Source organism: Platichthys flesus, chromosome 23 (assembly GCF_949316205.1).
Source record: "Platichthys flesus chromosome 23, fPlaFle2.1, whole genome shotgun sequence".
Lineage (NCBI taxonomy): Eukaryota > Metazoa > Chordata > Actinopteri > Pleuronectiformes > Pleuronectidae > Platichthys > Platichthys flesus.
In genome coordinates this window covers 8,734,448-8,872,629 of record NC_084967.1, presented here as the reverse complement: position 1 = coordinate 8,872,629, position 138,182 = coordinate 8,734,448, and the positions used below count along the sequence as shown (strand labels likewise).

The following is a 138,182-nucleotide window of genomic DNA, read 5'->3' as shown; positions in this document are numbered from 1 at the left end:
CCGAGTGCCGTACATGGTCGCTCACTGCTCTGTGTGTCCTGCACCAGATGGGTCAAAAGCAGAAGTTAAATTTACCTACCATTGCATGAGTGTGTAGTGCATGTCTGTGCATGTGTTTGGTATAAATAAACATATCTTAATCTTAATCTTGTAGTAGCTGCCACTTGTGATTGAATCATGGATTTGAAGTATAAACTGAGTCTATTTAAGTCCAAACATAAGTAAGGTCACTGTGTAGAATAACAAATTTAGCCTTTTTCTGTCTTTTGGTAAAAGCGGAGCATGATTTTTTTAATGAAAAGCTAATTTTACCTATTTAAAATTCACTTTTTCCTTATTTGAATTAATCATACTGCTTTTCGGTGATGGCCATAGTTTGTCATCTTCACCAAATTACAGTTTGTGGCTATGAGAAGATTTACTCCTTCTGTACATGTCCACAAACTGTCATCTGTGCATGAGGGCCTCTAACAATGTGAAAGTAAATCTAACTTGAACCGAACTCTTGAGTTAAACCCCAGTGTTTGTTCCCCGCAAGAACTGTGCTTCACCCCTCGTATCTGGAGTATTTCTTATCGGATACCTTTACAACCTCAGTTACAGTCCCAGGCCTCGAGGTAACTTTATCTCCATGAAGAATACGATCAATCAGCAGCAGGACCTCAGCTGCAAAGTCAGCCAGCATGAGTTAAAAGTTTTAAAAAACTATCAACTGCAAATACAACAGAGTTTCAATCTCAACAAACTCCTCGGTGCCAACACCATCTTTTACTTTCCTCCATTTCAATTCATATATAATTCACTTTAAATAAATGGCAATGCAGCCCCGTGCCGCGTCTCCTGTGTAGTCAGTGGGTATTGTTAGTGCAGTGTCTTGCTGATTGCCATCATAGACATTGAACCCTATTGGTAACAGTATAAGTGAGATTTAAGCCTCGGTAACATAAGAGTGTGGAGGTGATTGATGTGAAATATGCCCTCCCTCATTGACTGGCTGAACTCCATTTTCTGCTCCTAATGCAGAAATCACTCCGGGTCCCCGGCATAATGATTTACGATGAATCTGTGTCAATGTTGAACTCGGCAAACCCCGCGTAATCCATCTTTGCAGATATACCTACCTACCCCGCCCAACCTCGCCTGCCCCCCCGCTCCGCAACGGGAAGGGTAAGGAACGCGGCTCCCTCACTCCGTCTATAAGTGTTGAATCCATTACAGTGCTGATGTGTAATCACAGAGGACCTCTGTGCCCCCTCAGACTGTAATTACTTGGATACAGATACTCCCTCACTCCATCCCCTAGAGCTGCTCCGAGCCAAGAACTCCGTTAACCAGCATGCAGTGCTTCAGTTGGCCTGTCTGGGTGGGGATGTGGAGATATAATTGAGGGATGGGGGCCGGTAAGGAAAAGAAAATCAGGGATAAAATTGCATTAAGTAATGGGAGTTTGACCTTGCAGTGTGTAATGGCCACAGTTCACCTCGGAGATTGAGTCCAAAGTGTGCACCCTGAAAAGTCGACTGCTCCCCTCAGATGGAAATCGTGTACATGCAACACGCCTGCAGCCGTGAAATCAACCCGCGTTGTGTTCTTGTCTCTCTTACACGGTGACAGCGCTGTTGCTGCTGACAAACATTATATTGTGTGTGATCATGTGCACAGTGTCAACCCGCGACTCCCTCCCTCCCTCAAAATAAGTCAAAGTGGAGCCGGCTGTGTAGACACAGTAGGGCTGTCACACTGTGTCAAGCGTCGGTGTCAGTGTTGCGTCTGTTGCCGTCACAACTCAGAAGACACAAGGAAAATGTCTCTCTGTTGACTTCATCTGTTTGTTTGGCAGCCTGCCTGATTGCTGGAGTGTGTAGTGGCGAAGAGGAGTACCGGCTCAGTCGGGGTTACATGCCGCCGACAAGACTAATCCTCCGTTGCCTGCCCCAAACAAACAGCCGTCTCTGTGTCGAGCTTTTCCCTGACATACACACACAAATCTCAAAACACTGTGTAAGCTCCAGCATCTTCCTTAGGCCCTGTAAGTCTTTGCCGCTTGTCTGTAATACATATTCTAATAAAACTGGTTGAAGCAATGCTTTGACAGTTTAGGAAATAGGCTTATTCTCTTCTTTGACAGGAGCTGGATGAGAAGATTGATACCGCTCTCGCACATTTGGAGAATTTGTTCTGGAGCCAGCAATCAGTTCTTTTAAAGGCTGGAAGTGTGTGTGTGTGTGTGGGGGGGGGGGGGGGGGGGGGGGGGGGGGGGGGGACGGACGACCAGCCTTACTGTCCAAAGTAGTGATGTTCCAATACCTTTTCCCCTTCCTAATACCTATTCAGATACTAGGACTTGGTGTATCGTATCTGATTACCAATGAAAAACAAGAACTTATTTAAGATATTGTAACAGCTGTATGCCACTAACCCTGTATGGATACATACTATTGAAACCAGCCAATGCACACTTGCAAGCTATGAGGTTGTGAAATGATGTTATAAGTCTGTATGATATTAACTGCATTTTAAGAAAAACCATATTTCATTTGCGATGTCAAGGAGAAACACCACACTACCCACAATCTGGTGGTAAAGCGTCGTCTCTTATTGGTGGATCTCACTGTTACCATGGAAATGGAAATTTACTGCAAGCGCTAAAAACATTACGGCTACATATCGCATGGTTCAGCATAATATTATTAATACCACAGATCAACCATGCTGCAGTTTGTCAAGAGGGTGAAAATCACTGAAACAGGGTGAAAAAGAAGCGAGCTGGAAGTCATTGGAAATGGTTTTGTAATGGTTTATGAAATGCATAGTTTCTCAACTCTTAAAATAATTACCTTATTACCCACAGTTCCTTTGCATTTTTTTCCTGTTTTCCAAAATTAGGTTTTTCTCTGAGTGTAATTTTTTCATAGTCAAGATTCATATTGGTTCCAGGCTTAAACATCTTTTTGTAAGGATTTTCAGAAAAGTCAACAGGGAAATGAGGGGATTTTATGGCAGAACCAGAGCCTTTCTAAAAGTCAGTGAGTTTGCTTGTGTTGTAATTGGCAACATAAGTACCCCCGCCCCCCCCCCCCCCCCCCCTTGAATCTGAAGTCTCACATATTGTACATATTCCTGTTTTACTTGTCTGAGGCATTTCTGATGGACGCTTATTTTCACACAATGCTACTGCAGGTTAGGAGTATTTCACTTGTTGAAAACTAACTTTTGCAGGAATTGGCAGAACATGTCTGCAGGACAGAACATCTGTAATTATCCATAATGAGCCTATTTCTTTGCAGACTGCCATTCTCATAGAAATTCAAAAAATTTGGCCCACGCTGGCCCTGCATCGACTTTAATGGCCGGGCTAAAGAGTTGAGTTGCCGCTCTGAATGGCGAGAAGCGGCACCTGTACCTGATCAAACCTTCAAAGACTTTTACACACACACACGTCTCTTCGGAATGAGAAGAAATTAATAAGTAAGGCTTTTTTTGAAGATGACCGTGACACCAGCTGAACCCTGGCACCCTCATATGATTAATAGCATTATGGTAAGTTCTTTTTTTTCTTTTTCTCCAAGTAAAGGAGTGTTTGAGGCTGTCTGATCAAAACATTCAACCTTCGTTTGGCTCGGCTGTCAAAGGAGGCAGACTCAGTGTTTGGCAGTTTGAGTCGTTCTGTCTGGACGGGGAATAGACATGAATTCACGGACTCATTAAATAAAAATGGAGGGCCTGTCGCTGTGTTTGAATGCAAACAAACACCATATTCCTCAAGGAACGGGGACGCGGGGAGATGAATAATGACTGACCTTCATCTTGTGTAACTGCACATCTGGACTCCAAGTTCGGATTAAAAAAAGTGCACATAATCAGTCACAAATGTCCACACAAAAACACCAGACTTCATAAATATGTATGCCTCCGATTTTTTTAAAAAAGAGAGAAGGGAAGAGAATGTGATTGACGATTAATAGTGACGTTAAAAACAAGAGCCCACTCGGCGGCTTATCACAATAACTGGGGCCAGCCGACGCGAAATCCACATGTGAGGATGACGCCTGCGCCACAGCTTTTAGATGGGGGTTCAAAATGGCTTCCGCCGCGCTCCTGGAAGAATACGAGATCAAAGTTTAACACCCATCTGCGATCCATTTAACTTTATTGACAATCGTCCAACATCACTGAGACAGCGACTGTGTTTGACCCATCACTCGGGGCTCATTGCTTTGCCATATGCTGATGTTTGGATGATGTGTGGAAACCACAGGGAAGGTGAAACCCAGTTTTTTAAAAACCCGGTTTAACCACTTGGAACACAAACACACATTGACGCACTCACACGCATGCCAGCCACCTCCTCGTTTCTCCTGCGTCATAACACAGAGGAGCAAATGTCCCACGATGACATTCTACACCGTGGGCCCGAGTTACGACATGCAACTATACAGTACGTGCCACTCAAGCTTATACAGAGGCGTTGACTTATTATGTGGCAATTGATGCAATGTTACAAGTTCGTGACAGAGGTGACTTGTCGCTGCTTATGTGATCTGAACCTTCGGGAGCACACTCGCCGAGAAACGCTCCTGATTACTGCAACTGTGAATCAGGAGCAGCAGCTTAAGGCTCAAATGAAACTGTCTCTATTCCATTTTTTTCCGATTGTCATTGCATGCATTCCTCACCCTCTGTTCTAATAAGTGAATTTAATATATGTAAATGATTATTTTTTTACTCCGCGGAAAAGTTTGGTGTCTTCTTTTGTCCTTTGCCGCCTTTGTTGTCCGACGTGGAATGATAATCAAAAACGTCAGCCTGTTTAGGATTTCTATGATCCTCCACAGATCTGCGATTAGCATAAACCATAAGCCACGCTAAAGCGACGCTAGCTAAAAATCACAGTGGGACGCTTATTTGTAAATGCGTGACGGCTCGTAGCCCGTGTGTCCTGCTTTGAGCTTATGCTCGCATGGGGACGGCACATGCCCCCGAGTCCTGTTAGACAAACCCCCGGGTTGAGGTGGATCAGATATTACCCACAAGGCACGTGCACCCAAGAGCAAAAATGATACACAAAAAAGAAGCACAAATATGTTCATCCACTAAATCTCTCTGTCTCTCTCACACGCACACACACGTCCCTGAGTGGTCCACAAACATACCTTTTCCTTGATTAATTGGATGCCCCGCTTAAGCTCCCCAGATTAGGCTTTGACATGGGCTGTAATTAAATAAGACAAATTCGGGAAGTGTTTGAAAATCTCCCATTTCCTGAACAGTAATGCTAGTTTTAATTTACCTCTCGCAGAGACAGGGCTGCGGTCACCTGCGGAGAGCCAATTCACTGTGCGTCGCTCAGCGCATGATGTCTGGCTCGGACAGAATGCTTCGTTAAACTAACCCCCCCCCCCCCCCCCCCCCACCACCCCACCACCCCCACCCCCATCCCACCCAAATGCCAATTTATGGAACAGCGGTCAAATATTTATCCAGTTGATGAGCTGGGCTGTGTGTTCCTCCCTGACAATAATTAAAGACAAACCCGAGCTAAAGGTGAGCGGCGGCCATGACATCACTCCGCGATGGTCGCTCGCTCGGCCTGGATTGGACGGGCGGCTGCAGTGGACAGGACAAAAAGTGAGGTGACTCGTGAAGTAAACAGGAGGAAGGATGTGCGATTCGGTTGTTTTTTCCTGTTGGCGTGTGCCGATGCATGCTGGGTAAACATCCTAAATGTCAAAGGGGGCCGCCTATCCAAACCAAACCTCACCTCCTCAACAGCTGCGGTGAACATAAGCAACGTCAGGCTGAGGAAACTGAAACGAATGAGTTTGCCTTGTTGATGTGAACCTTTCACCTCCTCCGAAGCACAACACACACACACACAACTACACACACACAAGCACACACACACACACACTGCCTCGACATGACACGGTGGAATCTGAGTCTAATTCTCTCATCTGGAGAAAGGGAGTATATTTCCCCACCATCTTCCACGGCACACACACACACAATAGAACTTCAAAGATTGGGGAATGAGCCTCGATGCCCTTATTCCCCACATGGCTGCCTGCTTCCTCCTCAGCGGAGGCTATTGAGACGGAGGCATGAATGGGTATGAATGGGCCGCTGGCTTGTGTGCTGTGGGAAGGGCCTGTTGCGAGAGCTGGGGTTTCTCAGACAGGGATCACAGCCTGAGGTGCTGCATGTGTCCAATGAACAGTGCTCGGCACCCTGGGATAGCAGCGAGAGCGGAGCGGTTCTGAAAATCAATAGACTACAAGAGCTCTCCGCAGTCTCCTTCACAGGGAAATAAAAGCATACCAGTGTGTGTATCCGTGTGGGTCTGTCCTCTACTTCTCCTCTGCTTATGTTTTCATACCAACACTCCAAAATCAGGCATATTGAGTGTAGTAAGTTGTAAAAAGTGACACAGTGCATCACATTAAGTCCCCTGCGTTTACTTCTTATGCAACAAGGATGTTTTCTACATATCTTTTGGTTAAATATGCCCCTTATAAATGTCACATCTAATCCGCGGGCTCGCAGCATTAATGTGGAGATCAGGAGACGTGCGTGGAAACAAGTCGGGACGGGCGGGAAGAAAAAGACGGGATTTGGTAAATCTCCCATCAAAGTTGTCTAATTATGTTAATCAAGAATTCTCCAAATGTCAGCGTTGCTGGAGAGGATGAGATTTGGAGAGCAGTGTAAATGATGATCCAGCCAACCAGCTGGACCACAATGATAGGAATGACATTAATTAATTAAAGTTGGACATACAAAAGAGGCCGGCTTAAATCACGGGCACACTTCTTCAAGAGGGAACACATGAATTAATATCGAGGATCCGTTTTGTTGCAAGATAAATATTTTTCCGGCGCTGAATCAGCATAGATTTCCGCTCTCCGGCGTTTATGGGAATTAAGGGGTTTCTGCTACGGAGTGAGAAATCTGCCATCTGTGTGGAGTGACAGCCACAGCACTGATAGAACAGATTAGATACATGTGTGAGAGGCAGAGGGGTTTTATTTCCAGCCACTTACCACTTAAATTGTAACAAGTAAAATGCACAAACGGTCACAGATAGATCTTCTTTAATACTAATAGAGATCTAAGTGTAAAATCTGAATGTTTTTACATATTAGTTAGTTTTGTTATTTAACTTGTCAGGATAAAACATGAGATATACATTTTAAACAGAGATATTTAGAGCTGCTAGTGAACAGGGGCGGATCCAGAGGGGGCACCTGACCCCGGCTGAAATCTGATTGGTTCCTGCAGTGCCTCGGCCCTGTCAGTAGAGTGGGGAAAAACTTGATGTTAACTATGACTATCTTACTTAGGCTACTATCTTACTAACTTATTGACTAAGGATTCATACATGGATGTTGGACAATCTTTGTAAATTGGGGCCCCTTTTATGGCCCCGTGATTTAGAGGTGTGGTTATCGCTTTATATTCGAGGTGTCATACCATCCTGGTGTTGATCTTTTAATTTAACTCTTGGCCAGAAAAGAAATAAGCTTATTTTTCACAAAAAATGTCAAACAAGTTCTGCAACAGGTATTGTGTTCTGTAAATATTTCCACTTCTCCCAATTGACTGTAAATTTCCAACTCAAATGTCAAGTTAGGGTGAAGAAAAAAAAAAATCAAAATAAATTTCTGAAACAAGAAAAAAATTTAACTAAGAAGAAGAATAATAAATGAATCGTTTCCGCTAAACAACACGTAGCACATGCCGTCTCGAGCTGTAGGATTTGTGTGTGTGTGTGTGCCTGTCTGTTTGTGTGTGTGTGTGTGGGGGGGGGGAGGCAGGGTACAGTAGCAGACATTAAAAACAATCAAGCTGTTTATTGTGTTTACGATAATTAGATCTTCAACAGCGGGAGGCTCTCTCCCCTCTGATTCTCTAATTTGATACAGTATGGTCGCGCCGCCGTGCCGCTGGTTAGCCACATAGGGAGAAAACATTAACCTAATCTAACACTTTCATTCAATACTCCGGGGGGGGATCTCCGCTTATGTGTCGCAAAACTCAGAGACTATTAAATTAATGTTGTTGTTTGTTTCATGCTAGAACAAATAGGATATGCTTGATGAATTAGTGTATTTTTTTCCCCGAGTGGGTGATTGGTCCATATAGGCGTCTTCGGCGTTATTTAAATCACTGTGTGTATCACTGGAATGTAAATACAGTGTTATCACTTCATTTTGGTACTTATATCCATTTGACAAAGGGAATCATATTGAGCCTCGCAGCTCTTCTGTGATATATGATCACTGCACAGACACATGAATAATTTGTAAATATCTCGCCCTGACATCCTTGTATCTCTTGATTACTCACTGGTGATGAAAGCTCCTGTGACGTGCATTTTTAAGTGAGATAAAAAAGCATGAAATGCACCGAGAACACGAACGCTCCTTTCATCAAACCAACTTACTTGGCAGTTTTTAGTTTGAGCCACATGCACGGGCTGTGGTATAATTCCCATTACACCTCAGAACTCTCCGCAACGTGCTTGAGAGAGAGAACAAAAACATTACACTCCATTTGCATGTCATTAGGAAAATGGAAAAGCAACCCCCCCCCCCTTGTGGGTTTAACCCCTTATAAATATATTTAAATATATAAATATCATGAATACATTAATTGACATTGCCCTCACAACACGACCACTAAAAGCACGCCACGGCCCCGAGAGCGGAGCCAGCTTTTTGTGTCCCTCGGGAGAGGCGGCCCCGTACACACCTGGAAAACACACACACAAAGACGAATCATTTCAACTTGGGCTCCACATTTCACCCAACTTCTCCCTGACCCTGTCATAAACACACACACACACACACACACACACACACACAAACTGAGCTTCACACTCCTCCTTCTATAAAAACAGTTGAACACACACATTTCCTCGCCACCCGCACCTCCCCATCGCACAATCCCAAAACCCTCCTTCTGGCTTTACAATGCAGACCGTCTCTATACTACTATACTACCCCCCCCCCCCCCCCTCCGTTTTTGCCTTTCTCTCTGTTTTCATGGATCAGCAGAGAGAGCAATTACATCAGCGCCGGTCTGGCGGCGTGGAGATGAAGAGCTGCGTGGCTGTGGGCAAACACCTGGCCACGGTTAGAGGAGCATGAGTAGGAGGAGGAGGAAGAGGAGGAGGAGGAGGAGATGCAGTGTCGACTGATGTACTGCAGGTTCTTTGGGCTGTGGGGAGGCCCGGAGCTGTGTGTGTGTGTGTGTGTGTGTGTGTGTTGGGGGGTTGACTTCTGATGGGGAGCAGTGAAGCACAAACGTGAGAACCCACAAGATGCGTGTGCGCGAGTGTGTGTATTTGTAAATCATGTGTGAGTGCGGCGGAGTCGAGTCAGTGGAGCCCTAAAACAACCCCCCATCACAAGTCGTTAGCATTACAATCCTTCACAGCAGTCAAAACTCTGCACCACCAAAAAGTTTGGGGCTATCCGTTCAGCACGCGTCTGCCTTTCTACTTATTGACAAGAGTCGCGGCCGTTTGCATGCAAAAAGAGAGCCGTTTGAAAATATGCGCAAAACATGTCATCTCTGATAGCGCTTCAAAAATCGAAGGAATCCCTCCAAAAACACTGGAAACTGCACCGCGCCGCATGTTTGTGGGACAATAGAATGTAAAACACTTGGTGCGCTGCCATTGCCTCTAATCTGTTGCTGAGGGATATATAACTTTTACGTGAGGACAGGAGAATTGGGAGGGGGTGGGAGTGTGCCAGTGACATGAGAGACAAGAGGACTGGAAAAAGTGAGCGATAGACGGAGGGAGGGATGGAGAGGGAGCGGCGCCGGGGTTTTCGTGAGGACCACACGTCTGCTCCTTGACCTCAGTGTAACCTCCGAGAGGCCGGAGACGGACATGTGGCTGCCATCTGGCCTGTCTCTTGCCGCAGCGTTGTACCAGCTGATTCACTTTTAAATGTTACCAGCATTCTGCTGCTATGGCTGCTTTAGCTTTGTTCAAGGCTGGAGTCAGTTTAACTCTTTTTTATAATGTTTGTTAGCAGGATTAGGCAGAAACTACTTGACGGATTACCACGGAACCTGGTGGAAGGATCTTGTGGAGGACACATTTGAACAAGCTGTTTTCCTCAGATTAAGTTACGTCCTGACAGGCCTGCCTGCTTATCGCTTTAAATTTGAGGTTTCGTACACCAGTCTGGTGTTGATCTTTTCATTTAACTCTTGGCCAGAAGGTTATTCAATATATTTTCCTTCTGAAAATGTCAAACAAATTCTTCAACAGGTATTGTGTTCTGTAAATATTTCCAAGTCTCCCAAATTGCCTGTACATTTCTGCAATCAAGCGTCAAGTTAGGGTGAAGAAAATATTCTCGAATATGACAAATGAAACTCAAAAGAACTACAAATGTGTTATTCTGCAAAACATTACACATGCTGTCTCAAGCTCCAGAATGAGTGTGTGTGTGTGTGTGCGTGCGTGTGTGTGTGTTTGTGTGTGTGTGCGTGTGTGTGTGTGTGTGCATTTTAATTATAAAAATGTTTGTCTTGGTGAAAGACAGATGTGCAATTAACTTGAGTGTCATATTTGAGAAGTTTCAATTACAAACTACTATTAAAAGATCATTGTAAAAATATATTAATTGGCTAAGTGTTGATGTCATCATTGTTGTTCCGACTTGAGATGGCGTTCAGGTGAATTTTCCCAATAAAAAAAACAGTCTTTACAATTAGTGTAAGAGGTGCTGGTACTTCACACTGTGACCATATTTTCGAAGGAATCATTGACCTTTATATGACTGTTGTAACGTTTATGTGAACATTGTTACTTTGCAGACGTGAAATCAAAGAGCAGATTTGAAACCATCTCACTCAAGACTCTGATCTGTACTTATTTAGTTTGAAACAAACATGGCCTCCGTCTGCAGCCGTGCCCGTATATTAACGGTTTGGAAGAAAGAAAAGAAAGGAACATGAAGCATAACAGTTGAGAGCAGGTTTAAGTGGCACTTGAGGTGTAGCTCAGTCGAGAGCTAACACAGACCTGCTTTTATTTTAAAGAGACAAACAAAACCTGGCTTGTGTTGCAGAGCTGACGTGAGCCGCGGCCTCACGGCGAACCAGGCGCGGCCAGTGGGAGTCTGCCGCCGCCGCCCCCAGACTTCCATTTCGGCTGCGGGAACGTTATCAAGCGATATATGAAAACACCGAGATTGATGGCATGTTTTATAACCTGCTGTAAAAGTGTACTTGTACATGCCAGACTCCCACCGCAGACGCAGCAAAGCGAGACAGATGTGCGGGTTGGTTTTTTGGCAGAGCGGAGGCAGACACTAGGAAAGGGGGGGGGGGGGGGGGGGATGGAGCTGCGGGCCGCCACGGCACTGACATGTTGGAAGCAGCTGGTCAAGATAGTAATTTCACTGGAGGAAGATTCAATTTGTAGCCGTGCTGAGTGACGGTGAGCTTCACAGTCCAATGAAAGCTTGAACAGTCGACACCGAGTCGAGTCTGTGTCATCTAATGACAGAGAGCCACCATGACGACCGTCCCCCTTAATGAAACCCCCAGATTAGCAAGTTAACATTCAACACTCAGGTCGGAGAAACATGTTTCTTTAGTGCAGGTATCCCTCATCATCCACTGACTTGATGTATCAGCTACGTTACACTGTTTGTTTAAGAGCATGGAGGAAAATCCACCGTGTGAGCTGACGAATGAGGAGTCGTATGCAGACTCACAAGGCAGAGGCGGAGGAGCAGCAGCAGGCTTTACGTGGCCGGCGTTCAGACTAATACAGCAGTGACCGGAGAGTCATCAGACAGAGGGGCTGAAGGGAAGAGCAGGGGGCCTCGGAAATACACGTGAAGTCATGCAGGAAGCAAAACGGAGACGGAGGAACTGCAGGAGAGCCGAGACAACACATGTAGGAAAGGTGGAACTACTGACCGGGGGGGGGGGGAGGGGGAATATGTGCTGAGGCTGGTGTTTGATGGGCAGGTGTGGAAAAAGGTGCAGGTCGGGGGCTGATGGGGCAGGGGAGGGCACCACTGAGGACCACTACTGGACAGGTGGGGAATTGCAACATCTGAAATCAGTAGGCCTAATCCCCAGACTCCACCAATCAGCAACATGCATACCCTACAGGCACCCCTGTGATTGGGCGAGAGCATAATGGCCTCAATAGTGTACCTGACCAAACAGGTACAATATCATTTACAAAAATATGAATATCATCTAGAGCAGAACTCTTCCACAACCCTGTCTTCATAACATGTATACAAGTGATACCTCCACTACAGATAAGAAACATTAAAAGCACAATAAATCTGTTTTTGTTAAAGATAGATGCATGATTAGCATACAGCTAAATTGACCAGTTGAGTTCGGTGGAGTTGATCTGCAGCAGATTCATATTGAGCTGACGCAGCTGCATCAACTCGGAGGCACTTGTTGCCGACGAGTGCCGAGCCGCCGCACGCCCTCCTAGCCAATTAACAGCCAAAATCAACCCAAACAGATTTTCCAATTGATAAATCTTTAATGATACCAGGGATTTTACACAAATGCACACTTGACGCCGCTAATTTAAAGCAAATAAGAAGCTTGATTAAAAATTCCCCCAGGCACGGGGCTGGAGAGGGGGGGAGAGCAGATAAATGCTTGAATAATTTATCAGATTTAATTGACACGACTGCGATGTTGTAAACAGAAATGTTTTGATGTTCGTAATGCGGCTTGACACGATAAGATTTTTTATTTGGGACCGTTCCAAGGAAGAGATAGAGAGAGGGAGAGCGAGTGAGAAAGAGAGAGAGAGAGTCATGGGGGGAGAAACTCCAGGAAGTGAAAGCTGAAGAGGGGGAAGAAGGGGGGAGAGGAGCAAATCAAGCCTTTATACTTTCTATTTACATAATATTCCACATAACGCTGCCTGCACAAGCACTACATGGTGATTTATTATAAGGAAATAAATATAAATAAGACTGGGATAAGCAGTTGTAGTGATCGGCCAACACAATGCTTCACAGGCCAGAGAGAAAGATCCTGAGGTAGCGGCACTTTGGGTTTGATTTGGGGTTTGAGAATGTGTCACGCAAGAAGGATGTAAATACTGCGGGAAATTTGAGAAGAGGAGATAGAGGGGATGAGGAAATACAATCGCACATCAAGATACATGGAGAATGAGTAGAGTGAAATCAACAGGAACGATGAGGGGAAAACGAAGAGAACCTTTCCTTTCCCGCGGGGGCCGAGCAGGGGTTACACGGCCGGCAGGTGCAGGGCCACCGCTCGGCCGATAAGAAACCGATCTGCATGTGGCCCCGTCTTGCTCTCCCATGGCCCGGGCCTCCTGGTAAACATCACGGTTATCTGCAAACAAACAGAGTTTACTAGTGACTATGAATGAATACATCAAATTTTGATGGAATTGCAACGGGGCGCCCTCCGAATGCATCACCACCATGATACAATGTACACCTGAATACATGAATAGCCAACAAGGAGGCCCTCGCTGTTTGTAGGGGTAATGTTGACTGAATTTTTAAAGATGTTATTTTGATTTGACACGACTGCTGGCTCAGTGGAGTTCAGCGGAGGGGGGCGGGGGCGGGGGTGGGTGGGTGGGGGGGGGGCAGCCGGAGGTAGAGACAAGGAAATCATCCTGTGTCTGGGGAAGGGGCCGGGATGAACCGCGGCAGGAAGACAATAAAGCCGGCGATGGATTCACCATACTGACTGTCATGGGGAAAGACAGTATAGAAAGAGCAAGGGGTGTGTGGGGGGGTGCGTGGTACGGGGGTGCAGCGAAGACACCAGGAGCCAGCAGATAATCAGATCCGGTTATGACAGGCTCACGGTGACAGACCCACACGTGAAGACATGAAAGCGCTAACACGTGAAGACAGCCAGATGCAACGATATATCGTAGAATTAGATGTCAGCATTTACACACAGCAGAATAAAGTCACCTCCACCGCCTGCAGGTAATGTAAGTAATTGGCACCATTTGTTTTTTTGTGTAGCACGTTGAATTTATTCACCAACAACGACGAGAACCTCGACGCCCCTCCTGCACACACGGCGTGGCAAGAAGAAAGGGGGCTAGCAGCAAAGCTGACATTACAACACGTGCGTTTGTGTTGCCTGACAATGTATGACTTCCCCACATCAAAGGCACTCTCACCTTTAGCTTAAAAAAAAGGGAAGCGGGGGGGGGGGGGGGGGGGAATGAATGCAGGCCCTCGCTTTATTAACTCCCAATCAATAAACATGCGGTCTGCGGCGGAGGTAATCAGGAAACACGGGCAAACGGCCTGGCGTGGTATCAAAGCCGACGCTCCGAGGCGACATCACAAACCCTAACAAGCATTTTATTACCGGTAGCTGTTACTGACATTAGTCACAAAAAAAAAAAAAAAACACACCAAGAGAGATAAAATGGAATAAGGAATGCCGCACGCCTTCTCTTTGATGATTTGAACAAATATAAATTGTTTAAAAATCATCAGATGGGCAGCGAGCTGGAGGCAGACGAGTGACTGGTTTGTGTGTGTGTGTGTGTGTGGGGGGGTTTGGTGATGCTGCTCTGCCACAAGTATGGGACGATCCTTCATTACAAGTATACAAGGTATTATCAGCAGAATGTACTGGTCCTGCAGAAGAATGGCTCACACCGCCTCCTCAGGGTCACGAGAAAATGGTGACGAGGGTGTTGAGATCATCACTTGGTTTGATTCACAGCTTGACATGATGGAAAAAAATAGAGATTTACTAAGTTGTTGAGAATCAGAGGAAAAAATCATGATGCTTTTAAGAGGAGATGATGTTTTGCGCCAAGCTAAGTGACTGCTGGTGGTCGCTTCGTATTTACTGTACAGACATGAGATGGCTGGTTTCTCATATAACTTAATAACCTTCATATTACACTTTATACAGTGCACTATTTATAACAATAGGTACGATCAATTATCAAAAAGATGCACTGGATTCAAAAGTACATCTCCAATACCTGTGTTAGAGTCAAACTATAAAGAACCTCACAATGCAGTGCAGTACTTGTATCACTGCCAGAGGCCACCTCGTCCCATTTGTCTCCAGCCACGCTCGTGCTCACTCCAAGGATCAGGCACAGGTGAGGAGGAACCCGCTCCCTCTCCCGTCAGCTAATTTGTTTGTTTCGTTCCGGGGGCACAGCTGATATTAAAAGGAGATCCTGAGCGGCACAGCGGCGGCAGGCGGCGGTGGAGGGGGCACGGAGGGATGAAGGGAGCCGTGGAAGGAGGGAGGGATGAGTTTACGAGGCCCCAGGTATGGTGAACGGGTGAGTGAGAAGATGCAGGAAAGAAGGCAGCGAGGGGGAGAGAAGAGAGTGAGAGAGAGAAAAAAATAAATCTCATCCAAATAATTTTCAGCCCGTGGGTGCTAAAATGCAAATTGCAGATCAAAGAGGTGCGGAATGGAAACGAGCGAGATTGGGAGAGAACATCATCAAACTGGGGTTATGTATGTATGTTCAGGATGTGAGGGGGACATGCTGGACGCGGGTAATGGAGCTGACCTGCACTTGAACACTGCCACCCCCCGCTGCCACTATCATTTCTCCACCTGCTTCCTCGCAGGATTGTAGCATGTACAGTACACGGGGAAGCAATTCAGTGTCTCCTTACATTACCTTTCTTCTCTCCGCACTGTTCCCGTCAGCCTCTAGTTAGCGAGGCGGCGGTTTACACAGCCGTCCTCTCGAAGCAGGGTTCGATTCCCCACTTGCACGTTGACGCCCCGAGCTGATGTTTGTTTGCGTGTTGTAGAAAAACAACTATTTTTGTAGACGGCAAACTTTAGAGAACAGGTCAATGTGAGGAAGGAAATATAAGCAGTAGCAGAACAAAGCAACCAGCGTTGGAATGTGTACACTGCAGTAAGTACATTGCCAGCTTTAAACCAGTGACGCAAATGGGATCGGCCCCCCACAATGCACCCTACTGGCACACAATTAAAAAAACCTCAACCCGTGCAGGCCTCACATCGGCCCCTCCACACACAGATGACAGAGGACAGGCAGCGGGTGGAGGGCTGAGGCCACAGACGACCGAGCTATAGATAGAAACAGGGAGGAAGGACGTGACAGGGGGAGGAGTGAGGACAGACTCAGTGTGGGGAGACTCCACGTCAATGCTTAATTAATGTGTCTGTATCCCCATTAATGTCTAATTAATAATCCATGTCTGTCTCACCCACCTGAAGCCGACTTTCTCTTGCATTCTGACATTAAATGTGACAAAGGGCGGAGGGGTTTTTGTCGTCGGCTTCTGACTTACACTGGCAAATGAGAGTTTTGTACATTTTTTCCTGATTATCTGAGTACAGTTAGTACAATTTCGAGGTTGGTGCACTTGAGTATTTCTAGCTTTGTACTTTTTCCCAATAGATAGCTACCAGGTACATTTCAATTAAAGGATTTACCTGAATACCCATTGGACTGTATATAAAGATGGACGACGCGCCTCTGCTTCATCCTACGATCCAGAAATGAAGCCCAAATATCCCAGATATACAAAAGCTTCCATCTTGCACATTTGGACTTTCTATCATGATGACCCTGTTTTATTCAAAATTAGTATTGAGTATCAGATAGGAACTACCCAAAATGACAGAAAACCCCTTTGAGAAAAATGTACTTGATGTGTATCATGTCCCGTTTGCTAACACGGAGGAGGCAGGGTTCATCACCTTTACTGCAGCCAGCCAATAGGTGGCGATCAAGATGCTTTGGCTTCACTTTTGGGGAGGTGTCAAGTCATCCATCTTGGAATAAATATATGGGACGCTTGTTGTGGTTTCCAGTAGTTTTGGTTTGTGGCCCCTTTCAGTCCCTTGTCCTGTTTCCTCCCTGATCCTTGGGTTGGGAACCAGCAAACTCATTCTGGTACACAACAATAAAATGAGACCTAAGTGCAAATGTATCCGTGACTAAAAATCGGGCAAGGAAATCAGAGGGATAAAAAGAAACTTGAATCCTTTCTTTGAGCTGATGAACTGTGTTTCTTTAGATCAGCCTCTGGTGCTTGGCACAATCGCTTCATTCTGCAGTTCTGCAAAAACGATCTAAAGAAATCCACAAAGCTCCGGCGTCTCCCCTCAGAATCAGGGCAGGTATTCAGTTGCACTTTTCCTCGTGCCATCTGCATCAGCACCTAAACCCTCCATCCGGCGCGGTGGATTAACGGGTTCCTGGCACTTTGAGTCTCACTGCCACGGGATTCAAGAAGCACAGCTGCCTTTTTATGGCTGGTCAGCACAACCTGCTGGGGGCGGGGGGGGGGGGGGGGGGGCACTCAGTCCTCATCCTGGGCCCCTTTTCAAAGACACTGTTTCTTCTTGACTCTTTTCTCTCCTGGTATTTGCTTTTGAATGTAAATCCTTAATCCTCCCATCGCGTATCTCCTTCTCTGTCCACCCTTCCATCTCTTCTCTCCCGTGAACCTCTCCATCCCCTTGTTATTGCCAGACAGCCAATTTTTTTTTTCCTTTGAGCTCAGAGTGTCACCTGCTTTGTAATCTGATTACTTCAAGGCGGAATTAGTATGCATATTTAATGCAGTTCTCCTTCTTCTCTCCTCTCTGTCTTTTCTTCTTTTTAAATCTTGATGAGTGATGCAGGGGAGGAACGGAGATGGGGTGGGGTTGCTCTCCTTGCATGTCTGGCGGATATGCCAGGGCCATGCTAATAAATGACAGCTGATTTATGCGTCTGTATTCTTTTATTTATAAAAAAATAGCAAGCGGGCTGATTTCTGATATTAATAATACAAGTGGATCCACTTTGATTAGGCTTCTGTGGAGAGCTGTGCATATTCAGCATTACAATTAAAGCCTCTGATGTGAAATAGGAATGACACGCTAATGAAGCGAGCTAGCGAGCCTGAACCGCGACTGTCCAACAGCATTACGGCCCATCTCGGATGAAGAGTAATTATACAAGGAACACTGAAATGTCATTAAAAATCTTCAGTAAGTGATTTAACCCACCATTCCTCACTAATGCTAGATACTTCTTTTTTTCCTCCAGCACCCCCAACCCCCTCGTGATCAACTCCAAAGGTTTTTCTTTCCTTTTTTATATATTTTTTAATAATTCCCCACCCCCCCCCCCCCCACAACATCAAGACCAGATTTCTCTTTCATCAGCTCCACAAACAAACAAGACATTCTCAAATACAAAAATAAAAGTTGTCCAATTGCATTGTCTAAAATTAATTGCCGAACTCTGTGGTGCCGGTGGTGCTAGGTGCGTAATTGAAATCATTCCATTAAAAAATTCCATTATGAATCGGTGATTAGGGCCAGATGTGATTACCATGGATTAAAGATGAGAGTTGGCATTTTTCTTTCTTCTTTTCCTCGACTTCTTCAGCGTAACCTCTCCAGCCACCTGCGCACACATCAGACAGCTTGATTCATCACAACATGGAAGTGAAGAGAGTCACATGAGAGACAGAGAGAGAGAGAGAGAGAGAGAGAGGGAGAGATAGTGTGAGGGAAAGAGGGGGAATGTGGGAGATAAAGGACGAGTGTTGTTTCTAAGAGGATTTAGTTAATCTGATTCTACCCTTTCAAACCATCTTTGATTCTACCCTTTCACTCGTCTTTGATTCATTTTCAAAGGCGGATTTACCAGCGGGGTTGTGTTTGTTGTTGTTGTTATTGTTGCTAAGGCGTCCCGAAAACCAATAATGAGCTATATCATGTTACCATATAATCTTCATTAAGGCTATTGTCAAGTCTCTCTGTTCTTGTGTATGCGTGTGACAGAAGGAGAGAACCTGGTGTGTGTGTGTGTGTGTGGCAGATAATGCCACAGGCAAGAATTCATGAATATCAGCAGTTTCTCACCATTTTGTTGGTTAATCCCTTGTTTCAGTTGGAGAAAGAGACATTTCTCTTGCATACATTACACACCGGCTCCTGCACAACACATCCGCACAAAGTGAAAAAGCACCTTATACGTCAGGACCATATGTTGAAGTGATGAGTGAAATTTTATGCATCGAGGTCAGACAGTCTTCTCTTGTGGATCTCGGCAGCTCCTACGACCGAGTGGAAAGTCGAGACGTTGGGCAGGTGAATTTGGAGTCAGGTTGAGTTTAAATCCACAGTGACCAGTGGAAAACGCTAGACTGGGCCAAGAAGTAAAGGACTCTGATGTCAGGGGAGTCTTTTTTTACAGATTTGAGTAAAAATGTGCTGACTGTGAGGCTTTGAAAAGGAAGGTGGTTACATCACAGTGGCCACAAAATGTACCAAAAACCTCACCGCTGAGGACTCTGAAGGTATTTGATACGGAGTCCAACACCTTGTGGCAACCAACCAAGTGCTGGCTCGGGGAGGGCTTACTCTAGCCGGGTGGGGCTAGTCACAAGCGTCCCCTCTCCCACCACCGAAACGGAGTGTCATGCCTCCGAGCTATGCAATTATTTTTGCACTGCGTCCAATATCAACTTGAGAGCAATGCAAATTATTTAAGACGCGCTTTTCAGGGCCCGCAATTATAATAATGATGATCTCAATTAGCGTTGCCATTGCCTCGGACTATTTAGCAGGCAATTTCGCAGCCTGGGGGGGGAGAGAGGGTCTTCTCTGGAGTCGACACGCATGGTCAGGTCAGGAGGGGTGGAGGGAGGAAGAAAGAGATAGAGACAGAGAAACCGAGAGAGAGAGAGCCTGGACTCTTAATCAATAAACCGCAAGACTGGAGATATTTACCACCCGATCCCACAAGGAGTCGGTTCATAAATTGACCTAATTGGTCAGTGTTGGAGATGAAATGAAAGACGCCAGGAAACGCTGTCTAATTCGGAGGGGCAGGACGTTAGCCAAGTGGCCTCTCACACGACTCGTTATGTCAAAGAGGCTCAATGAGTAGCTAGAGCAAGAACTTCCCCCTGCACTTTCTTCCCAAGAGTTTGACAAGAAGATGATACCACAGCCGCCAGCCAATTAGCTTAGCTTAGCATAAAACCAGAAATAGAGGGAACGTCAAAATATAATCTATTGTAAAACCCCAACTTTCTTGTAAAAAAATAGCTTTAAGCAAGTAAATGGAGTGATAACACCTGGACAGAGCCAAGCTGGCTGTTCAACCTGCTGGCCTTAACGCAGTAACTGAGCTCACTATGGTCGAGGCATGTTCTAGGCTTTGGTGGTTGTTTTAAACATGAACTTTGACTTGACTAATTGAGATAACTAAGCTAATGGAGCTAACGGAGCTCATATTTTAAGCCTGTTCACAAACTATAGTCAGCAATGTTCATTTTAAACATACTGCATAACTAAACTTTGACCTTGCTAACTAAAAGAAACTAAGATAATGCATCTGAGCTAATTAATAACGGTTTTAATGCGGGCAAACTTGCTAAAAAAAGGTGATTGACTGCCTTGCTATTGCCGATCGAAGCCGGAGCCAATAACAAGGTCTGCAGAATCATTTGACTCGTGAGTGAAGGCCAATCGTATCCACTCACATTGAGTAAGTGGGGTTTCTGACCAGCGGAAAAGGGGCTTAAGCTAATCAAGCTTACCGAGCTAACTGAGCTAACTACAGCTCTGGGTTGTATTTACTGTAAAGACGCTGGAGAGGTATCAATCTTTTTTATCAAACTCTCCAAAAGAAGGCTAATAAGCACGCGTTTTTCAAAATATCAAATGTTGCTTCAAACCTCCAAAATCACCCTTTTCAAAAAGATGTATGAAATTAACTCCTCTTTCAGTGCATTCTCCATTTCCCGGCCTCTCGTGTAGCTGCCACTGTATATTAGAGGGACTTCTCTCCCCCCACCATTCATGTGGAAAAGACTTGCACCAGCAGCTACCCTTTCTTTTATTCATCGCACTGTAAATAACTCCACTTTATGAAAAGCAGCCAGTGTGACTCACGGATACCTCTCTAACCACAACCCATTATTATTTCATGGCCTTTGAAAGAAGGGTCTCTAGCAGGCGCTCTCACACTTTAATGTCGGAGCTCCCTCTGATGTTGTGTAGTACACAGCGGCCCTTGTTGCGCTCCGTATGCGATCCCTCACTTGAATTCACAAACACTTCCAAGTGCATAAATAGCACAGAAGACGAGTGCCTCGCGAGCTAGCTAATGCTCTGGAACGCCACTGCCGAGGAGATAACAGGAGCCTGCCATGGCTGATGCCTGGGACTGTCATCAGGGAGAGGGGGGGAGAACGAGAAGAGCCTTTATGAAAAATGCTGTTGTTGTCTGACCCCCTCATGGGACATCATATGGTAAGGAAAAAGAGCACGCATCAGCGTTACGATTAAATGACCAGCGGACATGATTCAAAGGGCTCCGCGACGTCCCTGAGCATCCGTCGGAACGTGTAGAAGGCTCCCGGCATACAGACGAGCTAATGGGCAACCTATTGGTCATGGTAGATTCAGCTTGAATCTCAATGAGGGTGTCAGGGTGTAGGGCGCTCCATGACCGACAAGGTGTGGTGGGCCTGCTGGAGTTGATTTAGCCACACGGCCTGTCATAGCTTTTTACCAGTCAGAGTCCATCAATCGAGAGGCTAAAATGCATGCCCCCCCCCCCTTTTGAAGTGTCAAGAGGAAACCGCCGTCTCGGAGACGCACGGAAAAATGGAAGACGTCTGATGAAATGTCACATCTTTGTTTTCTCTACATGATGCAGAACCCTGATGGTAATAAGGCCAGGATATATATTTTTTACATGAGCATGACACCAGACTTAATAATGCAGTCGGTGCCAGAACCACTTTTGCAGTGTGTAGCCCAGAAATGAAGCCTGGCTGGGCATAAGTCACTCCTCACAAAAGCCTTTCACCAAAAAAAAAAAAAAAGGCACAGAGCAGTACTTCCGTGGAGACTGGAACATGCGTGTGGGACATGAAAGCAGAGGGCTTGGAAATCATACAAAGGCTAAACCCATTACAGGTCCAGAGGGGTGGACAACACACTGCCGTGTCCCGCTCCTCTAAACAAGACACTAGGTGCTGGAAGCTGGAACAAAGCCTTGTAACATATACATTAAACTTTAATCGCTTTTTTCCTCTTCTTCCATCCCCGTCTCCTCAAATCTCTGAAGGAGCAGCTCCTGAAACGTTAAAAGTGTAATGCCAGCTAGATTTTCATGGCTGTGCCTTTGTAGAATAAAAGATATATGTGTAACGGCGGAGGGGATTTTTTTCTTTTTTGTTTTGTTACTCTCTGATGCTGGAGGTAGACAGTTGTTTTTCAAATTCCAAGTTTTGGTCCTTTATTTTATTCAGCAGTGAAATGCCATGAATACAGAAAATAATAACGTCTGTTACAATTCTCAACCATGACCTTCTAATGTCAGAGAACCTTGTTAACGTATGGACACAGTACACAGTAATGAAAAGTATAAACAAAAAAAAAAAAAATGTTGTTGAATCTCGTTCGTCAGGAAATTAAAACGAAAACAAACAAAACAAAAGTTTTCACCAATTACATAAACATATGTTTGCTACAGTCCCAATTTACTGTATACATACGGGGATCACATTCCCAATTATTAGAGAAGGATAGCAGTAGAAAGGATACATGACTCAACTGCCAGACATAATGCTTCATAAAGTATGCACAGAGGTACAAGCAATAAATACACACATTAGGTTAAGCCTTACAGCTACGCAAAGCAGATGCAGAAAAAGCAGGTTTTGCTATTCTTAGCGAGCAATGAGAGAGAAAACAGTAAAAATTCAGGTAAGTCAGAAAAGAAACACTGAGATTTTTTTTTTTCCTCTTAGAAAAAAGTCTGGTAAATGTATGGGTCCACCAACAATTTTTTTTCTTTTTTACATAAGTATGCACAGTTATCAAAATACAGACAAAATCAACCCAGAAAATCCAGACAATCCTAAAATCTAGTGGAGGAGCAGATCGCAGTTCTGGAGGTCTTTCTGGTATTATGTGCAAGCAACTATTTTAGACTGTTTTTTTTTACTTAATTTATACAAAACCCATGCAAATCTACAGGTAATATGCATTCTGTGGCTGACAGGTTTTCAATCCTTCCCAAAACAGTATATCTGAGGTAATGTACGTACATTTAGGCCATCGTCCCGATGATTTGTATTATACTCTTTTTCAGTTTAGTTCTTGTTTCCAGTCCACCAAATGATTTTTTTTTTAGACATGCATTTTTTAAAAACACAATATTCCCTTACAGGTTAATCTATACATTATCATTCTACAAATGTTTTGAGGACAACCTATTACGATGCAAATCTTCCGTTTCTCGACGTATAGGGAATGTAAACGTTGGTTGGAGCCACGTCCTATGAGACAAGCGCGGTAAAGTGTTAGCGGCTCGCGTGGCGCTCTAATAACTCGTGCAATCTGTCGTAATTGTTCTGAATTTGTGTTGTTGTTGTTGTTGTGCAGAGGTAGAAGCTTTCAGAAAGCCTTTTTGGGTAAGTGGGAGAACCCTTTTTCTTTCCTTTCCTTTTTTTATTTTGAAAGACGCGGCGTCCCTTTTATTTGGTGTGATGAGATTATTAAGAACGTCGTCTTCAAGTCGGTTTTTTTTTGCTGACTCCAGCTCAGTATTGAAGGGGTAAGCTTTGTTCCTGTGGCCCAGCACCCTCTTGACGTGGAACTGGTGTGTGTGACTGTGTGTGTACAGTACTGCACGTGTCTGCGTGTGTTTAAGCTCTCGCAGCCAATTCCTCGGCTTGAAGACAACGTATGCACAGTGTGTTTCCATTTTGGTCAAAGCAGGCGGACGCGTCGCTCGTTACAGTGCGATGCAAAGACACTCGTCGGTTCTTTGACAGCGTACATTTTCTCTGCAGCTGGAGATTAAACCGAAACAAGAAGATCTGCAAGACCAAAATCTCGGAGGGGGGGGGGGGGGGGGATCTGTGAATACGTGTGTGTGTGTGTGTGAGTGTCTGTGTGTCTTCAACAGGTCGTGATTTGTTTATCCCGTACAAGAGGAGGCAGAATTTTGTGTAACTTTGGTTTACTGAAAACAGAAATGACCATTAAAGCAACAACACTTTTCTAGATGACTTTTGGCTGCGACAGGAGACGACGGGGACTTCTCTTTAGTGTCAAGAATCACCGGTGTGCGGTTTTAGAAAAAGCTGAGCCACCGATCCGGAGTGCGCCCGTGCCAAAAACGGTTGCACCCGTACGGTTAAGAAGCCACGAGCCACACGATGAGTGTTCGATGCTGGATGGAGTTAAAGCGAATATCACCTAGAAAAGGTTACCTCTCTTTCACCTTAGGTATCCTCTCCTGCAATGGCTATTATTATTTGCTCGCACACGGTAACCAAGCCACGTCATCTCATATCCACTTGAAAATTATTTGGCTTCACTAGATTTTTTTGTGTTTCAAACGTTTGGTTCGTGGTGTTTTTCAGTTTCGGTTTTTTATCGACGCGGCTCGGAGCAAAAGAACCGCCCTGACGGAAATAAGACGTGACATTAGTTTGGACAGTCCCACTCAGAACGTTACATATTCACCAGGTTAGAAAACAAAGAAAGAAAAGAAAAGAAAAGAAAGAAACCCCCAAATAAACAAAACAAATAAAAAAAAAAGGAGTGAAGTTTGATGCGTAAAGCTTAACAAAACGTACAAAATAAACATCACAACAACACAATGTTTCTGCACTTCCATTGAATACACAAATGTTTTTTTTTTTCCTTTTGTTTTGGTCATGATCCACTTTTACAGTTAGCTGCTCTCCACCAGTCAAATACCACATCGCCTCTTTCTAACCGACAGTATTTCTGGCAGAAGATCCCCAAGGTGGACGAGTTGTCAATTTACAAAATCAGCATTTATGCCCCCCCCCCCGTCCCCTCCCGCCCCGCCCGCATCTCTCTCTCTCTCCCAGCGATCATCTTTGTATTGGGGGCGAAAAGGAAACGATCCCAGAGGTTACTTCGAAGGTAGTTTTGCGGAACGAAAGCTTCTCTTTGTACGAGTTTAAAGTGGCAGAAGGAGACCGAGAGGAGTTTTGGTCGGCTGTCTGTCTTATAAGCTATTGGCCATTGTTGGCTTTGGTTTCTAGCTGTTGCCTGTGACTGTTTGCAGGTAGACAAAGCTTTCAGAACGAGGAGGTATAAAGAGGAAACAGCGAGAAAGGAAATTAGGCAGAGATGCATTTGTTTTGTAAATGGTGCTTTTTCACAAACAATTATTATTATTCTTTCCCCCCCCCCAAACTTTTAATCACAAACAGATAATAGACTGTGGAAGCCGACTATTTTTTTTTTTTTTATCGTTTTTTTTTTTTTGTTTAGTTTTTTTGGACAGCTGCAACAACAGTCTGGGTACCGCAGTTCTGGTGTTATTCAGGGAAATGGCATTTACAGTTGGTGGTGTAAAAAAAAAAAAGAAAGAATCATATTTGGAAAATTAAACGATGATTTAAAAAGAAAAAAAAAAAAGCTGAAAACAATATACTGGTTATTTTTATTATTGTAGCAACATACAGGCAGTGAAAAGAATTTCTGAGACTACTCCTGTGCAAATGAGAACAGAGCAACAACTTTGAATTGAACCAGCAATTGTCTCTAGACGTCAACAACTACTGTGGGGTCGGGTAATTCACAAACATAAAACGTCTTCCTTTTTGGCAGTATATGAGGCCGCTAGCTTTCAACGGAACATGACTCGGCTCGATTTGTCCCCCCCCCCCCCCCCCCACATCCGTGAGTCCATCCTCCTTGTACTGTACGTGGCCACGCCATCTCTAAAGAAATCTCGGAGAGTTAGTTTTTTTGTTTTGTTTTTTTTAAACCGGGCAACTCATGCCTGTCGTGTTGGGGGATCCCAAAGGTCTGCAGCAAAGAGTTCCTTCGGGCCGCTCTCCATCCGGATGCATGCTCAATAAATAGTCCCAGTGGTGATAGAGACAAGAGAGAGAGAGTCGGCTGTGTCTGCTTGGGCTGTGGAGTGGTTTCTAGTCTGGGGGGAGGTCTGCGTGGGAGGAACAGTGCGGCCCGGGCGGAGGGACACGTCGGCCAAAAGCCGCGCCCTAGTCACTCCAGGTCCTCCGATAAGTTCCCCTCCTCCAGCTCCCGGTCCTCCTCCAGCTCCGGACTGTGATTGGCCGTCGTCACCAGCGACATCGGGCAGTCGTCGTCGTCCATGTTGAGCGGCTCCTCCTTCACGTGGATGGGCGGCCTGCGACACAATCACAACGGGCGATAAACTTTAGAGCTCCTATGCGCTCGGTGACAAATGACTGTTCCAAGTGCAAGATCAAAAAACTCACCACTTAAGCTTTTCATGTGAAAAATTTAAAGTAACTGGGAAACACCTAAAGTATAAAGAGACAAAGTAGAATGGGGTATGGCAAATTAATAATCACTCAAGGAAATCAGAAATGCATTTTGTTGGGCCTTGAGTGCCTGGAACACATGGAATACACACTGTGGGCGTCAGCTGGCTGATAAATATTTTGTTGTATGGTAAAAAAAAACAAGCACACATCAACTGGTCCATGCACCATGCAGCCGACATAACAACCGTGTTGTTTGCGAGACGCTAATTTGACATGATGCCTCACGTCTACTGTAAGTAAGCGCATGAAAATTGCATGAAAAACACGGCCCCTGTAAGGCCGATAAGCTGTGATGTTCCAGACATGTTTGGCATTTAAAAGTTTACTGATGACACCAGGTTGAAATACATGAAAAAGGAGAAAGGAAGGGGGGGGGGGGGGGGGGGAAACAGGCCACATGATAAATAATGGAGAATTTCTCATCCCTGAGCCCCTGGAGCAAAGGCAGGAGGAGAGGCTTTTTTATCTAGTTAATAGAAAGCGCAGCCACTCGTTAATATGCAGGGGCCGTGCGTGTCGCTCCTCAAGAGGAGAAACCGGCAGCTAGGTTCTGCCATTAATCAACTTCAGCCCCGGCAGTTGGCTTTCGGACACCATGATACATGTTTTTAACTCTAAATGGATGAATATCTTTAGCCGCTGTCAATAAGCAGCGGGCGGGGAAGCGGCGGAGCTGGCGGCGAGCGGAACACCTCTCCGCTCGGAAACAACAGGGCAGCCTGACACACAAAGTGTTGTGCGACTAACAAGAATAATAATGCTGTCACACACAAACAAGGCAGAACATGATCCGGGGCCCGAGTCGGGGAGAGGGTTTTGTGCCGCGATGATAAATCTGACAAAACCTAATTATTCCTGACACATCGGATGCATCAGAAAATCCCTGCGGACTTTAAAAGAGGAGAAAGAGAGAAAGAGGGGGGGGGGGGACTTATCAAGTGGTAGTGCGTCTCGTAGCCTCTCTCTCTTACTCTCTATCTCTCTCTCTCTCTCGCTTTCGCTCTCCTGGGCTGCCTTCATCAGTGGGAGATGGGGAGGGGGCTTTGAATTTGAAAAGAATTTGAAAAGGTACAGATGACTTTAATATTCCGAACCAAATACTGTAAATGAATATTCTGATGTGGTGGAATGAAAGAAAGGAGGCCGATCGGAGCAGATGAATATTTCTGTTTGTGCCGCTCAGATTTACGGAGGCGTGATGAAAAACACCTCAGCCAGAGGTTAGAGAAACACAAGAAACAACCGAACTCTGCTGCCACTGGAGCTGTCGACTGAACGAAAAGACTCATCACATAAAACTAAATGATGTTATGTTGTTGTTTGGATGCTGATGATTGTTTATTGTGTATTGTTTGTGTATCTTAAAGGTTCTGAGATCTGCTCTGATTGTTCTTTTACACAACCAGTGTTGAAACGATTGGTTGATTATTTCTATTTTATGGAATAAATAAAAAATAATTTACTGAACCCCCTTAAAAAGAAGGTAAATAATAATAATCAATAATGATAAATAATCATTAACATATGTATGATCTATGTTTATATTCTTGCTGCCAAAATGTTGAAGAATCCGGATTTTCAGTCCCAATATTCAATTAATTGTAACATATATGAACGCTGTTGAAGGCAGCCTTACGAATATTTTTAATTGATTATTATTTACATCCTCTTCTATAACAAAATACTTTCGATGATTTCATCAGAATATCGTCCTCAATTGACTATTCAACTAACAAATGGAGGTAAAGGAGATGTAGCTATATTTGTTTACTACTTCATTATCATTTAAACTATGTTGTGAATGCAGATAAATACTATATAAGCAGCGGTTACCAGCTTCAAATGATGTTTTAGTCACTGCCTAAGCACATGTATTGGATATTGGAAAATAGAATAAGAAATAGACACGAAGATAATAAGAACAACATGCCTCATTTAGGAAAAATGTTGTAACGTTGTCAAGTCGCAATCCTGATCATCTTTTAGTCGCCAATAATTAACTCTGACAATCAGTGGCTTCCTCACGTCCATCAGCTGTCAACTGACAAACTCACAAAGCAAAGGGTTTTTAAATACGCAGCTCATTACGTGTTGGTGTGGCTCTGCGGTGAAAACAGGCAGGAGCGTCTTCACAGGCCCCGAGCCTCCCGACACTCTGGATAAAAGTGCGTGGACGAGCCATTTAGCACTTAATGGCGAGCTGCCATTAGCGAGTCACTCAGGAGAAAACGCCGGACTTTGCGTAATAAATACTTGACGCTGGATGCGTGCGCTCCTGCATCGGATGGGAGATTAGCAGCGGCAATCATGCAGAGGTATGTCAGGGATGCAAATAAGGTCATTAGTCCGGGGGGGGGGGGGCCCTAATGGTGGGTTGGGGTTGGAGGCGAGGCCGGGGTGAGGAGTGGGTAACGGCACACTGTGATTCATTAATGAACACCAAAGAGGGGCGATCACCAAACAATTACAGGTGACAGCACGAGCCCCCGCTGGTAAAATATAGAGACATTAAAAACATTCTTTTTGGAATTTATCCTTTTTCTGAAGGGAGGTTCCTCATTTGCAAATCGGAGAGGCTAATTCCTCACTTGCCGATGTTCTCATATACACTGTACTACTTCCTTTGAGCATACCCCTAAGGGTGGACATGAGTGTGTTGCACATGCACACACACACACACACACGCCCGGGGCAATCTGGTTTGCGGTTAAGCAGATAGCATTAACCTTTCGCCATCGGGGGGGGGGGGGGGGGGGGGAGAGAGAGAGGTTTGTCTAATTGTTGGCTCCGCTCGTTGGCGCCGTCCTCTCCTGAGAAAGGTGATGCACACTTTGAGTCCACTCCATTATTTAAGCGCGTTCTGGAAAGAGCCAGTCGTGAAAAACACATTTCTTCCATTTTGAGGTTGTCGTGGCTGAGGGAGGGAGGGAGGGAGGGAGGGAGGGAGGGAGGGAGGGATGCATCTCATTCCTCTGCAGCCGCTCATGTCAGTGTCAAGGCCGGAGAGAGGAGGACGTGGGGGGGTGCGACGGGGGGGGGGTCGACGCCGTCCTGTTACTTAAAAGTGAAATGACCTGAGGGAGCGGTAACGCCGGGACTCGGTCCAGGGCCGGGCAGCTTTGCTCCACTTAACGCCTCGTTCCAGAGCGAGGAGGTAAACACGTCCAAAGAGATGAACGTATATGGACACCCGGTCGGGGGGGGGGGGGGGGGGGGGGGACCACACACTCGGAAGCTGGAGTGCATCGTTTATCCATTACAGGAGTGGTTGGCGAGCGTCGGCCGACCTTCGAGACACGCGCCTTCGATGGACGGTTGAAGTGTAACGTGTGTTTGTCTCGGGATGTGCGGCGAGTGCGTCTGAGTGACATCACGGGTTTGTTTTCCAGAAACTCGCCCGGGATACATTTTTTAGAACGCTCTCTTTCTATCTAAGCTCCATTAAAAAACAAGAGATGGGGAAAGGGGGGGGGGGGATTTTCTTAAAAGTAATTAATGCACAACTCCCTAAATATTAATGGGAACAGCCTTGCATAAAATATAGCAGCTAAACCCCTATAATGCAGACAGTGGTGTAATTAAAGACGAATGTGCAGAAGGGCCTATTTATAGACCCGGAATTAACTGTTATATCCAAAACGTCAGGTGTGCGCAGAGGGCCGGGGAAATTAACCACGGTGGAGACAGGAGGAGATTATGATACAATGCATGCTGGGAAAGTGAACCTTGCTCCAAGGTCACGGCGGAGTGAAGGGACTGCGGGTTAAATATCAGGCAATTAAAGTAACAAAGGGCACGAGGACAGCGAGTGGAGTCAGTGTGGGAGTGGAGGTGGTGATGGTGTCGGTGATGGGGGGGGGTTCAACATGTGCTCGCATTCTCAAATAAGTACTCATCACACATAACAATGTGTGATGTGTGATTCAGTATGTGCTCGTGGCACTTAACCTTTCCAGGCTCTAAAGAGGCACTCGATGCATCGTACACTGTGTCGCAGTGAGAGAGCAGGAACATCCAGGTGTGTGGTAATTAAGGCAGTGGCTTTAAGTTCTGTGATATCGACTCAATGTGCAGGTTGCTTGAAGGAGCAGGCTGTCCTATTCAAAACAACTGTGTTGTCCCCGGAGGACAATTCAATGCTTTTATACAATGCTGCATCCAAAAGAGGTGTCTTAGGGACAGAAGACACGGTTCAACACATTTTACAGTAAACATGCTACATTTTTTATAAATAATTATAATAAATACAAATAAATACTGAAAACCATGCAGGCACACACACTTGAGGTGCAGGTGGGGGACTTACATGTGAACTGGTGGGGAGTACCCGGGGCTGCCGTGTCCGTTGGTGTCCAGGTGGTCAAGCGAGCCGTTGAGCTCCTCGTGGGCCGACTGCAGCAGGGTCGGGGGGCTGCCGCCCAGCATGCCTGGGGGGCTGCCGCCCAGCATGCCTGGGGGGCTGCCACCTAACAGCCCGTGTGGACTCCCGCCTGTCAGCCCGGACGGGTCTCCGCCGAGGAGGCTGTGGCAGCTGCCACCCATCGGGCCCGTGGAGCCGCTGGTCATAAGGCCGGGGGTCCCGAGCAGAGGCAGGGAGGTCTCGGCCAGGGCAGCCTGCAGGAGGAGAGACACACAGGAGACAGAGAGTTGGAGATTAAAGAGGAGGGGTGCAGGTGAAAGAGAGGAAGGGAAAAGGAAAGACGGCGAAGGAATGAGACGGAAAAGGAAGCAGGTAAAGAGCATGGAGGAGCAGGGAGGGAATGATATACTAAGTCTTTACATAATAAAATCATTACTTTGAAAACTCCGTCCCAACTTTTCTATTCTGTTAGAGGCTATTTTTCACCCAGTGACACCTTCCTGACAACCCCCCCCCCCCAGCTGCCATTCACATGCCCTTGTGTTTGTGGCTATTAAAGGGAAAAAAGTCCCCCCCAAAAACTTTACCTCAAAATAATAAAAACTCCTGACACTTTCGCCTGCTGCGCATTAAAGTTATATACAGTGATTACATTTTTAAAGTTTTTGCCATGAGCACCTCGCCGGCGTACACTATGAAGCCAAATCATTTATGACAGCTTAGATAAATATTAATGCACATGCCCTTGCATTTGCACACGCCGCTATCAATCTCGGGTGGCTGCCACAGCTGAGAGGAGAGGGGGGGAAAAGAGAACCGGGAAGAACAGAAGGGAGGAGCTGCTTCCTGACTCGACCACAGGGTGGCCTTCTGAGTCCGACAGGAGGGAGATGCAAAACAAGCGAGCAGGGAGAAGAGGCAGGATATGGAGTTTAAAAAATTAAGTTTTTAAACATGCAGGGCAGTGAGTGAGAGCTGCTCTCAGGCGCCTGGCTCTCACCTGTAAGCTGGCGTTTAGTGCACTTCCATAGCCAAGACTGGAGGGCAAGTTCTTGACAAGTGATGGGCTCCTGGAAGAAGAAGATAAATAAAATATATCAAATATCAGCGAGGAAAGAGCTACAGGTACAGCAGGGAGAATAAAAAGTCTGTTTAAACGAAGAGGGGCACAAGAGAGTTCCGATCGTCTGTGATCTCCCACAGACGATCCCACAATTGTCTGTTGACTTTGACATCTAGATCTAAGCGGCGGTGACGGAGCCTCGTACCCTGTGATCTTCTGCGACCTGCGTTTCTGGTACTCCACCTCGTCCACCGTCCACACCGCCCCCTTCACGTTCTCCACGCGCACAAAGCACTTGTGCAGGCTGAGGTTGTGGCGCACGGCGTTCTGCGGGGGGGGGAGAGAGGAGGACACGGAGGTCAGAGGGATGAGGTGTTAAAAAAAAAAAAAAAAAAAAATAGCGAATCACGTTCATTCATTTTCATTCAAGGCCGGGAAATTGATTTTTCTCTCTCTCTTGCATTTTGAAGAAAATTCTCAACATTCACACACCATTGATTTAATTAGTAAAAATTGAGTGAGAGCGAATGCTCTTACAAGTCCTGCACACAGTACATATCAATCAGAGTAAGTAGGCTAAAAGGAGGTAATCAGCATAGCGAATGGCTTATGGTGGTGACAGAAGTGGTAATACCGGCCTTGATAATGGTGATGTCAGTAACCCTTTCTGCGCCGGAGCAGCGCTGCTCTTAATGGACACGTCGCTTTAAAAGATGACAGTGTTGCGAGAGAAAAGAGACAGTCATCATGAGGTCCTGGTGTCAGCGCGGGAGTGTGTGTGTGTCTGTCTCTGTGTGTGTGTGTCTGTGGATGTGTGTGCGCACGAGGAAGGAGGATTACACTGAACTGTATCTGACATCTATACGTCCAAATCTCCTCAGCGTGGTCTTCATGTGTTATCTTTTAAATATGAATTAAATCAGGTAGATTTCTTTCATACAATAAACCAGTAATTAATTACAAAATAAGAAAAAAACCTATAGAAGAAAGAAATCACCTCCTCATATTAATACGACCATATGATAATTAAAACATGCATCAGACTCTACAAATAATAACCTTGGCTTTAATATCGCTGCCTCTCGTATTTATCGCCTGCCTCCGCTCGGTGTGTACGGCTCCTTTCTTCCAAGGAAAAGGGATTCAAAAAAAAAAAAAAAACTCATAAGCAGATCTCGCATCTGACCTGAAAATCCGGGATTTGATTGATCTTAATGCCCATGGCTCTGAATATGATAATTTTAATATTAATGAGCAAATGAGCAGTTTTATTATGCATGCTATATAGTTAGAACTAATAAGCTTCTGGGTGAGAGGGAGAAGAAGAGAGTGAGTGAGGTGTGTTGAGGGGGGGGGAGGGGGGGGTGCAGATCCCTCTTTTGAGCTGATGAGACCGAGCTGAGATATTAAACTACCTTTCATTTCTTCCTTTCTTTCATTCTCCCTCTTTGTTTTTCTTTAAAACAAATTCCATGCATTAATCAAATGACGAGCCCCGCCGCTGATCATCCCGCTAACACTTTACTGTGGGAGCCAAGGGTGTAAATACATCACCGTGGTTATTGTGCCAACTGGGAGACAAGATATTTCTAATGTCATTGTGATAACATTCCTATTGTATCATAGGAACAGGAGCAACTTTTATCAGGAAACGAGGGAGGAGAAGAAAAAAAGGAAGGTATAAATAAGATAGAGATGCACGTGGTTGTGTTATTTGCTGCCACAAAACCTCGGAGAACGTGTCCGACATTATTACGCCACAGAACCCAGCATCTCACTGTACCCAACAAACTGCAAAAAGGCCACTGCATCTTTTTTTCCCCCTTGCATCCCCTCCTGAATCGGTTGATCACACGCCCATGTGCTCATTTGCATCCCAAATCCAAATTAATTCACTTTGCTAAATCTAGTGCTTGCGCCACGTCTTGCATGCTGATGAGCGGCTGCTTCATGTTTGTGTCTCTCTCCCTCTCCCTCCAGTCCTCCGCGCAGCCACAAAGGCTAACAGGCGGCTAGCGAATGACGCGCAGGGGCCACGGGATGAGACGCTGGCGGCCCCGGCGAGGCTTTTCTTTATCAGCAGGCGGACACACTCCGGGTTAAAGCGTGTGCGGCTGCAGAGACATTTTTTTACCATCTTTGTGGAAGCAGACAGGACAATAAAGTTGTCGGGACAGATATACAAATGGGGCCTTTTGTGTGGGTAAGTAAAGAGCGCTCCCTCCATGACAGGCCAATTCTCCCTTTCCTCCCTGCCTTAGTTCCACGTGAACACACCCTTAACCTCTCTCTTAGACCCGTTTATGGGTTTGTGTGCACTTGCGGGTGCCTCCGCTCGCACAGCTGAGAGCTGGTTAACAGGCAAACAGACATATTTCTTCCTAATTAACCAATGATATGCGAGGGAAGGTGGTTTCGGGAGTAGGAGGAGGGGTGTCTCCCTTAACAAAAGGTGCTGATGATGGAGTGGCTGCCGTATAATTAGTGCGTCAGAGCCCTCTCCTCTCCGGCGCCCAGCCTCGCTATTAATTGCACCGAATTAGAAAACGATATCTGAGGCAGAATAATTCTTTCAGCTGTCATTTCCAAACAGAGAAGGCAGCGCGGCGGAAAAAATAAATAAGAGGAGAACGGTGCTTTATTCGTTAGAGAGGTCGGGCAGAATGGGAGAGGAGTGCTAATCGCTAGGCGCTGAGCAAATATCTGCTTTCTTCAGGATTCTTGTTATTGACTCGGGCGAGAGGAAGGAGCTGTCGTCGCTGTGAAAGGAAGTGAAAGGTGGAGGTCGGGTTTGGGGGGGGGGGGGGTCATGAAAGTTACCTTCCAAGTTGCGGCGTTGCGTCTGAAGTAGGCGAACGTGCGCGTGAACCAGCTGTAGATTTCATTAAGCGTTAACTGCATGTCGGCAGAGTCCATGATAGCCTGGAATGAGATGACATCAAATAATGGTTTACTAACGAGACCACATAACACACACACACACACACACACACACACACACAGATGCATTGAGAGAGGGGGGGGGGCTGCCATGATTCATGCAGCAATTAATTTTAATCTAATCAGGCAAAGTTAATTTATTTCCCACTCACCTGTCTTATGAGGGTTGCATAAGTAAATGGCGGCCTGACATCTGCGTTCTTATAAAACTCGTAGTTTGGGGCGATCTCTGGAAAAATAAATACTGTGTCACCACCTGAAATAATTGGTAAATTTTTATTCCTTTAGGTATTGCATTTGCACAAGTTTCATCAAATTATTGGGGGGGGGGTTGGGGGTGAGGGTGGGGGGAGAGAGAAACAGGGGAGAAAGGGGAGGGTAAGAAAGAGGGTGGGGTTAAAAGGGGGGCACATCAAATCGGCATTTTCCATGTCTAACAAAATGCATTTTTAATTAATCTCTCTCGCGAGAGATCTTAAACACTAATACGTCCACAAAATGAGAACCGTGTTAGTTAGTTAGGCTGAGGTTGAATAATTTATGTGTCTTCACACTAAACACAGAGAGAGTAAATATAAACATCAAAGACGGACCATTTAAAATGCAAAGCTTAATACATGGGATGTCTTAATGTAATAAATATTGTATTTTTTCCCCTCCACCATTATTTGAACTTAATTAACATTCATGTAATATTTATCCACAAAGGAAGTTCTTGTCTATTTACATATAGAGTGATTAAACACAGGCTTTTACAAAACCCACCAGACATCCCATATTGGTGAGACCAACAGCAGTCGGTGGTGTGTGTGTGTTTTATGTCAGAGGACAAGTGTGAGTACGCTGTTTGTGCACCTTCACATGTGTGCTAAAAAAAAAAAACATACTACAACACTACTACAGATTGATTACAAGTAAGTTCTGAAGGCTGAGAAATCACATGCAATTTACAATTCATAACATCACATTCATATATACATACATATTATTCAACACTTCTATTTAGAAACTAAATATGATCATTGACAACAGCTTTTGTGTGTGTGTTTATATTTATCTATATATCTATATATACAGATATATAGATACTTGTATCTTTGTGAGGACCATTTTGAGCACAGATCCTACATAGTTAGGATATTTCAAATAGTGAGGACATTTTGGCAGGTCCTCACTTTTCAAAGGGGTGTAAGGTTACAGTCTAGGATTATATTGTGTTAGAATTAGGTTCAGTTTAAGCCTTTAGTTGTGATGACCTTTACCCTTTAAATTAGGGTAAAGGTTTAGTGAATGAATTATGCCAATTAGTGGCCTCACAATATTAAAGTACAACATGTTTGTGTACTTGTGTGTGTATCTTGCCTTCACTTGCTTCACATTTGCTTTGATTTAATTGTCTGCACTGGCTGTATGTTTTTGTGTGTCGGTGTTATGTGCAGTGATAAGTAGTTGGTCCCACCTGAAGACAGGGGCATGGAGTATTTGTCCGAGTGGCGTCTGCGCATGGCGCCCATGCTGGGGACGTTGGCTCCTCCCAGTATCGACGGCACCTGGGGCATGGCGGCCATGGGCGTGATGGGTGCCGTGGGCGTGGTGGGCGTCTGAGGTAAGTTCGGCGGCGATACCGAGGGCAAGTTCTTGGACATGGTGACGCTGGACACCAAGTTGAGCTGAGGCGGGAAGGAGGGATGGAGGAGGGAGGGGGGGGGGGGGAGAGGAAGGCGTTAATTTGTGGTTCCTCCGACAGTGTCTGCTCTCCTCTAACACAGCTGTGTTTCCACTAACAAGGCTCGTGGAGAGGAGCCAGCCTATCTCCACTAATTACAACCACCAAATTGTATCATAAGAATTCTAATTAGAGCACGCTGTTCAAGATTATCCAACGATCAGCCTCCGTGTTATCCCGGCCCCATCTCTCTTTATCTCTCTATTTATCACTCCCTCCCACCCCCCCTCTCGTCGCTCGCTGTATCCCTCCTTCTCTATCTCTGCCACTTTGACCAACCGTAATCCTTTCAAACTGAGGAAACAAGGCTCCGCGACCTTTGTTTGCTGTTGCGCGAATTGGTAAACACCCGGAACCAGCCGGGTCCAGAACCACAACATGTGACCTTATGTTCTGCTATGACAAGGTTACTATAGTGACAGCAGCATCCACTCAGAGTCATCTCAGGTAACACTCTTGTTCTTACACACTACGTTATAGACTTTGCTACAGATCATCTGCCATATTAGAGCTGCTAAAAGTTGGAAACAGTGATCACAACCGCTTCCTGATTGGGTCTTTTCAGTCACAGCGTAAAACTGTTTTCAAAACGCAGCAGTGTGGATGTAACTGAATATACTAACCCTTCATATAACCCTACCTCAACACTTTTAATTTCTCATCTGTGACATTTGTGTTCTTATATGTGTGCTCCAATGTTGTCTAATGCTTGTTTTCTATTGTTTGCCCTCAATTCTTCAGTTTTAATTTGTAAAGCGTCTTGTAACTGAATTTGATGTATAAATATATATAAAGTTGCAAGGACTGATGCAAGAAGAGGAGTAGAAAGAATTGATGGTATGAATATCTTTACAGTGTGAGGTTAAAATGACTATCTGCACTGACAACTCTAACACACACACACTCACTACCCGCTCCGCTCCTTCAACATTACGGCCCTGAGTGTTAGTTATGTCTGGCATGGAGGCCAACCGTGCCAACCGCCAATCGTCCGGCTCTTTGCACCACTTTTGCGTTCGCTTCCCCAAATCTCATGTGAGAGGCTCAAACCGACTGGAAAATTCTTAACTGACCTTTTAGTCCCTGCGCTAATTTGGCTGGAATGGTAATGACGTCGCTACATATTCAAACCAAATTGCCTTAATTGCGACTCTACAAGTGGAATGCGTCCGTTGCCCAGACTTTAATTAGAGGCGACTTGAAAGCTGCAAAGGGAACGAGGGACAGAGGTGGGGGCGGGTGAGGAGGAGGCACCAGTGGCCATTTGGGGCATGTGTTGATAAATAGGAGGAAATGTCAAGTTTGAGAGACTCCGGTGGATGCAGAGGTTTTCAGATGATAATTATCTGCCCAATTAGCTGTAACGAGCTGCTACAGTTAATGGCTGGGACGAGTTCAGGCTGCACAGACAGAGATTAAACATGAGCAGTGGTGGGATGGAACAACGTGCATTTACTTTGTTACTGTATATAAGTAAATATCTGAATGTAATTCATTTTCAAAATTAAATCCTTAACAATTGCAGCATGAATCCGCCTCAATCAACAACGTAAACAGATGTTGAACTACAGCTTTTTGTTGTCTTTCTCTAAAAAGATAGAGTTATGAGTGCAAATCATAAATGCATAAATCTATTTAACGGATCCTGCCACATGTGCACAAACCTGGAACATAACTGTACCTGATGCTGCCCAAAGGAACATTTAATAAATGCTCATTATATGCTGAATAAAATACAAATAAGTGCTGTCCCGAAAACAAGGGCGTCATGTTTGCAGCCGTGTAATCCAATTCTGGCAATAGACACTCAAGGTTTGGGAGAGAGACACTCCCACAGACAAACAGAGAGAGAGAGAGATGTGATTATTCAGGACTTGCAGCTTGACTAACTTTGACTCTCATCCATCCATGCAATGGCCAAAAGGAGCCATTTAATGAAGTGTGACTCAGAGAATAAATGGTGTAGGTGTGTTTGCCTGGCAGTGGTAACACGTGGGCAACTCTTGTTTCCTAATAGGCCAACATGAATCTATTTATGCTGCAGGGTTTCTATTCCTATACCTGTGATTCTATTGGGATATAAAGCCACGCTGCCGTTTGAAATCCACCAACCATCTCTCGTTTTGTTACGTCTACACAAGCGTTTTCCCCTTCGCCAAATCCTCATCCTACCTCCCCTTAGAAAAACAGGGGGAGCCTTAAAACTGAAGACTTAACTGTTCATTTAAGAATTCTGTCTGAATTGCCCCCACCATCAAATGCAATTAGCAGCTCTTTCATGTGTGCTTTATGTAATGCAATACTTCATTAGCATCATTCATTCATATTCAGACGTGGATTATAGGCTGCAAAGGCTTTATTGGACGAGATGGATCCAAGCTGCTGGAGTTTTGAAGATTAAAAAAAAAGAAAAAGACGCCCCAGACAGACAGAAGAGGAGAGAGAGAGATTGAAAAAAATAAAAAGGGAGTTTGATTCCTGATGGAATTATAGGATAATTATGCTATCTTGTGATTATCTACATTCTATGATGAGAGGTGATGAGGAAAATTATTCCGTTGAAAGTAGGCCCTTACTTTGCAGCAGAAACACCATAACAATGTTTTGCTCTCAAATATTTCAAAACGTGGGAAATTGGGACACAATAATATTTGCCCCCAAAAAAAATGTAGCGTCTTTAACATTAAATCCAAATACTGGGGTTGGAAAACGGGAAAATGCATTTGTAATCATTCAATCTCAAAAGTAAAAGGCAGGAGAGAAAGCGTCAGGAGTGACACCATTTTCCTTCTTCGATGACCCCTTTCACAATTTTGTTTTTTTCTCTCTCTGAGGAGGCAATTTCAACGGCAGGCTGGGTATTTTGCGCGAACATCGTCTTCGCCACTCGGCTGTAATTTTCAGGTGTTTGTTGTACAAATGATAGATATTCTCGTCTTCCATTCCGTGTGGGAGTGCCGCCGCGGCCACCGAGCCAAACAGTCATCAGCGGCCAACAGGTTGTTTTGGCCATTATATCCATCACAAAAGAAATGACCCTGCGTTTTAGACAAGGACTCCGCCGCTCTGCTATCTAATACACTTCCAAACTCTATTGTCCTCTCACCCCGATAAGAAGCGAAAATAACTTATGTATTACAACTCCCATTCCCCTCTTTTTCCTCGTCTGTCAGTCACTCAAAAAACTCCCTGGTGCTTAAACTGTCCATTTCTCGAGGTGGAGGCCTGTTTACAGCGGCCGGAGCAATATGCACTCACTGGTTTGGGAGATGACTTAGGTTCCGAGGGCCGCATGTGCAAGTGGGTCATCATCGCCTGAAGACGCTCACGTTCTTTAGAAAGCTGTTTGGAGAGAGAGAAAAGTGGGAGAGTGTGCATTAGAGTGGATTAAACGGGGGGGGGGGGGGGATGAAAGAGGAGAGGGAGAGGAAAAGGAGAGGAAAACAAGAGAAAGAGGAGAGGAAGAGGAAGAGGAAATGAAGCGAAGAGGGGGAGAGGAGAGGAAAGCTAGGAGAAGAGAGGAAGAGGAGAGATGAGGAAACGAGAAAAGGAGGAGGAGAGGAGACGAGAGGAGAGGAACAAGAGAGGAGAGTAAGAGGAATGGAAGAGAAGAAGTAGAGGTGAGGAAAGCTTGGAGAGGAGAAAAGAGATGAGTAGGCGAGAGGGAAAGAGGGGGAGACGAGAGGAAAGGAAGAGGAGAGGAAGAGGAGAGGAAGAGGAGAGGAAGAGGAGAAACATAGCAAATGAGACACACCATTTGAGTGGTACAGAGAAGACAGAGAGAAGAGCTTTGATATAAACCAAGTGAGAGAAACAGTTCTGCTGGTGCTGTGAGGAGAACACCAGAGGCTTCGGGGGGAGGGAAGAGGGGAGACGGGTGCAGACAGGTCAGGCAATACAAATAGCATTTCATCTTTTTGTCAATAGCAGAATTTAGGTCAGCGGGGCTCTGACAGTAACAAGCTACTTGGGCCATAAATTAGGTGGTCCTGGGTGTCTGCTCCAAGTCCTGTAGACACTGTCAGGGGGATGGAGCGCAGCCAGCAGCTGCTTGGAGGTGAGGAGGTCTCCCAAACAGGGTGCCGGGCGGCTCCGCCTCCCCCGTCCAGTTAGTGGCCCCGGCCATCGCCTATCATCAATCTAATTCACGGGGAGTGACAGGGACTGGACCCTGAGAAAGACTCAGCCCCCGCACACCCCTTAGTATACACACACACACACACACACACACACATACACAGGGAAAACAAGACAAGCAAGTAGGCGTGCACGCACACGCACAGAGCTGGGCCTCATTACGAGTGACGGCTCTCGCGCAGGAGGAGAAAAGAAAAGAAGAGAGGGAGGAAGAAATGAAAGAATGTGAGAGAGAGGAGAGGAAGCAGGACAGACAACACAGTAATTGGTCACAGTGAAGAGAGCAAGCTTCAGTGGCTCTGTGTGGAAATGAAAAACAAAACACACAATGAGAGAGAGTTGAATAAATAACTTGGATCTGATTTTATTTTCTGTTTTACTAAATCGGGGGACGGTGGGGGAAGGGGGCAGCTGTGGCTCCAGAGGTAGGGCGGGCTGTCCACTGAGCGGAGGGTCGGCAGTCCGATCCCGAAGTGGAGAAGACACTGTGTGAGTGCTGTAGGACTGGGACTGCCATGCACTCTAGTGACGAGCGCTATTATAAATACAGACCATTTACAATTTACATTTATTTAACCCCCCCCCCCCTCTGTAGAAGCCTAGTCTCAACCGTCCCGACCGAATATGTCCCTCTGTCACTTGGTTTGATCCCACTTTTAAAACATATACACATCTATTTGTTTCTGAAAAGGAAGGCAACCTCCAGTGCTGAGTAATAATGAGAGCGCTCAATCAGCGTTCTCATTATCTAGCCAGCATGACTTCTTAATAAGGTCGCGCTCCACCTACTGAAAATAGTTCCCTCCTTTCGAGCTTTCTTCAGGTGCAAAGTGCAGTTAATTAACACAGCAGACCGGGAGAGATGCGCTCGCTATTAATTGGAAAGAAAAAGAGAAAGAGGTCGAAAAAAAGAAAAAGAAAGCTGAGAAAATAAAGCACACGCTTAATTCAATTAAAACAGCCATAATGGCTTTGGTTGTAAGGCCTGAGGATTCCTTTGTGTAGTGGCTTTGTTGAATCCAGCAGGTCCAGCTTGTCCTCACACTCTGACGCTCACACAACTTTGAAAAATAAAGTTTGGACGGGATGATTGGCTACTGAAACAAGAGGGGAGTTCTCGACAGTAAAATGGAACTGTGAAAAGTTAACTATATGAAAAATGGCGAATAGTCTGTATTTATATCTTGCTTTTGAGACGTGAAGGCTGGAGAACAGACAATTGGGTCCAGACTTTCTCTGGAGTTTGTCAGCAACTGACTGGGACTTTTCTGACACTCATTCACCAACACTTGTTTCTCAATGCAACACTCCATCTATCATACACTGTCAGCAGAGCCTTCAGAGGCCCTTTGGGGTGCAGTCATTTTGTCCAACCTCAGAATGCAGACTGGAGGTGGCGGGGATCGAACCACAGACCCTTCTGGTTAGTGGACGACCCTTTCTACATCTTCCAATGCACACGGCCTTGATCCAACTTCTGTTCAGAGGTGTTCTTTATTGCAAAAAGGGAAACTTACTTGGATTTCTAGCTGCTGGACGACTTGCATCTGGACTCGACACTGAGCTGTGCTCCGATCGTCGAGGGCGTGTTCATTGTTTAGATGCCTGGAGGGAGAAAGAGAGGGAGAAAGAGAAAAAGAGAGAGAGGTTACACACCAATTCAAATGGTATGTCAACGCCACAAAGCAACTTATTTTGGGGTTTGATCCAAACTGTGGAGGACGATAATTACCGTATCACCTTCACCACTGTTTTGCTTTTTATGATAATATTTCTATACTGAGAGAGTCATCCATAGGATCCTGTTAGGAGCCATTGTTCCTCTGTGAAACGCGGTAATTAGAAGTAACACAACGGCGTGTGGTGCCATGTTTAACATGACAATGGGCCCTGTGCCAGTTTAGATGGCTAACTCCGGTGCCACCCCGGGCGCCGCTTTCTCCGCGCAGAATAAAAGATGCCAGCCCAGCAGAACGGCTTTTGTCTCCTTCGTTTACCGAAAACAATGCACGCGATTTAACACCGGCAACATTTGACACACAAAAGCGAGCTCTTCAAACGGAAGGTGCATTATCCAGCGGCAGCAGCAGACATAATAAATGTATCTGGTGTGTTCGCCTCATTAGAAGAAAAAGGCAGCCAGACAGCCATAACCGTCAATGAGGTTTTTTGTGTCTTGATTGGATTTCGTCTATAAGGACACAAAAGAGCTTCACCATTAAGGTAGACCTTTATTCCTGCTACACACACACACACACACACATACACACACACACACACACATACATAGAAGAAAAGAAAAAAAACACAGTACACAAATATGGGGAGAAAAAGGGGTTTCTAAAGTGTTGTGATGCTGGGTAATGAGCCTCTATCTAAATGATCATTGGTGACAAACTCACAAAGCGAGCTTTGAGGAGGCATGCTTATGAAATGCCAGAGCTGCCACTTTATCTCCAGTAATTATAGGTTAGCTTGCAGACCCTTCAATGATCATTTACAGCTCTGCCTCCAGTGCATTAGAGGGAGGACAAAACCTCTGTGCCTGTCTCTGGCTTTCACTTTATCTAAGAACACACACACAAACGGAGCGAAACATTGTCGCCAACACCTCGAAAGAGATACACACTCCCACCATTCTACTCCGAACCCCCTCACCTCTTGTTTATCGGCCCCGTGCAAAACAAGACAACTCATTGAGCCGCCTTATCTCGACCTGCCAATCAGGCGCTGAATGGGACATTTGCACCTTTCAATTACGCCGCTCAAACGGTTTTTAAAAACCATCCCATCTCATCCCTGCTCGTACTGTTGCGGCCATTTCTCGGTCCTTAATGCTCAGAAATGTTTCATTATAAATCAAGAATGAAGTAGCATTAAAAAAAAAGAAAGAAAGAAAGAGAGGAGGGGTGGAGATGGATGAGGGATGGCTGCGGAGGAGGGGAGGGACGAGCCAGTGGATTTCTCCAGCCCTGTGCCTAATTGCTGTTTCAGAAATGCGCATGCAAAAAAAGGGGGGGGGGGCATTTCATTAATCATTTAATCACGTCCCTCGCAGGATGAGGGAACTAATGTTGCAAATACCCTTTTCATTTCACTGCCCATAATGCTATCTTATGCACTTGATGTATGGCGTGTGTCATGAATTACAGCTGCTTCAAAAGCACAGGGCGCGCCGCTCGACGTCCCTGAAGATACCTCATTACAAAAAAAAAAAGAATAAGAGAGAAAGAGGAGGGAGAGATCTTTATTAAGTTTTCCTCCTCATCGACAAGCGCCTTGTTTTTCTCTTATTTGGTCAATATGTGTGTGAGAAGGACCTCTCCGGGGTCCAGCTCCACTCGTACACATGGCGTTCCATCGCTGGCCAGTTAGCGAGGTGATTACAGGCAGATTACTACATGCGTTTATGAAATATTCAAATGGCAGCATGTCCTGCTGTGCATTAATAATGCCACACAAAGACAGAGGGAAGGGAGGAGGAGGTGAGACGCAGACAGGCAGGGGATAATGGAAGATCGTCTTATTTATTTACCTTTATTTACCCTTGTCTTTGTGAAAATTACCATTTCACTGTATTCCGATCTCTGCCGCCTTTCGCTTGCCTCTTAACAAAAACCAAATCTCAATAATTTGCAGGTGAATAAAAAGAAGGAGATAGAGTGTCGCATCCAGGTGTAATGGTTTAAACCTGGAGGTTGGAGGATGCTTGTTTCGTGTCCGGCCCCCACCCGCCTGCCTCGCTGTTTATGTTTACCGTTCAAACGTGCGTTTTAGAGGCACATTGATTTCTGCCGGGAAGAGGGAATTAGCCATGTGACAGAGGCCGTGTGACAAAAAGATATGGGAAGATCGAGGGATGCGGCAGAGGAGGAGAGATGAGAGCAAATAAAGAGACAAAGAGACTGATAAATTGAGACAGAGAGGGATGGAGAGGTGAGACATAGATGTTGGTTTCTCAACAAACACAAATAAAGATTCATTCTTGCTGGACTCTGCAGAGCCTCTCTTGTCTTTAAAAGGAGAGAAGATGGTTTTTCTTTTTCCCCCATGGCTGCGGATATGAATATGTATAAGCCAACAACGTCCACTAAGGGCCCAATAATAAATCTACTCAAGCCAGCATGTATGGATGATGCGCCTGTGCTAATTGTCTGTGTGTATCTTCAGGGGCCGCGAAGCCCCAGCAGAGAACAGCTAGGCCGGCCCCCTGGCTGTCTACGCAAACACATACATCAACGGTCAGATAGGAAACAGAGGCAGCGTCAACACAACAATATGTAGCTACACAAGTCCTAAGCCTACTAGTGTGCATCAACAAGCGCGCGCACACAGATGCACAAACGCACACATGCACAGACACTCTCCCCATGGCGGCAGTGCATAAGTAATGCCCTCCGTTTTAAAGGTCTTGTCACAGAGCAGCAGACATGTGGTGGGGTGGAGGGAAACGCAGCTATCCAGGGGCCAAGGGCCTGGCTGCCTGTCTCCACAGTGTGTGTGTGTGTGTGTGTGTGTGAGTGTGAACATTATATAGAGACAAAGACACTTGGCTGCTGCCTTGTGGGTTTAATTAGCAGTGGGTTACAGACACCAGCGTTCAGGTTAGCGGCTGAGTTTGCCATTTTAACATGGAGCCTGCCTTCCTGCCAGTAATAAGGAAAGTGGAGTGGTGACAGAGAGTGGAGGAGTTAAGTGTGCGTCTGTGTGTGTGTGTGTGTGTGTGTGTGTGTGTGTGTAAGTGCGGGAGCAAATATCTGTTTATGTGTAGACTGACTGTGGAGGGAGGACATTCGTTTAAACGAGGGGAAGTGAGGTAAAAGGCTACAGTGTGTTTGTGTTTGGGGGGGGGGGTGTCGATGCTGGTTAAGAAAAATGAAACAGGATGGGATAATTCAGTGTTTTCAAATAGTTCTAAGGCGATGAAAGCAGGAAATTAGGAATTATTTTAATTGACAATTGTCACAGACTAGAGATCTTAGGACTCAAAGCCTGACGGGTTTGGATCCATGTTTTTATACCATAAGTCAGGTCAGGGTTGGGGTCCCGTTCTTTTAGCATCGGGTCCTGGGTCTGTTTAACATCATGTGTAATAACCGGGAATAATAATTATAGCAAGTTACGGATGAGAAATGAGTAAAAACGAGATAAAATAAAACGTTATGGGGTTATTAAAATAGTTGGTCAGATCACAACCTGGAGAAAGCTCACCTATAAAAACGTGTCTTTATGAGGGATTTAAAAGAGGATGAAGAGTTTGCCAGATGGATTTCCTCATGGAGGTTGTTCCAAAGAGTGGGACTGTTCACATTCGGTCCTCAGCTGGCACTAAATAATCGAAATTGTACTTAAAAGTCCAGAACGGGCCTTAAAAGTCAACAATAATATTTTAAAATCAATCCTAAAATGTACTTATCGGAGAAATAAGCTGCTGCGAGGAATCATGAACACCTGGCCCAGGCCGTGTCGTGAATAGTCTATTATCTTTATTACAAAGCTGATTTTAAACGTCACGGGGCCTTAATATCTGAAATCCTAACTGGATTAAGTTAGCAATGCCATTTCTGTTTTTTTTTCGGGGGTTTCGGCATTTGCTATGGACCCGCTGAGGACTAAAATATGTCTTCACAAAGATCTGCAAGTGATACATGTGAAGCAGTTAATCGTTCCAGCCTTTATTGTCTGTTTGTTGTGTTAACTGTAAAGGCTCCAGCACATGCACTGACAGCGCTAAGGTTTTTCTCTCTCGTCTCCTGTAACTAACACAAACACACACACACAAACACACACACACCCACACACAGTGATATTATTCCATTTTGAACTTCAGAGAGCTAATTCAGGTTGCCAGCCACCTCGCGGCTACCTTTTCCAGGTGAGAACACTTACAAGCACACTAAAGAGCTATTAAATGCTGATCTTGACAAGTTCCCCCGCACAACAAAACAATGGGCGTCTGAACGTGTCACCGCCGCTGAGCCGAGCTGAGCTCCTACAGCGCGCTACAAGACGCCAGCTTAGCTTGGGTCCCCCCCCCCCCCCCCCCCCCTCCCGCACACGTAACCCACACCCCACTGCCGACATCTAGACTGTCATCTAAATCTGACACCCGCTTTATGTAACCCCCCATTTAAACTGCGCCTGTGTGTGTGTGTGTGTGTGTGTGTGTGCAGTTGACTGGCATCTCCGGAAACATGAAAGAACTCCCTCTGACACCGACAATCACTGCTCGGAGGCACGCCACAGAGCAGCCATCTTTGTTCTGATGACGAGTCGGCAGTCTTTGCTGCCGTCTGTGTTTCATGTTACCGGCTGGGTTGCAGTATGGAGCCAGCCTCTGACTTCGGGGAGGGGTAGCGGAGACTGAAACTGCTCTGTTGTGTTGCACCCGATGTTCTGGCAAGGGTTCCTACAAAACCGTGTGTCAAACTGCGCTTGCAAGTTTGAGATCTAGCTGTTCTCTCCTCTGTCTGTCTCCCTCGCCCTCTCAGTTTATCTCCTCACCTGTGCAGCTTAGCGCATTCACAGACACGCCGCTGTATACTGCGGATCTCTGGGCCCCTCACCTAAATAACCGGCTAAGCTACCCAGACACAGTATCCTTAGAGCACACAGTGTCTGTGCGGGCGGAGCGTTCAGTGCGGAGGGAGAGACTGATGTCTTCTTTAAGTAAGTGTACCGAGGTGATGGGACAAGATATCATAAAACCCGCTAATCCGATTGCGGCGTGCGGCCTCACTCACACAAACACATGCGTTCCCCGAGCCGCAAGGCAAACTCTCCCACCTGGACCAGCGCTCGGGGGTGCAGGTCGGACGGTGCACTGTGCACAAGCCGGCTTTCCACAGGAATCACTCGTGAAATCGCACAAGCTGCTGCTTACGGATGCGTTATGCTCCGCTCCGGGAAAATTGATATTGACATGAGCATGTATGTGGCCCATTTTCCACAGGGGATAAGCAAACACACTTGTCAGGCGATCGTTGTAATATACATTCACCTCGGATTCATTTAAATCCATCGCTGTCAGTTGTGATTCCGCTGAGTGCATTGTGCGCCTTGACAGGGCGTGAAAACGCAGCCTGTCTGTGTCTTTGGGTAAACACCGTGTTTATTAGTGTCATTTCATTACATGGAAACACCTTTTCAGCTTTAATTCATAAGCTGCGGAGGAAGTGGCACATGCCTGACCTAAATCCTGCAGCACATCCCCATGGGTGGACTAGTTTCTGGTATTAATTTTTTTTTTCTTGCTTTCTGCAACTTATCACAGTCACTACTGTGGAAAAGGAATAAAATATGCCAGAACAATGTCCTGATTTCTAGAGTTTACGCGACTTCACATGGACGTTTACAGCCCGTGAAAAACACTCGGCAGATCGTTATTTCACAGTTAATTACAAATCTAATTAGAATATTCAAATTAAAAAGCTTTCCCTTTCTTTTCTTCTCTGTGTGAGAGCAGGGAGCCAGGGAGAGAGTGATAGTACGAGAGGGCGAGAGACCCAGGGAGAGACAGGGGGAGAGAGAGAGAGAGAGAGAGAGAGAGAGAGAGAGGGAGCCTCGTAGTGAGTGGCAATGTGATAACCTGTAATCGGCAGCACTGCAAACACCTTCTTCTTTTGATGTCCCCCCACTAACATCCTGGCAACAAAGACGGCCAATTACAAATGAGCTAATTAACTAAATTGTTGATGGAGCATGAAGAGTTCATTCGCTCGGGCGCCCCGCACCATGACAACGGTGAAAGGGGGCCTTTGTTGTGGAGGCAAAGTGTGCGGCCGTGCGAGTTGCCATTAGCTTCCTGACGTTTCTTTTTTTTTTTTTTTTTTACAATTTTTTCTTACAAACCTATCGGGCCGCTCCAGGAAGCAGATTTGTTATGGATTTAGAGTTGCCGCTGCTTGAGCTGAACCCTGTCAACTGGCTGTCAGAGAGGTCAAAGTGTGCTCCTTCAAAGGCCGAGGTGTTTTCTTTATTAGGCTCCTCTCTGCTCAACTCTTTGCAACTAAATTAGCGAGCACAGGCAGGTTTCTTGAAACGCTGGTGAGCAAGCTTTTAAAAACAGGCGATTGACTCCTTTCCCATAGTCAGCGGAGGAGTTTGACTTCCTGTTTTTTCCTCACGTTCGATGTCACGAAGGCACAGACAACACAGCGCTCTCTCACTTTGCGGTCTTGCCAAATTAGAGAGTTCACTCGGGTGTCATGTTTCTAAACTGCAGATCAGAGACAGATTTGACCCAGGAAGGAAAACCCATTGTGTTGATTCCCATTGCAGACAAAAGCCAGATGTTGGTGGTGTTTTTTTGACCAGGGAGAAGTGGCTACACACAGGAGGTGATGTAGTGGAGAGAGTGACTTTTTTAGGGTAAAACACACGTTTACAATCGTAGAGCTGTTCATGAGTCGATGGCTCAAATCCTCAGTCACAGACTCCTCGCTCGAGTCTCCAAGTCAAGGAGGTGGTTTTTCATTTGTCAGTGAACAGTGTTTTCCTCAGAAGAACATCTGAAAGTTCTCCAAACCGTGACTTGACAGCCCGTGAGAAAAAGACGGAGAGATATGTTGAATATTCGCATTTAAAGGTCAAATCTGATTCTGCTGATGGAAAGGTTTCAAACGGGGACGAGTGAGCAGGCATCATCTGCAGTGGAACATCTGGGTCATGGTGTGTGTTCTTACTTCAAAAACTGTCCAAATTCCTCGCAGATGTTCTCACAGCCGGGCCACTTGCACACGCCGTGACCGTACAGCGGATGGGTGCCTCCACTTTCTTCATGTAGTGAACTAGAGAGAGAGAGAGAGAGAGGGTCAAAAGAAGAGGAATAAGAAAAAGGGAAGAACAGCGAAACAAAAACAGGAAGGAAGATGAGGAAGGTCAGGGGAGTGGGAGGGAGGTCAGGTTAAGTTTATGGTTGAAAAGTTAATTCTCTAGGAAGTCAAAAAACACCTGAACTCCATCATGTGTTTTTTGCATGTTCCTGGAAACTAACAAACAAACAAACAAACCGAGTTGAACTCAGAGATGAACTCAGAGAGATTAGACTTGCCAGCACTTTACCTCAACTTCAATCGTTGCTTAAAACATGATTTTTTTTCTTTTTTCTTTTTCTTTTGTGTTATCTTTCAAATTTTAGTTTTTTGTTGAGTGGTTTTTTCAATTCCAATTTTTTGGGTTAAACACATGATTGCAGCTAACTGGTACATTACAGTAGCTTTATCTCCACCGTCCCATCTTGTAAAGCCATTACTGGGAGGAGGGGGTTTGAGGCTTCGGAGTAAGTATTAAAAATCCAGACAGCCGTATAATTTTCATCAGGAGATTAATACTGTGAGTAACTTATGTTTCTTCGAGGACAAGGGGAGCAGCGGGGGCGCTCTGGCGTTTTTCAAATGGCACCCAAATAAGTTACGACCCTGCCTAGACAGCACGTCCAATTAAAGATGACAGTTTAACCTTTAGTCGTGGCGCTGTCTCTGTCTGTGTGCGGAAACGTGCATAGGAAGAAGTGTGCAGCACTGTGTGTTTGTCTGCCCATAGGTTAGGTCTGTGCATGTTTGTGTGTGATGGATGGCTGTGTGTGTGAGCACTGGGACGTCTCACACTGCGTTTTACAGAGGGGCTTCCCCCACATCGATCGGTGGCATGTTAGTAAGCAGCGCTCCTGACAATACTCCATGTTCGATCATTATGACACACCACACCCCCCTCGGGACACGGGCAGATAAAGTATTCCCCCCCCCCCCCCCCCCTCTTTTCTTCTTCCTCTTCTCTTCCTCCTTCCTACCTCTCCCGTCTTCCCTCTAAAGATATCTTCTTCAAGCCTCCTTTTAGTGCTACTGGAGAGATAGCATCTACTTTAAACCAATTACACCTCCAGTGTGAGTCTCTACCCGGCATCCACACAGACACATACTCGCACACGCCGCTACCCTAAGTCCTTATTATAATATCGCCCAAGAAAAAGCCTTTGAATAATGCATGGGCCACATAGGCAGATATGTGAAACACTCAGTGTTTTGGTGCTGGGGTGCATTTATAAAAGACGCCATCACAAGGATAAACATCCTGGAAATGCCACTCAAGGCATCACGTATTCTGTTTACATGACAAGTAAGCAAGGAAGGTAATTTTCAAAAGCGGGAAAAAAAAGAAAAGAAAGCACTAAATACTTAATGTACAAGCAGGTTAGCTTGTCGTGTCTGCCAGAGAGGCTTGTTGTAGCTGCGTCTGCCTGCATGGCTCCCTTTGCCGGCTTTTGATATCTGTGTACAAGCTAAGTGCGTTCAATGCGCACAGTCCCCCGGGAGAACAAGGCTATCTTTTTTTTTTTTTTTGTATATTACTAAGACACTAATAAACTATTGAACAAATAAACAAAACACCATGTTTTCCCTGTAGTGGCAAAGCTGTTATTCTAAACGAGGACAAACACTCTGGATGGGAGCAGAGATGCGGCGTTCTCATGTGTTCCTGCACGGCACAAAAAACAACAAGCTTGTTTGTCGGGTAACAAACAAGGCCTCTGTAAACTTTTCATCTTCTCTGCCTCTTCATCCCCTCTGGCGCCGCTATCAAAAACGGTGGGTGGATGACATTTCAATTACCTCTCTCGCTCCCTTTCCCGTTCCCGTTCCCGCTCCCTCTCTCGTCTGTGGTTGATGGCGGGTGACTGTCCGTTGGCGATGGAGTGGTGTGAGATGGGAGGCGACGCTTTTGCGGGATTGGAGGACGAGGTAGTTGAAGAAGAGTTGTTGGTGGAGAGGTCCAGGCCGCCGCCACCTCCGCCACCACCACCACCACCTCCGCCGCCAGCACCGTTGCCACTGTTGCTGTGTTTAATGCCGTTGTCCTCCATGGCGTGGCCTCCGCCTCCTCCGCCGCCTCCGCCTCCTCCGGTTACGTCTTTCCACAATTGCTGGAGCTCTGCAGGACTCAAGCCTGCTAGAGAAGAAGAGATAGAGAGACAGAGAGGAAGACAAAGTTGGGTGAGTAAGGGGAGGATGAGCGGAAGAAAGAACGATTAGGTTCCCACAATGCCTCTGGTTGACGGAGAGAGGAGGCAAAAAGGAAACCAGTAACTTCCTGTGGGGCAGCACATCCACAGCGTCGAGTTCGACTTTGGTGATATTCGCTTTGCATGTGTGTGATCGTGCCCCTAAACTGAATATTTACAGAATCAGGTTACTCCTGGCGTCCAGTGTGAGACAACAGCTGATTCCAAACTTTTAATTCGACAGCTATGAAAGTTTTATAAAGTGACACATGACTCACGGCCTTGTCCCCACTAAGTGGCTTTTGTCTTTTGCCACGTGTAGACCTGACTTAGAACACTTTGATCACAGTTTTGTTTTTGTTTCTTCCTCTCTGCCCAGTTCTTCAGCAGTCCGACCCGTTAACAAACTCCTCGTGTAGATCTCAGTTTTGCATTTTGAGCTGTAAAACATGATGAGAGTGAACGTGTTCTGTTGCATCGGATAGTAAACACGGTTTGTCCGATGCTTGTTTCCCCGCCTGCCAACTAATTGGGCAACAGTCCCTGCTTTGATTTCCCTCCCAACATCTCCCTGAGTGTTGTTTTTTTGCATCTCCGCCATTTTGGTGGTAAACAACAAACATAGGTGTTTACTTGGCCCGGGGAGGAGAAAATGGAGCCTGCAACCCCCCCCATTTCTCTCTGTCTGTGTCCTTTTTTATTCTTCTCTCCCTGGCTCTCAGCGAAGGCAGTAAACAACAACAACAACAACAACAACAAGGAAGAAGGGGTTGGGGAGCAGGGGGAATAGAAACAGAGATGGAAAAAACAACAAATATAAGCAGAGCAGAGCTGAGAGAGAAACAGAGGTAGACAAAGAAAGCCTTAATCAGACAAGAAGAGAGAGAGAGAGAGATTGCGAGAGAGACAGAGGGGGACTAAACAAAATGATAATGTGGAGGAGTTAGGGAAAAAGTGGATGGCAGAAGAGCATACCAATGAGGGGGGAGGCAGACAGACAAACATACTTAGAGATAACCGTACTTTGAGGGGACACGGGCGCATACAAATGAGGACGACAAAGACAGGAAGGACAGGAAGACAGAGGAAGCGCGGGGTGGACAGACAGAGAAAACACAGGAAGCATGTGACCGCTGCCGCTGCGAGTCACATGCTCAGGAGCAACACGAGCGCATGCAACACTTCCCCTCTCCCTCCTCCTTCTTCTTCTCCCTCTTACCTGACGGGGGCAGGGTCTGGCCGGGCAGGGCGGCCTGGCCGGGAGCGGGCCCCGGCAGCGTGAGCAGGCCCTGCCGCTGCATGTTGAGCAGGTGCTGCTGCTGCTGGAGCTGCTGCATCTGCAGGAGCTGCTGCTGGAAGACGAGCTGCTGGGCGGCCAGCTGCTGCTGCTGCTGCTGCTGCTGCTGTTGCTATAGAGAGGAGGAGGAAGAGGAGGAGGAGGAGGAGGAGGAGAGGAGAGAGAAAATTACAGGCGAATTAACAACGGAGAGAGGAGCGACGGAAACCGGGCAGCGGTTGTGCCGCACGTGTGTGTGTGTCTGCACTCACTCGCCTCTGCCGTGACCCGAGCTACACCTCTCTGCCTCTTCCTCCCTCTCCCTGCATGCTCTCCCTCTCTCAGTCTGTGTGAGCTCGGTCTTCCCGCCGGATTTTTTTGGGCTGTACCACAGCACTGATGCCTTTTTCATCTCTTTGTGTGCGTGTGTGTGTGTGTGTGTGACCAAGAGAGCACATGCACACACAACAGACACACAAAGCTCGCGTTGATGGACTAAAAGAAACCTTGCAAGCCTCTCAGTGTATGTGGCTTGTGATTGTGTATGATACTAAGCCTCTGGTATAATCCTCAATCCCACACACACACACACACACACACACTCCGCTGTTGATGGTTAATTGTCTCGCCTTCACTGATGGTCTGTTACAGCTTATGTGGCCAGAGGGAGGGAGCGGAATGAGAGATTTACGGCGTCGCGTGCGTGTGAAAGAACAGACGCAAATATAAACACACACACACAGACACACACAGACGCATACACACATGCACATCGCGCCTCCCTCCCCTCTTTCACCCCTTTTCCTCTCTCTCTACCTCCCTCCCTCTCTCGCTGCCTCACGGAGTTGTTTATTGCTGGGGCCAGACGGGCAATTGCATAAGCCTGGCGCAGAACAACAACAACAAAAACAACAACAAGACGAGGGAACATCAGTGCTGCAGAATCCGTCGGAGAGGGAGTATATTTCAGGGCAGAAAACAAAAGCTTCGGCTCTCAACTATTAAACAGTTTCATGTCTGTTTTACACTATAAACCACAAACTAAAAAACGAGGTAATAATCAGTTTTATTCTTTTTCTGTGCCTCAAAACGAAGGATGCATATCGGCAACGCTTTAACTGCAACTTTGATGGTTTTCAATTTTTCCATTCCCGCCCGTATACACGTGTACTCCATGTGCATACAGCATGTCATGCTCGCATGTTTCTGTATGTTTATAACACGGTGGACCATGGGGAGGTGGGAGGCGGTGAGGGGGGGGGGGGGGGGGGGGGGGGACTTGTGATGCACTCACTGGAAAACAGGCTGCATAATGGAGTGATGGAGGGAGGCGGTTTGCCCTCCCTGCGCCTCCATCCCGCCTCGAGAGAAATAAGGGAGCAATTTCTATTCCATATTTGATGGCGGGGGCCCTGAAAAACTCGATTCGCAAATCCAAACAGAAACAAAGCCGCCGGGAGGTCAGCGGCGGGCTTCCTGCTCGAGGAGGTGCACCACGCGGAAAGAAAGAAGAGAGGAGAGGAGCGCGTGTGTTTATGTGATAGCCTCTGCTTTTTTTCTGATCAATTTAACCGCTTCCGCATGTAGGCCGTCGTCTGGATGCATCTCCAGACTTGCTCTCAGGGTTCAGCGCGGTTACGCAAACGTGGCTTGGGTTGTCATGCGCGGGGCTCCTCTCGTCTGAAAGCCGGAGAGAGGACGGGACAGAGCCGTGCCTGTCCACCGTCTGCCTGTCACCGTGATTTATGAGCGTCGTGTGCTCAGACTTCAGCGGCGTGCGCACGTGTTTGCGTGGCCACAGAAACAGTTCATTAATGAGTCGGGCCCAGGAAAACCTCTGTCTGTGGTCTGGTTTCAATAAATCAGTGAGTGCTTGGGAGTGTGTGGGAATGCAGAGTGTTTGTTATTGTCACTTAGAACAGCTGGTTTAATGGAGTCAATCCAAGGGAACAGTTGCAAGAGGATAGCTGGTGTTTTGAAGGGAGGCTACTTACATCTGACCTGATATTAAATAACCAGTTTAATTACTTTTAAATTCCTAAACACTAACAAGAACACTCCAGCTCGTTTTACGCTGACGCGTACAGCCCCACCAAAGAATGATAGGAGATTATCAGGAGTTCATTGCATGTCTGAAAGCAGCTATACCGTTTTCTCCACCCACATTTACAGTCTCTCCTGTGGCTCTACTTTTTCCATCTCCTTCGAGTCATTGGCATCATTTATTGTACCCACCTCTTTCACCTGTTTGCCAGGATGCTGCTGCTGCAGAAGCTGCAGATGAAGCTGCTCCTGTTGCTTCTTATAAAACTCCTGCAGGTGTTGCTGTGCAGACACAAAAATGCACAGAAAGAGTTAGAAAATAAGATTCAGAAAATGCACATGTATAGAAATTATTATTATTATTATTATTATTTCTAATATAACCATAAATATCCATACAAATAAAATGTATTTACTGGCTATGACATCCAATCTACTGAAAGCATTATTTGGTAAACATGTTCTCTTCCTATTGTCTCCACTAATTCAGCTCCAGCTGTTGCTCCACATGTTGGTTCTGCAGAAACTGTTGCACAGTATAAGATATAAGCTTCTCTACTGCTTTGGGCGTTTGCATCCTCGCCACCTTTCACACTCTTTTCCATATGGACGTTTAATAGTTCCACAGTTCTGCAGGGGGGGGGGGGCAACAATTCATCATATTAACTACACATTTGGCAGCCAGAGTGCTGTTTGCTTCCTTTGGAGGGGTTGAAACAAACAGCGTGAAACCCTCCCAGGAACAGGTTCTCTGTGTTGAACCGATTCCTTTAACACACGGGCTGCAACAGTTATTAAAAACAAAGATGTTTTTTATTTCATAAGGCTGCTTGGCCTGGAGGAGACACAGGATCCCGGCGACTGGAATACACAGTCCGGTACTTTGCAAAAGTGCCGTAAAAATATCCACAATATTTAACAGACCCTAAATTTTTAATTTAAATTAGAGCCTCAGAAAAATATTTAGTGACATCAGTTAATCAACATGAGGGAAGATTTTGATCCTGTGAATTCCCAAATTCCCGTTAATAGCATGTGAGCAAATTTCAAACAATAGTTTACATTTTCTTCTGCTGACACTGACCCGAGTAAAATCTGAAGTGCCTTGAAGTTTCTGTAAAAGTCGAGCAAAGGCACGCCGTTGTACTGAAACCAAATCCAGAGTGTGAGCACTCTTAATGAAGAGGAATAATCAGGATGAGTGACGTCCTTAATTAAACAATCCTCTCCCCCTTAATCAAATCTATGAATGAGAAATGTGTTTCAACTCTTGACACAAGTCTCTGCCGAGTGTGTGCTTTTCCTCAAAGCTGATTCCAAATATTACATCATCCGTCACCTATCACTCAGCTTCCAGTGTGCAAGCACAACTCTGCCATGCTCCCTCTCGAGCTCCCTGATGGATGCTTGTCAGGGAATTGAACCGGCGACACACCGGAGACAGTTAATTAGAGGTGACATGAAACAAGTGTGTCAATTTCAGATTCCTCTTGGTAAGCATGTCAAGGACACCGGGCTGTGGTGAGTTGGCATGAGCGACTGGTGGCTGCTGATACACGAGCACAGCAGTGACTCAGGGAAGTGTGTGTTGTAGGCAGAGCTCTGCATATTTGTAATTCCAAATGTATTTGGTTGTGTACATGTTTGTGCATCTCCATCCCTATGCAGTTGTCGTTTCCTGTGGATGGAGCATGGCTTGGATGTCGGTGCGAGTGTGTACGGGGCGTGCACGCGTACCTGCTGTAGCATAACTGCCTGCTGCTGCTGGAGCAGGGCCTGGAGCTGCTGTGGAGAAAGCACCTGCTGCTGGAGGATCTGCTGCATCTGTTGCGGCGTGATCACCTGGGGACTCATCATGGCCACCGACACGGGAACCTGGGCGAGGGCGGACGAGAGGGCGAAGGTCAGGAATCAGGGACGAATTATAGCATTTCAGAAAGCACAGGAGGGACGAGTAAACAATGAGGGCATATGAGTGAAATACATGGAGGGAGTAAAAATAAAAAAGCGGCAAGGAGCAGGAAAATAGAGCATCCGAGACGTGCGTCAGGCCAAGTGGCGTGGTTCTACTGGGAGCGTGGTAATTGGTGACTTGAGAAGTAGGGAGAGCAGGCCTCCCATGGCCGTGACGCCTGGCAGCCCAGAGGAGATGCTGAAGGACAGATGGGTGCTGTGCCTTTGTGTTGCACAATCCCTTATTTTCCTGCCCGCACCCCGCTGGGAGATGTGAGCGATTTAAATAGACATAGACCTTAATTAGCAGGACCCTTGAACTTCCCCACTTAAGCGCGCCTATCAGTGCTGCTATTGTAAAAAAAATAAAAACAGAATGAAAATGCACGAGCCTAAAGTTGATTAAAAAGCGCACGGATGAAGTGGACACACTGCAGGGGACAATCAGCGTGATGTGCCGGGTCACGGCTCGGCGTTTGGGGGGTCTGGCCCCCGAGATACATCTTTGTTGGACGGGGAGAAGAAAATAAAAAGGATTAATGCTTCTGCTTTTGAAGTATTTTGTATTCAAGTCTCACGTTCTGACAAAAAAGCATCCGAAAGCACACGTCCTCCGGGCTGGAAACCAAAATATGTCATTCTTCTGTGACAATCATTAAAAACACGAGCTGTCAAGCTGCGGCGGAAGAACTGCACCCAAACAAAACAGTACACACGTATCCTACGTTTCCGCCAAATTGTTCTAAGGCGGCAGAGAAAGCAGCTTCTGAGGCTTCAGATCAATGGAGAAAGATGCACTTCTCCTCCGCACATTTTTAACAGGGGAGTGTGGGCTTTAGCTGAATTACACACGCTCGGCTCCTTGCGGCTGCTTAAAAATTGAACAACGTTTTGCGAGGAGAAGACAATACTTTTGATTTGTGTTTACTTGTGAGTTACAGAAGACAAAAATCAACATTGAGTGAATGATTTAGCATCTGACACGCCGCAGAAACCCTGTGGTTTACTCAGACTTATATATATACACACATATTTTCCAGACTCACTGAAGTGCCTGTTTTTAATGGGCTGTTTGTTTGGCCTGTGTTGATGCTCCCGAGCAACTCCCGAAAAATGCTGAGCTTTTTATAAACAGTATAAGGTGCTGAATGAAGTTAGAAACCTTTGTGATCATCCCACCTGGTTGTTTTCTGGCTATCTCAGAAGTCTGTTATCTGTTATATAATTTACAGACCCAAGTTCACGACTTTTCAAAATAAAAGCTCTGTAATTGGAATCTAAAAAAAAAAAAATCAAATCATCAAAAAAAATGGAGGCCCCAGGTTTGAACCCAACTGCTGTAGCTTATCAGAGGATGTAGAATAAGACTCAGAATGCAGGCTGAAGACACATGGTGCCCCCCCTCCCCACCTCCTCTTTATTCAGATATTATGAATATTGTTCATTTTGTGTCCTAATCGCACTGAATTCACCTCTTTGAGCCCTTATGCCCTTACATATGAAACGTGAAGTTGATACGTTGAACACTTCACGGGATATGTGATACAGACAGATATAGATTTCTGCACTAAGGACGTAGATGACCTTTAAAATGTAAAATAAATCGGCTGAGATGCAAAATTCCCAGCACAACAATTCACTAATGCAGGACTTTCAGGGGTTTGGATTCTTCCATCTTGTCAACAAATTGTCTTGACGGACAAGCTTTATGCAACTGTAACACAATTAAAATGTCAACATGTAGCAACACCTCCGCTGACACTAATTGCTGCGGTGTTTGGCATGGAGCTGCCATGACAGTAACTAGCCTATATGGTGTGTCAAGGGGCCAATAAGACATCCCTGTCCTCATCGCCAGCTAATCAAGCTGCCTTGATTACTTTCCATGCTTGTCTCTCCGCCCTCCCTCCCTCTCTCCCCTCTCTCTGTCAGGCCTTGACACGTCCTTGTTTAGCTCTCCTCCACCTCAACGCCCACCCCCACCCCAGGTTTCCCCCCCCCCTCTTTGATTAGCTCAGACATTTGCATGGTCACTACACATTTTTCATTTTAGAAGTCATTATGCATTAGTGGCTCCTGATCGCCCGCCTTGACTAATCCTGATGAACTGAAAATCACAGCTGAAGGTCAACTTCCAGCCGGCCCCGCCGCACATTCATATTCATATTCAAACAAATCCTGCCTCCATTGTTCATTAGGGTCTTAGAGAGGGAGAGAGAGAGAGGGGACTCCATCTGAGGTGGAGGAGGTGGTGGAGGAGGATGTTGTGGTACATCTCTTTTCTTCTCCGGACTCGAGCGCAGGGAGAGAGGAATGCATTCACAATAAGCGCGGTGGCTGAACAAAAGCCGTCAAAAGTTGCAAATTAAACAGTCTGTGTGTAATTATGCAAATGCTGTGCTTACACCTTCAATGTTATTAACCCTTGAAGCTACATTCGCTAGGTAAGTAATTACCCCTGCAGTCACTCCTGGTTTTGTGTTGGATGCTGTGACAATGGGACGAGTGCAGCTGAGAAACAACATGAGAGATGCGCTCATTAAGACCATTAATTGGATGCCGGCTCTCAAAGACGTTTTGGTTTACAAAAGGAATGCAGGAGTAGACGTGTAGGGGTTTAATGCAAATGAATGCGCAACCACAAATACACTGGAATCTAATATAAATTCAATGGGCAGCCTCTTTTTTCTAGTTTTCATCAAGATCCATAAAAAAACGTCTTGTCTCCCAATGTTAAATGTTAAAGACTACCCCAAAATTAAATGGTTTGTTTCCGGTAAAAAAGATACAAGATAAGATGTACCTTTATTTCTTTATCTGCTTATAAATCATTACGATTTATGGACAGCAAACAGCTAGGTAATGACATTGGGAAGTTTCTCTTCCAGTCTGATTGGCTTTTTAGAGACATAATGGCTGATAATAATCTTCATTTCACGAATGCTCCAAACAAAAAAAGGGAAGGGGGAGAAAAAGGCACGCGGGAAGAAAGGGAGAGGGGAGAGAAGGCACTGGCCCACGTCCATTGTGAAGTGCAGCATAATGCTAATTCCAGCATTTAACTGCATGCTTTTCTGCTTGACGTATCAGAGGCTCCGAGATGAAAGCAGATAAGTAATTGCTCTCCTGGTTCTTATTCTTCACTGACAACCCATAAATTTAATTTTACACACACGTTCATTTACATTTTCGAGTATATGACATGATAATTGCAGGAATATAACACCTCCATTCTGCAGGAAGCTGCATGAGGGCTTGATTGACGGGAGCGGTGAATTGAAAGGAACAGGAGGCTGAATTGCCTCTCCTGGAAATGATTTTGCCACGAAGGGATAAAATTAATGAGCATTTACTCGACGATGGCAGTGGCATAAACATCCACACGCCGTGAATAGACGCTCTCCTTCAGAGGAAGAGGAGCCATGATATCCAATTGGGCTCTGCCTGTGTTTCTCTGTAATCCAAAAGGATACGTTTTCCAGTACTGGTGCCCAAAAAAGTAATTATTAATGGAATTTATTAAATAGTTTTAAATGAATTGTAGCAGAGGTGGACGCCAGGGAGCTAAATCACAAAAAAAGATGAATCCAATTTTTGTAATAGTGCTAATTTGTACAGAAAAGAGCTGCTATTAGAGGAGCTTTGGACATGTGTACCTCCTTTAATGCTCTTGTTAAACCGTGCTCACCATTTGAACTCCTATTTGTTTATGTCCCGTGTCTTAAACGTGAACGATGAGCTGTGTTGACATGAACTTTGCAGCCATGTGGTTTGCCCTCGGAGCTGGGAGGCAAAACAAAGGAGCTTTAAATTGGCTCCTGATGTGAAAACACTGGTGAGGCCCCCGACCCACAACAAGACCATCATTACACCACTCATGTCACACCCGCAGCCTGTGACCAGCCTCTCCACCGCCTCACAAAAGGTCAAGCTGCTCTGCGGAGATCTTCCAGGTGGAGCTGGTGCCTTATTTACTGCCAGAATACCTCAGGCGTTCTGGGATTAAATGCAAAACACAGAGGTGGGAACTAATAAGTACAAATACTGTATTTAAGCAGGTATCTGTGATTTCTACTCATTACAATTTAAATGCATTTGAGGGTAATTATTGTTTTTTCAGATTTCAAGCTAAATCGATTGGACGACAAGACGGAAAAAACAATTCCTTGTCGTATATCTATCAATTTTGATTTTATACTTTGAGTAAATGTGATTTGATTCTTTTACTTGAGTATCTTTACTTCTACTTCAGTGAAAAAAGTGTGTACTTTTGCCACCTCTGGCAAAACACCACATTTCTACGCCGTTGCTGCCAACGACTGTTTGCACGTAACCAATGGGTAAAAATGCACTTCCAGCAATTACACACACACTCACAGTGCTTTATCTTTGCAGCAATGAGTTTTCTTATGAGCGAACTCAAATTACCAAAAGCCTGAGATAAGTGGGGCATCAGAGTTCAAACTTAAACAATTAAAGTCCAGGGGAGAGGAATTCCCTTTTATTCGATTTCATTCCGCACAATTCACTTAGTAGTAATAAGCAGGGGAAGTGGGGGGGGAAGTGGCGATAAACCGTAAACGTTGTGTGAACACAGGGCGGTTATCGACGACAGAGGTTGTTGCTGTAGCGCTGGATGGGGGGGGGGGGGGGGGGACTGAGCTGCGCCAGACACAGCTGAGATAAACGCAATGAAAAATAGGAGGATCCTGGTCGGTAATTACTGTGGATCCTTGGCAGGGAGAGTCACCAGCTAATTAAGCGACCGGCTTCATTTGACTCTTGGTCAGAGATAAAGAAATCATGAAAAGTGCCACTGCCCACCACCCTCCTGTTTCCCCTTTCATCTCAACCTCCTGAGCATCTCAGGGGACGCAGGGCCCAAACTCAGATCCCCCCCCCCCTCCCCTTCCCTCTGCCTTGCAACACATGGACTTCTGACCTCCCGGCTCCCTTTCAGCTGACACTGCTCATTTATTGCCATACAGCCAATTACTGCCAAGCGTGGCCGAGCCATTATTGATGGCCGGGACTCTCGCCACCAAGGCGACAGGGCCGGGCAAACGAGGCCCCCGCTGTGGAGTTCAAGTGTGTGGCGAGCAGTGTTTACCGTGTGGAAGAATCACAGGCAAGCCGCACTCACTCAGATGCACGTCGTGTTTTTCGGCTTAGCCAGATCAATACTCCAGATTGTCAGGACTGACGCTAAGTAGATTACTAAATGTTTTCCCGAATCAATTCCCATCGCCGTGTGGAAGCAGTGCATGGGAAGTGCAATTTATCATAACATAAAGGCCCATCATGTAAAAAGCCTCTAATAAAAAACCCCAGAGGGGAATGAGAGGAGGCTTAGCATGATTTCCATATTGATTTATCTCGACATGCAGATAGTCATTGATTAAGCCCCTCGAACGTGGCGTACAGCGGCGTAGCGGTGCGACGCGGCTTGTACACATTGTTTGTGTCATTATCAGCAAAGGATTGTCGCAACTTTATCGTTTTGCCGCCACGATTCGCTCCAGCCCGATGCCTCCCCGCAGGTGTTAAGAATCGGGGGTTGGGGGGGGGGAGAGGAGGGAGAGAATTAAAAAAGAAAAAAGAAAGTCCAGAGAAGAAGTAGAGAGAGGAGAGTGCTGGATGGAAAGAGAGTGAGAGGGGCGGAGGGGGGGTGGCTTTCCCTCAGATGTTGCAGGTAATATGGCCTCCACTGGATCAGCCTCTTCATCAGTGACACACAGTAAATTACAAGTGCTTCAAGCAGCTCAGTGAATTATAGTTCATCACTAGGAAAAGACTCGCCCCACCCCCCCCTCGCACTCCCTCACCACCGGGGCCTGGGCGTATCAGATCTGCCAGGTAGGATCCAATTAACACCCTGGCCAGAATCATCAGATTGCATGTGTAAGGGCTGGTATAACTCGTTTATTGCTCCCATGTATCTTCTGTCACAAGGTAAATTTGTTGCTGCTACATCAAAGGTCTGAGCTACTTTTTTTTCCCCCCCTTCCTCTTCTTCTTCTTTCCTTATCCCTCCCTCCCTCCCGCTCACTTTCTCTTGATCCCCCCCCCCCCCCGAACTCAGCTACATCGCCTTGGGGTTGCATTTCAACTTCTTTTGCATCACAATGATGAACCTGCTCTGTCCTCGAAATTTAGCAATCTTGTCCTGTAGGTGTTGTAAATGCAGTGGGGGGAAAAAAAAAAATCTTGTTTTCTGGTTACAAAAGCAGTAACCAAGGGTGTTTGACTTAAAATGTGCTGACGGTTTTTTTTCTGCCTCGTCTTTTTTCGTTTTCTCTCTCAGAGTCAACACAAGTTTTCCTCATGAATAACATAATATCCCCCCCCCCCCCCCCCCCCCCGTGATAAATTATTTTTTTTTTACTCTATTTTCAGATCCAACCAGAGGGGATGCAGCGGAAAGATATATTCAAAAATGTAAATGTGAGCTACCTTCCTTTAGCCACGCACGCCGGAGTCGGCTAAGCTATACTCAAGCCGAGCGGGGCAGCCCTTTTCCCTGCATCTGTGTTCCGGATGAGAGCCAATAAGCAGATGAGAGCTGCCATCGAGATCATATTGGCTCAGTGGTGAGACGCGTTGGCCTGACCTTTAGGAAAGTGCAACACTTCCTAGGATGGCCCAGTGCCCACGGCCGATGATGTGACTGGCCTGGGCTTGAGGAAGCTGGAGAATTTGCACGAAACATGACTAAGTCTCTTCCCAGCCATAAAACCTTAAATATTTTCATTCATGCTTAAGAGTAGAGTGTTGCGCAGATGGGATTGAGGTTATTAATCTCGTAAAAAAAAAAAGCCTGATAGTGCGAAAGGGGCAGAGCGGCGGCTGGAAACGCTCACTGGAGCTAAGCTCTCGAGTTTTGTACGCGGAGAATCGGACATTAAATGTAGGGAGGGAGGTTCAGGGAGCAGCTTCAGACTGTCAGGCCCTCACGAGGCTGGGTCACAGGGTCAATCCAGACGTTTTATATGTGGAACCTGACATATAGAGGTGGTCGTTGGGTCACGTTCGGAGGAGGAGACGTCCTGAGGTAGTCGGGTGTGTTTGCCTCGTGTAAATCTTAACGTCTTCTGCGGTTTGTTTTCAGGGAAATGACCGGAAAATTGGGTTTGCATATGATTTGTTTGCAGGACATGGAAGACTGTATTGCTTTTTATCACCGGAAGCTCTCGGATCTTGTCGTCTTTGGGGTCTTCTCTATATGTGGCACCTCTTTTTCATCCTGAGATCTTTGGATTCTTCCAGTTTTGCCTCCATCGCAAAACTGTGGTCTCACGTGGGCTCACTCAGGTCCAGCTCTGCCCTCTTCCTCACCGATAATGATCAATAGTACAACTGAGAAAAACAACTTCCACAAAGTCACTTCTGGCAATGCAAGAACTTTAAGTGCTGGTGTTTGTGTGCAGACGAATTATGCATGTGTGTGTGTGTGTGTCTGTGCGAGCGAGCGAAACAACTGTCAAATTCATAGGCCTCTGTAATCCTCTCCGCCTCTCCTTGTCCGCGTTTCTTTATTTGTATTCCAAATGTCAGTGTATAAATGCCTTTCAGAGGGGGGATATTGCCACAGAGAGGAGGAGAGCTGGGGGAGAAGGGAAACGGAGACGAGAGGGTGTTGTGTGCCCTGGGAGAGCCGTGTAAGCAGCATGGCGGAGGCAGGGGGATTTACAGGGAGAAATAGGTGTTTATTGAGTGCTCCCGTGGGCTTACTGTGTAATAATAGACCTGTCACATTACGCAAATGTGGAGAAGCTGCTTGCGCGTGTGTTTGTATGTGTGTTTGTGGGACTGTTTTTTTTCCCTTTTACTTGTGTGTACGTGTGTGGATGCAACCGCCTGCCTGCGCATCATCAGCTCCCGAGAAGCGCCGATGAGCGAGCGGATAGAATTAGTCAAGCGAGAGCCTTTAGCCGCTAATACGTGTAATTAAAACTGCGAGCTGGGGCACTTAGATGCTTGTGTAGTAAATAATTTACATGCCATGATCTATGGATCATTTCCTGCTCTTAAATACCGAAGACCGGAGAACAAGAGGAGAAGTGGGGAAAAGAAGCGGAGTGGCAGGGGATTTATGAGCATCTCTGCCATAAGCAGGATGTCATGGTAATATTAATCCTTCCCCCCCCCCCCCACCACTCTCTACAGCGCTAATCATACAAGGGGATCAATGCGCGTGATTCCTCCAGTGGAAAAGTGGTAGCGTGATTGCCATTGACGCTTATCAGGCCACAAAGTTAATAAAATATCGCAGTACAGCATCCATTGTGGCCTCATAATCCAGGTAAATAATGCGGCTTTATTGGATAAACTCCCCACAGACGGGAATAATAGGCCTAAAAAAAAAATATAGTGCTGACACAAATGTGGAATAGCACAATAATAATAATAAGGGGTTTTAAATCAAGTGAGAGTTTCCACTGCTTTATATTGATATTTGCACAATGACATATTACAGCTAAAATGTCAGTGGAAATGAGTGGATTGAGTCCCAGGGCAGAAAGGATCCAGCAGGCCCTGCTTGTGCTCACTGGGAGCCTCGGTGGCGCCTCGGCCTGCGATGGCAAACTTTCTTGGAACTGCAAGGTGAGGACGTTATAATGGGTGTTAATAAAGGCTGGATCAACAGATGGATTAGTCGGGAGCCGATCGGCGAGGCCCTCCCGGTTTTATACCGATTCATATCGCGAGCCAAGGATGGAGTAAGCAAGTGTAAATATTCAATATTTACCATGTGCTAGTGTTATTAGAGGCAAGGGGGCCTGGACGCCGGCTCACGGTTATCGTGCGCCAAACGCAGCTCTCATTCAATATTGTTCCTCCTGCCATGTATGTATTGTATTTGGCAACTATGGAGGCATTTGTAGATCTGGAACCCGTTTGTTCGAGTGTTTTCAATTTTGGCACGACGGAGCCTCAGACAGAGGGAGCACAATAAGAAAACTTTTCCACCCCTCCAGCAGCTCAATAATTAATTTCCACTCAAATAAACAAACAACCCCTCGATAATCCCGACGCCGTCATGTGTGAATATAAGGACAATATTAACTTGATGAGGTTGAATTATTTAGACGCAAGAAAAGGGAAAAAGCACGGCCGAGGCTTTGCTAACCTTATCTCCTCCCCTGTACGTAATTAGGTACACAGGGGTGTGACTCCCATTGAAGGCGTCGACATTGTTAAGACTGTGAAAATACCAATGGGTGAGGTGAACGCCAATTTCCCTTTCATCATTGAAATGCACGGCGCTTCTAATGAGGTGAACCATTGCTCCCTGATATTACTTATTAGCCGAGTGGAGGGCACAAACTCCCACACTTCAATTTCAAATGGCTAAAAAAAAAAAATGAATTGAATAATAAAAGAATACTAATAATAGAAAAACACGGAGCAGATGTCAAGGGGGTGGGGGGGCCTTACGTAAAAAAAATATAAAAACTAACCGTCTTGTTGACAGAGCCAAGAGACTCGCTGGTGTGAAAAAAAAAAGTCTTGACACCGCGAAGAAACGTGTTGATGTGCGAGTGTGTAGCCAGCGTACAATCTATGTGTGTTTGTGTGTGCATATGTGTACAAGTGTGACCTTTTCCAAACCACTGTCAACAGAAATAGACAGCTGGTCGAATCAATAAGGCAAATTAGTGTTGAAGAGTGGAATTGACAGGCAGTTAAAATTAGCCGTCGTCTGGCTGACACGTCTTTTCAAACAATATCTAACCTCTGGATATTTCGTGTCAACGCCACAATGGATCCAGTTAGAGGAGCGCATGGATCAAACAGGTCCTCCATTTTGGCGTCCGACTCAATAACCCTTGGGTATTCTTGAAGTTGTAATTATTGCCCAGTCTGGTGGACAATACACACAGACTATGACACGTAGTCTTGACAATAGGAAGGCGGCTCGTGGAGGGAACTGTGCACTCAGAGATCTGTTGTGTCTTTTCCCGTGTCTCTGTGACTTTTAGCTTCCTGGGGACCGGCTCGTCCGGCTTTAGGATTCCAATGACAGGTCGGCGGATTGCGTTGGCAAATCAAACACACTTGTGGAGCAGAGGAAATCTTTTCGCGGGGAGCATGTATTATGGATGGACTTAAGAGATTAGGCGGGGAGCTGCTTTACCTGCAGTGGACGCTGCTTGTCCTGGCTCTTTGGAGATTTCAGGCCACTGCCTGGCTGCTGCAAGAGTAATTGCCTCGCTGCTTGTAGGGCCTGGGAAGGAGAGAACACAAAACAGAAAGGACGGTGTGAAAAAACGAGGAGAAGAGCCTCTGAAAAAAAAACAACATGTATCCGATTCCCTGAAACTGACAGAAGAGATAATGAAAATGTTAATTGGCATCTTTCTGGCAGATTCCCATGACACAAAGCAACAGTAGCCATGCTCCAAGAAAACTGTGTTGCGGCACTGTCTCAAAATCACTCCCTTTTACAAGTTCACACAGATCCACAGACACCAGAGCTTTTGCCAACGTGCACTTTGGAAGGCTTTTCGCTCAACTCGCTGTTTTTGCGTGTGGACGAGAGGCTAAAGCGCTAAGGAGGAAGTTCGCTTTGCAAAGACCCCACATCAGTGTGGACAGGCCATGGAAACCACATCTAGAACACTTCCAGATGTTGTTAACACCACCACGTTCTAGCTGCGATCGAGAACAGATAGTTTGTTTAAAGCATCGCAGAAGAAGAGGGTGGAGGAGGTGCTGAGCTGCAGAATAGAACAAAAGTAAGAGAGATCCACAGCATCAGTGGAATTGACCTGTCTAGTGTGTGCTCAACTGAAATACCCACTTCTCTCTGCAAATTACTGCCACATTTGCATATTCATAATATCAATTTGAAGTAGAGGCAGCGCCGTGTGAAGTGTCTCTGGGAGCTGTAATTAAAGTTGACAAAATCAACATCAGATTACATTTAGAGGGAATTAACTAGCAGCCCAGGTTTTTACACCGTGCATTAAGGGTGCTTGTGAGCAGGGGATGGGTGATAGATACAGAGAGATGGGTCGGTGGATAGATGGAGGAAGAGAGAGACCTTCCCCCTTTCTGATGCAATTAGCTCTTAGCTGTTTACACATAGAAGAATTAGTCAAATTTGTAAAAAAAGACGTGTTGGCATATGTCGGCTTGATCCGAATCGCAGCAGCTGAGGACGCGGAGTCATTCATATCTCTGGGGTTTGAAGGGATTACAGATCTCCTCCCGCCCCAGCTGCGTGTACCGACCGGGTGTGTGACGAGTGGAGCTGCAGCTTCACAGGTATGGCGGCAGCTGGGCGAGCAGCTTCACTCCCCGTTCTTCAAGAGCGCGCGGATAAAAGACGTCTGCTCGAAAAGGAACATTGTGCACAGCTGCTGCTACTGCTGCTGCACAGTCGTACATCGTGTATTCTTTAGTTCCACGAGCATCAAGTGGGAGAAGAGGGGGGACATGTATGCACACACACACACACACACACACACACACACACACACACACACAGGGACACAACACAACAACTTCCAAGGTGTTTTCCTTTTTTTTGGGAGGAAAAAAGAAGAGGACGAGTAGGAGGAGAAGCGATGAGCGACGGAGAGTGACACTTCCTCAGGAATCGGGGGTGCTCATTTTTTTTTTTTTTTTCCTGGTACTTGCTTGCCAGTATCCATGACAACAGCTGCCTTGACGGGGCGTGCATATGGCGCGGCTCTCGCCAGCTGGTGGGAACAATGTTTGAACTAGTACATTGAGATCCTGAGCAAACAGGGGGGGGGGGGTACATGGAGAGGTGGTGGATCCGTCTGGCTGGCTGCTCGGGAGGAGCCAGACTTTCTGAACTCGAGTAAACAAACATTACACTGGCACTGGGTCCTAACTGCATTGATCTGTCTCCTTGGTAAGAGCCTAGTCGCCACCGCTTTTTATATGTGTGTGTGTGTGTGTAGTGTGACATCTGTAATCAGAGTCTTTAATCAGCACACACACACACACACACACGCAAAAAAAGTAGCTTGTAGCACCTGCCGCAGTCAAGCACACACACACACACTCACACACAGGCGTGCACGTGTCGCGCTGGCCTTCTTCTTCTTCGAGACGGGAAATCAAACGCGGCGCCCGACTTTCGCTTCCTTGAACCGAACACAAAAGACAAAACAAATTCCTCGAACGCAGCCAATCACGTCAGTAATTAAAGCGCGGTCTAATTAATCTCGCCGTGATTGGTGAATCAAAGTAATTATAAGGCTTATTGAGTCCCGCACACTGTAGTTAGCGGGGAGGCTGCTTGACGAGAGCGAGCCCCGAGGTAGCCGTCTGGAGGAAATGTTTATTCGTGTGTGAATCAATAATGACTCTCCGCGTTGTACCCAAAGTCAAAAGAGATGCCGGGTGTGTTATGCACAGTCAGGAGTGTAAAGAAAGGGATGCTTGTAGCCGCGCTCGCTGCTGGGTAAACACGGCAGGAGGTGCAGGTATGAGAGGTGATGCACAACGGCAACTAGTCTGCCCAGACTGCAAAAGAACAAGTGCTTCTCCAAACATAACAGACCTTATTAACAGCGGCCAAACTTTTCCCCGAGCGGTTTGTCAAGCCTCACGCTGTCTGTCGCCTCTCCTGCGAAAGTGGGGTTAGCCATTTTTCTGAGAGGAAACAGACGCACAGTCCTCTCCCCCCCCCCCTCACTTTCGCCCCGCTCTGAGTATTCAGCCATTACAGTAAAAGGCGCCAATTTGTGCCGCCCACTTCCCACTCCACGTCGATGGCGAGCCGGAGCCCACCTCAAATGCGGAAAAGCGCAGAATGCCAAGAAAAGTCATCAAAAGTTTTGCTGGAGAGCTGCGGCGGCGGTGGACAAAAACACAGACCGAGAGCAGTAGGGCCGTCTGTTTAACCTGGGTTGCTATGCACGGAAAAATGACATCCCCTGGTCTATTAATGCACACATTGTATAAACAGCCCGTTGTGACACATTCTTCAGAATGAGAGAGTTGGCCAGACAGAGAGAAAGAGAGAGAGAGAGAGAAAAGAGAGAGCGAGAGAGAGGCGAAGAGGCAAAAAGGAGCCAGGCCCGCTATATAAATAACAAGGCACTCAGAGGCATATTTGATGTTGATATCCATCACCGAGGTTGGGAAGGAGGAAGAAAATAAGACGGGGGAAAATAACACACGGAGCGGCCGAGACCGCGACACGGGGATCCTTATGAAAATAAGATTCAGCCCAAATGGATCTGGTGTAATTGGTTTCAGATAGTGAGGTCAGGAGAAAGGCGATACGGGCGACTATTATGCGCAACGGACTAAGAAACAAGAATGTTTACACAGGCATTCCTCCGCTACATTAATAGGCATGCAGACATCACCGGAGAGAGAGAGGGGGGGGGGAGAAGAGACTGACGGAGGAGAACACCAGCCTTCCATTCATCCCTCTATTCTCCACTCTCCCATATCCCAGTGTTTGGAGTCTATACAAAACAGGGTAATAAGGAACACACATCACAATGCACCTTTGTAAGCAGCATGCAAAGATCTTAAACAAGCATGAAATACATTAGCGGGGGCCCTGCAATACCGGGCCAAACCATTACAAATCTCCAGATTGCTTATTTTGTGTGCGCGGCGGAGGCGGAGGGTGACGGCGAGGAAATAAGCCCTCCGCTAAGAATGTCGCTCTTTCAAATCCACCTGGAGACCGCGCGTTGTGCAGCCACGACATTGGAATTGGGACACATCTGAGGGGAGTGTGACATGGTGTTTGGACAGTGCTGATCACTTCGTGGCGCGGGTCACATTGGGAGTTTTGTCGTTTTTTAGGCTGATATGGCGGATGTTGGACGATGATGACACAGGTGTGAAATAAGCCGCCCGGGCGACAGGTACGTCTCGGTGCAAACACGATCACCGCAAACACGGCCAGTCGATTGTTGATCAATGATGAATGAGTTGGAACGCGATGACGCTGTGTTTCTGTTGCGTGTAAGATATTTGTGTTTGTGTGTATGCACATGTGTGTAAGTGTGTGCGTCTGTCACAGGGAGTAAAGGGCTGCTGTTCACCACTAGGCTGTCGGCCAGAACGACTCCAGTCACGCTGACAGCTTTGACAACTCCCACATACACACACACACACAGTCTCTCTGATGTGTACACATAAAACCACACACACACACACACACACACACACAAAAACAAAACAAAAGAGGCCAGAAAAAGGGAAAGTGTGACAGTTTCACAAGCTTGGGGATGGGGGGCCTGAACGCTAAGGAAAACAAGACACAAACAGTTTAAGCTGAACAAACAAACATGGCTGATTGGACTGAGGCTGCGGGGGGGAGATATACGCTGACACTCCACACACCAAAATATTTACACCTTATCTTCTTACATAAGTGGATTCGGGGCAGATGGATGGATGGCTACGGATTTGGAAGGGTTGACTGGAGAGGATAGACAAATGAGAAGATAGAGGGTGGGGATAACATGTCCCATACAATGTGTGAATGCGAAAGAGGGGTTTGTGAGTTTGTGAAAACAAGTGAATCTATATTCTGGAATACATTGTCACAGACCCTCAAAGAGTCTGCATGAAAGAATTGAAGGGATGAGAACCAGATCACAGAGAACGTGTGTCTCCCAAGTCATTGCTTGTGTTGTAAAAATGCTGCTTTAGGACGTGCCAGTCCCGCTAGTTAAATGTCGGGCTGTCGAGCTGTTGGTGATGAGGACAGGTTGGAGTCCTTCATGCTCTACGCAGGTGCCACCGACTGTTCAGGACATTCGCCTGTTACTATGAATGGAGTTCATGTCTAAAATCCAGCGAGGAAAGGGTCACAATGATTCCTGCATTACAGGTGAAAGGAACAAACAACTAGGACGTGGTGCATGGAAAATAAATATATGCGATGATTCCAGAAGATCCCTGATGGGTTCTTCAAACACCCGCTGGAAAATGAATGCCGGCACTATGACTGTTTTGAGATCAGGCCAATGCTTGATCCATTCAACTGAAGTGACGCAGCCACGGGAGTAGAAAGACTCCCATCCTTTCATAAAGGTCAGAACTGGTGCCTCAATAACGGCTGCAGATTCAGATCCCACATTGCCTCCACAAAGCCGCCACAGAGCAGAATGCACATGTGGATCCAGTCACCTTTGCATGGTTGAGTACTTGAAAAAGGGGGAATAAAAAATAATGACTCCTTGACTGCAGACGCAGAGGAGGAGATGGCGGAGATGCAGGAATGCAAAAAAAAAAAAACGGCTCAAACTGACCAGAAGGCCTTTTTGCAACGTGACAAAACTGGAAAAATGATTTTGAATGTGACAGATTCTCCAGAAAGTTGAAGCTGATTTGAACCATTCGTTGCACTACGAAAGAACATCCAAGGAAAACAAAAGGTTGCATTTCAGAGAATATCTGTTTCCATGCTTTCCCCATTCGGACCAGATGCAACTTTGACTTGTTTACACCTTTAAAGGCCGTTTGTGTGCGACCGTAATAATTTACAACAAAATCCAAATGTTTAAGTCGTCAATATTTTAAATTTTCAGGTCTCCATCTGCTTCAGAGGCTGAGAAGTTAAAGTTCATGTAAACGTTGGCGATGCCAACAGCCCCTCAGGTTTAAGGTGGTCGTTTTCAAACAATGCTGAGGTTTGAGAGTCTTTTTTATTCAGGACATTAGGTCTTAATGGGTTAACTGACAAGTGCCTAAGAAAATCTAGAATTATCCAGAGGTAGTTGCCGTTGGGCTCCCTCCCTATTTGACCGAGGATCATCTGGCTCCAATAATCAATGGGACGGTGGCGAGCAGGAAACCAAAATCTGACAAAGTCCCAACAGAAACCTTCTCACATGGGGCTTTCATGCAAAACTGGCGAGAAACCAAGGAGAAAGAAAAGAGGGAGGAAGAGAAGAATTTGGAAAGTATGTAGGAGTAATGAGCATTTGAATGTATGACTCAATAAATCAACAGTCTGCAGCGAACAAGGCGGGGAGGGAGAAAGAAAAGGGAGGAGGAGGAGGAGGAGGAGGAGGAGGGGGAAGGTCCGTGGAGAATCTGCTTGGACCTCAGGACTGGAGGTAAAACTATCCAGGAGAACAATGGGCTCCTGTGTCCCACTCCGCTATCTCCGCGTCGGAGTTTCCCGCTACTTCAGCTTCCTCCGTCTGAATCCGAGCACGAGAATACACTGTGTCGTGTCTCCATTTGTTGTCTCGGCCCCTTTCATTCTTCCCTAAACCAAACATATTGAGCGCTTACTCTCTTCAACTCCTTTGAATTCAACTCAACTCTTTCTCTCTCACCTTTCTTCCTTCTCCCTCCCTCCTCCCTCTCTCTCCACACGCTCAAATCACATTATTCATTTCTTACCCTGATCTTTCCTCACACACACACACACACACAAACACACACACTCTCATAGACGCACACAAACACGTCTCCCACTCCTTGTTTATTGATTCTCTAGATTAAAAATTCCTAGGGTGGAGGATTGTAACACACAAGCATCAAATTATTTTTGGGCTGTGCTTATTTGCCTTTCCCTTGCATCTATTTGGCCTGTGTCTGTAGACAATTATGCCGACCCAGCCCCAGACTCAGGTGCTAATAATGAAGGACAAATAGAATCATATGTGTAAACTTCCCCCACTGATGAAAATTTATATTAACTTTCTGCCACAGTAAACAGAGCTGCATAGCTACACCCTCCCGGGAGGATTGACAAGATGAATTTGCTCGCTGCTACCCCAGGAAGGAAAGGGAGAGATGAGCGGTGGGGAGTACAGGAGGGGCGCCTGGCTGTATTGTGTAACCTCTCACTTGTTGTTTTAAGGAAACACAGGTCTGTTTTGCCCATCGCACATAAAGCGAGTGTGTTTATGTCTGTGAGGGAGAGTTGAAGGGTGCATACATGTATATTTATATATAGAGAGATTCAAGCTAATATGTATGTGTCTGCAGAGACGCCGGGAGGCCGCATGCCAGCAATAACAGCGAGCGTGGCCTGCTGTCGCTAACATTCACTCCCATCCCGACCTCCTGCTGCTGCTCTGTGCAAACACAATGATATATCTGTTTGAGCACGGGAGAATAAACGTGAAATGAAATTTAAAACAAGAGCGCTTTGTCTTCCTGAAACAAAAATATATATATATACATTTTTAACAGGGTCTGAAAGTTGGAGCATACAATTGGCTAAACTCAAATCCAGATGTCTTCACTGCTTCTGTTCTTCAGACGGTCTTCTGTCCATTGTCTCGGAGCATCTCCTTCCATGCTTCATTACTTATGGAATCCAATTTACCCCGACAATGCACCTGCTTCCTCTGCTCTGTCTCCGCTGGTGGCTTTAGCAAGTCTACTATGACCTGTGCTGCATTGCTGCGTTAAGATAAGGTGACGGCAGGCCCATTCAGCGACGCTTCTTTTTTATCTACTGCTGCTCTTAGGGAAGTCCTTTAGAGCCTGGCGATGGAGAGAGCTCCACAATATACTATCACAAAGAGACAGAGAGGAGGGAAAATAGAGACGGAGCGAGAAGAGTTCGTCCAAGGCGTGTGTGGGGGTGGGAGAAGAGAGAGGTGCGTGTGTGTTCGAGGCAGACAGTCCGAGTGTGTGTGTGTGTGTGTGTGTGTGTGTGTGTGTGTCTTAGAGAGGTCAAGTGTTCTCCGAGCAAAAGCAAAGCTGGCTTGAGCCACGACTGTTGGACTGTGCAGCCCTGCAGCCATGTATGAGAAAAAAAACACAAACAGACACATTCTCTCAGCGTTACACACTTTCTCTCAGCTGAAGCGCTTGATTTCCTCTTCAGGTGATTATGATCCCTCTCCTTTTCACAGTTCCAGATGAGTGGAGGTCAAACAGCCGGATGAATACCCAATAGGAAATGTTGCGTTCAAGCCAGACGGGGTTCATTTGGAAAAGGAGGCTGAGTCCAGGGGAAAAACTGGAATTGGGGGATTGGGAAAATAAATCAATCGCTTTGACCTAGCTGCTTATAAGGAGAGCGATAATCACGTGAAGTGTACTAAAGATGGACGACGCTTCTCCGGTTCCTCCCACTGTCAAGGAGAGAAGATAAAATAAACCAGATGCAAACACTGACTTCTTACGCATTTGGAGTATCTACGTTACATGCACTTGACCAATCAGGAATCAGTCTCCAATCTCAATCCTCAAATAACAAACTGAAATCAAACCTACTGATAAGAGCGCTTTGACAGAATTCATCTTTGCAAACATTTTTAGTTTCAAATCCCATGTGTTAACATAGAGGAGGCTTGATTTGTGATCTATACTGACACTAGCCACCTTGGGGGCGATGAAGATGTTTTGGCCTCAATTTACAGAGCCTATAGCAGTAACAGCTGTCGGTATGCTATTATACGTATATAAATTATACATATATTCGGGGGAACAGCTGTATTTTAGGGCAAAGTGGGGGTTTTCCTCGTCCTTCTTGTCAGTGGATCAGACAGAATGAAGTTGTTTTTCACAGCGCTCGCGTCTGTCTTTGTTGACAAGGCCTATTAAGAGGCTCCCACTCCAAAAAACATGGCCAGAGGCGACTAGTAAACTGACTGTGGCACCAGAGAGCAAGCAGCTGCCGCGGAGCCGTCTTGTTTTGCGCAGAATGCCAATATCAATAGATGCTGCTGAGACGATCAATGTGCTGACACAAACGTGCGCATATGTGCTATGTACATAAAAAAGACACTTGCACAAACAAAGATGGACAAATAAAAAAGGTTGGGTAAGCCCTGGCTGGCCCCTCTAAGCTGCTGCATGCTGGGTAGGTAACACGCAGCATGCATACAGAACACAAAACAAAGATTAGGAAGAAAACTGGAGAGCGGTGGTGCTTTTATGCAATTATTATGTATTATGCAATCTTGAACTTAAAAAGACATTACTAAGAGGAGATGTGTTTGTGGACGCAAATGTCCGAATGAGTTGGACATGACAGTCAACAGACTTCCCGTCTAGCTCCCTAAGACAGAGGCTGTGCAATGCATGGAACAGGTCACTGTCAGGACAACTCACAGAGAGCGTGTGGAGGATGGATTCTATCCGGATGCCAGCACACATTACCCAGTCGCCACCTCTCCTCTAAACCAAACTATTTTCCAGTGGGTGAGAACAGGTCTCAAGCGGAAAATGTCCAGACCTGATTCTCTGCACACTGTCCAGAATGCAAATGAATTTTGAGTGAGTGGCACTGACACCCAAGTGAAACTTAACCCCTGTGTTTTTGGCTGAAGGGCCTCTCCTTGGAATTCAGAAAATGTCTTTTGAATGCTAAGCTAAGTCATCATGGATGTCTGGCTATTCATGACGACACCAGTAGCAGCAAACACACCATGGCTAGGACCGCTGGTGCGGCCTGCTGGTGCTGAGACAGCCGGGACTGAAGCAGCACTGCAGAGGAGATGAGGGGAACGATGTGGTGGTTCAGGGGTTCAGTTTCAGCATAGATTTGAGAATCCTGCCCACTTTTTAATATCACTTTTTTTTCCTATAAATGCCCTGGCGTAGTGACATCAAAACGCTCCAAGAGGTTTTGAAACACAAGCGGACATTATTACCAACATCAATTAAAAGCCCCACTGCTCTGCGCCTGTGTGTTGACTCCAGCAACCCAAGCCTGTGTGTCCGTTTAGTGCACGCGTATAAGACTCCGTCCTGGGAGCTCTGCTGTTGCAGGTCAATAGTAGGAGTGTCTGTCTGTCTCTTCCTGCAAAGCTGCAGAAGTTAAGTGCTGAGTGTTGCTCGAGTGACTTGAGGTGAAGAGAGAGAGAGCACCCTGAGGACCTCATCTCTTGGCCTTCAGGCTCATGTGAAAAACATTAACTGCTGTAAACAGCACCTTTTCCAACTTTTACTTACTTCATATATCAGGTAAGAGGAGGAAACTTGATTGATACTTGTTTCCTACTACTAGAGCAAGTCAGGACAGACATTTAGTGGTCATTACATCGTTTATAAAAGTTTATGTGACTCCTCGGTCTTGCAGTTAGCCCCCGGTCTCCTCAGTGAGCTGCGCTCCATTTAGAGTGATATATCTTCCAATGACTAGCACACTTCCCCCAAAGATCAACTCAATAAATAGCCACTACCATCTGCCTGTGTAGGACGCCATGGATCACGCTCACCTCCCTTCCCCTCTTTCTCTCCTTACTCTTATGCAGCACTTCTCCTTCTCTCCTCTTCCTCCTCCTTCTTTCTTCCTCCCTGAGTTGTACCTTGGTGGTTGTCTCGTGAATATTCCAATTACAGCGATGTGCATTTGACCTTTAAGTGAGCTGGAGAAGATATAGTTATCCGGCTTCCACTCTGACACCCTGCATCTATCAATCAGCGGCTCCACACCGACACCACCACCACCACTAAAACGTGTGTTTGCATGTTTGTGTGTTGGCAAATGTGTGTTCGTATGAAATGCGAGGAAGAGGTAGAGAGGAGAGCTATCGCAGGGGAGAGAGAGTGTGATAAGAATGCAAAAATTCATAAGGTTTGTGTGGGAATGCGTGAACGTACACAATCTTACACACACGTAGAAGCAGGGAGAGAGATGTTTTAACATTTTTCTTTAATCTGGAACCAGCCTGACTGAACCGTGCCTCCATAAACAAAGCCTCTCCCAGCAGCATCCTATATCACGCTTCTGAGATCAAGCGAGCCGAGTCATCCTTCTTTAGTTTCACTCTCATTCGCCGCCCTCTCCGAGGGGCTAATCTACATCTTTCATTGAATCAAGAATGGAAATTCACAAGCAATGCTTCTTTTTCAATTTCATGCTAAAGTAGCTCAAGTTAGTGGATGTAATTTCTCCTAACAAGAAAATGTATCACTCTGTTGCACACTTAGTTCAGCTTTTTTTTTTTTCTTTCTTGGGCTTTGATAAATGTGCCAAAAGCATGATCACTCCCTTCACAGCACTCCATACAAGGACAAAACAATTACAGATCGAAAAAAAATAAAACCCTCCAGTTGAAAATTTGGATGAAAGATAAATGACACATCATTTAGGGCTGCGGTGGAGGCATTACAAAATTAAGGAGTTTATTTTACACACATTGTCTGCAACTTGTGAGTTACGTCATTGTGCTCTTTCCATGCGCTTTATGTTGGCTATCGGTGTCTGAGCAGGGGAAAAACCAGCAGTTCCAGTGATTTATAGAGGGATTCTCTCCTCACACATTTAGAACTTCGCCAACAAAGACGTATTTCCTCACTGCAATGGAAAAAAAAAAAATCAAGAAAAACCAAATCCATTTGAAGTTTGGAGCAAATTATGATTATCAGGCTCACGCTGAAATGGATGATGAAGTCCAAACAGGTGACAGAGGAGAACAGCATGACTGAAATAATACCACGCATGGTCAGGCCACCTGCCTAATGTATATTTATCTTGTAAACTTCTGATAAATGCATATGCAGAAACAATCAAATCTCCGGGTTTCCATTGGAAGATTGTGCGCCGCGGGCTCAAGCGTGAAACCAATATCAGCTTAGTGTCTAGTCGAGCTTGAAGTGCTGCGGCCGGCCCGCAGAGCATGTTCTACATATGCTCGCGGGCGTCTTATTTTATCGGGGTGGAACAAGCAGATTTCCACTGCTGTCGCTGATCAATTCGAGCGAGTTAAGTCGCCGGGTGTGGGGTAAATAAGCAGCGGTTAGGTTCTGATGAGGAATGGCAGGCTTTCTAAGCGGTGGAGTGTGGGGGGGGGGGGGGGGGGGGGGGGCATATAGGCCGGAGAGAGGCAGGCCTTTCTCTATCTCTGACTCCCATCATTAACCTCACATGAGAGAACGTCTGCTTCCCTGTACCTGCCCAAAACTAATATCCAGCCCTGCCTCCCACAGGACTTGGCTTTTAAGCAGATTTTGATTAGGAAATCTACTCACAAGCCAAACTCTTTGTTCTCTTTGCATTAGACACTGATACCAGCATCAGAAATGCCAAAGATGCCGGGTTGGGTATCTGCGAGTATTTCAATCTATGTATAGATCCAATACCACTTCATTAAAGTAGTTTCACCCACAAACATTTTTCTTTCCAAAAAACAATGATCGCAATCCAGCTGTTAAAATACGTCATATAAGTTGTAATTTTATCGCATCGGTACTCGGTATTTGCAGATACACAAAGTCCAAGTGTCAGGAAGGGTAAAATGGTATCGGTACTTCACTAATTTGCACACATTTAAAAATATAGCAGCTAATATTATGAAAGTTGTAAGTGATAAAGATGTCAGTCCACCTTGACAGTGAGTGGAGGACCTGACCTTGACTGATACACTGTAAAATCCCGCAGCTTCACTTCTAAAGCCCGCAGTGAAGAGAGCCAAAGCCGGCGCTAAGTGACATGTCAGTCAGTATCGTCTGTTTGGAGCCTCCAATTCCCCACGGCCGCAGCTTATTTACTGCATTTGCTGTGAAGAGGAGACGGGCTGAGAGCCCGACTGGCTCTCTTACATATGTATACAGTGTTTGGAGGCTACGCCGCAATGAGCATCTCACCTTGCAGCCTGAGAGCGTTGCAAATACAAACAACTTGGGAGGAGGATAGAGCCATTAATGCATTCATAAGAAAAAAGAAGAGAAATGGGTCAGGGGATGAAGGTAATCGGAGCAAGCAGGGAGTGTTAACAAACGCGACACGGAAAATATGATACCTGGAATCTGTTTAGCAGAGATTCTGGGCCGTGCATTAGAGAACGAGAGCACCGGCGACATTAAAGAAGCTGCTAGTCGTCTTCTTAACCAGATTTGAAGTCATTTTAATATTAGTTACAGGAGGGGCGGTGGGGGCACACAACAAACCACCGGGCATGCGTTTCAGAGTCTGATTTGTTACTATTCATGGTTAAAGCTGAGAGGAACTGTAATACTAGACATGCTTGTTAAATTCACAACACTCCAAAGCTGCCTTCTAGCAAATCCTGTCTTTTGGTTGTCAGCTTAAGTCACCCTGGCATATGCATATGTAGGACTTTTAAGCTCTGTTAAATGGATAGCGGTGTCGTGGCCTATCAAATGACTATAAGCTACTTGGCTTTTTTTTTCGGGTGGCGGTGGGTGGGTGGGAGGGGGGGAGGGTACCATGTGCAGAAAAGGCAGGCAGCAAAGCGTTACCTTGTATGCATCGGGCCACGTTCCTCCATCCTCCTCAACTTCACATTTGGGCAAAACAGGAGCCATTTGTGTGTATGTATTCAGCCCTTGTGTGACAGTAACCCTCCACCCAGCTATATTGATGACTGGTACTCTGTTTAAGCCCAACAACGGGGGAGTGGCAACAAACAATGACAGAATGCCTGTTTTCGCTCGTGAGGCCGCGAAGATGATACGCCATTCACCACAGAGGCAGTTTGCCAATAAATTATCGCAGAGGGTATTGAGCCGGAGCGATCGCTCAGGTCCTTTAGAATCCGCGAGTCACTATGTGTTTGTATTTGTGTGTGTGTGTGTGTGTGTGGACTTATAGATCCAGTCCCATTTATATTCCCAGAGCTGGAGCGGGGCAGTCAGGGAGGCGTTAAAGGAAATGAGTTGTGAAGTGGCCATTGATCCCAGCCGGCACTAGGGTTGACTAGAGGACTGCCGGACTATTGGTGACTGTATGTGCTATACTGAATGACTGCCTCCTATTTACACTGAGGTGGTTAACCCTGGCTCACTTCCTTTGTCACTGGGCTAATGTGCAACACATAAGAGGAAATGAGGAAGGGTCAGAGAAAAGGCAGAACACCACCGGACTTGTATTTATCACATTTCCATTACGCTGACCCATTTACACCGGATGAAACATATGTGACGGAATGCGATGCATGCAGGTACAAACCGATAACACCTGATGGGACATGTGCGTGTATATACTTTTAACACCGGGAGGGACATTTGACACGTGACTAATGAAATGCATCATGATTCAGCTCTTCCTGAGAACCCTCAGGTGTCAGGTGGTATTCAGGTTTATGAACAACTTATAGGTTTTAAAGTGCGTTTCTGTTCGACCCTTACGTCTGGATCTGTTAACGTACACGTGCTTTCTATATTCAATCAATTTGATTTCTTTTGAGCAAAAAAAAGTCACAACAAGTGACCTCTTCGCATTTGATATCATGCATACACACATACAAGTACACACAGAAACACTGAGTGCGATCTGTTTTCTACCTGTGTCCCCCTCGGCCCGGCTCTGCCCTCGCCACAGCTCCCGACCACTTGAGCATAAAATACCCATAAGCAATTTTTTCCAGCAGATTTCACTCAGTATCTCTCTCATCCTCACTTCTCAATTCCTCCATCGCTCACCCCCTCCTCTCGTACTGTCCCCTTTCTCCTCGTCTCTCTTTCAAGCCTCTGCAGCTTGACATTTCGCGGGCTCTCGGGGGACTCCTGGCACGAAATGGAGTTACTGGGAGAGCGCCACTGTAAATTCCAGGAGGCCACATGTAATGTGTCTTAAACATAGATGGACAGCCCAGGTTTCAAGGAGCTGAAGAATGAGGCGGAGGGAGAAAAAGGAAAAACAACGAGCGGAGGCAGAGTGAGAGGAGGAGGAAGAAGAGGTTGGCGTCTAGATAGATAATAGAATAATGCTGTGTTTTGTCTGGGGAAGAGTGAGCAAACAGTAGCCGTGCTGTCATTCACACCCTATATCTTTAGTGTCATCGCGGAGGGGGAAACTACAGGCCTATATGTCACAGGCCTGTATGTTCCATTCTGCGGGGACTGTCTTCTGAAAGTCAGGTTTGAAATAAAAGGAGGGGACGGCTTTCATTGTAAATAAGTCAGACATGAGGATTGGGGGGTGGGAAGAGATCTTTCGAATGAAAGGGGCAATAATTTTACAAAGACATACAGCACGTGCTGCGTCTCCAGCCTTTAGCAGAAAGAAAACCTTATCTTGGCACATATGATGAGGAAGGTGAACAAAAGGCCCCTTTATGAAATCGTTCATATTTCAGCAGAGGTCTTTCTCCTGTCCTGAGAGGTGATTGATGCGTCAGGCCAGGGCTGGTGTCTTATTTACACAGTTGAGTGGGGCAATCTCAGGCCTGGAAGATAAACCTAATGAGCTTCTTTGTGTAAGGGTGCAAATGAGAGACACCGTCCTCCCTCCCTCCTCTCCCTCCCTCCTTCCATTTTCCATCCAAAGGGACAGTCTGGGTGATTAGGCCTTAAAATTATGCTCAAGGGCAAAGCCCAGATTTGCATCTTAGGTGTGTGTGTGTGTGTGTGTTTGACAAAGACGACACTGAGAGGAAGATGGAGAGGCAGGTGAAGGGCAGAGAGAAAAAGATGCTCGCGGCTCGTTTGTGGGAGGTGATGGTGTGTGTCAGTGTTTTAGAGGGTGTGAGTATTTACTGACGCCAAACAACAAACTTGAGTTGTAATAAGACGGAGGTGAGCTCGCATCCGTCAAATGAGCGTGCACACACATGCACAGACTCACACGCGCACAGACACACACAAAATCATTTTGTCCTTTGTCTGTGGGGTAACTTCCTCCCTAATGACTTTAATTTTGGGGGGGGAAATTTCATTTGCCCCTAAACCCTAAATATTACCCATCACTTGCTGTCAGATTCCTCATCCCTTCCATTTCCTCCAGCTAAACAGCCAGGGAGCCAGGTTAATTGCTGTCACTATCAAGTTGGACCACTGCCTAGCTCTCGTGTCGCGACAGGGGTAGCTGAGAAGAAAGATGGCACCCGAGCGCACTTATTGTAATTCCTGTCAAACTGCTGCAGTCATTTAAATGGGGTGTGGGATGGTTTGCATTTTTGCTGCATCATGTGCCTCAGGATAACACAAAAAACACACTTATGACCAGTTTACCAACACATGCATTTCTGGTAAAGTTGCTTACAATTGTCGTAAAAGTAAATTAATATTTTTCTTGCCAAACAAGTAAAAAGGAATGAAAACATAAAAAGATAAAAGGCAACCCCTAAACTTTTGTTGTGTTTAGAATGTCAGGCATGGACAAAATTAACCAAAAGGGTCTTGACTGGTGGCTGGCTGGTGGCTGGCTGTAGTATATATCATTAAACCTGCCTCCTCCATGTTAATATCCAGGACAGGAACCAAGTTAAAAAGTCAAAATATATATTTTTTCAAAGGTGGCTTCTTCTCTGAATAGTTGGAGGAAGTGGAGACGCCTCGTTTGTCTTTGTATACAGTCTATGAGTTGCAGTAACAGATGGTTGTCCCCACAGGCCACCCATGGGTCTTCGGTTAAATCTTCTGACCTGACCACAATGTGTAAGCCAAGGCCTCCATCTTGCTCTGAATATCAATACACTTCTTACATCAGCGAGCCCATTTAGAGGAGGCAGTAGTCCAGAGTATTGGCTCATCAATCCCACTGATAACCCTGGCAGGATTAAGTCTACAGACCACTGTAATCAACTAACAGGCTCATTATGGACATTATGGTATGGATCCAAAGATCAATGCATGGCCCCCATGTACAGCATATGGTATTAAAGCATAGAACTGACTGGGGTCAATGATAAACTGATTGAGACTTTAAGCTCAGCATATTTCTTTGCTTTTTTTTAACAGGGGGCTTTTATAGTGATCGTTTTAGCATAGTAATTAGGGTTGTGTAACATTCATCATTTGCTCTGATACATATCTGTCGCTGGCAAATTGCAATCAGATACAGTGGGTATCTAATCTGTGATCTCAAATCAAATTAGGTCTATTTAGACAACCTTGGGAGCGGGGGTGATGAAACCCTGACAGGAATTAGGGGCTGGAAATTCAATTGTGACATAATGGTTATGAGTAAGATGCAAGGATAAGGGAGTGAGTAACTTTCACAATGAAATCAGTGCAAAAAAAGTCTATCATTTCTATCAAAGAATTAAAAATATCAATATTTGAATGTGGGGAAAAAACGAGACCTGTGTACCTTGATGTGTCCTTTGGAGCCTTTGGCCGAATCTAAGGCGACGAGACCTTAAGACGCTGCTTTTTCTAATTATAGCTGCAGGTGGTATTTTGGAGCAGCTAGGTAATGGCACAACCCACAGGGACAGTGGAGAATTCATCAGTGCTTATTATTAATCATCCCCCCAGCAGCGTGATGAGAGACTCGAGCGTCTATACCCACCGGACCACTCAATGTCATTCCAAATGCGAACGGAAAATTAAACCCAACAGCCTTCCTTCAAAACGCACTCAAGAGCGGACGTGGACTGGATTTTTTTTTTTTTCTCCTGCACACAGGTGCAAAAAAAAAATAAGCATTGGATGAACGTGTGCATATATGTACACACGATATCAGGCGAGCTGTCATTCACAGACACGGACCTGCCGACACAACAATCACCTTCCTCGGAAAAAACACGCAAGCGACTGCAAAAACTCACACTCGCACTGTGCTGACAAATGTATTCAAAAGAGGACGAAAAAACCTTTCCTTTCCTGGACGACGCAGAGAGATGCAGTGTTGGAGCGCACGCCACAGGAAGTGTGTGTGAAGTTAACAGCACAGGGCCCCTGTTTTAAAAAGCCTCCGGAGACCTGTTAGCTGGACTGCTCATTTCAATGTGTCTGTCTCAGGGTTCAGGCCGTCTCTCTTTTTCTTTTTACGAGGTGCACGCTATCATACCAGCCCCACACCCCTCATCCTCCCACTCGACTCACCCCCCCACCACAACCACGGGTTCTTCTCTTAGCCATACGTCCATCTTAGAGAATTGACTAAGACATGTGCTTCGTTTCTCTCTCTGTGGTTTTTTTTTTTATCTTTCATTGTTTTGAGATGACAGTTTTAATAGTAATTTATCGGATATGAGATCAACACATCTACTAGTTAGATCTATTTTATTTGTCAGTGAAAGGTATTTACTTATATTTTTTTTATCTTTTCTTTTTTCTCAAGTTCTGCAGTGCTGCCTCGGAGGTTTCAATGGTACAACACTTAACAGTGTCTTTCTGTCTTGCTCTTAATCTCTTTCTATCTGCAGAGGACTGCAGCCCTTGAAACCTTACACCTTCAAACATAAAAGAGTGATGGCAGGGAGAGGGAGGGAATCGACCCCAATCGCCGTGTGTGTGTGTGTCTAAGTGTGTGCGTAGAGTGGTGATACATGGGGGGTTGAGGCCACAGTGCTGCGATGCCTCTGCAGCCACCAGCAGGACATACTGGTGTGGATTAAGGGTGGGTGCTGGGAGGCAATCAGGGTAAAGGGGGGTGGGTGGAGGAGGTGTTGGTGGTGGGGGCGATCCTGCAGGACATTCAAACACACACAGAGACCAACATATCGGCATCTATTGTGTTGCCCTGACCGAGCTGACCCCTCCGAGGCTTCAGCTGGGGCCACAAATACGCACAAGCATAAACACACACACAAACACTAACACAAATTTGCGCTCGCATGGAAATATACCATCTACTCGAAGAGGACGACACGCATCGTTATAAAACTTGCAGCGTTGTCCCCCCCCCCCCACCCGTCCACCCCGAAGCACGGCCCTCTGACCTCGTCTCCCACTGCTCTTTTGGCGAACTGTCAAAGCCATCATTCACAGTGAAAAGACACGAGAGACACTTGACTCCTTTACTCTGCATGGCGACTGACTTTCACAACTCCTATCCCCCGGTGACCACCCCCCACACGCACACACACACACACACACCAGATACCCACTGCAGAGTCAGTACAATAAAACATATAACAAAATTATATTTAAGAGATTAAAGAGATTTGGGGAAAAAGTCCCTGAAATAAATAAAAAATGGGAAACAGGCAGGGAGCAATATTATCAGGTCGCTCAGAGAAAAAATAATCTTAAATTGAAGTGAAATCAAAATCTGTGCATGAATTTCGAGAAGTGAAATGGAGAGCTTGCATGCAAATGGTCAGAGGTTTCTCTGTAGCTGCTGGGTCTGTGGTCGGAGCTTTACAAGCTGTGTGTGAGCCGAATTAGGAGGCCCTCTGGTGGATACAGCACTGCCATGACACAAACTCACACACGCACACACACTATCCAAATTCATCCGTACTATGCTCCAAAACACAGACACTTCTGCACACACCCACACTCTCTCTCAGAAACACGCTTTAACTCTCTCACACGGCCTTGCACGGCTTCAACAAAAGCTATTTAATACAAAATGATGAACCAAAGCAACAACAAAAAAAAACACACAACAAAATCTTCTAACTGTCACTGCAAAACATTTTCAACACACTGCAGGCAACAGCTCCAGGCGAGCCGTGCTGTCAGCTCCCGACACACTAATGAGAATAATAACCACCACAACACAAACAACCGACTACAGAAAAAACAACAATTTGTTTTTCCATCTCTGCTAAACAACACAAACAAATAACGGAAACATTTTAAAAAAGGATTTAAAGCACAATATATTATCCTGCCTATGTAGAATAAAAAAAAAACAGCACTGTCTGAGAAGAGAGCAGAGCAGAGTGGTAGAGCGAGCAATGGGGGGAAACAGTGAGAGGGAGAGAGAGAGAGCGAGCGAGAGACCGGCATGAACGAGACGGGGGAGAAACACAACTTACCTGCTGTTGTTGCAGATGCAGCAGCTCGACTGTGCTTACTTCGCTGCTCGTGTCACCAGCGCTTGATCTCCCATCTCTACTGCCAGCCTCTAATTGGCTGCTGCTTAGGGTGCTCATTCCATTTTGACTCATTGAACTGTTGCTTATTGTCTCTGTGGCCGACTCCTGCATCATCATGATTTAAAACCTAGAAGTGATTAAGAGGCACCGGTTAGGGCTCTCCTTCTTACAATTTCCCCCCCCTTCTTCCCTCCTTTTTTTTTTTGTTAACGCTTCCATTATCAAGCCCTCGGCCCCCCTCTGCAAATTAAAGCATTTAAAGACGAGGGAGGGGGGAAAGGGAGAAAGAGAGGGAGGGGGGGATGCAGGAGGAGCAATTATGCATTCATTGTGTAAATGAAGCAATACAAAGAGATGCACATCCTGGTGCTATTAGAAATGGGAGGGGTTCCTAAATATAGCAAATGTTTTTAATCCACAAAAACTGGAAACATCAAAGCACTTGGCTTTCATGTTTCTTGAAACTTTTCTTATTACTATTCTTCTAAATAGAAAAATACATTTGTACGAAGTGAAAACAATGAGAGCTTGAACAAATATGCCATTCATAAATGCTTTTTCAATATCTCCATTGCACTTTGAGACAGCCAGGCACCACCACACACACACACACACACACACACACACACAAGCACACACCGCAGAAAGAAGCACGGGCAGCACTCTTAAAATAACTGACGTGTTGAAGCCGCCAGATTTTTTGTGTCGCAACTGAATGAAGTTGCCTAATGACGCAAAGCTAATCATGCAAAATTAAAATTTGGGGATGGGGCTGGAGGAGGAGGAAAGAGGAAGAGGAGGAGGAGGTGCCACATCACATGGTGCAGGGCTGGTGATGAACGCTGTGATGGTTGTCGTCTTTTTCCCCGTTTAATCAAACCTCATATATTCAGTTTATATTTGTGATATTTCACAGATAAAAAAATATTGCTGCTCTCAACAGGACACAATTAAACCAGATGTTGAGCAGTAATCAAACTTGGTGGTGGGCAATGTAGAATCTGAGACTATTTCTTTAAAACCCCAGTAAATAAATATGAGATATTAAATTAATTCTGTCGTATTTATTAGATATGGAAATTGGTGAGAGATGGAGAGAAAAAGGAGGAGAGAAAGGGGGGGGGGGGAATCTATCACAAATATCACTAATGATTGTGCTAAAAACAGCATAAATTATGCATATTACCTCCTCTCTCTCTCTCCAGTAATAAATGTTTCATCATTTCCCTTGGATTTAATGCTCTGTACCTTTACTGGGGCAGAGACGACCCCAACCCAACATCAGTCGACACACACAATAAATAAATAAGTGACAAACAGCAGCTGAAGATGGAACTATTGATTTTTGCCATGTCTCTATGCGAAAAATAATTATTAGTATTTAAAATTAATATCAAAATGATAACAACTATATAGTAAATATTTATGGAGGAAGTTTGCTTTCGTGCTATTATTCCAATTCCTACTAGAACAGCAGTTTTTTCCACTTTCACATTAACATTTTACATAATAAATTACATGTGCAGGAGCAATAAAACAATCCACACAAGTGCAACAAAAGAGGGATGATGATTACGACTGTGTGTTTCTGTGGGCATGTGTGCACATGTGTGTTCTTTGGCCAGTTTTAATAGAAGTGTGTCCATGTCCTTCTGTGTGTGTGTGTGTGTGTGTTTGACAAGGGGCAGATACAGGACAGGCCTTAAAGGATGTCTACAGCCAGGATAAACAGGATCCAGCCGGGGGAGAACAAACAGGGCCGAGCAGTTACACAGAGCAGGGCGACAGCTGCCCGGGACACAAGTAAATAGGGAAGAGGCCGGGACAAGGCATGCTTGTGAACAAACAGGCCACTGTTTAACACCACGCCGCTCGCTACTGATGGAAAGAGACGCAGGAAAAAAGACAGAGAGGGGGACAGGAGCGCCGAGGAGAGGGCGGAGGGTGACGGAGGGAAAAGAATGAGAGAGAGAGAGAGAGAGTGTGTGGGAGGAGGGGAGGGAGGGCGGGAGGAAGGTGGTGGTTTTTGTGAGGGGTGAGGGTGGGAGAGCTGGCGCAATGTGACATCCAATCCGGTGATGAATCTCAGCATAAGAAACTCAAGGCTGCAGCCGAGATCAGCCAGCTAATAAGTATTCAAATTAGGCATAAATTTTACATGGCCAATGTTTAAAATATTCAGAGAAAGACTGTCTGATTGCCTTTACTATGATTTTATGAACATTCTAATGGAGACAGGATCTCTGTCGCTCTCTTTTTTTTTTTTGCTTTCTTTCTTTGGCGATGGATGTTCAGAAAACATAAAGATATGTATATCTATATATACATATATATGTATATATAGATGAGACGAGGAAATAAGAATTATTAATAATATCTGAACGCAATGAAAATGACGGTGGACATCCAGGGGATAAATTGCTGCTTTGATATTAACAAATTTAATTTGCTTTTAATGTTGTTAATATTAACAATAAATCATGGATATGATAAACAGAAAAATTTGAAGAAATAAAAAATGACAAAAAGCATAATTTGAATTTAAATAATAAATAATAGAAGCCCAATGTCCAGCTTTATCGTCCCTCCTCCGTCTCCTCCAAAATAAAATGTGTGCAATATGTGTTACTGCGACATAATGATAATGCAGATATATGCAAAGTATATTCGCAGAGATCAGATGGTGCTTTAACCTTAATGACAGCGGTGAGATAAATTAATTAGCCATCTAAAGGCGGCATTCAAATCTGCCAATTAGAATGTCAATTAGAAACACAGCCGGGCTGCAATGATGGGCGGGCGACCAAGCTGCAGATCTGACTGTTGGGGTGATGGAACTGTCACAGAGAGAAAGAGAGAGAGAGAGAGAGAGAGAGAGAGACACTGAAACCCCCCCCCCCACACACACACACACTCAATACTCAAGAGAGACAGATACTGACAATATTCGGCACCTGAGGGTGTGACTTGTGTGCAAGTGTGTATCTACACTTGTGCATGTGTGTGCCCACCGCAGGTTCTCCGTACCCTGCATCCCCCCCCCCCCCCCCGAGGGGTACCAGCCCTGACCCCTGCTCAGCCTGTCCCTAAACCAACTGGGTCGTAAGGAGCCACGCCACCCGGGGCTACGGTATCAACTGAGGCCGCGTCGGTGTTAGGCAGTCTTAATACCGCATGAGCGAGGCTGCTGGCCTGCCCACACGTGTGTTTGACATCCCATAAATTGCTGGTGTCCTGCATTTCAACACACCCACCATTTGATGCCATTTCCTCAAGCCATAATCTTCCAATGAGGGAGAACCTAGACTGCTTATTATCACGATCGGAAACAGAGAGGAGAGCTGTCATTGCCCTTGTAATACGCTGGTAATTCTGCAGATGCATGGCTTTGGGAAGGAAGATGATAGTGATACTGAGTGTTTAGGTTGCGGGGTGGTGGGAAGATAGTGAGAGACGGAGATAACACTCAGAATTCACTGCCGTCAACCGTCTCTGATGGCTCCCACCGTTTCCACTGAGGGCTGAGTGGAAAGAAAGGTATTTCCTGATAGAGCAAAGGCGAGACAAAGACGGACATTTTATTTGCAGAGCTTCGGTCCAACTCCGGCTTTTGTCTCATTCCTTGGTCTCGCTTGCTGTTCCTCTTCCGCTCGGGCAAATATTTACACTTGAATCTCACAACTACGCAAATCTGCCTCTTCTATCAGAATCCAGGGGAGGGCCCTGGCGACGCATTCGGCCCAGACATCGGGAGAAATTCACCCCTCCGTCTTTCCGAGAAGTGACACAACCAAAGACGTGAGTGAGGAGAACCGAGCCTTTTCATTGTCTCACACACAAACACTGCTGTTTCTCACACTCACACACAACCACACACCTATCATTAAAAGGGGAAAGAAGCAGCCCTCCATCTTTGTTTGCGAGCTCTAAAAGCCCTTAATGTAGCCTCATTACCTGGCCTGTCTCCCGCTCTATCATGTGCAGTAAACACACACTATGACACTGGCCATCCATCTAGTGGGAATACACAGCTGTCTGCCGTGCTCCAGCGCTGGAACACGGGGGAATTCGACCCACACACACACCTACAGACACCTACACACACGCACGATACGTTGTTAACACACAACAGGCGTGACACTGGAGTCTCTGGACGATCCATTTTCAGCATGAGGATGTTCTCCGCTGCGTCTCCATCTAGAACACTGATCCATTACGCCATCGAATATGCATGAGTTGCACAAAATATTTTCATTGTAGGATGACAAAGAAAAAAGAAGTGACCTGCAAAGCGGTGATCCCAGACGCCCGTTCATTACCAGCTCCGATTGCAGGTGGCCCGACTGGAATTTGCGTGGATGGCGAGATCAAAATAATAGAGAAATAATAATAATAGAAATTACATTTCACAGTCTGCTGACTCCTCACAGCTCCCTGATCAAGTGGAGACACGGCTACCATTTAAAATAATCACAGATTCTGTGCTTGAGTGAAATTAATTCATCATTGCCATAAGTTCCTGTGCATACAAAATAAAGAAGTAACTGGGCAAGGGCAAGGGCTCCCATATTCAAAACTTCAGATTGCTTAATAAATCAAAATGCCACATATGGGCTGTCTGCCTAAAACCACTGCAATTTAAAAGTGATGAATTTAATCCGTGACCAAATAATGAAAAGACAAAAATAAGAGTTTAAAATAACTTTGTGCATAGATTAACGCCTTCGACAAATATTTCATAACGATCATATGTTTGTTTGTACTTGGGTGGAGTGTCATTTTTTTTCCTGGGAGCGAGTTGTAACGGCACAGGAACACCACAGGCAGTTTATTACAGCCCTCAGCAGTGAGTTTGGTGTCGGAGATGGAAAAACGACCACTTGGAAAGCTGCGTTCGACAAAACCCAGTCCCCCGGATTAAATAAGGCAAAGCCGGGCTGTCGTGCCTTAGAATTAAAAGCTTCCTTTTTGGCACTAAGGAGCCACCATAAAGGGGCATTAATGACTACTTCTTATAAACCTGTGTATGATAATGGTTTCTGCTCTCAGATACAGGAATTTCAAAAGTGCTTCAGCGGTGAATAAAGATTGCTTTGGAGAGAAAAGGGGGCTGAAGAAATCATATTTACAAAATCAGGAGTGGGGCCAAATGAAAAGAGATGAATGTGAATAATGGACTTTGCCTTTTTTTCCTCCAGGATTAACATTATTCAAAGCAACAGAATCAAATGTGGTTATCTCCTGTCCAATGAGCCCCACGTTGACAAAAACCTCAGTCATATTTCAATTCCTCATTTGAGCCGACAATAAATTGTGGTTCTGTGATAGGAGGGCGTTCAAGTCGAGAAATGTTCAGAACTTAATTCTCCTCTATTTACCATAAGGAGATGAGACCGAATAAGATAAAAGACAGACTATTTGCCAGAGTGTGTGTGCGAGCGTCCCTGAATGGAGTGTGTGAGCGTGTGTGAGGAGTCAGTGTTTGTGGAGCGCGGAGAGAGAGAGGGGAGGGAAATGACAAAGAAAACCAGAGGGAAGAGTGTAAAGTGCATGTTCAATTGTGCCGTCCGCACAATGTCTCCTCAGAATCAAATGCACGAGGCACACATGAATAGTGCACATGATACTAGGTTAATACAAATTCACTTTCTATACGAGTACAACCAGCTCGGAAATACGACAATGGCTAAACAGTTACTGTACACGGACTATCCAATTACTCGTGAAAAATTGGAGAAATAGTTTAAGATTCAATTTAATATATAAGAAGTTATTTATTAATGATAAAAAAAAAAACAGTGCTGCAGGAGTAAATGTGCGAGTCTGTCAGACAGAAAGAGTAAAAAAGAGGAGGAGAGTTTTCTCCAGCATTTAGGCTCGTCCCATATCATTTACTTTTTTACCCATCAGGCTCCTCACTCTGCTGATGCAGGCGATGGCCCCGGCTCGTGCACGCGCGCCAGCGAGACAGTGACGAAGGCTGATCAGTCAGCTCTCATTTGCATATTTGCCAATTCCATTAATTAACTCGGCCCACCTAATCAGGGCTAATTGACCTATAAAGAGGGGAGGCCTCATTGTCTCATCCAATCATCTTTACCGAGTGCAGAGGAGGTGCGCCGGCGAACGCAGGGGTACTTCCGACCTGCCTGTATTTATAGACCTCTCGCGGGGAAGTTTTCCCACTCGCAAAAGAGGCGTTATATTCTGTGTCAGCAATCAGGACTTAGCCGCTTTGACACGGAGCACGAGCTGTAGAAAAAAATGGAGAAGAAAATGGACAAATTATTTTTTCTTATGCTGTCGCGGGGAGAAGAGAAAACTCCGAGGAGGTAATGACAGTCGCTGGCCTGACTCTCTGGGTCCTCGCCACAGCGCGGCACATCCAGCGGACAGGCGCGGGGAGCCAGCCGCGGCCGGCGCGGCAACAGAGACATAGCTCATTGTGACATTTCCAGTTATTTCTGGTTGATTAGGGCCATTATGTCTCCAACTCTGATTTATGTTGTCATTCCCCCTCAGCAGTCCTGCATCGATAGATCTTAATGAATTGGTAAATAAGGGTGAAGATTGCAGTTGACAACACCGCAACATTCCTCATTCATACCAGACAAGATTTATGTAACCAATTAGGAGCATAACAGTAGGGGGGAGAGGTGGGGGGGGAACTGGTCAGGAGAAAAGAAATAATCTTTCCACGGCAAAATTACAAAAGTCAAAGCAACGACAAAATAGATAATGGGGCAATCTTTACCACCGGCTTAGTCACACTTTCTCCATGCCCAGTTGGGGACTTTTAAAAACTGCTCTGAAGAAAGGACCCCCCCCCCCCTGCTCCTCGTAAGAAATTGATTGAACAAAATAAAATATACAGACTGGAGACAGAGTGCAGTGCCCGACTGCTTGTCTGCAAGTTCCCATTTAATAAAGACACATCTGTATATGATGTCCGAAGCAAAAAAAAAGATGACGATGGAATCAACAGATTAAAAATTAAGCCCTCGCCAACAAAGCACCACTTTGATGTGGAAATGTTGAATTCAAGAAGCCACTCTTTCCCCCACGACAATCAAAAACAGAGCCAGTAAAAACGAGAGGGGGGGCATGCATTTGAGTGCAGGTGCGTGTGTGGTGGTGGTGGGGGGGGGGCTCACGAATCGATTGTTCATTTAATGTTTGAAACGTCGACTTAAAAAAAAAAAAAAGATGAGAAATCATTTGCATTTTTTAATAGTCTCGTTTTTTTTTTCCATTATTTAATTTCCCGACACTGCACTTATACAAATTTGTCAGCAGACAAAATAAAGGCTTCTTTTGTCATTTGAATAAAAAAAAAAAAATTCAGATAAAAGTGCTGATCATCAATAGCCAGCGACAGGCCGGGAAGACCCATAGGGCAGGAGTGAACAGAGGTGGAAAATTAAAGCAGAGTGATACGGGTGAGCCGGCTCCCCTCAGCCTCTCTTCCCCCCTTCAAGCACATGCAAATGAGGCCGCGCTGCTTAACTGCATCATTTATGTGGATAATAGCGGCATCATCATTACGGCAACTCAAATTAAATTACATCACAATTAGCATAACAAAGTGATTGGTTAAACTTTCAAAACAAATAACGCGGCGCCACTAATGAACAGTGTTAATTGGCTGCCGCGCGTTCTAAATAAAACATGTGGGTAAACATGTGTTTTTAGTTAAACAAAAAAAAGAGAAAAAAAGAATCATTTTCTCTATCAGGCAGAATGCGACAGATGTGGAGAAAGGGGGGAGGAAAAGGAAGACGGGGATATCGCCAGGGGGATTTGTAAGCTGAAATATAAAATGTGTAGCATTTAATTTTATTGCGCTAAAGAACCTATTATACGCCAGACTCTGGAGAACAATGTAAATTATCTGCCTTCAAAATGGAGTTTGGCCAATTCTCCATGTGAACTAATCACATAGCTCATTATGCATTAGGGTATTAAATTATGAAGAGGAGTCCCTTTCGCATTCCAGCACAAAGCCCCATGAAATGTTAATAATATGCCCACAATAGCCCAATACCATGCCTCGCTCGCCCTCATCAATATTTAAGTAAACAAATCATCCCGCTCGTCTTTGATAAAGATAATTAGTGCTTCACCGATTATCAGTCTCGTGACCTCTCTCCTCTTCAAACTAAGCGTCTCCTCCAAAGACCTTTTTTTTTTCTCTCTTCCTCCCACGCCAAAAGACGGGAGAAAAACAAATAAGTCAAACTTCCAAGTAAAAGCCTTGCCCTCTCAAAAACACACACACACACACACACGTATGTGTAGCTGATTAATATTTAATTGTTATCAGCGTATGAAAGGTTATTACAGTGGCTGTGCCCTTTTTATTCTGTTTAACCGTAGTGGTGAATCTGTCCTCTTGATATTTAATGATCAATGATTAACTCAGCAAACTAGTAGCAAAGTGTAAAAAAAGACTCAACGAGAACAGGAATTAACACAGTGAGAGTTCACGCACATAGACACAGACACACACACACACGCAGACACACAAAGCCACATCAGCACACACACTCGCTTGCATGCATGCATGCATGCGCGCACACACACACACACACTCACTTACACACACACTCACACTGAGCCATTCATCAGCACTAATTAAGCAGCAGATTAACAGAGCCCGCAGACCACGGCTGCACGGTGACACAGTGGGACGACCAACGGGGAAGCGCGACACAACCCGGCAATAAAACACAACCATTAAAACACCAGCCAAGAGCCCGGAGGACTACGCACTGACAAGAGGATTGATGGATGGATAGATGGAGGGATGGATGGATGAAGGGAGGGTGGGATGGATGGATGGATGGATGGATGGACAGAGACTGCCTTACTTTTTTCTGTTCTTTTTTTTTTTTTTTTTACCTGAAAGAGAGGAGTGCCAGAGAGCCTGACCAGAGAGAGCAGAGTGCTTGCCCCTGCCACTGCCGCTGCCGAGGGTGTCTTGCAGCGTCTGCCCCGAGTCGACTGGTGTCACCGCGTGGAGAGGCAACACTATCTGTGTCATCACTTCAGCCGTGTTTATGGGGGATGGCATCATAAACAAGCCGGCTCCCCCCCACCCACCCACCCACCCCACATACACACCCCGCCACCCAACACCACCACCAGAGCCCCCGCCTCTCCCCGGCTCTCTCCCCCCCTCCGCTCCCTCTCTCCTCTCCTCTCCCTTTCTCGCTGCCTCGCCACTGCCATGCCATTCATGCATACTTAAATCACCCTCACCCCCCATTAAAAAAAGAAAAGAAAAGGATAGAGAGAAAGAAAGCCCAGACGCCTCTCCTGACAATTATTCTATCATTTCCAGTTGTCACCGGGGCAATTACCGACCGGGGGCCCCCTGTGTGGGTCAGACGAGCGGGCCCCGATAGGAGAGGCTTGAGTTGGGGGAGAGAGGGGACAGTGGAGGGCGAGCGTGAGTGTGTGTGTGTGTGTGTGTGTGTGTGTGTGTGTGTGAATGAAGGGGGGGGGGGGGGGGGGGGGTAGTGTACAAAATGGAAATTTATGACAGAGACACGGGAGCTTCTTTCTCTCTCCACACTGGAAATAATTACGCCATCATTTCTTTTGCCTGCCACCGATGAAATATATCACAATTACTGGAAAACACTACTTATCATTTCATTCGCCCACTTGATTTATTTTCAATAGGAGATGTGACACTGATTAGTTAGATCTCTATTTTACGGTCTTTTCATTTAGCCCCTAAAGCTGCTTCTACTCATTCATATCAGCTACTTTTTAAAAGTAAGTAAAAAATAAAAACAATGTGAAAATGTGTGTGTGAGAGGAAGTGTGTGTAGAGCACTCCGTGTGTGCGTGTGTGTGTGTGGGTGGGTCCTGTGTGTGAATGGAAGTGTGTGTGTGTGTGCGTGTGTGCAGCATGTGAGGGAGTGTGAGGGGATCTTCACACGGGGAGCACCGTGACTCCTCGCAGGATGCTCGCCGCCTCTCCCTGCTTACCAGGCGGCTCCGCGCTGCTCTCGCTCTTATCGCACATCTGCTACTCTTCCTCTCTCTCCCTCTCTCTCTCTGATGCAAGTGCACACACACACACACACACACACACTCAGACACACAACCTGCCGGACTGGCTCTCCGCACGAGAGGGAAACGCAAGCAGGAGAAGAGCTGGAGCGCCGCTACGAGAGGTGCATTCTCTGCCGAGGTACGTGGGTCTGGCTTTATTTTAGTGCAATTCAGTGCCTTTCCTATTCAGCTCCAATAGTGTTTGTGTGTGTGTGTGTGTGTGTGTGTGTGTGTGTGTGTGTGTGTGTGCCTGTGTGAGTAGATGTAAAAAAGCCTGAATGGGATTAGTAAAGGGCTAAGCGGCTGTTTGAAGCCTCCACGCGGAGCTCTGGCACGGAGTGTATAGGACTCTACAAAACCACTCCTCACATCCAGGCATTACCGAGTAACAAGCGATCACAAAGCACCACGAGCACACGGCCAAACAAAGTCACAAATAGTCCGCGGAGGAGAGAGTGCCAGACAAAATGACCTACCTTTAAAACAATGACAGAAATGAAATCCACTCTGCCCAGTCAGAAGCATCTGAAGAAATATTCTCAGAAGACTGGAAGCATTCGCGTGCATCAAGAAAAAAGAAATGCCACCGGTAGAAAAGAGCATCAAAAGTGGGGGAAAGGGGGGGAAAAGTAAAAAAAAAAAAAAAGAAGAAGTGAGGAACTAGCTGAGGCTTACTGTCAAAGACATCACCGGAGAAGTATTTACGCCGGTATTTACAGTAGTGGAGAGAGCACCTCTGCCTGGTCACGTCTGAGAGACAGTTGCCGTTTCAGTGCTGCCTAATTAAAACAACTCAGGCAGCCCCGCTGGATTGTTTTGACGCCCGAGGACCAATAGTACACAAAAACCAGTCGCTTGATCGGTGGGGTAGGGGGGCTGGTCGTGAGGAGGAGGAGGAGGAGGAGGCGGAGGGGTGGTGAGAGTTGGCAACGGAGCGTGTGTGTGTGTAAAGGCGAGGGGGGGGGGGGGGGGGTTCAGAGGAGGCATTTCGTAGAGGAATCCGAGAGGGGAGGGAGACCACAGAGGTTCGGGGCTCGGGGAGACCTCCACATGTCCTTTTTGTACAACTGGCCAAAGAACAAAAACTCATTCTATCCATTGTGAGACCACAGGAAGGGACAATTGTAAATAGAAAACAAAAATGAAAACACAAACTAACAAATATTTCACTGCCACATTTAGAAAGGAAATTGTTATTTGCCTCTGATTGAAGTCACAGCGTGTCCAGGCAGATGTGTCTCATGAAGATGGAGATGTTTGAACAAGTCCCACCTAATGAATTACCTCAATATCTTTAACAGGAAACCGCACACACCACCAGTCAGCCCCCCCCCCCCCCCCCCCCCCCCCACTGCCTGCTATAGAAGTTGAATTAAGGGGTGCTGAACGTGATGTATTGACATGCCCCCCCCCCCCTGAGCAACTGTAAACAATGCACAACAGGCAAGGAGATGAAACATTTAAGGCTACTGGCATTTGCCAATCCGTCAATTTTCTTTCCCTCCCTCTCTCTCTCTCTCTCTCCCCCTCTACTCTCTCTCTCTCTCTTCCTCTTCATGCCACAGATGTTTTTCTTAGTCGCTCCAACAGACAGGAATCTACTGGCAAGAAGAAAGGCTTGGTCTTCCCCAGGAGAGACGAGTACAAAGCCCCCAGTCTGCACACAGCAGATGCAGAAAGCCCGTCCATCTGCCACCAACTCCGTGCCACATGGGCCTGAGCGATTCAGCACAAGAAGGGATTTTTTAATTTTTTTTTTTTCAAAATACAAGTTTGTGCCATACACACAGAATCAAATGCAAAGAAAAGACGTCTAAATAAAATGCACTCACACGTGTGCATGGACGCAGGCATCCACAGCGTGAGGTTACAGGGAGTGCAAGAACTATTATGTTTCTAAAGGAGAGGCACCCAGGGCAACAATGACAGATTTATTTAGGAAAAGATGTAGCCCCCAGCGCGGGGTAAAGACCACTTGAACTCGCGGCTCTGACTGGTGCACTGGCATGATTTAACAGGCTCTGAATAGTACATTATCTCCACGGCTCAGCTGGAGCATATTTCAGCCCTTATGATATCATTATTATGAGAGCAAAAGATGTAGCATTTTTATTACTGTCAACCGTCTGAGCTCGGAGGCGGCGAGGGTAAACACTAAACAATCAGCGAGAGAGAGAAAAGGGGAGAGAAGCAAGTGGGAGACAGAGAGGGCGAGTGAAAAAAAACAGAGCGACAGAGAGAGAAAGATAGAGGGAAAGAGAGCTAACATAATACAACTGCTGTTAATTGCTCTAAGCATTCACATTATGCCAGTAATTTCTACCATTTCTCTTTCAGCTCCGAGGGCTTCAGGCTCCAAACCTCCTTCAGCCCCTTTAATAAACTGCTCACAGTGCCTCACTGGAAAAGACAAACAAGAGGCCCCTGGCCTTAGAAACGCTCGCTCCACTCGGGCGAACGCTCGGCCCAGCTCGACACATCTGTGACAACCGCGTGCCTCCTCCTCCCTTCAGGTATTTGTTCCCCCCCGTCTCTCTTTCTCCCACTGCTTTCTGCCGCCAAGGTCAACGGAGACAAACAGGCCCACCAGCGTCTTGATGTGGTGGCAGCAGAACAGTGAGAGGAGAGAGAGAGAGAGCGAGAGAGCGAGAGAGAAAAAAGAGGGGAGGGTGGGGGGTGGCTGTGACAGGGGCGGCGGTGGATCGACATGTGTGGTGGGTATGGCGGGGAGGGGTGATGGTGGCAGCAGCTGGTTACCAACCCTGGCAGGAGCAGCAACAGCAGCGGCGGGGGTGGGGGGGGATCCGAGATGCCGCGTGGCGCCGTGACAACGATGGCGATGAATGTGCCCCCCCCCATCTCACGTGCACACACTCCACCGCAAACTATTAATTTTCAATTAAAACCGCCATGAAGTGCACCGCCTCTGGGGCATTAGGCAGAGTCAAGAAACCATCATGCAGCGGCTTCTCCCCCCCTCGTCATTTCTGCCACCATCACTCCGGTGCTACCAGGCCACCACAGACTACCAGCCCTGCCATGAGGTTCGTCATCGAGCGGCACATCAGCCCTCAGCGTTACAGATCAACCCCTCACCGACCATCAGCTGAAAAGTGAATCCTCTTGAATGAAAAAGAAACGTAAAATAAATAAAAAAACACCCGTGACCTCTTAAATATACAAATGGAATCAGAACAAAAGACAAAGAGAAAGGAGCCTGCAGGAGATGACTGAGGCTTCCCTGCCAATGTCAGGATTGTAGTTATTGGAGTACATGAATGATGGGAGGTTATCCATCTGACTCCACTGCTCTGTCCTCCATTCTCACTTTTAAGTAACAGGAAAAAAAGGGAAAAAAATCAAGTGACTTCATCGTCTGCTAAAATATGCTCAACGGCCCCTGACAACTCCCACACAGTGATAACCAGTGTTTCCAGAGAGCAAAACACTGCACGTATATGAAATGAAGCACGCACATCAGCACCCTTCATTAGTCGTCACACACAATGTTCCACAAGCACAATTCATGAGCCACTTAGCCCTGCCTGCAAATAAAGAAATATATAAAAAGAAATAAGGTATAATGAGGGGGTAGGGCTTTTCTTTCTTTTTTTAAGTCCTGGGCAACGCTGATCACACGATATGTTGCGTATGGCCACAGAGCATAGACCATTACGGACCGGTGATTATATAAGTGGTTTGGAAGGCAGCACCATTTTAATAAACTGGACTTAAGCACCGGGGGTATCCATGGCAACTTGCCTTTCACCGTGCATTCAGAAAACCCCTAATGAAATGCCTATTAAGTGCCTGATAATGACGGTGGCTAAATATATTTGCATATGTGTTCCACTACCGGAGGAAAAAAATAAAATAATTGAAGATTGGATGAAAGTGGAGAGGGGGGTGAGGGGGTTGATTACTGCAATCACAATAATAAATATAAATGTTTTTTGTTTGTTCTTCATAAAATTGCAGTTATCAGAGGAAATATTCAATTTCTAACCCAGCGAATGAGACGGAAATGTAAGGTTTGGTCATTTAGTGTAAAAATGGTTATTATGTGTTCGTATTGGTTTTAATAAAACTTATACAAGGGAAAAATGAGTAGTTGCGTCGGGTGTGAATCGAGGCCTCACTGCCTTCCTCTGGGAGTCTCCACATGTGACTTCCATTTGCGACTTTGGCCGAGTGCCCAACAGGACATCCCTGAGAGAGTGTTTGCTTGACTCAATATCAACAGTCCCAGTAAGCAGCGGGGGGGAGGCGGGGGGGGTGGAGGCGGCGGGGGCTAACGGGGCCCTCTCCCTCTCCGGCCAAGCCCAAGCCTCGGGTTGCTATTGAAAAATAAACTAGCCTGTTCCTTCGCCCGGGCCCAGAAATATCAACACGCGCGGCGAGGAGCCACGTAGAAGCACTCAGCACTGTTCCGCTGGTGCCTCTCCCAGGCATAATGATACCTGCGCCTCCCCTCCAGCTGCTTCTGCCGACGCTGCTGCTGCTCCTGCAGACAGCAGGCGGCCGGGAATTAAAGTATACATTACAGCAGAAAAATAAAAAGAGATCGAAATGACAGAAGTCAGGCAGTTCAAGCTGACCGGGCCTCTTGAAGCGAAGGAGCTTGTAGACATGCGAAAGACACTCTAGGTTAAATTGGCCCTCCAATGCCGCCTCCTATTTTCCCACTCTCACAGCTGCCACCGATGCCCAACCCCCTTACTAAAACGAAAAAAAGAAAGAAGAAAAAATAGCTTTTCTTCAAAAGCGTATTCGAATTAAACGAGTTGCTGAAATCAAAGGCTCGGCTGAGCCGGGTAAATTTAAACAAGCAAGTGCGGCTCACAGCAGTTTACCTGTTATAAAGCAGATTGGAATTAGATGAAAGAGTAGAGCACGGCAGACAACTTCCCCTTTTTTCACAGCAGTAGTTATTATCATATAGAAAAGGCAGCTGCACTTTAAATTAGATTCCTATTTAGGGAAATGCGACTCAGTTGTTGTGTGTTTTAATGTTCCCGGCCACTGAGATGTCATTAAGAAGCCGCTCAAAATGCCAGAAACAACAGTGGGACTTCCTGTGAGGGATGAAATGAAACCCTTTTTTACGACAGCGATCGGTAGCGTCTCCACCTCTGCCAAAGAGATTATCATTCCCAGAACCGCAGCTACACAGTTGAGTGGGAGCAAGACAAGCTCCACTGACAGTCAAAAGAGCACAACACCTGTATATCGCTGTGCAACAACAACTATCTAACGTCCGAGGAATCCCGGTGATGCGTTTGCAAGTAGCAATGAAAAGGAGGCTGGATAACAGGGGAACTTAGGGAATCATCGGAGACGTGGGGCGTCCTGCCATCACCTTGGCCTTCTTACTTCCTGCTGACACAGGGGCTACCCATTCATGACTGAAACACCATTCAGCTGGACACAAATTACAGCAAAAAAAAAAGAGAAATACTCTGATCAAATTAATTCAGGAAAATGGCATTCCAGCGAAGAATAATAAACTCATTATGGGGAAATTTCAAACTTCCATTCTCCACACCGCGGCTAATTCAAACCTAATTTTTACTAGCCACTAATTTGAGGGCGAAGGGCGGGGGGGACAGGAATTACATCTGGAGGTAATTCATCGTGTGGAACTGAGCCCAGTAGAGGCTATGAATCCCCTCCGTCCCCCCCAGTAAAAAAAAAAATAACAGAGACAGACAAGACATAGAGAAGGCGCTGCTAAGGTGAGCGGGACTTCCGGAGCACTGAAACAACACTTTTCCCGAAAATGTTTTCATTGCGCTGTCACCAGACGCGGGGCTGGAGAGGATATCGGCGCTGCAGGCAGACACTGATAAATAAGAGCGAGGGGAGGGAGGGAGAAAGGTTTCCAGGAAACATTTCTTCTTATAAAGGTCTCGGGCTCAACCAGACAGCTGCACCGGCTCTGGGTTTACCAAAGAGCCAGAGATGTGGAAGTTAAGGAAGTGTGTGGGTGTGTGCGCGGGGGTAAATTTGACTCTGGTTAGGTGTTGCGCCCACTCTGAGTCTTAAGAGTTTATGAGGACGTCTCCCTCTCAAGTGACCAGCTACATCTGGGCTGCCTAAGTGGGCTGCCTAATAAATGGCACAGTTTCTCAATGATCTGCAGTTTCAAAGCACCGAGTAAAGGGTATCCAGCTGTATCAGTTTCCCCGTATGGATGCAAAGTTAACCGTTACTTGCAGGGACATTTTTGCCAGGAGGAGAGGAGGAGGACTTTGAATGATTTGTCTTGATAAAGTTTGGCTCCCGACAAACCAGGGACAGGGGGGACATTCGCCACAGGAGGACATTAACATGTGACAGAGAAACTTGCCTGAGTCCCTTCCAACGCCACAAGCCCCTGCTCCCCTCTTCCATCCATGTGCCACCCCTCCAACACTTAATGTGTTTTCCAAATGAAAATAAACGGAGTCCAACCAGTCTGAGGCAGTCACACTCCGGAATATGAGATCAAATAAAGGCTTCTGTGGAGGCTGAAAGGAGAAATGAAATGGCTTCCGAGGGGGAGATGTACCGAGTAATAAAATTACTCCTTTATATCTTCCTAAACAGCAGATGTTCCCCTGGAGTGGGTGAGGGCTTCACTTTGGTCAAAGACAAGTATGCAAGTGGCAATTTTTCCCTTCGCAGGGAAGATTCCCTGATACACTTCTCCAGACTCGGCGCGCCGCAATTTTCTTGAAAACGAGAAACTATTTCGGCAACAAGTTAAGCGGAACTTTGGAAGTTCTCACTTTGATGATGTGCCGGCACACGCTGTCACAAAGGTATGTTCCATTAAATTGGAACAGCAAGATGATTCATAAGCCCATTGCTTTTCAATGAGTTCAAACTAGGCTGAAATGTGCAGCTGAACAGTCGTATTTTATATGAACACACACACGCTGACTTGGAAGTGACCATGATGTACCACAAACACAGTGAATCATCTGTGGGATGAAAAATGTGACTACTTTGAAATTGGTTGGCTATTCCAGTTATACAAGCACCCTTCCATTTGGCATTGCGGGGGGGGGGGGGGGGGGGGGTACAAAAAAAGCATGAATCCGACTACTTAAAATTGTGCAATTGATTTGTATTCTTCAAAAGCTGGTCACAATAATATTCAGATGGGCTTTTTTTGCGGCTAAAGCAGAAGGACAGTATTAGAGGAAATTTGGAATTGGAGAGAATACATTATAGTTCATTATACAGTAGCTATTAAACCTTCAGTAAAAATGGTTTAGTACAAGGATTGAGCCACTTATCAGACGTACTCACTACCGTTAAAAGCTGTCCGTGTTCAGTGCTCTGAGTGGCAAAAAAGCAATCGCTGATGACTTTGAAATTAGGACGAGATGTACAATTTATCAAAACAGACGAGTCTGGAAGGGATTGCAGAGAACCGGGGGGGTTGTGACTGTTTGTTTGGGATCACTTGGGAGAAAAGGAAGACTGCAATTTACAGAATTAGGAAAAGGTAGGAAATTCAGCAATACCATTTTAAGAAGCTGTCCATGAAGTGGTTTAAGGTGAGCAAAAAATTCCAATCGAAAAATAAAAAGAGTTTTGTTCAGAAAATGTATTCTTCTTGTGATGTATTTGAAGCATCTTGCGTGGACCACAAAAACTTTCTTTTCATGAGGTTAATCTTCGAAAATCGTACAACAAATTAAACAAATTACCCAAAAAATGCACACAAAGTATCCCTGTCTTGGTTGCCTTGTCATGTAATTATGTTGTTTACACTACGGCTGATCATGTTTGCGCCACGACCATGAATTGGTTTCTGGTGCCAGCACGGTACAGAATGTTTATCTCAGTGACAACCTGCCAGACAGTTGTTTACTAACATACACAATTCGAGAGCAGACTCATTAAAGAGCCCCACGAGACCCCGAAAATAGTGCATGGAGCGTTCGTCTCTATGGCTAAAAGCGCTAGTCAAGCCACATCGAGGATGACTCTTTGATTTACACAAACGCACTTAGTTATACTTGGAGGCAACACTGTGGTTAACTTGGGAAACATCATTAACTTTCTCCCCGTATTGCCTTTCTCCTCCTCCGAAGCCTGTTGCCATCTCTTCAGGAAGACAAATGGAAAAAGGGGAAGTTTCTGACAGCTTAAAAGTGCCCGTCAGCGGCCTGCGAGACATCTCCCCGCACATCCAGGCCTGAACCTTCCCAAACAAACAGCAGGCTCCACTTCAAATACATAGCAGGACTATTAGGTAATCTTCTCCTTTGTTCACTCTCCCTGAGCCTCGGTGACTAACCTCAATCTATTCCCTGTTCCACCTCCAGCCTTCAAGCTGACAACGCAACACTTAACGCTGCCAGGATAGGAGGGTACCGTGATGAATGGCCTCGGACTTATCTGGAAATATACACATCATGCATGCTGTACTGTGAGAAGTCGTGTTTGTTGTGTGAGGATGATTGTACCAGTATGGTTTCAACGTGAGAGGGGAAAGCGAGGAGACGAGGAGGGCGGCAGCACAAGGTCTCTTTTGTTTTTGCGACGGGACAAATCTGAGGTTTCCTTTTGGGATATTCAATATCCTGCAAGGTAACAAACGGAGTTACAGTAGTCTAGTGTCTGGGCCCATTTTTCTCCTTTCAGGGAGGGGAGGGGCAAGGGGCCTGCTACGTGTGTCTGTGGATTGTTGCATGCTTCTTAGTCAATTGCTGTGCTGCTTGCGTGAGTCCCTTCCAACAAAGCCTGGGAAATCAATCAATCTGCGGAGAAATACTTCTTATGCCAGATGTGGCACTTAAAAGGAAAAAAAAACGGGAGACTTAAAAAGACATGCTTGTATTAGGGACCAAACAAGCATAAAACCTGGTTGAAATGAAATATTTATTAAAAAGTGAATCAAGCTGTCAAAATGCTACCTACTCCACTTTGAATTTCTGCTTATTATTGTCGCGGGCTTCTCCGAGGCGTACCATGTCAAATCTGTAAGTGTGTAAACGCCTTACTCTGAAATACATCTCCACTATTTATTTTACAAGTTGCCAAGGAGAATGAAAGACAAATGTTTCATTAGCAGGTGACTTTTTTTTGGGGGGGGCGCGGGGGGTTATTTTACAAGTCTCCAGTAGTTCCGCTCCTTGACACATATACGTGCACTCTTGCATACGCTGAATATAATTATAAAGGCACGGCTTGCTATAGGGAGCTGAACTTTTCACACCTTTCAAAGCCACAAAATTGGATGGTTTTGTGGTTGTGCAGCTGCCGCTCCACGCTAATGCAAGGCGGTGTCATATGAAAAATATTCCTCTCCCCAAACCACAGGGCTGGTCATTAATGAAACACAGGCTGCACAGTGAGGTCATACAGAGTCTAGATTTCAGCAGCCACACTTAAAAACCGCTCAGAGAGAATAGAGAAACATGAACACAAATCAGATTCCAGCTCCAAGGACGGGGGAAAATAAATAAATAGAGAAAGGCACTGGCCCCTCTCACATTTTCCCCCAGCGCTCTGCAAACAACCGTCAACTGCAGCTCAGAAACAGCTCACAATGAGAGCAGACTAAACAATCTGGTCCCGGCCAAGGAAAATGCTAAGCAACTCTATGCACACAGGATGTTTCACCCTAATTGCCAACTATCAAATCTCACAATGGAATTTATCCATTTGGCAAAATCTTCACAGCTAACTTGCCAATGCACTTTTTGCTTTTTAAAAAAGTGTCAACTTTTGTGATGAGAAGAAAAATGGAAAAGGGGGGGGGGGGGATGTTGAAGAAACGCAATTGCCGAGGATTTCATTCTTACCTTGGATTTGCTGGGGTTTATTGAGCTTACTGAAAAACTAGCAATAATGTGTGCTGAGAGGAGAAAAAAAACTTTTATTAGATAAAGGGTGCTGGGGGTCTTGTAAACGAGTGATTAAAATCCTCAGCATTAAGATAAACAGACTTAATAAGTCCCCAAAGACGTGCAGAGGAAGGAGAGGGGAGCAAAGGCAGGAGACAGACAGACAGACAGACAGACTGTGTACAGGAGGTGGGCATGGGAGCGTAACTGGAACCTGGTATATACGAAAAAACAGGGTGAACCAGGAGGGAGCGGGCCCTAAACAGGAAACTAACGGGACAGTCTCCACCATCAGCCATGTGGCATTGTATTTTTCCAGCCAGTCTAAGCCACGCTCGCTGAGACCCCATGACTTCAAACAGCCAAAATAGCAGCACATTCATGAAACAGAACAGAACTACTGGGAATTAAAGAAGGCATGGGGAGGGTGGGTGGGGTGGGTGGGGGGGGAGAAAACACACACACACACACACACAAAAGGTAGCAGGCCTCGACAGCAGATGGTAAAATTAACATTTCAACAGTTCCTTCCTTTCATGTAGGTCTCGGCAGAAGTTTTTCTTTTTTGAAAGAAGTAAGAGGGGCTCGGTGCTGGGTGAGATACAGTGGTGTGGAAGGCATCTGGAAAAGGGGAAGAGGAGTATTGGCTTATTGCTCCTGATGGTCCACCTCTATGAAAAATTCAATAGGTCTGTTTTGCAGGTTTCCCCTCTCTGGAGTGCCCTAAGCTGCGTTGTGGAAACATCATCTCGGTAATTTATACGCTAAAGAACACCTCGTGATGAAAGAAAATAAACTATGCCTCCCTTTCTTTCAGATTTTTAAAAACCCCAACGCTTCGACTTTGATGCCGCTTCTTTCTTTTTTTTTTCACGCCTTTTTCAAAAAACGTCCATCCGTCGGGCTTATTTTGCGAGCAAGTTGGCATCTATTGTAGCGTTAAGTCGTTCACAAAATGCTTGTCAGATTTCCATTTTTGAAGTCTTGATACACACTTCAAATAAAAAAGGTACAGAGATGTTATCGTGGCGAGTGGAACGCCGCGGCATCTCTTAATAAAGATCCAAACAATGGACAGCCTCTCTCATTTCCAACCCTGTCCAATGGAGCGTCTCAGTAGTACCCATTAATTTGGACACAGTTCTGGCTAAATTACATGTGTTCCACCTCTGTGACATTTTAAATGCAATTAAAAGCCGGTTATGGAAGTGTGTGCGGACTTCCCTGTGATGAAGGGAAATCACCGACGTGATTAACATGCAAACGAGCTCACGCTGGCAGACTAGATTGGGGTTTGAAAACCTCAATTACTTTTGTGTGATTATCTATTTACCAGTACACAGATTTCCATTTCTCATCTCCAGCCGCGTCCCCCACGCACGAGCCTCAATTATACGAGGCACACCTTTATTTATGATGCGCGTGACGCCGAAATACGAGCCCTGGTTATTTCTCACCGTGATGTATCGCGTCTTTACAGGCGGCTCATGAGGCAGGGCCGGCGGAAAACAACGCGCTGAACCGTTCGCTTTGTGAGCACTTAATATGATCTTGACCCCCACCGCCCTGCGCACCCCCCATCCATCCATCCAACCCCTATTTAAACTCACTTTAATCCCCCCCCCTCCCCGTTAGAGGAGAGTAATGCACAAAGGGCAGTCGTTTGTACCTTTCAAATGAATTCTGCGCTTTAATACTTTTTATTTATTTCTAAATTATGGAGAAAAAAAAATGAAAGCCTTTAAAAAAGGTGTGTGTGTGTGTGTGGTCATGCAGTAGTTCAGAGGAAGGTGTGGATTTAAATCAACTGCAGAAACACTCCAGGCCTTATATGTATCATCTTGTTGATGCAATTATTGAAGAAACGCCTGGCAGCACAGGAGGAATGCAATTTAATCAATTTAAACGGCTGAACAGTGACACACATACCTAGATTTTTTTCAAATTTACATTACACGTCGTATACGTTACATCTTCTGAGCAGGCGAGATTTAAGAAACCTGACGACACTGTTCAAAGAAGCATCAAGCAAAGAAATTGAGAAAATTAACGTGCTGTACATTACGTGCCAATGTGCACTTGCTTTTCAACAATTTCATCTGAGGCGCGACGGTTTTTTTTAAGTCGTACAGTGCCTGGTTTTATGGTTTGCCAGTGTTCCTGCCCATTTTTCGGTGCCCAGGGACAGGAAATAGAAAAGGAAACGCACACACACACACACACACGCACACAAACTCTCACACACACACACACACACACACACACACACACACACAAAGTGGTAGAGCCAGGTTTTTCACATTGTGCCCAGCATACATAAAACATGCCCTGTTGCTTCAGCTGGAGCAAGAAGGAAAACAGTGCCATCAAGTGAAATTTCTGAGGATTCCTCAGCAGATACATCTATCACCTTATCAAACTAATGGCAGAAGAAGAAGAGTTGAACTTCAATTAATAGTATTGATTTATTAAAGAAATAAGACAAAGTCATCAAGCCCTCACTATTTACACTTTCTAAAAGGTTTAAGTGAAATTTATTCTGCACATGTATGAACATTTTTGCAAATGAATAATCTTTAATCTATACTCTGGATGGGATTATTAGACACCAGCCACTAAAGTCGTCAGATGATAAGACGAGAAATGAACATGGCGCGTTTGCTGACTTCCATCTTCAGAATCCTGTTCGTGGCACCTCAGGAACAAAGGGAATCATTATTACTATTTGAACTCAGTTCCCTGGACCTGGCTACACCAGTGGTATGAGGCAGCTAGAGTAGGTAGAAGGGGGGGAAAAGGGAGTGGATCCAGCATATTGAGTGAAACTGACGGTAACGGCTGGCATCACGAGTGAGGGAGAATAAAAGAGGGAGAGGGAGAGACCGAGAGGGAAAGCTTAGATAATAGTAGATAATGGACAATTAACTCGGGCTGGTATAGTGCTGGCTGCGGTGAATAGCAGCTTGTGGTGCAGCAAGTCCCCGATCACCACTCAGTCGTGTTCACTTTGGGAATAGGGCCGATATCAGGCTGTGGGCTAGCAGGGCCTCGGAGGTGTACACGTTGCATTAGCAGTCTCCACAATGCCTTCAAACAATGTGCGATACCAACAAAGTGTCCCAAAGTGCCAACGCAAGCACTCAGCCGATGAGGTGTGTGGTGCCATAACCTTGTCCATTGTTTCATGTCCTTTCACCATCAAAATAAACCCCGGAGCCGGAAATCCTTTTTTTTGCAGTCAGTCCTGTTCGCAGACATAGAAATTACCATAATTAAACCTATATAAAAGCTAATTGCATAAATAAATGAGTGAATGTCACCACTGTGCATCACAGAAACAATGCGATGCGCTCATATCGGGGGTCTCAGAAGTGTTTTAACTGCCCACGCCCACCCCCCGCCTCCAAGCCCCATCTAAATCTATTGATCTGTGAAACACGGGGGACCCAAGGGAGGCAATTCACTTAATATCATACATCTAATGATGAGATGAATAACGATTATACCATTTGGTAATTAAACGTCTTACAAACCATTTAACTGACTGCGCGTCAGGAGGGGTCGCTGGAGGTCGCAGTGATTGTTTTTCATTTTCTCGGCTCGGCACCAAAGAGGGAGACGCACGCAGGAGGAACGGATGGGGGGGGGGGGGGGGGGGGGGGCGTAAGAAAACAGTGCATGACACAATAGCGAAAACACACTAATGCCTGTTAGCAGCTATGGTGCTAATACCGAATGCTGTCAAGACTTGACGGGTAAACTATTTGGGGGGGGCGACGGAAATGGAGGAAAATAAAAAGCATGGATTTGCATTAACAGTAACAGAAGGGTCCTTACTCACATAAACTCGTGTATATATAGATTGTGCATCCTTTCACAGTAGGAAATAAGCCAGAAAAATAAGCTGATGACATGGGTAATGTGAGGGAAGTGGGTGTGTGTACAGGCATCTTCCGTCTTTGCAGGAATGTGTCTGATCCACACAAAAGGTGTGTTTAACACAGGCTCCGAGAGCCACTTCACTGTCAACATCCACAACCCTAATCCCTGCTTACGTACATTAATTACCCGACATTGTCATTTCCATGTGTTGTTCTGTGGACAGGCCTGTGCGGCGCTTATTTTATTATCTGCAAAGTCACGAACACAGAAATGGCAGTCAGGTTGAAAAGTTCCAAATAGCTTACAGGGTCACGTCACACATCCGCCCAACGTCCAGTCGCTTTCTCGAAAAAAACGTCCTCTCCTTTCCCATCCTCTTCTCGAGACGGCTAACAATACCTTTCTTTTGTAGCCGGATCACGCACATTCGTGCAGCCTTTCCTGACAGAGGGATGCGTGTCACGCTCCTGGCTCCTTATTGAAAGATAGCTAGTAAACATTGTCATTCCAAAAAGAGAGACAGGATTAAAAAGCCGGCCTGGCCCATTGAGGGCGAACAGTACGCGCAAAGAGAGCGGGAACAATGGCCAAATGGAGGACGGTATCACAAGGGTCCAATGTCGGCCGTGATGAATATGTGGGAGATTATAAACCATTCCATCATTTCCATAATGTAAAAACTCTCTTCTTCCTCACCCCGCCGACTATTCACTAAATAAATGAGAAAACTATCACCCGCACAGAAATGTTCGACAAAAGGCAGAAGGGAGGGAGAGCGCGTTCTGAATGACCCCCCCGCGCCTTTGACAATGCAGCCGCTGTCCGGACCCATTCGGAAGCAGCGGAGTGAGTAAGACCTGGTAGAGTATTTATCACTGGGCACAAAGCAAATGTATTACCATGTCATCTATACCACTTTACAGGGCACAGAATGGAAGCACGTGAACACAAGGGAGTTTTACAGAACGCCAGGTGGAAATATGAATGCGGGGGGGGGGGTATTTTCGACATGTGGCTCGGCCGCCTTGTGAGCGCTCTTAAACTGAAGGATCATTCACTGGACAAGGGTTCAAAAACTCAAAGAGTCGACCGGCGCTTTTACCCGAACTAGCCCGGCTAATAAGTCGTACCTGCGAAAAAATCGCTTGAATTGAAGTGACTTACAAAGGTTTGAGAGAAATTGTGAAAAGAAAAGTATAATTACCGGGTTACGGAATGAAGTGAAAGGGAATAAAAAGAAGTTTAAGGCTTCGCTTTTTGGCAAAGGGTGTGTTAATAACTTTTTGAATGTCTGTGAAAGCTACTGTATATGGTTAAACAAAAAATAAATGTCCTTTACATTCTACATTTGACATTATATACTGACTGTAGGAGCCGTTTGATGGCGAGCTCTTGTATCCAAGTGTTACTTTTCTCCTCAATAAAAAAACATTAAACTTTTGATATTCCCTCACACCTCAACATCGCCAACACCTTTTCAGCCAATCACTCGATGCCCGTGTGTGTCTGTTTATGTGTGTGTGTGTATGTGAAAAACTCCATGTGTGCGTCGTCAATCACCGCAGTCTATCACAGAGATCTCTCCCATGGCAGCCTGGTTTATTTACTTTATCTACAATAAAATGCTTCAGTGAACATTAGCAACTTGGAGACACAAGTTTCAATCAGTCGTCGAGCTGCGGTGTGCCCAGCCAGGTGCGGCGGAGAGATGAACACCGCCCGCCGAAAGAGACGGGGCGGCTTTAAATCGAACAGGCCGACAAAGAGCTCCCAAAATAATACAAAATAAAAACGGACAGCAGGAGAAGAGGGGAGGACGGGAAACAAAGGGATAGTGGAGAAGAAGGGGGAAAATAAACCATAAAGGGCGGCAGGGAGAAGAATCTGGGAGGAGGGGGGGGGGGTGAGGTAGCGGTAGATTTAAAAAGAAGCTAAATAAAAAGTGATGGGGAGAAGGAGGGAGGAAGACGGACATAGGGATTGATAGAAATGGACAAAAACAAAGTGAAAGACAGAGGACTGGAGAGAGAAAGAGAAAGAAGAGGGAGAAGGGAGGAAGACGAGGTGTTCTCCCTGGGTAGTGCGGAGTCCGTCTTGTCCAATAAACACAGGTGAGCAGCTCGACAGGCCAGGACCACCGGGCTGACTGACAGCTGAGAGCGCTCACTGACCTCCAGCTTTATGTTACATGACATGAGGAGTGCAACTCAACTGACAAAGAGAAGCCAGGAGAGGGAGAAGCTGACGAAAGCACACACACACACACACACACACACACACACCTATACACACTGTGCACACGGCTGTTTAAAGCGGCATCCATGCTCCGTGGCCACAAAAGTTGCAAACACAAAAATATCCACTCTCAAACAGACACACACCCACGCACAGAGAGACAGGAGGGAAGACATTTCCCTTCACAGGTGAGCAGAAGAAGGAAACACCCCGGTGCTTCGGTTACTTAGTGGGAGAAAGTGAGGAGTCGTAGGGTGGGTGGGCGGATGGCAGGGGGGTGGGGGGGGTTGAATGTATGCTGTGTGCCGACTGAATCTTTTCCACATGACGGGCCTCGGGCTGTTTTTGTCAACTGCACTCTTGAGCAGCAAGGAGTCAGGTAGTGTGACCACATGATTGCCCAGGAGGCACCGCGGTGAGAGAGGGAGAAATTGGGAGAGAGAGAGAGAGAGGGAAGAGAGTGGCAGCGAGGGGGAGAGAGAGAAGGGGGGGGGGGGATCGGTGGTCGGGAACAGGACCGATGCAGCACGCATGATGAGGTGTAATCACAAACCCCATTCAGAGTGCAGTGGAGTTTGTCAACATACACACATTCACATTCCACTGTCTGTCAGCTCCATGACCCAAATCGAGCATGCTATGTGAGTGAGTGTGTGTTCCTCGACACACACGCGGATGCTTTCTGCCCATTTCGCCTCCAACCAGGTAGGAACAGATGCACTGTCTGGGCTCGTGGTCTGTGATGGGGAAGTCAGATTCCAAAGCTCTTGTACGGTTCCGCCGCCTGTATCCCTTTCCAAGCTGCGATCAAATGATCATTATGAACAAAGGACTTGGCTCGTTGCCTCTAGTTAAAAGCTTTTCTCTTTGGCTGTGACCGTGTGGCTTGATTGAAAACTTTTACTTGGAAAGAGAAAGAGAGGGTGGAGGAGAGACAGAGCGGGAAGAAATGTCATTTTTCAAAAATATGAATATTCAACAGATACGTTTTTATAGATACTAAACTGTTTGAAACACATCTGACAAAACCTCATTACATAGATTTAAATTACATTATATTTGATTTGATTAAACCTCCTTTTAATCAAATTCGTTTAACAGTGAAAGTTACTTATTTTACCACAACACAGCTTCTGAGGTTCACATAATGGCTGACCCAAAACCTTCCCCCGTTGCCATGGCAGTCAAAGTCCCATTTCATTGCGGTGTCCTTTTTATCATTATTATAATTCGTATATTTGCATTATCAAGAAAAACATTGAATGATCAAGATCATTGATTGTGCATCAAGGTTAATTATTATTCATTATTCTCAGACAAGGATGTCTGATACACGTTACATACACCGGGACAGTGACAACAAACATGACAGGCTGAGAAGTTTTACGACCCCCCCCTTGAAAAATCAGGTGTCAAACTGGCAAATTGTAACTAACCGCAAAGTATCAGAAAATATTTACTTGGTGCAAGCTGCCTGCCGAGACCGTACAAAAGCTGGGAATATTCCCAGGCAATTCTCACCGGATAGAAATAAAAGCCATTAAAATGGTGGTTGACTGTCCTGGTCGATAAAGTTAAATCTCAAAGATGTGTTTACAATAATCTACTTTTCATGGGAAACAGACATCCATTAAAAAAAATGACAACGCCAAAATAACGATTATTGGCCCCGATTTGTCGGCAATTAAAAATAAATATGCACTGTAATATAATATGCAGTCCCTGAGATAAACAGAAGTCACCAGTGGGTTAAAAATGCATAGATTTAGTTCATAATCACAATATCCCTATAATCCATTGCACTGTGAGGGGCTAACATAAACAAGGGGCTACGTGTGCAGGCTGAAAAATTAGGCTGCGTGACAGTTTGGCGATAACACACGAGTTCAATCTGTCAGGACGACCGGAATTCAGACCTCGGGAAAAGAATGCCCGACTGTGTGCGACTGATTCATTGGACATGATCACCTGCAAATGAAGCCACTCATAATTCTTCCCACCTGAAATAAGGAGTTCAAACCGGTGTCAGGCGGCTCTGATGTCATGCCTGCCTCGGGTTGGGTTTCACAATAATCTCGGTGCTCTTGGAAAGATGCCATCGCGTCCAGCTCCTGCACCCGAGATTTCCCCAATTAAATTGCAGAGGGGAAAGAATAACACGTGAAACACGAGATCCCTGCTCGTTTATAGAAATTAAGCCGGCGCATGCAGTATTTGCAATCAGTCATTTCCAGAGTATCAGTCATCTCTAATACGAGGCGGACACATAGAGGAATACCTGAGGGGCCCCAGAGTACGCTGAGGCCACCTCTGCAAAGGGCAAATTCACCCTTTGTCCAAGGAAAACTTCCCGAAATCTCATTCCTCTGCAAAATTGCATGAAGCTGTGGAATTTTATAAACAACTGGATAGGTATAAGGTAGGGTAAAGAGAAAGAATAGAAGAAAGAAAGAGGGATGGCCTGGCCAGAGATAGACGGATCAATAGACTCATTGAGCCTCTTTATATTCTCCTTAAGGAATGATGGTGATACTCATTCGGAGCCTTATCGCCTCTGTCGCCATTCTCATGGCAACTGTGCACTCTGGACAAACACTCTCCATGCAATCTCTTTTCTACACTCCTCTCTCCATCTACCCTCCACATCACCCTCTTGTTTTTCTATTCCATCGCTCAGTCGTTCTCTTTCACATCAGACTGGTGCGAGGTAAACACCTGACAGCGGCTCGGGGGAGACTGGACCAACTTGGTTTCATATGGGAGGTGTTCCCACCAGCAATAGAGGACAAAAAAAAAATCAGGTGTGAAAAACATTTCCTCAGCGGAAATAAGTAAATTTCCGGAGTCTATTTAAAAAACGGGACAGCCCCTAAACCGAGAGAGATCAGCGAGAGGGCAGGACGTCATCGGTCCAGTTTACTCACAGCAGGACACAAGCAGACCCAAAACCCAACCTCATTAAACTGAATTATGGAAACTTGGGGAACTTCCAAAACTTCCAACTCCACTCCCTCCCCCACCATCGCCTAAGAGGGAAGACAAAACAGTGGACCATAGAGAGAAGGGTGCGTGGAGAACGGCAGCAGATCCTTGGGAGTGAGAGCAAGAGGGAAGCAGGGAAGGGAAAGTAAACCTTTGATGAGTAAGACTTTTTTTGTTAAGCGAAGGGGGCTTAACTTTAAAATATTCTGGGTGGCGGTGAATGGGGGATTGACCAATGGCCCTGATCCCAGCCACTCACTGGGGCACTGGGGTTAATGGTGGATAAAGATTAGAAAAAAAGAGGGGGGTTGCTTCGGGCTGCTTTCCCTGATCTCCACATCCCCACCCCGCAGTTTCCACCTTCTCTACCAATCCCAAATCAGCCAGACAATGGAGGCTACCAATGGGGAGTGATCCCATTGCCTTTGATTCCTGCCTCTACCCCCGCGACCACTCCGAGTGCCCTGGGTAAAGACCCGTTGAGGTTCCCCCTGTTTGCCCGGTCGCAGGGACGGCAGTTAGCGGGGGCTCAGAGGAACCATTTGAGGATTGGAAAGGGAATGACAAGAGGTCTGTGATCTGTGACAAGAAATCAATTCCTAACTGGAAATGTGAGCAGAGGGCGGTTCAGAGCCGCTTCTTTAGACTTACACTTAATTGCTGTAGATTTTTTATATACGTCTACAGTGGAAGTGCACGTTGCAGTGGTGGGGCAATTACACTTTTTTCGGAATGATTAGAAGGACTTTTTCTTAAGGCCAGCAGATATGCGGTAAGAGTTCATCTTTGAAGATTTAACTGAATACCAGACAAATTAAGAACTACTATTTCAATCTCTTTTAGGTGGAAGTGGAAATCTGGACTGGGCTTCTCCCAGGGAAGATAGGACTCGAGGGGACGTTGGCCTGGTTCTACAGCCAAGCCACTCAGCATCTTTGCTCCGGCCCGTTCGCTTTCATCAGATCGATACCTCAAAGGCACGGCTTCATGATGGGCAGTAAGAAAAATAGATTTCCCTCCTTTGGATGCAGAGTAAACCCGAAAATCTAAATAAAGTTAGTTAAACGACAACTCTTGCAAAACTTGATTCTTCGATGCCACGTGTGGATGCAAATTTGAACCCTTTCCATCCCCATGCCTGCCAGAAAGCGTTTGGAAATGTGTGTGCAGCATGGATGCGTGATGAGAGACCCAATCAATAGAAAAGGCCAAATTAGTCTTGTTGGAGATCTAATTGGTAACTCTCATTACGTGACCCGACATTCTTCACACTCATTTGCGGACTGACCTGGTAGCAAACACCTCCTTGTGTCATTAGTTTAGCAAAGGTGGATCGTGTCCAAGTTTTGGAGGAACTGCATAAGGTGCTCGAATGACCAAAGAGTAAATATTGAAGGATATAAACTAATCATCCATTAAATTCACTCAGAAGGGCTCGTTATTTAATATTCGGTTAAAACATTGTGCTTTAGAAATGCATAAAAGTAGATGTCTCAGTATCTGAAATCATTTAATACTAGAAAGATATAAGCTTTTAAATCCCAACAACTTTTCAAATTATGATGTTTTAATCATAATGACTCCAAATGGTGTAAAAAGTTCGGCAATAACAACCGTCTCTAATTTACATTTAATGGTGATTTAAAATGATTCTTTGTTTTACTGAATAAAATATATGACTTAATGATCCATTACTCTGTGTGAAGCAGTAAATTATAATGTGGAACATCTTGTGTATGTCGCCTTCTTTTCCTCCAAAAATCAAATTAATACATTCCAGAACATAACATCTTTATTTTGTATCCTACTTTTTAAATACCTGGCTCTGCTGTTTTTATCATTTCAGCACCCAGCACTGTGTCACTCTGCAGCCGAGCCCCACCAACACGCACGAGTGATGTGGCTCATTACAGTCGACACAATAATCTGGGAGAAAACACCAACACCAGATATGCAAGGACAATGAAAAGAACCTTCACTTACCACTTTGGACTTTACAGTGCGTGTCGTCTGCTTTCTTCTACGGGCGCAGAACGTGCATGTGCATATTTCATCCTAGGAGGAGAGAAAAATGGAAAAAATAAGATGAAATGTAACAGCAGAACAATGGGAGGAGGCCCACTAACATCAGTTTAAAGCGAATATAAACCCTGTTCACTTTGTCCTGCTCTATCCCCGCTACAAATCTCAATCGAGACATCAACAAAATAAATAGAAAAGAGACTGTTATCCGAGCTTGCCCACATTTGTCGGCCATAATGCATATCATAACTTCTAAGCTGGAGTAGATTGAAAATCCTTGGGGTGTGAACACCAAACAGGCACAACTGAAAGGTTGCCCAGTGGAGGGGGAATTCTATCAAGGTGGACAAGATGAAGATTTGTTACATTTGAGGGGGAATGGAGGCCCCTTGACCTCGGCTGGCTGCTACAATCACCCGAACACAGTGGGGCTAACGATACTGTAATAACACAACCAAAGATACAGTGGGTGTCCTGATATAAAAAAAACTAAATTGGTTCATCATTTTATTCCAAGACATTTCTTGTAAGAGTTTTATTCTGAGATGTGAGACGAGCATGAGAATCTACAGTAGGTCACTGTTCATTTTAACACCGAGCCTCGCGGAGACACGGTTAATGCCGCTCTAATCTTTCTCAAGGTTGAGGAGTGTTTGACAGACGGACATGGAGGGGTCGTGTTCCAGTACTCACCCTAAGGGAGAGAAGTTGATGTTGTTGTCCGTCACGGGAAAGGATGAAGTCCAGCGACGTCAGCTCTGTGAGATAAGACAAAAGCAGCGAGTATACCATTAGTCCAAATCCATGTCATGACACACTCGTCTTTTTGTCTTTTCATGTTTCCCAGGCACATTCAGCGCCGCCGTGGACATGTGTGGGCTCGACTGGGTCTTGCATAACGACTTTCTGTACGACTTGAAGGTGAAAGCAATAAAGTTTAGAACAACAAAGTGCACCTGGATTCTGCTGTGAAGCGCATGTGTGATCTTTAGTGTGTGCCAGCGTGTGTGTGTGTGAGTGCATGCACAAACAGGCAATGTACAGTACAGTACAACCTATGCCCCCCCCCCCGTACTCCTCAAGTTAAAAAGGTGCAGTGCCTGGGAGGCTCGAGCTATCATCGCCAAGTAAATCACAGTGTTAACCCGACACAACTGATTTCTCGTGTACTTCCACTGAGCCGCCGACATCTAAAGTACACGTGCTGTGCTGTGGCATTCATGTAATTTAGAGACCATTAGTATTGATGATTTTTTCAGTTAATCACACGACGGCAGAGTGCACAACACCACAAACTGCGGCTACAGATTGCCCCAGACATTTTTACTGCACATACATCACATTAAGAGCATTAGGAGGGGAAAAGAAAAGAAAAAACTGCCTCTTTGTGGTGGTGGGGGGGAATTTCTGCAACCAAGGGGCATGAGGGGCACGAAATGGCCTGGATGTTCCTCTCTTGAGATTTTTTTTTTTTCCCCCTCTTTCCTTTTTATTCTCCCAGAATCCCGATGACCCCTACAGGCAACCAGCGACTGCTGAATCCTGAGGAATGTGCTCTCTGAACTGTACAAAAAGCCCTCAGCTCAAAACAGCACAGCTGAAAACAAAACATGCCAACTGCGATAATTTCTCACTGTTTTGAGTTTGTGGAAAATGTTGCACAGATTGCTCCTCTGGAGAGGGGTGAGGGGGTTTTAGGAGCGGTGTGCACAAACCAACTGGGTTGGTATGCTGGGAAAATAGATATGAAATGGTTGGCCAAGTTCAGAATCAACATTTGTTTGGTTTTTGTACATATACATATCGATCACCAAGATAATTTAGGATATATAAAGCAGAGATGTTCCAATACTGAGTCAGGTATCGGAGATTGCGCAAAATAGTCAAAAAACTGCAATCACTTCTTCTTCGCGGCCCCGAAACAGCAGTTGCGCTGTACTGCTATACTTTGAGAGCAGTGAAGAAGAACAATTGATTTCCAGTAGCATAGTGTTGGGCTAAAATATCCGCAATTTGGCTATATTTCCCAGTGAAGGGAAGGGAAATGGTGACAGAACATCCCGAACATAAGGCAAAAGGATACAAAAAAAAAGTCTTTAATAAGTGTAATGAGGTTTTGCAAGAAGCCTCGCTGCACGGGATGATTAAAAACAATTCATCTTGAAGTAAAAGAGCACAATTACTTTTAAATACAACCTGGATGTAAAACGTTATTTCAAGCTAATGACCCTTTACCTAAAATTATTTGGGGCTGCGTCGACTTCAGTATCACAACACCCCTGGGCTGTGCAGATGTCATGTTTTATTCACTGGCAACGCATTAGGAATGCTATTAGTCTGTATGACCTCCAATTCGCTGGGATTTACAAATACCACATATACCTTTATTCCAAATATAACAACCATCGGTAAATTCTATCAACTTATAAATATGGCAAACGCACTTAAGTATTCATGAAGGCCTAATAATGCTATAGGCTGATATTTACATAAAGCGCTCGCTCACTAAGTCTAGATAAACTATTTAAGACCCGGACCACAAATACCTCCACACTGCAGAAAAAGGAGGGTCCCGCGATGAAAGAGGACATTATGCTAACAAGTCAGATTACTGTACACAATAACTTTATCTTAAAAGTAAATACCATCCTTGGTGTTGGGGGGGGGGGGGGGAAGAAAAGAGGGAGGGGAGGGCATTATGGAAAGTCACTGGCAATATTTCTGTAGGGACCAAACGCTCCTTATCAGTGTTAGTCGAGCAATTCAGGCCCGCCCGAAGAAAGATGAGTCTTCAAACTCATTCTATTCATGGTCAGACGTGTAATTACCCTCAGCTCACAGTCTAGACGTAACCGCTTTCACAGTATTTAAGACCCCCTATGCAACGCGCTGGACGCCATCTCCTACCGCCAAGCCCCGCACGTTAAATCTGTGGGCAGATAAATTAGTGAAGAATGCAATAAAATAGACACAATGAGGGGGAACTTTATCCTCCCTGCTGCTAAATGAGATTTCTTTGAAATGCAGATCAGTGGCTCTAGATTAGTGAATTTTAGCTGCTGTCAACATCATAACAAAATACAAATGCAATTGTTCGCCGGCGCCTTATCTCCTTGCTTCCATCTGCTGGCTGGTTATTTACTCCCCCCTGATTTACTATGCAGATCTAAATAAGTCGCATCAAAAGGAGGGCTTACTGCACAATGCCTTCTTAAGCTTCTACATCAAGGTATTTGAAAAACCGGTAGTCACATGAAAAGGCTGCCCATCAAAGGCACATCTCTAATGAACTCTCCTATATCAGAGGGGGCTTGTGGGGCCTGGATTTAATGCTGTCTGTGTGGCGAGAGAGAGGAGCACAACTACAAATCAGGCCCACCAAGCCACGGCGGAGAAGGAGGGGAGGAGGAGGATAGAGAGGGGGAGAAAAGGAGCAACTGGAGGAGGAGGAAGGCCATCGGTTATCAGCTGAGATTAGCTCAGCACAGGGCCTAGTCCTAGGTCTTTGCATTCATCCATCTATCTCCTAAGTCTAGGCTGAGGAAGGCACTCAAAAAAAGACTACAAAAGCACTAGATTAGAACAAGTTACAATGGATTAAACTGGATTTGACCATAGGTTTGTTGTACAGGAAAAGTAGCCAAAGACAACCAAGGAGAAAACCTTCAAAAACACAGGATCTTTCAGGATTTTTGTGCAACTGTACTGCAAGAAAATCAAATGATTATGGATCAGTGTCTGTTCGAAATGACTGATCAATCCAGTAATCATAAATTGAGGGAGATTCTTGGACTGTCATTGCAAAGGAAAAACATATTCTGCTGTCTCCCCATTCTAATTTACCCCAGGTCTGGAAACAGCTTTGCTTAATCTCAAACAGAGCTTTTGCATTACGCTCCTGCAATAACCTTTAATTTCATGGTGTATTTGTTGCATTCGGCGCACAGGCCGGATTACAACTGACAATCTTTAGACTTGCGCGGTGAGAAATAAACTGCATGGAGAGATCGTGATCTGCGCCGCTGCCCCCCCCCCCACACACACACACACACACCGCCCGCGATACGTCGCTGCCACCATCCCCTGCTTTGTAGCAACTGTGTCTGGATGAAGGGGGAGACCCCCACCAACAAGCATGCAGTTTACCAGTGAACAATTAGCCCCGGAGCAAGAGCACGCCCGGCAATGGCACATGTGGTTAAGAGGCGTGCGCTGCGGGAGAGCGCCAGATGATGAAGGGATGAGGATGGGGCAGGGGGGGGGGGGATACTGAGGGAAGGAGGTGCGTGGCGTGTGCCAGACACGCGTGTGCCAGTTTTTTTGTTTTTCGGGGGGCTACTGGGCACACGTCCTTTGTGATTCGCTTACAGATACTCTTTCCAGAGAGGATAAAAGAGGGATAATTGGAGGCGTTTCCACCTCCTCAAACCCAATACAACTTTGAGTCGGAATTTTTAGGATCCCGTCCAGATTGAGCTGTAATGTGAAGGCATCCCATGGCTGAGTCGCCGTGCTACAGACACTTCTCGTCCCTCCCCACACTCCGCCTCGAGGGCCTTTCTGCTTTGCGGCGTGCCAACTGGGCCTGGTGCCAGTCGCATTTGCAACCACAAGGGAGCCTTGTCTTTTTGCCATGCCTAATGAAATGACAAAACAACAGATTTGCATATGCAGAAACAGGTGTTGTAACAGGTTTGACTGCTTTTGACCCAGGCCGTGTTAAAGAGAGAAAATGCACAGGAAGAAGAAAGAAAAAAAACATGCAGGAAAAGAAAAAGTTTATGACCAACAGCTGCCTGGAGGTATTTAGGCTCTGATGAGTTGCAAGACTGCACCATCTGCCCGGCTGCCTGCCAGAAGTGACAATGTGAATTAAAACCCACTCATCAAATATCATAAAAATAAACCATTGTTTTTGCTGCGTCCATATGTTGTGGCCATTTTATTTCATGCACAGAGAGGAGCATTTGGAGGCTGAGCTCTGAGGCCTGTAGCCATGATCCAGGGAAAAGCGGAGAACCGCACAGTAGCCTGTAATTACCCTCCCACCGATCCGCTGTCTTCAGACCAGAGCCCTGCGTCATCCCAGACATTATCCCAGTCCATCCTCTCCACATTACAGAGGAGAAAACCTAGGAGGGCCGATGTGGTGAAAACATGGCCATTGTTTAGAGTAGGATTATGGGTTGACATCCGAGAGGACGAGCTTCAGAAAGTGAATCAGATCAAAATCACTACACATTGCCTGCTTGTAACCAGACAACTGCTTTAATGATGTATGCAAATGTATGTTCCCAACGCGAGACACAAATAATGTGTGTGTGTGTGGCTGCAAAACAACACAAACACAAAATGATGCATTTCTGAAAATGTCAAATCTCTCCCGCTTCACATTTTGACCAAAATAATGTCCTGACCCAAAGGGGGCTTTGACTGGAGACATTCCTTTTGTCCTTTACTGAAAGACAAAGCTACTGCGCAACACCCCCGGCCCACAGAGCCCACTCAAACACCAACAACCCCCCCCCCCACAACATTTCCATTTTTTCCCCCTCCTGTTCTTATTTAGGTGAGTGAGACAGAAGGAACAAACCTGAGACAGTCGTGACCCTGCGTGAGTGTTGGAACTTGGTCTAGAGCTACGCCGGCAGAAGGCAGCACCATATGCCCTCCGCCCCGAGCTGGATGCTCTTTCTGCAGCCTAATGTGCCTGTCAAAAACTGTTACTGTCATGACCCCCCCTTCCTCTCTATGTTTTTTTTTCTTTCCTCTCGCAACATGTTAGAAATAAACATTTGCTTTTCCCATTTTCTCTCTGTATCTCTGGGTAGAAAAAGAGGGAAGGTCCTTGTAGATGTGAGGCTCCGAACTCATCAACAAAGAGTGCAGGGCCGCTGATCAGCTGCTACAGCCACACATATATCAAAAACTAATCATTTTACTAGATCGTTAGCCTCTGGGTCTCAGTTGAGAGCAATTAATTAGGTTGGAAACAAAGCTCTCACTTCCCCTTTCCTCATTTGCATTGTCAAACGTGCAGCACATCCACCAAACCGCTACCAGTCAAAGAGATGCCTTAATAAAAGGCCATTTAAATGTTGGTTGCGTTGGCTGCCACCAGGAGCTCCGGCGCTGTCTCACATGATGTTTTGACTGTTTACGAGTGACAGGCTGACGGCTGAATGCGCTGAGAGCGGTGACCTTGCCTTTTTACCACGACTGACCCTGTATTTTTAATTCAGCCCAAGACCTCCCCCCTCCCTCAAAAACAAATGTTTTCACACCAGGACACTGTCCATGCGACCGTGCCTTGAATAGACGCCGGCGTGCCTTCACACCACACTGACCAGCGAGTAAACATGCAATTGTTAACTCAGCAAAGAAGGAAGAGGAAGAGAGAGAGAGAGAGAGAGAGAGAGAGAGAGAGAGAGAGAGAAGATGAAGGGTCTGTGGCTGCTGTTGATGTGCTGCGATTCAGGGAGTGCATGCACGCTGTAGTTTATGTGGATAAACACGCCGGTAGGTCAGCTAGTGTTCCAGGCCAAGCTTATGGCAGTCTGGAGTGTCAGCTCAATGGGAGACTATTAAGCACAAGGTCACAGTCAAGACTGCGGTGCCAGGAGGTGAACTCTTACGAAAAAGGAATTATTTTTATATAGCTTATATTGCATACACAAACCAGGAGTTTGTTTTATGAGATTACATCAATGTCCCTCTCCATTTCAGGATCGGCAGCCAAAAGCTACATTTTCTGGCTGGTCGGTGTCGGGGTCATTGGTGTGTGGCTTCAGAATCATTAGTGGGTGGTTCCATGATGAATTTGCACATCAGTCCTTGCAGATTGTTCTGGACTAGACATAAAACCACATAATCATGTTTATAACTGGCCGAGCAAACATGAAACTCAAAATTAGGAATTTAAAACAAAAACATAATCCACATGTGGCTATGATCTGCGATAAAAGGAAAATGGCCGGTGTGAATAAGTAAGTGACTCCGTCCTCTGATGGTTCTTAAATCAGCCTTATGTGGGCAGCCTGCGCTCTCCGTCCTAATCCCCGTCCCCTGACCCCACCCTGCACAGCTCTCTCCGGCCAAACAGTCACAATGCCTCTCGCTGACAACAGTGTCGAGTCGGGCTTAAGAAGTGACCTGGAGCGGAACTAAAAAAGTCTGAGCGGTCTCAAGACTCTTAGTAACTGGGGCACACAAAACATCATTACTGTGATGTGGATAATTACAGTGCAAAAAACGGGTGGCCTCTTAAGCATGTAATACACTCTTTTATCTCCGGGAGTCAATCTTTCCGAAGCCGACAGCTCGCAGCATATGATCCCGGTAAACAAATACTTTTGCGCGGCACAAAAGTGCCATTAAAGGCCAAAACTGTCAACACAAATTCCATTCTTACTAGGGGGAGGGAACTGGAATGGGAGGGAGAGAGGGAGGAGGGAGGGAGGGGGGGGGGTGAAAAAAGGACTTGATCACTTCTGGTTGCTTTAACTTGCATGGAGGTTGTCATGGAAACATTTCTGTGAAGTTGACGGGGATAAAACCTGGACATTTGCCATCTAATTGCCTTAAGCTTAAAAACAGGGCCGAGTTAGATACATGTGAAAACGCATTGTTGAGGCTACTCCAGTGAGATGCTGGCACACCACTGCCCCTAACTTTCTTACTCAATTCTTACCCCCCCAATTCGGCAACACTTCAAGGCTCGGGTGAGCGGTCGGTTTCATTACAGAGGTGTTGGGGGATGGGGGGGGGGGGTCGGTGCGATTCAAAAGCCAATCCAAAAGTGAGCAAGTGTTTCATTGCCTCAGAAGTGCTATGACTCAAAGCAGCGTGGATGTGATCTGTGCATTAAACCCACTGTCTGGACTTTGTGAACTCGCATGTCCTCTGTGGTTTCCACAGCCACAGCCGTGCACGCACACGTTTCCTCACGACTCTGTAGATCACGAGCACAAAGCGTTTTTCTACTCCGGCTCTCCTGGACGCAGCAATGTCCACATCCTGAGACGAAATAAAAAAGAAAATCATGCCTCAACCAGTGTTCGCTGAGCTGAGTGCCGAATCTTAATTTTGATAAATGATTGAAACGTATGACAGGGTATACACATTAATCCTGTGGAGGACATTCATTTTCCTATTACCATAATGTAGAGCACGACCGCCCGATGATAAATGCAGCAATCAAAAAATAGATGCAGAGTGGGGGGAGAGTCGGTGGGGGTAATAAGTGCACCGCTCCCGACCACGGTCAGTCCGGGAGAGAGACTAAACGGAGGGTCTCTGCGTCGCTCGCTGTTTCACAAAATCAAGTCCTTACCGCACGACACAACACAACTCACAACAAGCCAACAAGAGGGCACAGACTCCAGATGTTCTTAAAAAAAATGCACTGCTGGGCCAACGCAACAAAGGGGCTGATTGTGCATCGTCGCCGACATATTTCACCAGGGGCATTTATTGCCGCCTGGCCTTTGATGAGTGGGAGCTACAGAGTGAGGGGGGGAGGGGGGACTGGCCCACACCTGCATAACTGAGGAGGGAACACCTGTGCACCCTGCGGCTCGAAACAAGGAGGGTCGATGCACCTAATCCAGGGGTGAAAGCTGATCAGAGGACAGGCCCGGAGAGTTCAGCAGCTCCCACTGCCTGGTTAGCCTTTCTTTAGGAGGAAAAAAAAAAGTTTCACCTATTGATTTTTTTTTTTTGGTGGTGGTGGTGGTGGTTGTGGCAGGGGGGGGGGGGGTCACAGTGATAGTGACAAGACACAGACAGTGACAGAGAAGAAGTTAACACGAGCTTTTTAAAGCTTTCAGGCTAAATTATTTTCGGGTTATTCGTCATGAAATCCAAGCAAGTCTGTTTCTGGACAACGCAAAAAAAGATGGAGTGAAAATTAAAATGGAGCCAACATGCACGGCAAGGTGTCGAGTGCCGATGGTCAAAGATACTGATTGTGTAGATGTAGAGATCCGGATAAAGAGTGGACGACTGGTCATCATACACAACGACAGCCTGTGCGTTCGAATCGAGGTTGGATTTTTTATTTATTTAGGTGCATCAGCCTCAGTTTATAGAAAATGAGGCGACGCTTTTTAAAAACATCACCGAAAAAGTATATTAAAAAACTGCGTGTCAATGGTGATAATACCCTGGCTACACTTAGGGGATTAAAAACCTGCAGTAACTCTTGCCTATTTGATAAATTATAAAATAAAGATGACAAACAGATTTACAATCCAGCTCTCCCTAAATATAAATAGAGATATAACTGTTATGAGTCGCATTACTTGCAGTGTTTTAGTCATTAACGTAATGTAGACGCAGCCCATAAATTACAGCAAACAGTAAATAGGTTGTAAAATAGCTTTCAGTGGCATTAATACAGATATAATCTGACATTATGTGTTATCAAAGGCGCGATGACACCGAAGACAAGTACAAAATAAGACTATTTATCATTAATATGACCTCATTTTGCACTATTATGAGCAGAATGCGTAAAAAAAAAAAGAATTATTAACTAAGTACTTGGGTTATGAATAGAAAATATTCTTACGAGTTAAAATTTTCAAGCCGGGATTTTTAACAAAATAAAAGTCAGTGTTCGGGGGTCCAGAGCAGGCAACTGGGTGGACTGGGGCTGTCCGAGGGTCCTGACACGTGGAGGAGACAACATGAAGCCGAGTGCTGGGACCAAAAGGAGAAACAGGTTTCTGCAAATAAAAACAAATAAGCACAACAAGTCCACGAGTCGCGAGCGGAGTTTGCGGATCTCGCGACTCGGACAAACTTGCTCCGAGTCCCGCAGCCACTTCCCGGATTCAGGGAGAAGTGCGGAGCGAGAGAAAGAAAGAAAGAAAGAAAGAAAGAGATAAAAGCTCTCGGGCTAAAAAAGAAAGAGACAAAACTTACCGCGCGGAAAAAGATGGCAGGTTGTGCTTTTTGTCCCCAAACGCTGCAGGTGAGGAGCCGCCGTCCTGTCGAACAACAACTCGCGGACAGATGTTCGCACGTGACCGACCAAGTTCAGCACAACAGCGAAGAGAAGACGGAACAACAAGCGGCTGCCGGAGTAAATAAAAAAACACACGCGCACACACACACGGCTGGAATATTCCTCCGCTGGGCACCGCTCTCCAAGACACACACACTCTCTCTCTCTCTCTCTCTCTCTAGGTCTCTCTCTCTCTCTCTCTCTCCTGCTGTCTCCCGTCAACGCCGCTGTTATTACTAATGCAACACTGGGGGAAAAGCTAGTACACTACACCCGCGTTTGAATGACGCGCAATGCGAGGAAGACGCTTGTTTTTTTCTTCTTCTTTCGTTACGACTCAAACACACACACACAACCCAGCAAGCCAGTGTATTTGGGACTAGACCCCCCCCCTTCTCTTCCTCCTCCAGCCGCCCTCAGGGGAGGCACTTGCTCGTGCGCGGAGGTGTGTATTGTTATTTTTGGGCGTGCTGCGACCCCGTGTGACGTCAGGGCCACCTGCTACGTAAATACCCCCCCCCCCCATAAAAGTTATTTGAAAAAAACAAACAAACAAACACACAAACAAAAAAGTTTGTTCCTCGAAAAAGTTTGCTGCATCCGAGAACACGTCCAGGCTCAGATGAAAGGAGTCGCTTTGATGCAAATACATCCGCAAACGGGATCTATATGATCACAAAATAACAACACCGAGGCAATAATATTTCACCAACAACTTCCAATTCGTTTCTACACAACGTTACAGTCCCCGTTAGAATATATACATATATATATATATATATATATATATGTTTTTTTTATTATGTGTTTTAGTACTCAATACTACAAATTGAGTACAAGACGCATTACAACCCTATAAGTAGAAGATATGTATGTAATCATTCTCGTAGAAATTAAAGCAGAGGAATTGCATTCATGCAAAACGAAGTGTGTCAAAGTCAGGAAACAAAACACGACTATATACCTGAAGCATCCTTCAGGCCAAACCCTATATACGATCACCATCAGCACATTTGTGGTATATATATGTATGAATTAATGTAAATTAGCCTTAGTTTTTAAATACAAATTTATATGCACCTTATTATTTCATAGTCGAGCAGGGGAAAAATGGTGTGTGCATGTGCAAAATGATGGTTGTAAAAAAGCATATCTTGGGCTATAGAATACTACGATTTGCATAATGTTATTAAATTGCACAATTGCGTATTTTAATGTCAATATGTTCAAGTTTAGATTTTTTCTTTCTAAATTGCATTAAATAGAATTCGCAGCTAAATCAGTACTTTATTTGACGAACGTAATAAAACACACAGTTGAACTGAAGGAATTTTTTTCTTACCCATTCTAACATTCTCACAGGGTCATTTATTTATCAGTCATAAATCTCATCATTTCGGTTTGTTGCTTTCTTCTGTCTCGTCTTTATTTTTCTTCTCCCTTTTCCCTCCTCGAACCGCGGAGACGTTCACGGTCAAGAAGCGAGCCACCAGATTAACATCAGATGAAGGGAAGAAAGGGTGGAGCGAGTTTTTCCTCATGGAGGAAACGCGAGGAGTGCATCTGTCTCATTCCCTCTGCTGTCAACATTTACATGTAATGCTTTTTTATTTGTTATTTAGAAGACAAACTGTGATAGATATGATTTCTACATGGTTTTTTGAATTGAAAATAAACGCATCTTCAAGCCAGTGTGTATTTCTCCATATGCCAATAAAATTTAAAATAGTTATTATAGTTAATATAATAGGCTGGTGCTTTCCTTATAGCAGCTGCTGCTTTAAAAAAATACTCCATACTATTCCCTATAATAGTGGACAGACTGGATTTCCTGAAGCATTGACTTATTTTCATAATGTATTAAAATTGGCCAGAAAAGTCAATTTTTTATTACATGTGTTGGAAGAAGAACACATTGGCCTATTTGAAAATATGAGAAAAACAGATCTATCGGATTTTATTGTATCAAGTGTGTTTTCTATTAAATCTTGTTTGTGTGTGTTGTGTAATACTTCGTTATTGCTATCATAAAAAAATGCCAGCATCCCAACAAACATCTGGGACGAGATGGAAGAGGAAAAACAGGTGTAAGGGAATTGTGGTCGTTTGCTGCCACCTAGCGGTCAAGGTTTGTAACAACGTTTGTCCAAGGCTGAGCATGTCCAACAGTTACAGACAAAATACTTTAAACAACAACTTAGGACATTTTCCTACAAACTCTTTTTCTGCAATACATAATTATTCTGCCGCCTGAATACCTGGAAGTCATTATCAAGAAAAACTAAGATCTTAAAATGCTAAATTATTGGGTTGCAATTCTTTTAGTTGTTTTTTTTTTACTCTTGATCATATAGCGCCATCTACTGATACACATTAAACGTACCAGTTGTTGTCCTGATGTTTAAACTGTAAAAAAGATGATTGTATTATTTTATTTTCAAGCATACATTTGTTGATATTGTTCTTCTCGTCCTTTCTAAATGTGAATAAAGTAACTCTTAAAAAAAGCAAGAACAAAAATGTGAATTCATATTTTAGAGTGACTGGGAGTTTCTATGCATTACAAATTATTCTATTTAATTATTAAGCCATTTGGATCCTTCATAAAAGCTGCAGATGAGAACCTCTGATGCTATTTAAAGAGCAAAGCCGCGATTATAAATTAAAGGAGAAACGATTTGAGTTACGAATACAAAACACTGAGTCGTTTGAGGATGAAACAAGTTGCTCACCTACCTGTGAGGGATCCGATAACCTGCACTAAGGTCTGTTTACAAGATCCAGTGGAATTTGGGGGTTTGGTTAGGCTGCAAGTCAAGGATTAGTTAAATGAAACTTCCTATCTGAGACACTGGTGCACACTCACAAACACACACACACACATACACAGACAGAGAGAGTGCAGTCAACCAAGAAAAACAGAAAAAACACAGTCAAGTCCAGTCTTCTGCTCTAAGATGCAGTGAACCCTAAAAACAAAGGCGAGAGGATCTGCAGATACCAAAAGCCAACACACCATAATTTGACACATTATTGATTTCAATCGAGGCAATTCTGTCTGTTCTTGCTCTCTCCACACGGAGGGTCAGTGGTCAGCACCAGCTCCTGCAGCCGACATGTTGACACAGTGTCGGACGCAAGTTTCCAACACAAGGGCCTGAACTGAGCTCCTCCTGTAAGAGATCCACTCTGCACAGCTTCATGGAAATGCCTTCGAGGGATCAGCCAAGTAGAATGTAGTGTTTTCTCACATAATAACTGAAGACCTTCATCAGCAAAATATCAAACAATGATAATAATAGTAACAACAACAATAATAATAACACACTTTCTCTTACTGCAGGACTTGACAAAAGTAGCAAAAATATGATTGTTTTTATATCATAGAAATATACATGAACATTCAGTTTAACTCTGGACACTTAATAAAGTGAAATGCTACATTGTGCTCAAGCAACGAATCATGCAAGATAATACCGAAAAAGTGCTGCATTTATTCAATATCCACAAAAAGAATATATCTATCTATCTTTTTCCTATTTAACAACTAAAGAGCTTCCTAAACAAAAGCAGGTTACCAACAACCTTTGTCAGTTTAGACAAAGGGTAGATCACAATTTAATCAAATCATTTAAAATCAGGGAAAAGCCCTTAATCACAGTGATGCAGATAAATCTGCTTATATAAGGAAGATATTCTGTATATATTAATAGCGTGTGTGGATTTTGGTTGATGTGATTGCTGCGCCTCCCTGCAAATAAGAAGATCCTGTACTGTACCATTTTAAATTCACATCTTTGCCACAAATGTAGCAAAGTTATTCGTGGCACCTATTGCACTTCTGTCCGTCCTGGGAGAGGGATCCCTCACATGTGGCTCTCTCTGAGGTTTCTACATATTTTTACCTGTTAAAGGGTTTTTTCGTAGTTTTTCCTTACTCTTGTTGAGGGTTAAGGACAGAGGGTGTCACGCCCTGTTATAGCCCATGAGAGGAATTGTGACTTGTGAATATGGGCTATACAGGTAAAATTTGATTGATTGATTGATTGATTGATTGATTGATATTCCTATATATTTATATATATATTTCTGCTGTTTTTATAATATAGATACAGTTTATATTTTGTTGTACTATCCACTCCGGCACAAAATCACTTTAAATACTGGACACTGACACAATCACATCATTGCATTCCATACCTGTATCTGTATATATGCTCTCCATATGTGATATATGTGATTTATGTGATTTATGTATATATGTCAGTGATGTGTTAAGTATAAAAGCTACTGGATGATCTGAATTTCCCTCGGGATTAATAAAGTATCCATCTATCTATCTATCTATCTAAGTTAAGACGCATATTGTAAGTTTGCATTTTTGGAACATTTTCACATTTCCAGTCGGAACGTATTGTCTAGTCAGCACATTTCAAATATGGACCTTTTCATGCATCAGTTTTACTTTGAAGTGCTTTGCGAAAGCTTTATTTTCATGTATTTACTCCGTAACTAGCAAACAAATAGTGAGCGGATCACCGAGAGGATGACTGGCCCGCCGTGCTCCAGTTATACGTGTCCTATTAATAGGTCTGGCTCAGGCTCACAATGTTCAGCTGTAACCAAACTCCATCTGTCAAGTCACGTCCCCTCTGCGCTCTCCCCTCCACAGTATCACTGCAGCCGGGCTCGGGGCACTCTGGTCTGTGCCACCCTCCCAGCCACACAGACGGCAGGACGGGGCCGACAGCTGCCTCTCAGACCACCGAGCACTATGGAGGCTCTGTGCGTCCGACCCTTGAAAGAGGATGGTGTCGTGACGGAGGAAGAGGAGAGGGAGAGAAGTGGGGGACAGGAAGAGGGAGGAAGGGAGGCCTCATCTCCCACGGGCTCCACCACAGACGAGGACACAGACGAGGACTCGGAGCCGGAGCCCCCGTCGGTCGTCTGCAGGAAGGTGTCGTTCGCTGACGCATTCGGCCTCAACCTGGTGTCGGTGAAGGAGTTTGACAATGTTGAGGCGACGGGGTCGGAGGTCAGCCGGCCTCCTGAGAGGGACGCCGCGTTTCCTCTGGAGGAGTTCTACATGTCCTGTCTGTTTACAGTCCCATCAACCCCGGAAGAGCTGGACCAGAGGCTACAGGCGCAGATGGTGGAGCTGGAGAGCATCGAGCTTCTCCCAGGAACCACCATGCTCCGCGGGATGATCAGGGTGGTCAACCTCGGCTACAGCAAGTCGGTTTATGCCCGAATCAGCCTGGATTGCTGGAGCAGCTACTTTGACCTGCTTGCGGAGTACGTGCCCGGATCCAGTGACAGGGAAACAGACCGATTCACTTTCAAGTACAGTCTGATTCCTCCCTTCGCCAGGGAGGGCACCAGGGTGGATTTCTGCCTGCGCTACGAAACGACGGTGGGCACCTTCTGGGCCAACAACAAGGAGATTAACTACGTGCTGTTCTGCCACCAGAGAGGACAAGCGAAGGAGCTCGGGCCTCAGGTGCTCGAGGAGAGCGGCGGCTTCAAGAGCAAGAGGAGCTGCCTCAAAGCGATAAGGTGAGAGAATCTGATGCTGGAAACCATGCCACTGCTGGAGGAAGTACAATAGAAAGTGTTTTATCATTATCAGTACTCAAATAAAATGGTTGAGACTCAAATGACAAAAAAAGTCATCTCTTTAAAGGTTTAGTGTGTACAATTTAGTGACATCTAGTGGTGAAGTTGCATGTTGCAGCTGAATAACTTTCACTTCACCCTCCTCTTCCAAACATGAAAGAGAACCTGTGGGAGCTTCAGTTTTCATAAAAACTCAAAAGATGTTTAGTTTCTCCAGTTTGTACTACTGTCAAAAACATGGCGACCTCCTTAGAGAGGACCTGCTCCAGATAAATATAAAGTATTTAAATATAAAGGGTTCCTTTCAGGGTTAAGAAAACAACGATTCATACAATTTAGATAAAACACACAAGTGAAATATCACTAGGATTATTTTATACTCAATTTCTGCCAATAAACCCCTTTCACCTAAATCTCACACACTGGTCCTTTAAAGCAGCAGTTAATGTTGCTCGCTGGCTGTGGGCCTGTGTGTGTTTACTGTAAGCAGTTGTGTAACTTTTCTTTGAGCTTTGAGCTGTAGAACACATATTGCCCATTTAAGGTCAGGTGTCTGTCCGGCTTTTCCGTGACGTCTCAGTGTGGCAGGGAGAGACAGATGTGCGTACTTCATCCTCTTTGTCGACATAATCCGCCCCCCCCCCCCTTTTTTTTTTTAGGGCTTTAGGGAAAAACAGTTCCGTGTATTTATGTGTGTTCTGCTCTCATTCGCTTGACCGAAAAAAGATACCAGCTGACTGTACTGAGACAAGAGGAATAGTCATCTAGGGTCCAGGAGAGATGAAGAAAAGCATTGACAATATGTATTGACACATTTTACAGAGAAAGCACCAACCTGCTCTTTATTCAGCCCTGTCACTAAACTTGAGTCATAGAGGTGAGGTGTACTGTCGCCGAAGAGGAAATGGACAAGTCAAAGAAACTCGAAAAGCCGAGTACTTACCTATGCCAAGGCCCAACAGTCCCCTTATATCCAATCAGGCTGCACTAAATTGCACATGCTTATAAATATCAGTTCCTAAACCTACCAAATGTTTACTTTCATGGTAATCCATCATTGTGTAATCTTGCAAACAAACAAACAAACCAACAAATAAACAGACAGAGGTGAAAACCTAAAATCCAGGGCGGGGATACATTCAAAGAGAAATTCATTTTGATTTGCACCTCATCGAATAAAGTATATATATTTAAAGCTGATCAAATACTGACATATGTGTACCATAAAGCCAGAGTTATGTATTGTCTGGTAAGAGGCTCATGTACTGTCTTTTTTTTAACTACAGGAGGATAAGTGCAGAGGAAAAGACCAAGGAGTCCAATAACACAGCAACACCTTCTGCAGGTGTGTGTCCTCCAGATTTCAGTGTGTGTGCATACATGTCCCTATATGTCTAGATATGTGAGTATAAATGAAGGCAAACTTGACCTCCTGTCATTTGTTTTGCAGGAGCCCAAGTCCCTCCTAAAGCACAGGAGTCTGAGAGACAGACGGCGGACAGCACAGAGACACACTCGCTATTACACCATGAAGGACACAAAGCCTTGGTGAGGTCACAGACAACAACAAGTCACAATCAGTGCTAGATAAACATGTGGTCTTTCAGAGGGGTGAATGGCGACAGTGCCAGGGATGTAGGTTATGCTGCACAGCAGCTGAGCGGGAGGGATGTGGAGCCTTAGCTGACCTGACACCTGAGAGCCTGTCTGCAGTCACTCACGTGCACAGTGTTAATAATAAATGCTAAACCGCCTGTGAACGGGCAGTAAAGTTGATGAATGGAAAACAGGCCTGTGTGTGTGCTGAGGTTGCGGCGGCGTTACAGCCAGTTGCATCACCGCAGTAATGTTGTACGAAAGAATACTCGATGAATCGAATGGGCCATTGCACACATTTTATGTCATGAAGCCGGTTTTGGGATTTAAAGGAGATGATGACCTTAAAAACAACAAAACCTCGTGCTGGTGCCTCCGATTACACTTCAAGTAGTTTGAGCATTAAACTACTTGTCTTGACCTTTGCCCTTTTCCTGACAGGTGGACGGGGTGAAAAGCCGGCCCACAGGAGCACGTTTGGCCCGTGTGCAGGAGGACCCCTCCCAGAGGAGACAAGCACGACGGGTATATTCACATGACTCAGCCGGTTGCCAGAAGATTACTCCGCCTGGGCCAGCTCCGTGGTGTGACCATGTGAGCAATCGCTACAACCGCCAGAAAAAGCCAAACCACACTCCGCCTGTCCTCACCTACCATCAGATCCCTCTGCTCACCCTGGACTGGAAAAGCGATACGCCACAGCGGTGGGGGGCTGCTGATATGGATGATATCTGGGCTGGGAACACTAAGCAGACCAGACCAAAGGCGTCTGTAGAAAATATAGAGGCCACGCCGTCTGTGAATGATTTGTGGCAGACTTTTCTTAACGGCACAGTTGATACCGGCAATAGAGACACCTCGGTGGGTCAAGTGTGGCAGGAATTTCTAATTGAGCCAAGTCATCAGGACCATTCTGGTGTCCCGGAGGCGGAATGGCTGCAAACAGCTGCGTCGGTGTCCCCCTCAAATCACAGGGGGCCCCAATGCTCGGCAAGTAGTCACGCGATTCGAGAAGTTCAGGTGGGGACGGACGCACCCACCGCCTCAGAGACGACTTCATCTCACTTCGACCACCAGCCGAACGCAGAGGCGTGTGTCTGTGACAACACGGTGACCCGGGAAGCCTCGCAAAGGTCGCAGACGAACTCTGTAACACACACCTTAGAGGAATGTAGCCTCCAGGGGGTGAGGCCTGTGTCCGGGGGCTCTGTTGACAGTTCGGCCGAGTGTCACATGCTTCCAGCCTGGGAGCGAGTGGGCAAAAGAGGAGACGCAGAAGGAGCAGGCGGAGATGAGCGCGTCGCACCGCTCGCGGACGATTCAGTAACAAGCTCAGGGGAGTCGAAGACAGCCGACATGACAGAAATGCCAGAGTCTCAGAATGCCAGCGCTGTTGATAGGATCTCGCAGCGAGCGAGGCTGGACGAGGGTCTTTCTTCTCGTGGGGAAGGGGAGGTTACAGGTACCGCACACAATGAGACACGTGACACGCTGGCATTTAGGGAGACAATCAGACAGGGGACAGAGGACGGGGAGAGGATTGTCTTCTCCACGTCCGGAGAAACAGCAGGAGGGATCATGACAAACCGCACGGAAAATCAAGCGTCTACGGAGGAGAAGTTATTTAGGCCGCTGGAAACGGGGGCGTGTGAAATGTCCCCGAGGGACGCAGAAGAAAAAAGCAGCGAGGAATTCGGGCTGAACCCAAAGAGTGAAAATCCATTAATGGAGAACAAGGGAGATGAAAAGGAAATAAGACCCGAGCAGTCGCACGCACACAAATTCAATCCAAACCAAACATGTGAGGAAAATATCGGGACGAGCCAAGTAATGGAAGGTGGATTCAAATTGGATGGATCGGAAAAAGATACGGCATCGAGTGACAAAGACCAGGAGGGATTCAGACAACTAGATTCATCGGCCTGGCAGAGGGGAGAAGCATCGGTGGTTTCAGAAGTGCTTAATAAACAGTTGAGGACAATCCGAGCAGCGGAGGAACTGCATGATGGGAAAGAGGAGGAGAAAAATCCACGTGAATCTGAAGAAACGGAAGAAAAGGAAAGTTTGAGTTGCGGTGGAGTAAATGTGGAAATAAACCCATCAGCTCAGAGCACGCACATTGTGGAGATAAAGGTCCTCCACAGTGACACTCTCCCAGCAGATAGACACGTCCTGAACCCAGCAGAGGTGGAAGGGTTGAGTTTGAAATCATCACAGGACGTTATGAGGGGTCGGAGAGAGGGCACAGGCCGTGAAACGAGACCAGAGGAAATTACGGTGAAGGAGAACATTGACGCTCAAACAGAGCCTCGACGCCCACCTGCGACTCTACAAGGAGTAGAGGAGGATATGAGACTGAGAGAGGAAGAGGAGAGAAGGCTGAAAACCGAGGCGACGAGGGGGTCGACGGGTAACGTGGAGGACCCTCGGGTCGAGAGAAAGAACAAGTCAGGGGAATTGAAAGAGCGAGAGAAAGTGGAGAACCCTCAACGTGTTGAATGTAGGAGATTGTCAGTTGGAACGAACGACCTGGTTATGGCAGAAAAGACTGTGGCACTTGAGTCGAGGGTGGAGGAGGCGCTCATTGAACGATTTGGTGAGGATTTGGTCAGGAGGATTTGGGAGGAGGTGTTCGGTCGGAGAGCGCGGGACACGAGTATCGTGGATGGAGTGAACGGCAGCCCGGCAGATATTACATGTGACCGCCAGCCTCTTTTGGAGAAAGGTTCATTTTCCCTGACCGATCCAAATCTAAGAACCCATCAAGGCCAAGAGGAAGCGAGAGAGACAAGTAGCAAAGAGGACTCCCCGGGGGGAAGTCGTCAGCTGCTCGGCACAATGATTCAAACTCACACAGATCTGGATTCAAGTGCTCGTCCAGCTCGGGAGCCCCCCGCCTCATTGACTGAACCAGCCCAAACCACCAGCTCTGCAAAGGAGCAGGAGAACGCCTCTGAAATAAGACAAAGATCCATCACCCGTCAGGAGGCCGGTGGACAAACAGAAGACTGCAGTCGCCCGGCCCCCCCGTTTCACACACGCCCCACTTTCCCCTCCGAGAAATTGAAAGAGTCTGACGCCCTCGTCCGCTGGAGCCTCCACGTGCTCCGTCAGGTCACCAGACTGCTGCTGTGCACCCTGTTAGTCGCCGGCTTCTTCACCATCCTCTTCCTCTACGACTTCCCGGCATTCATCGCGCTCTACGTGTTTTCGGCGTGCTGGTGGTTTTACAAGTGGAGGACACATCGGGTCGCGGTGCACAAGGGGGTGGGGAGAAAGTTTGCAGAGAAAAAAAGAGAAGGCGTTGAGGAGTGCGATGCGTAGCGGTGGAACTTGAATGGCGTCTTCGTGTATTTTCATACTGTACATTCAGACGGGTGAGAGCCTTGTTGATCTGTGACCCCTGAAAGAAAAGCATTGTACACCTGTGACACCCATTGTGTTTGTGTGTCTGTCATAAC

The 138,182-nt window shown here is 45.7% G+C and overlaps 2 protein-coding genes across 6 annotated transcripts in view; one reads left to right on the top strand and one right to left on the bottom strand.

Moving 5' to 3' along the window:
* Nucleotides 1-22,277: 22,277 nt before the first annotated feature.
* Nucleotides 22,278-127,703, bottom strand: foxp2 (forkhead box P2). Of its 5 annotated transcripts, XM_062383186.1 has the most exons (19): nucleotides 127,428-127,703; nucleotides 118,194-118,258; nucleotides 117,462-117,533; nucleotides 66,999-67,088; nucleotides 56,645-56,782; nucleotides 55,100-55,189; nucleotides 52,808-52,997; nucleotides 51,200-51,533; nucleotides 49,274-49,378; nucleotides 42,107-42,194; nucleotides 39,711-39,794; nucleotides 36,186-36,396; nucleotides 34,879-34,982; nucleotides 34,607-34,708; nucleotides 31,992-32,113; nucleotides 31,724-31,793; nucleotides 30,670-30,977; nucleotides 26,295-26,339; nucleotides 22,278-26,203 (listed from the first exon to the last, which is right to left on the bottom strand). In XM_062383186.1, exons 5-19 carry the CDS (start codon nucleotides 56,762-56,764, stop codon nucleotides 26,059-26,061), a joined length of 2,118 nt encoding a protein of 705 aa, XP_062239170.1. In that variant the 5' UTR covers nucleotides 56,765-56,782; nucleotides 66,999-67,088; nucleotides 117,462-117,533; nucleotides 118,194-118,258; nucleotides 127,428-127,703; the 3' UTR covers nucleotides 22,278-26,058. The 5 variants fall into 5 exon arrangements, with proteins under 5 accessions (XP_062239170.1, XP_062239165.1, XP_062239166.1 ...); XM_062383181.1 differs by lacking the exons at nucleotides 117,462-117,533; nucleotides 118,194-118,258; nucleotides 127,428-127,703 and adding an exon at nucleotides 86,410-86,586; XM_062383182.1 differs by lacking the exons at nucleotides 117,462-117,533; nucleotides 118,194-118,258; nucleotides 127,428-127,703 and adding an exon at nucleotides 86,410-86,586 and having other exon boundaries at nucleotides 34,879-34,955.
* Nucleotides 127,704-132,183: 4,480 nt separating this feature from the next.
* ppp1r3aa (protein phosphatase 1, regulatory subunit 3Aa) overlaps nucleotides 132,184-138,182 on the top strand; it is a 7,721-nt gene continuing 1,722 nt past the window's right edge. Inside the window, exons 1-4 of the mRNA XM_062383387.1 lie at nucleotides 132,184-133,065; nucleotides 134,412-134,470; nucleotides 134,576-134,673; nucleotides 135,163-138,182. The exon at nucleotides 135,163-138,182 is cut by the window's right edge and continues 1,722 nt beyond it. Of these exons, the coding sequence (XP_062239371.1) occupies nucleotides 132,284-133,065; nucleotides 134,412-134,470; nucleotides 134,576-134,673; nucleotides 135,163-138,045 (3,822 nt within the window). The 5' untranslated portion in view covers nucleotides 132,184-132,283 and the 3' untranslated portion in view covers nucleotides 138,046-138,182. The remainder of the gene's footprint in view (nucleotides 133,066-134,411; nucleotides 134,471-134,575; nucleotides 134,674-135,162) is intronic.

Excerpts from the sequence above, each read along its gene's own strand:
- foxp2 (XM_062383181.1), bottom strand. The coding sequence starts at position 86,586 with ATGATGATGCAGGAGTCGGCCACAGAGACAATAAGCAACAGTTCAATG. Across the intron at positions 42,195-49,273 it reads GAATTTGGACAGTTTTTGAA|GCATCTAAACAATGAACACG; the intron begins GTAAGAACACAC and ends TTCTCCCTCCAG. Across the intron at positions 26,340-30,669 it reads TACTCCCCACCAGTTCACAT|GTGTTTCCCAGTTACTTTAA; the intron begins GTAAGTCCCCCA and ends TTTATACTTTAG.